Genomic DNA, 124,479 nt, shown 5'->3' with positions numbered 1-124,479 from the left:
ACCGGCCACCTGCACACACCCCAATATATTATACAAATAATGAATGGTTATGAGTTCAATAGTGCGAATATTTTCATGAGTTGAAAGATTAACATTCTATTCAACGAGGCGTCAGCCGAGTTGAATAGAATTAACGTTAATCTTTCAAGGAAATATTCGCATCATTGAACGAATGAAAAACATTCATTATTTGTTTTATACAACATTGAAGAAGATCTAATAGTACGTTAATCAAAAAATTATGCTTTACCCCTTATATTAAAGATAAATTAAAGTTTGAGTCAAGCCTTTTTGATTACATTCAGATTGCCTTCGCGTCAGATACACGCAGGGATACGCGCGCGCGCGCACGGCTGAGAGGTACGCAGTCTGCATATAACCAAAAATGCATGGCGCATATAACCAAAAATTCACGACCGTGCAATATAACATCTATTGAATATCATGTGACCAACAATTCCTCCAATCAAATGACAAGGATCCACGTAGGTGTTGTATAAAGTACGATAATACTCTGTAAAGAGGTCTGTACTCAAAAAGGAAGAAGAAGAAGACACAAACTCTAAATTAATTATACATATTATTTTGTGGTTTGTTTAAATAAATATGATTCAGAGCCCTGAAAATAATGTCAGATGCATTAGTGGAAAGGGCAAAAATGTCTGCACATGCTGCATCCATTTAAACAATAAACTGCATTTCGTGCCAGGAATTTGAAAAAGGAAGGAAAGCTTTAAAATTGTGAAATTGGCAACATGTTGGGAGATTAAAAATCATTGTTTTCTACCAAAATTTGCCATTTTTTCCAACTTTTCAATTATTCTCGATCATGTACTTTATCAGAGACATATTTTTATTTTAACAATATATACCAACAAAAAAATATTGTTGTTGCCAAATTGTATATCGTATGTGGTCAATTCAGCCCTAAAACTGAATCCTGTCTTGAAAGGGTTAAACCTTTTTTTGTCTGTTCTCTTTAAATTTCCATTCCCATTGCAGCTACCATTATTGGATCACGCTAGACTAAGCTCACCCGCCGAGCTGAAGACGGCTCTTGTGTACCTGACCTGCATCACATACGGCTATGTGTGGTGCGACGGAGAGGAGGGCATACCTGAGGTAAGTGAGAAGAACAAGATTTTCATAACTTCTTCTTTTTTCACACCTTTTTTTCATCCAAAAGTGATCGCTTTCAGAGATTTAATCTTTCTTTTTTTGTTGGGAGCTGTTTGTCTCATCTTCCTTGTGAAAATGTGTTGTTGTTGTTGTTGTTGTTTTAGTTTATAGGCGTTTGTCATTCAGAAGTGAATATTTACGCCTCTTCTCTAGAAGTCTTTAGAGTTGATGTAGTCTTTGTAAGGGCTTTAACAAAATTTAGTAAGATAAAATGAAAATGTGCTGATTCTCCAATTTCTCCAAGCTATGGAGCATGGGTAGATAGAATTAGACATTTATGGGCTGATATGGGGACCGAGCGTTTTCTTCTATTACTCCTCGCCTGTGGAATTCCCTCCCATCATCTATTCGCGAAATGACAACCTGGACCACTTCAAAGCTTCTCTCAAAACTCACATCTTCCTTCAGACATTTAAATGCTAATTTTATTGGAGGAGCTCGCGCCATTGAATGTTTTCTGAAACAGATATATTGCGCCATACAAATGCTGTTCATCATCATCATCATCATCATATGCAATGGCTACCTTTCATTGTTTGCCAGTGTGCATTAATGGACACAATCGTTTTGACCTTTTCTCCCCATATCCCAGGTTTTACCCGCCTGTCTTGCCGTACCCTATGCAGCAGTTGCAGAGAGACTTCAGGTCCCTCCCTCCATCAGCCAGTACAGCTTCATTCTACTGAACTGGAAACTCAAGGACCCCCAAGGCAAAGTGGAACTAGAGTAAGATTACTACAGTCAATTTTTTTTCAAAGCATCAACTCTTTCAGGGTGATATCGGTCACACGTTCTTCAAGTTGGCAACAATGTTATTTTTCTTTCATCTCTACAGTGATAGAATAAAATGCAATGTCTCTGAAAACAATGTGCATGGGTAAGAATGTTCTTGAAAAGTTTTTAAAATGGCAAATTTTGATCAAAACATAATGATCTTCAATCTCTAAAAATTCTACCAATTTAAGGAGTTAAAATTGTTTAAAATTCCTAACGTCAAATGTAATATAGTGATGAAACCAAAATGGATGCGGTGTCTGCAGAAATGTTTGCCCTTTCTACTTGTGTATCGAGTATATTTTTGTAAGGCTCTGAATCAAAACTTATTGAGCCAAATCTTAAAATGTGTAATGATTGTTGGGAAAGGGTTTAGGTCGACTATTACCCAGCTTTAGCATAGCTGCATCATGGCGCTCTAGCATTTCAAGGAATTAATTCCTACCAGTTACCCATTTACATCACCTGGGTTGAGTGTGGCAAATGTAGGTGAATGTCTTGCCAAAGGCCATAGTGCCACACCGGGACTCGAACCACAGACTTTTCCACTAGACTATGACACCTCTAAATAGGGAGAAATCAATTTTTCAAAAACTTTTAAAGAAATATCAAAACTTGGTAAGGGTGTGAGTAATTCAGTTGTTTTTGTTATTTCAGCAATATGGAATCCATTGTCACCTTACGCGGTGGTAAAGACGAATCATGGTTCTACTGTACAACAGTGCAAGTGGAGCTAGACTTTGCTCCAGCCCTCTCCAGTATTATTGAAGCCCAAAAGGTAATGGCCTTCATTAAGTTAAAGGGTAATTCAGCCTTGATAGCAGACTATTCCAGAAGGAAGCAGAAAAATCAGAGAAGCAGACTGGTATATCCTCCAGATGAAATCTGACCAAAAGAAAAAGACAAATTTATGAATTTTTATGCCTCCGTTACGAAGTAGCCGGAGGCATTATGTTTTCTGGTTGTCCGTCCGTCCGTCCGTCCGTCCGTACGTCCGTACGTCCGTACGTCTGTACGTCTGTACGAGTTTGCGATGGTATGCTTGTGTGTTTAGTTTTACGTATGAGATATCCTTGTGTGTCACTTTAGACTTGTGTGTCTAGCCACACAAGAAAACTATCATATTCAGTATCTAAGATGTCTGACATGTCATTTCTAATCAACTAAGATTTAGTCACACAAGAAAAAATTTTCCCCCAAAAAGGCCCAAAATAAATGTCCAAATTTTAGAGAGGGGTTGTGTCCAAGTAGCCAAACGGAATAGTGCCATCTACAGTTGACATCCAGGTAGCTAGGTACTATGCGCATCTACAGTACTTGTGTGTGTGTGTGTGTGACTTGTTAGTGTGTAGTATTTGTAAGCAAAGTAGTGGGCAGTGTATGGCTCTGTGTATGTGTGTGTCATGGGTGGATGGTTTTGTGTGTGCAGTGTATATAATACATGTAATGTTTTTTTATGCCACACAAGCCTTAATTTTCTTGAATTGGACAGGGGTAGACAATAATGTCGTTCTGCCACACTAGCCTTAATTTTCATGACTTGGACAGAGGTATATAATACATGTAATGTCTTTCTGCCACACAAGCCCTAATTTTCTTGACTTGGACAGGGGAAGATAATAATGTCTTTCTGACACACAATCCTTAATTTTCTTGACTTGGACTGGGGTAGATAATAATGTCTTTCTGCCACACAAGCCTCTATTTTCTTGACTTGGACAGGGGTAGACAATAATGTCTTTCTGCCACACAAGCCTTAATTTTCATGACTTGGACTGGGGTAGATAATAATGTGTTTCAGCCACACAAGCCCTAATTTTCTTGACTTGGACAGGGGTAGACAATAATGTGTTTCTGCCACACAAGCCTTAATTTTCTTGACTTTGACAGGGGTAGACAATAATGTCGTTCTGCCACACAAGCCTTAATTTTCATGACTTGGACAGAGGTATAATACATGTAATGTCTTTCTGCCACACATGCCCTAATTTTCTTGACTTGGACAGGGGAAGATAATAATGTCTTTCTGACACACAAGCCTTAATTTTCTTGACTTGGACTGGAGTAGATAATAATGTCTTTCTGCCACACAAGCCTTAATTTTCATGACTTGGACAGAGGTATATAATACATGTAATGTCTTTCTGCCACACAAGCCCATTATTTTCTTGACTTGGACTGGGGTAGATAATAATGCCTTTCTGCCACACAAGCTCTAATTTTCTTGACTTGGACAGTGGTACAGGTATATAATACATGTAATGTTTTTATGCCACACAAGCCTTAATTTTCTTGACTTGGACTGGGGTAGACAATAATGTTTTTCTGCCACACAAGCCTTAATTTTCTTGACTTGGACTGGGGTAGATGACAATATCTTTCTGACACACAAGCCTTAATTTTCATGACTTGGACAGAGGTAGACAATAATGTCTTTCTGCCACACAAGCCTTAATTTTCTTGACTTGGACTGGGGTAGATGACAATATTTTTTTGACACACAAGCCTTAATTTTATTGACTTGGACTGGGGTAGATGACAATATCTTTCTAGCAACACAAGCCTTAATTTTCCTGACTTGGACTGGGGTAGACAATAATGTCTTTCTGCCACACAAGCCCTAATTTTCTTGACTTGGACAGTGGTACAGGTATATAATACATGTAATGTTTTTATGCCACACAAGCCTTAATTTTCTTGACTTGGACTGGGGTAGACAATAATGTCTTTCTGCCACACAAGCCTTAATTTTCTTGACTTGGACTGGGGTAGATAATAATGTCTTTCTGCCACACAAGCCTTAAATTTCATGACTTGGACAGAGGTATAATACATGTAATGTCTTTCTGCCACACATGCCCTAATTTTCTTGACTTGGACAGGGGAAGATAATAATGTCTTTCTGACACACAAGCCCTAATTTTCTTGACTTGGACAGTGGTACAGGTATATAATACATGTAATGTTTTTTATGCCACACAAGCCTTAATTTTCTTGACTTGGACTGGGGTAGACAATAATGTCTTTCTGCCACACAAGCCTTAATTTTCTTGACTTGGACTGGGGTAGATAATAATGTCTTTCTGCCACACAAGCCTTAAATTTCATGACTTGGACAGAGGTATAATACATGTAATGTCTTTCTGCCACACATGCCCTAATTTTCTTGACTTGGACAGGGGAAGATAATAATGTCTTTCTGACACACAAGCCTTAATTTTCTTGACTTGGACTGGAGTAGATAATAATGTCTTTCTGCCACACAAGCCTTAATTTTCATGACTTGGACAGAGGTATATAATACATGTAATGTCTTTCTGCCACGCAAGCCCATTATTTTCTTGACTTGGACTGGGGTAGATAATAATGCCTTTCTGCCACACAAGCCCTAATTTTCTTGACTTGGACAGTGGTACAGGTATATAATACATTTAATGTTTTTATGCCACACAAGCCTTAATTTTCTTGACTTGGACTGGGGTAGACAATAATGTTTTTCTGCCACACAAGCCTTAATTTTCTTGACTTGGACTGGGGTAGATGACAATAATGTCTTTCTGCCACACAAGCCTTAATTTTCTTGACTTGGACTGGGGTAGACAATAATGTTTTTCTGCCACACAAGCCTTAATTTTCTTGACTTGGACTGGGGTAGACAATAATGTTTTTCTGCCACACAAGCCTTAATTTTCTTGACTTGGACTGGGGTAGATGACAATATCTTTCTGACACACAAGCCTTAATTTTCATGACTTGGACAGAGGTAGACAATAATGTCTTTCTGCCACACAAGCCTTAATTTTCTTGACTTAGACTGGGGTAGATGACAATATTTTTTTGACACACAAGCCTTAATTTTATTGACTTGGACTGGGGTAGATGACAATATCTTTCTAGCAACACAAGCCTTAATTTTCCTGACTTGGACTGGGGTAGACAATAATGTCTTTCTGCCACACAAGCCCTAATTTTCTTGACTTGGACAGTGGTACAGGTATATAATACATGTAATGTTTTTATGCCACACAAGCCTTAATTTTCTTGACTTGGACTGGGGTAGACAATAATGTCTTTCTGCCACACAAGCCTTAATTTTCTTGACTTGGACTGGGGTAGATAATAATGTCTTTCTGCCACACAAGCCTTAAATTTCATGACTTGGACAGAGGTATAATACATGTAATGTCTTTCTGCCACACATGCCCTAATTTTCTTGACTTGGACAGGGGAAGATAATAATGTCTTTCTGACACACAAGCCCTAATTTTCTTGACTTGGACAGTGGTACAGGTATATAATACATGTAATGTTTTTTATGCCACACAAGCCTTAATTTTCTTGACTTGGACTGGGGTAGACAATAATGTCTTTCTGCCACACAAGCCTTAATTTTCTTGACTTGGACTGGGGTAGATAATAATGTCTTTCTGCCACACAAGCCTTAAATTTCATGACTTGGACAGAGGTATAATACATGTAATGTCTTTCTGCCACACATGCCCTAATTTTCTTGACTTGGACAGGGGAAGATAATAATGTCTTTCTGACACACAAGCCTTAATTTTCTTGACTTGGACTGGAGTAGATAATAATGTCTTTCTGCCACACAAGCCTTAATTTTCATGACTTGGACAGAGGTATATAATACATGTAATGTCTTTCTGCCACGCAAGCCCATTATTTTCTTGACTTGGACTGGGGTAGATAATAATGCCTTTCTGCCACACAAGCCCTAATTTTCTTGACTTGGACAGTGGTACAGGTATATAATACATTTAATGTTTTTATGCCACACAAGCCTTAATTTTCTTGACTTGGACTGGGGTAGACAATAATGTTTTTCTGCCACACAAGCCTTAATTTTCTTGACTTGGACTGGGGTAGATGACAATAATGTCTTTCTGCCACACAAGCCTTAATTTTCTTGACTTGGACTGGGGTAGACAATAATGTTTTTCTGCCACACAAGCCTTAATTTTCTTGACTTGGACTGGGGTAGACAATAATGTTTTTCTGCCACACAAGCCTTAATTTTCTTGACTTGGACTGGGGTAGATGACAATATCTTTCTGACACACAAGCCTTAATTTTCATGACTTGGACAGAGGTAGACAATAATGTCTTTCTGCCACACAAGCCTTAATTTTCTTGACTTGGACTGGGGTAGATGACAATATTTTTTTGACACACAAGCCTTAATTTTATTGACTTGGACTGGGGTAGATGACAATATCTTTCTAGCAACACAAGCCTTAATTTTCCTGACTTGGACTGGGGTAGACAATAATGTCTTTCTGCCACACAAGCCCTAATTTTCTTGACTTGGACAGTGGTACAGGTATATAATACATGTAATGTTTTTATGCCACACAAGCCTTAATTTTCTTGACTTGGACTGGGGTAGACAATAATGTCTTTCTGCCACACAAGCCTTAATTTTCTTGACTTGGACTGGGGTAGATGACAATATCTTTCTGACACACAAGGCTTAATTTTCATGACTTGGACAGAGGTAGACAATAATGTCTTTCTGCCACACAAGCCTTAATTTTCTTGACTTGGACTGGGGTAGATGACAATATCTTTCTGACACACAAGCCTTAATTTTCATGACTTGGACAGAGGTATATAATACATGTAATGTTTTTTTATGCCACACAAGCCCTAATTTTCTGGACTTGGACAGGGGTAGACAATAATGTCTTTCTGCCACACAAGCCTTAATTTTCTTGACTTGGACAGGGGTAGATAATAATATCTTTCTGTCACACAAGCCCTAATTTTATTGACTTGGACTGGGGTAGATGACAATATCTTTCTAGCAACACAAGCCTTAATTTTCTTGACTTGGACTGGGGTAGACAATAATGTCTTTCTGCCACACAAGCCCTAATTTTCTTGACTTGGATAGTGGTACAGGTATATAATACATGTAATGTTTTTATGCCACACAAGCCTTAATTTTCTTGACTTGGACTGGGGTAGACAATAATGTCTTTCTGCCACACAAGCCTTAATTTTCTTGACTTGGACTGGGGTAGATGACAATATCTTTCTGACACACAAGGCTTAATTTTCATGACTTGGACAGAGGTAGACAATAATGTCTTTCTGCCACACAAGCCTTAATTTTCTTGACTTGGACTGGGGTAGATGACAATATCTTTCTGACACACAAGCCTTAATTTTCATGACTTGGACAGAGGTATATAATACATGTAATGTTTTTTTATGCCACACAAGCCCTAATTTTCTGGACTTGGACAGGGGTAGACAATAATGTCTTTCTGCCACACAAGCCTTAATTTTCTTGACTTGGACAGGGGTAGATAATAATATCTTTCTGTCACACAAGCCCTAATTTTATTGACTTGGACTGGGGTAGATGACAATATCTTTCTAGCAACACAAGCCTTAATTTTCTTGACTTGGACTGGGGTAGACAATAATGTCTTTCTGCCACACAAGCCCTAATTTTCTTGACTTGGATAGTGGTACAGGTATATAATACATGTAATGTTTTTATGCCACACAAGCCTTAATTTTCTTGACTTGGACTGGGGTAAACAATAATGTCTTTCTGCCACACAAGCCTTAATTTTCTTGACTTGGACTGGGGTAGATAATAATGTCTTTCTGCCACACAAGCCTTAAATTTCATGACTTGGACAGGGGTAGACAATAATGTCTTTCTGCCACACAAGCCTTAATTTTCTTGACTTGGACTGGTGTAGATGACAATATCTTTCTGACACACAAGCCTTAATTTTCATGACTTGGACAGAGGTAGACAATGTCTTTCTGCCACACAAGCCCTAATTTTCTTGACTTGGACTGGGGTAGATGACAATATCTTTCTGACACACAAGCCTTAATTTTTATGACTTGGACAGAGGTATATAATACATGTAATGTTTTTTTTATGCCACACAAGCGCTAATTTTCTGGACTTGGACAGGGGTAGACAATAATGTCTTTCTGCCACACAAGCCTTAATTTTCTTGACTTGGACAGGGGTAGATAATAATGTCTTTCTGCCACACAAGCCTTAATTTTCTTGACTTGGACTGGGGTAGATGACAATATCTTTCTAGCAACACAAGCCTTAATTTTCATGACTTGGACAGAGGTATATAATACATGTAATGTCTTCCTGCCACACAAGCCCATTATTTTCTTGACTTGGACTGGGGTAGATAATAATGCCTTTCTGCCACACAAGCCCTAATTTTCTTGAATTGGACAGTGGTACAGGTATATAATACATGTAATGTTTTTATGCCACACAAGCCTTAATTTTCTGGACTTGGAGTGGGGTAGACAATAATGTTTTTCTGCCACACAAGCCTTAATTTTCTTGACTTGGACTGGGGTAGATGACAATATCTTTCTGACACACAAGCCTTAATTTTCTTGACTTGGACAGAGGTATATAATACATGTAATGTTTTTTTTATGCCACTCAAGCCCTAATTTTCTTGACTTGGACAGGGGTAGACAATAATGTCTTTCTGCCACACAAGCCTAATTTTCTTGACTTGGACAGGGGTAGATAATAATGTCTTTCTGTCACACAAGCCTTAATTTTCTTGACTTGGACTGGGGTAGATAACAATATCTTTCTAGCAACACAAGCCTTAATTTTCTTGACTTGGACTGGGGTAGACAACAATGTCTTTCTGCCACACAAGCCCTAATTTTCTTGACTTGGACAGTGGTACAGGTATATAATACATGTAATGTTTTTATGCCACACAAGGCTTAATTTTCTTGACTTGGACAGGGGTAGACAATAATATCTTTCTGCCACACAAGCCTTAATTTTCATGACTTGGACAGGGGTAGATAATAATGTCTTTCTGCCACACAAGCCTTAATTTTCATGACTTGGACAGGGTTAGACAATAATGTCTTTCTGCCACACAAGCCTTAATTTTCTTGACTTGGACAGGGGTAGACAATAATGTCTTTCTGCCACACAAGTCCTAATTTTCTTGACTTGGACAGGGGTAGACAATAATGTCTTTCTGCCACACAAGCCCTAATTTTGTTGACTTGGTCAGGGGAAGATAATAATGTCTTTCTGCCACACAAGCCCTAATTTTGTTGACTTGGACTGGGGTAGATAATAATGTCTTTCTGCCACACAAGCCTTAATTTTCTTGACTTGGACAGGGGTAGATAATAATATCTTTCTGCCACACGAGCCCTAATTTTCTTGACTTGGACAGAAGTATATAATACATGTAATGTTTTTTTATGCCACACAAGCCTTAATTTTCTTGACTTGGACAGGGGTAGATAATAATGTATTTCTGCCACACAAGCCTTAATTTTCTTGACTTGGACAGGGGTAGATAATAATGTCTTTCTGCCACACAAGCCTTAATTTTCTTGACTTGGACAGGGGTAGATAATAATGTCTTTCTGCCACACAAGCCTTAATTTTCATGACTTGGACAGAGGTATATAATACATGTAATGTTTTTTTTATGCCACATAAGCCTTAATTTTCTTGACTTGGACAGGGGTAGATAATAATGTCTTTTTGGCACACAAGCCTTAATTGTCTTGACTGGGACAATTAGGGTAGATGATGATTATGATGTATTTTTTTTGCACATAAAGTTTACTTTTTGTGACTTTGACAGGTATAGATGATTTGGTATCATCCTGCTACACAAGCCTTAAAGGTAATACAAAGTTTTGGTATGGGGTCGTGAATTTGGTTCAAATGAACATATTGGAAGCATATGCGATCCTACCTTTCTGCCACACAAGCCCTAATTTTCTTGACTTGGATAGTGGTACAGGTATATAATACATGTAATGTTTTTATGCCACACAAGCCTTAATTTTCTTGACTTGGACTGGGGTAGACAATAATGTCTTTCTGCCACACAAGCCTTAATTTTCTTGACTTGGACTGGGGTAGATAATAATGTCTTTCTGCCACACAAGCCTTAAATTTCATGACTTGGACAGGGGTAGACAATAATGTCTTTCTGCCACACAAGCCTTAATTTTCTTGACTTGGACTGGGGTAGATGACAATATCTTTCTGACACACAAGCCTTAATTTTCATGACTTGGACAGAGGTAGACAATGTCTTTCTGCCACACAAGCCTTAATTTTCTTGACTTGGACTGGGGTAGATGACAATATCTTTCTGACACACAAGCCTTAATTTTTATGACTTGGACAGAGGTATATAATACATGTAATGTTTTTTTTATGCCACACAAGCGCTAATTTTCTGGACTTGGACAGGGGTAGACAATAATGTCTTTCTGCCACACAAGCCTTAATTTTCTTGACTTGGACAGGGGTAGATAATAATGTCTTTCTGCCACACAAGCCTTAATTTTCTTGACTTGGACTGGGGTAGATGACAATATCTTTCTAGCAACACAAGCCTTAATTTTCATGACTTGGACAGAGGTATATAATACATGTAATGTCTTCCTGCCACACAAGCCCATTATTTTCTTGACTTGGACTTGGGTAGATAATAATGCCTTTCTGCCACACAAGCCCTAATTTTCTTGAATTGGACAGTGGTACAGGTATATAATACATGTAATGTTTTTATGCCACACAAGCCTTAATTTTCTGGACTTGGAGTGGGGTAGACAATAATGTTTTTCTGCCACACAAGCCTTAATTTTCTTGACTTGGACTGGGGTAGATGACAACATCTTTCTGACACACAAGCCTTAATTTTCTTGACTTGGACAGAGGTATATAATACATGTAATGTTTTTTTTATGCCACACAAGCCCTAATTTTCTTGACTTGGACAGGGGTAGACAATAATGTCTTTCTGCCACACAAGCCTAATTTTCTTGACTTGGACAGGGGTAGATAATAATGTCTTTCTGTCACACAAGCCTTAATTTTCTTGACTTGGACTGGGGTAGATAACAATATCTTTCTAGCAACACAAGCCTTAATTTTCTTGACTTGGACTGGGGTAGACAATAATGTCTTTCTGCCACACAAGCCCTAATTTTCTTGACTTGGACAGTGGTACAGGTATATAATACATGTAATGTTTTTATGCCACACAAGCCTTAATTTTCTTGACTTGGACAGGGGTAGACAATAATATCTTTCTGCCACACAAGCCTTAATTTTCATGACTTGGACAGGGGTAGATAATAATGTCTTTCTGCCACACAAGCCTTAATTTTCATGACTTGGACAGGGGTAGATAATAATGTATTTCTGCCACACAAGCCTTAATTTTCTTGACTTGGACAGGGGTAGATAATAATGTCTTTCTGCCACACAAGCCTTAATTTTCTTGACTTGGACAGGGGAAGATAATAATGTCTTTCTGCCACACAAGCCCTAATTTTGTTGACTTGGACTGGGGTAGATAATAATGTCTTTCTGCCACACAAGCCTTAATTTTCTTGACTTGGACAGGGGTAGATAATAATATCTTTCTGCCACACGAGCCCTAATTTTCTTGACTTGGACAGAAGTATATAATACATGTAATGTTTTTTTATGCCACACAAGCCTTAATTTTCTTGACTTGGACAGGGGTAGATAATAATGTATTTCTGCCACACAAGCCTTAATTTTCTTGACTTGGACAGGGGTAGATAATAATGTCTTTCTGCCACACAAGCCTTAATTTTCTTGACTTGGACAGGGGTAGATATTAATGTCTTTCTGCCACACAAGCCTTAATTTTCATGACTTGGACAGAGGTATATAATACATGTAATGTTTTTTTTATGCCACATAAGCCTTAATTTTCTTGACTTGGACAGGGGTAGATAATAATGTCTTTTTGGCACACAAGCCTTAATTGTCTTGACTGGGACAATTAGGGTAGATGATGATTATGATGTATTTTTTTTGCACATAAAGTTTACTTTTTGTGACTTTGACAGGTATAGATGATTTGGTATCATCCTGCTACACAAGCCTTAAAGGTAATACAAAGTTTTGGTATGGGGTCGTGAATTTGGTTCAAATGAACATATTGGAAGCATATGCGATCCTACAATATTCACTGATCGTTGTCGCGGTCGAAATCGACTCTAAAGTTATGAAATTATAAATAATAAACACAAAAATAATAAAATGTTGTATAGCTCCCTCTCAAGGTCAAGATATTAATTAAGCCATAAAACAATGTTTCTTGACTAAAATCGACCGATAAGCTATTCCCGTTCGGAAATTATATACCACAACTACATATGGTCGCATCTACCATTGTACGGCCGTAGGAGCTATTTGAAATTTATCAAAATTTACCGGGAGCACCGGTAAATCTTAATATTAAATTTTTCTTGAAAGCAGAAGTGTTTTAAGGGTTAAAATTACTAGTGCTTTTAATACATCCACATCCACAGGGGCATCCAAATATATCAAAATTGTAAAGATTCACTATCCACCCATTTTTCAAAATTTCCCCAAACTTCATGACTTTGACAGGCATGGATTATTATACAAATAATGAATGGTTATGAGTTCAATAGTACAAATATTTTCATGAGTTGAATAGAATTAATGTTAATCTTTCAACGAATGAAAATATTCGCACTATTAAACGAATGAAAAACATTCATTATTTGTTTTATACTGTACAACATCAAAGAAGATCTAATAGAACGTTAATCAACAAATTATGCTTTACTCCTTATATTAAAGATAAATTAAAGTTGGAGTCAAGTGAGCCTTCTCGATTACATTCAGATTGCCTTCGTGTCAGATACACGCGCATACACGGGATACGCGCAGGGCAGAGAGGTACGCAGTCTGCATATAACCAAAAATGCACGGCGCATATAACCAAAAATGCACGCCAACAAGGTTTGGATTGAAAGGCCCTTGCCTCCCCCCTCCCCTCAGCAAAAAAGAGAAAGGGAAAGAAAATAAAGAGGAAGAAGAAAAAACAAGGGGGAAAAGATACGTTTTTGCGCCCCTCTCACCCCCACCCCCCTCCAAAACGAGAACAAGCGCCAGATACGCCACTGGACACCACAGGCATACTCAGTGGCGGATCCAGGGGGCCGAAACGGCCGCGGCCCCCCCCCCCCTATTGGCGGCGCAAAAAAAAGGGAAAAAAGAGGAAAAAAAGAAGAGAGAAAAAAAAAGGAGAAGCATAAGAAAGGAGAAGAAAAAGAAAATAGAAGAAAAGAGACAAGAAAGAAGAGAAAAGAAACACAGAGAGAGGGGAAAAGAAAAGCCCCCCCCCCCCCCCCTTTCTCCCTCCCACTCCGGGGTCGGAAGGACAGAACTCGTGTTCCCAAAATCTCCGGTAAAGGAGTACTTTTCACCCAACAAAGTCCGGCCCGTAATACACAAAAATCCGGCCCGTACTGACTTTACACACCGGAGATAGAGGGGTGCTTTCAAACAGAGGGAAATGCGTACGCGTACCCTAGATAACACTGAGTGGGGGGGGGGGGAGAGTCGGGTGAGAAAGATGGAAAGACAAGGAAATGGCGCTTAATGACAGTAACTTTCGAGCCACGGAATCAAAGTTAAACGTTAAAACAGCCCCTGCGCTGTAAAGTCAATTTTGTAATTAACGGTAGGGGGGCCGCTTCACAACTCTTATTTTGCTCTTCATTTGGCCTCAGCTCATATAAACTCGCTTGAGCTTGTATTTGAGCTCATGTTGGTAGTAATCATGGACACGGGCGGTGATCCTGGGCCCGATAGGAGGACACGTCCGCCAGGAAATTTAGAAATATAGCTAGAAAGATATATAGCGGAAAGAACGTACAAATTGGGCTTAGGGATTTCCTAGAGTGCATAATGTTAGCATTCAACATTGCAAAATCTCACTTGGTCGCTACGCCCCCTCACCCAATAACACAAAACTATGATATGACACTCGGCCCACGCTCCCGGCCGTGATTTATCCATGGTTGTTGCAATAATTTTTGTTCTTTACTATTTCTACTAACATTATTGTGTGCTATCACAATCATAATTGTTTCATTTTCCCTTTAAAGCAGGTGCGTAGCCAGAGTCGAGAATGGAACAACGAATCGTCTTCTTTCTCTAATAATTGCATTAAACAATGAAAGGTCAAAGCTTCCGCGCTTTGCGCAAGAGGGGGGGGGGGTGGGAACTGAATTCAGACAAGGATTAATAATCGAGAATGGTACAACAAATCCTCTTCTTTCTCTAATAATTTAATGAAACATCAAAGCTTCCACGTTTCGCGCGGGAGGGGGGAAACTGAATTCAGACAAGGATTAAGAATCGAGAATGGAACAACGAATCATATTCTTTCTCTAATAATTGCATTAAACAATGAAAGGTCAAAGCTTCCGCGCTTCGCGCCGGAGGGGGAGGGGGAACCAAATTCAGACAAGGAAAAAGGGTCGAGAATGGTACAATGAATCGTCTTCTTTCTCTAATAATTTAATGAAATTATGAAAGGTCAGAGCTTACGCGCTTTGCGCAGGAGGGGGGGGGGGAACTCAATTCAAACAAGAAATATGAGTCGAGAATGATACAACAAATCGTCACTTTCACAAAATACATATTATGCTCATATTTTTGCTCGCTCATTTCGCTCACTAGCCGAATTGTGAACTAGAAAATTACCTTTTCGGGCAAGAGGCTTCAGCCCCCCCCCCCCCCCGATGAAAATGTCAAAAAAATGTATAATTTAAAAACGGGGAATGTTGATATCGGACAAGAGACGTGAAGTGAGCTTGCCCCCCTTTCCAAAATTGTGCCTGCTTGTAGGTACCGGCATCGTGCTTCTAATATGACCTTGTCAGTATTGGTATGTTGAGTTGAAAAACAGTCTGCGCATTTTTCAAATTTCCGCCCCCCTCCCCCTATTGGAAAATTCTGGATCCGCGCCAGGGCGTACTGATGGGGGGGGGGGGGGGCTCAGTAGATACTAGGCGTATGGTCAGGTCCAATCCCACTCAATAATTTGTAGGTCCATGAGTCCTAATAAAAATTACTTTCTACAAAAACATTATTGTCGTATAAACAATTACTAGTTTCTTAAATAGCAAACTAAAATGGATAATGGGCCTGCTTGGCTTACTTAATGTCTCAGTGGCGTAGCCTGGATAAGATCAGTCGGGGGCAGGGTGGTGGGGCAAGATTTCCAACAAGGAGGACAATTTACGATAGGATTACATTTGTGTTATGTTTTACTCTTTTTTTTCCCCCGTCACCACATGAGCGGGGGTTGGCTCTATATAATTATCAAAGATAACAGATAAAATATAACTACTTTAAAAAGAGACAACTATTCAGGGCTATATGTCACCCCCTACAGGACCAGGACGGGGGGGGGGGGGGGGGGGCACGTGCCCCCCCAAATTTCCAAGATCGGTTGAACTTTTTTAGACCCCCCTTTTTGTTTACCTCGATCGATTACATGTATGTGCCCTCCCAAACATCAAACTCTGGCTACGTGCCTGTACAGGACGCCATAGCTGTGGGGATGGCCTCCATCCAATATTTCCCTTTGTTATTATTATGAATAGCGACCCTCTTCTCGTTTTATGAACGGCGACCCTCATTTTGTTTTATGAATAGCGACCCTCATTTCGTATTATGAATAGCGACCCTCTACTTCTATTATGAATAGCAACCCTCTTCTTCTATTATGAAAAGCGACCCTCTACTTCTATTATGAATAGCGACCCTCTACTCCTATTATGAATAGCGACCCTCTACTCCTATTATGAATAGCGACCCTCTACTCCTATTATGAAAAGCGACCCTCTACTCCTATTATGAATATCGACCCTCTTCTTCTATTATGAATAGCGACCCTCTACTTCTATTATGAATAGCGACCCTCTACTCCTATTATGAATAGCGATCCTCTACTCCTATTATGAATATCGACCCTCTTCTTCTATTATGAATAGCGACCCTCTACTCCTATTATGAATATCGACCCTCTTCTTCTATTATGAATAGCGACCCTCTACTTCTATTATGAATAGCGACCCTCCACTCCTATTATGAAAAGCGACCCTCTACTCCTATTATGAAAAGCGACCCTCATCTTCTATTATGAATAGCGACCCTCTACTTCTATTATGAATAGCGACCCTCTACTCCTATTATGAATAGCGGCCCTCTTCTTCTATTATGAATAGCGACCCTCTTCTTCTATTATGAATAGCGACCCTCTACTCCTATTATAAATAGCGACCCTCTTCATCGATTATGAATAATGACCCTTATGAATAGCAACCCTCATTTTGCATTATGAATAGCGACCCTCATTTCGTATTATGAATAGCGACCCTCATTTCGTATTATAAATAGCGACCCTCTTTCTGTGTTATGAATACCGACCCTTTTGTAATATTATGAATAGGGACCCTCATGAATAACGACCCCGATTTCGTATTATGAATAGCGACCCTCTTCTAATATTATGAATACCGACCCTCTTCTTTCATTATGAATAGCGGTCCTTATGAATAATGACCCTTATGAATAATGACCCTTTTCTCCAATTATGAAAAGCGGACCTTATGAATAGCGGTCCTTATGAATAGCGGACCTTATGAATAGCAAACCTTATGAATAGCGGTCCTTATGAATAGCGACATTGACCCTGCAGTACAGTGGTCTGAAATCAGATTATTAATTACTGGCTCTATAGCTCTTAAAGAGAAGGTTGAGTTCTGGGAAGAGGTGAAAAATAATTTGTGAGCGTTATCATTCCTATTATGCAAGTGTGGAAGAACATCAGATAAGACATGTTCCCTTAAAAAGCATGGCTCTTCAAATGCCTTCATATTCTAAATATGTCATGTAACATCGTAAAACTCGGGGGAATAGCCTTTTTACGCCACGTGGTTGTGTAGTCCCATATACATCTTTCTGTGTACAGTGTTTGTAACTTTACCAAGACTTGGCCAAATTTCTTATCATTTTGATGATTCCAGAACCTTGCAATACACACAAATTCTTATATGCTAGATGATCAACCTTTTCTGGTCGATTCCACACCGTTTCTTTCACAATGCAATCGCAAAACCAGAACTCAACTTCATCTTTTAGTTGATTAAACTACTAATAGTCGTTATTTTCCCACTTAAAGACATTTTCAAGCCCCCTTTTTTTTCGGAAAGTTCTAAATTAATATTGTCTTTCAAATGCTGTTGGAATTTAACCTTTTCATTTTTGGGGCCTGCAAATGGGACATGGTACCTTTAAAGTTCCAGATATGTGTAAAACGTATTCCATTAGCAAATAATGAAATACTCAACTTTGCCTCTGAAGAAATAAAAATTCTTCATAGTTACGTGACATATTCTTTTTGTCAATACTCCTCTTTGAAAATCCATCGGCAAAGTGATTTTGAGAATTTTAATGGATATCTGCATTTAAAGTGAATTTTGATGTGGAATTGGGAAATCTTAATGAATTTTGATATTTGGAATCTCAAAGTTTGTGAATTTCAAAGTTTAAATTCATCCAATGTACAGAAAGCCAGTGCTGTAAAGTCTTACTGCCACACAAGCCTTAATTTTCATGACTTGGACAGAGGTATATAATACATGTAATGTTTTTCTGCCACACAAGCCTTAATTTTCATGACTTGGACAGAGGTATATAATACATGTAATGTCTTTCTGCCACACAAGCCCTCATTTTCTTGACTTGGACAGAGGTAGACAATAATGTCTTACTGCCACACAAGCCTTAATTTTCATGACTTGGACAGAGGTATATAATACATGTAATGTTTTTCTGCCACACAAGTCCTCATTTTCTTGACTTGGACAGGGGTAGACAATAATGTCTTACTGCCACACAAGCCTTAATTTTCATGACTTGGACAGAGGTATATAATACATGTAATGTCTTTCTGCCACACAAGCCTTAATTTTCTTGACTTGGACAGGGGTATATAATACATGTAATGTTTTTCTGCCACACAAGCCTTAATTTTCTTGACTTGGACAGGGGTATATAATACATGTAATGTCTTTCTGCAACACAAGCCTTAATTTTCTTGACTTGGACAGGGGTATATAATACATGTAATGTCTTTCTGCCACACAAGCCTTAATTTTCATAACTTGGACAGAGGTATATAATACATGTAATGTTTTTTTTATGCCACAGAACTGGCTTTCTGTACTGGCTTTCTGTACATTGGATAAATTTAAACTTTGAAATTCACAAACTTTGAGATTCCAAATATCAAAATTCATTAAGATTTCCCAATTCCACATCAAAATTCACTTTAAATGCAGACATGTAATGTTTGTTTTTTTCCACAGAAGCCTTAATTTTCTTGACTTGGACAGAGGTATATAATACATGTAATGTCTTTCTGCCACACAAGCCTTAATTTTCTTTCATTGGACAGAGGTATATAATACATGTAATGTCTTTCTGCCATACAAGCCCTCGTTTTCTTGACTTGGACAGGGGTAGACAATAATGTCTTACTGCCACACAAGCCTTAATATCCATGACTTGGACAGAGGTATATAATACATGTAATGTCTTTCTGCCACACAAGCCCTAATTTTCTTGACTTGGACAGGGGTAGACAATAATGTCTTATTGCCACACAAGCCTTAATTTTCATGACTTGGACAGAGGTATATAATACATGTAATGTTTTTCTGCCACACAAGCCTTAATTTTCTTGACTTGGACAGGGGTATATAATACATGTTATGTCTTACTGCCACACAAGCCTTAATATCCATGACTTGGACAGGGGTATATAATACATGTAATGTCTTTCTGCCACACAAGCCTTAATTTTCTTGACTTGGACAGGGGTATATAATACATGTAATGTCTTACTGCCACACAAGTCTTAATTTTCATGATTTGGACAGAGGTATATAATACATGTAATGTTTTTCTGCCACACAAGCCTTAATTTTCTTGACTTGGACAGGGGTAGACAATAATGTCTTACTGCCACACAAGCCTTAATTTTCATGACTTGGACAGAGGTATATAATACATGTAATGTTTTTCTGCCACACAAGCCTTACTTTTCTTGACTTGGACAGGGGTAGACAATAATGTCTTACTGCCACACAAGCCTTAATTTTCTTGACTTGGACAGAGGTATATAATACATGTAATGTCTTTCTGCCACACAAGCCTTAATTTTCTTTCATTGGACAGAGGTATATAATACATGTAATGTCTTTCTGCCATACAAGCCCTCGTTTTCTTGACTTGGACAGGGGTAGACAATAATGTCTTACTGCCACACAAGCCTTAATATCCATGACTTGGACAGAGGTATATAATACATGTAATGTCTTTCTGCCACACAAGCCCTAATTTTCTTGACTTGGACAGGGGTAGACAATAATGTCTTATTGCCACACAAGCCTTAATTTTCATGACTTGGACAGAGGTATATAATACATGTAATGTTTTTCTGCCACACAAGCCTTAATTTTCTTGACTTGGACAGGGGTATATAATACATGTTATGTCTTACTGCCACACAAGCCTTAATATCCATGACTTGGACAGGGGTATATAATACATGTAATGTCTTTCTGCCACACAAGCCTTAATTTTCTTGACTTGGACAGGGGTATATAATACATGTAATGTCTTACTGCCACACAAGTCTTAATTTTCATGATTTGGACAGAGGTATATAATACATGTAATGTTTTTCTGCCACACAAGCCTTAATTTTCTTGACTTGGACAGGGGTAGACAATAATGTCTTACTGCCACACAAGCCTTAATTTTCATGACTTGGACAGAGGTATATAATACATGTAATGTTTTTCTGCCACACAAGCCTTACTTTTCTTGACTTGGACAGGGGTAGACAATAATGTCTTACTGCCACACAAGCCTTAATTTTCTTGACTTGGACAGGGGTATATAATACATGTAATGTCTTTCTGCCACACAAGCCTTAATTTTCATGACTTGGACAGAGGTATATAATACATGTAATGTTTTTTATGCCACACAAGCCTTAATTTTCTTGACTTGGACAGGGGTAGATAATAATGTCTTTCTGCCATGACAAGCTCCTTGGCTTTTCATTGGTTCCTCCACAGCATTGGAATATTATTGCATTACCTGTATTATATGTGTGTGATGTTTCTATTCAATGAGGAAAAAAGATAAATCAATTTTTTGGTCATTCAAAAGTCACAAATAAATAGTTGTATACTTTTTGGACATCAAGTTTTTTAGGCACACAAGCCTTAATTTTCTTGTCTTGGACAGGGTAGCTGATCGTCTTTTCTGCCACACAAGCCTCAATTTTCACGACTTAGGCGGGTAAATGATGTGTTTTTGCGGGACACAAGCCTTAATTTTCCTGACTTGGATAGAGGTAGACAATAATGTCTTTTGGGCATACAAGCCTTAATTTTAATTTTAAAAACCAGTCTCAACACATATTGTATTAAAAAACACACAAGATGCATTTTCATTTAATTTTAGACAAACACACAAGAAGTTGGGAATTAAGACACACAAGTAGTCTTTAGAAGGAAAAAATGAAAAGACACACAAGATACCCCTTTTTTTCAGACACACAAGACAAAAATCTCACAAGCATACTGTCGTGAGTAGTACCGTACGTACGTCCGTACGTCCGTACTACCGTCCGTACGTCCCGTTCTCGTGATCGCGTTATCTGAAGAACCGATTAATGGATTCCTGCCAAACTTTGGTCATGTATGTATCTTGCAGAGCCGATGAACTGATTAGATTTTGGGGTCACGAGGTCAAAGGTCAAAGGTCACAGGGCTCATTATGTATGCAAAAACAGCTCGTGATCGCGTTATCCGAAGAACCGATTGATGGATTCCTGCCAAACTTTGGTCATGTATGTATCTTGCAGAGCCGATGAACTGAATAGATTTTGGGGTCACGAGGTCAAAGGTCACAGGGCTCATTATGTATGCAAAAACTGCTCTTGATCGCGTTATCTCAAGAACCGATTGAAGGATTCCTGCCAAACTTAGGTCATGTATGTTACTTGCAAAGCCGATGAACTGATTAGATTTGGGGGTCATTAGGTCAAGGTCAAAGGTCATGTGGCTCATTATGTATGCAAAAATAGCTTGTGATCGCATTATCATTAGAACAGATTGATGGATTCCTGCCAAACTTAGATCATGTATGCATCTTGCAGAGCCAATGAACTGAGTAGATTCTTTGGTCATGAGGTCAAAGGTCAAAGGTCATGGGCTCATTATGTATGCAAAAATAGCTTGTGAACGCATTCTCATTAGAACTGACAGATGGATTACTATTTAACTCGGGACATCTTGCAGAGCCAATGAACTGAGTAGATGTTAGGGTCATGAGGTCAAAGATCAAAGGGTCATATATGTATATGAGAAATTGCTTGTAATCACAATATTCTGAGAATCTGTTAATGGATTACAATTGAACTTGAATTTGAAAAATTTCTGCTGTTTTGGTTTGTAAATTGCTCTATGACGGAGGCATCATTTCGACTGCGCGCAGTCGAAGTTCCATCTAGTTGAAAGTTGTAATCATTACATGTATGGGAACTTGAAATTTGCTAAATCAAGTACTGGACAACTTTCCCTGTTTTCCACAACGCACAAAATGTCTAAAATATCTTATTTCAGAATGTGTGACTAGGGGGAGGGGGGGGGGGGGGCTTTCCTTTTACGAGGCTTGTAATGAGGCTTGTAATGTTAGCCACTGTATATTAATTTGATTGTAACGTTACGTTAAGTCACCTTAAGTTTCAACCAATGTACATCAATCTCCACTTTGTAATTCTTAAAGGCCGTTTTAGATGGATCCTCACAGCGATTGGTGAAGCATCTTAGGACTATAGAGGGAGCTGTTCATAAGATGAGAAATACCTTGAACAGAATGTCCGGTGAGTTGATTTCATTTTGAGATTGACCCTAACACTGCTTGCTACAAATCATTGGGTCATCGCGTCTGGTCAGGTGGTCGCATTTTGTGAAAACCCTACAGCAAATCTACAAAAGGTTATGTGATCTTTCTGCTTTCGTTTTACGAAAGGTCATGTAACACGCCCACCCAACCGGGTGCAATGATTCAATGATTTGAAGTAGGTATTGAAAAAGCCCCATAGCACTGACTTTCACTGTAACCTTCACTTTGATATTTACAATGTACTACATTTTTTACTCTTCTAGAAATTAGTAAAAGCAATCATAAAAAGGCAGTAGTCATGACTCATCGGGTTAACACTTCAGTCGCATTCTTTGCCTCTCTGCACTGTCGCTTGTTTACCACACATGTTATTTTGCACAAAACAGTAGGCACCAATTGAGGGAAGGGATGTGCTGTGCTACACAAGGGCTGGGAAATATTATCCTTTTTAGGAACCTTCCTTATATAAAGAGTTGCCAGTGATCCAAATCAATCACAAATTTGCAGTCTCCTATCTTGTATATATATATATATATATATATAGATGCGATTGATATCAATTGCAAATAGGTTGCGATCAATATCAACTCTTTAAAAGGTGCGGGTGCCCTGTCTTGATGAGCTCAATCACAACCATTTGAATAACTTTGAAGCCTTTAGTATATCTTTTGGAGGATAAATTCAATGCGGCACTGGGAGATTATTTGTGTGGCATTTAAAGAGTTAAAGTTCATATCCGCAAACCCTGATGTTTTTTTCTTCTGAAAAACAGAGGGCTGTCGGCCACATGTGTTCTTCAATGTTTTCAGACCTTACATTGCTGGGTAAGTTTGTTTTTTTTAAAACATGTTTCGGAGCCCATCCTGCTTGTGCTGTTTGTAACCCTCGCTATGCTGCTTCCTTATAGTCGTGGGCCTTGCATGACACCCCAATGTCATCATTATAATGTATTTCAACATCTACAGTTGTATAAACTAATCTATAATTGTAGGAAACTTGTTTATTTAACCCCCCTTTTCTGCACCCATGAACATTAAACTAGAAACTGCTGCTCCTCTGCAAAGTAAATAACAAAGTAAGAAAAATCATTAGTAATTCTTTTACCTGTAACACCTTTCATTTTGCTCTGTAGCTGGGACTCAAAGCCATTCAAGAAGAAAGATCTGAAAGGTCTGATCTACGAAGGAGTCAGCAAGGAGCCGTTTAATGTGAGCATAAGCCTTGACAGTTTTATTGAATGACAACATAATTTTTTTCTTAAAAAGTTCAAATCCTATTAAATACTAATGGCGATAATGACTGTATGATTGGTTTTGGTGAAAGGCACTGTAAACTGAAGATTTTGTAGTTGAGATATTGGGATAACCCCCACCAACTAGCAGTTTGTGAATTATTTCTCGATAGAAAACAAAAAGCATGACAGGAAAATTCTCAAACTATTGAAATGATCAATGTGAATACTTAGAAATGCTTAGATCATTATTGTCTCTATTGGGATCTTCGATTAGGACTTTTTGTTTTCTTCTTGACTTTACTATTTTTTTCTAATTTTGTTTGAGTTTCAAATTTCCTTGTTTTTCACTTGGTCAACATATTTACTGTAAGCCCCCAAAATAGAAGAAAACAAAAGAAGACAGTGTCTACACAATACATAATTTAGCGTTCATGTAATTTCATCATTTGTGATGGGTTTCGCTGTTTAGTTTACAGGGCTAAGTGCTGCACAGAGTTCAACTTTGCCATGTCTTGATGCAGCTTTCGGAGTAGTGCACAAAGAAAAAGAAGGTACAGTGAAACTTGTCTTAGAAAAACCGCCCAACGTAGACAAGAAAAGTGGTCTGTATAGGTATGTGGTCTTTAAGTACAGGTTTCTTAAGTACATGTTTCAATGAGAAACTATTTCCAAGGGAAACAAATTAAAAATATGGTCTCTGCAAATAATAATAATAATAATAATAATAATAATAGCCTAATAGTCCACTCCAAATTTTATTAAACCGAAACGGAAATTCTTTTTGCCCAATTGATCGTGAGCCCGGCAGCCACTGAGCAGCGCCAGATCGACGTTGCTCTATCCCTTATTGTTGAACGCCAAACAAGGTAGCAACAACTCCCATCTTTTAACGTCTTTTGGTATGACGCGGCCGGGGTTCGAACCCACGACCTCCCGGTTGTGAAGGCGGACGCTCTACTGACTGAGCCAACACTCCAAACAGGTGGTCGCTAAAGCAGGTTTGACTGTAGGAAGAATGAAGGGATTCTAGAAGTGATGCTTGATCGAGTCAAATCTGTATCTGTAAGACCACTCAAAGGCCACACTAATTGTGGTCTTTATAGGCAGGTGGTCTGTATGTGCAGGTTTCCTTTACACATTTTTCAATGACAAACACAGATTGTATTTCCAGGGGAACTTAAATTATTGTCTTTCTATATATAGGTCATCGCTATTTACGCAGGTTTGACCGTTGTCATTATGATTTTTCAGAAGTAATGATCTCATGATAAACATCATTTGGTACAAATGTTCGTAGACACTTTACAGATATCAACCTGATAATCAGATTCATTTGAGCACACAATATATGCACTCTCCACTCCTTGTGGAGTATTTCTGCCATTTGGCCATCCTAAAGGCACATATTACTGCATACCAATCACACCATCTTTCTTGACCTTTCCAGATCTCCATTTCTCTCCTGGGTTTGGAGTGGCAAATATAGATCAATATCGTGACAAAGGACATCACTGCCATTCTGGGTCTTGAACTGATGACCTAGGCATACTCAGTCCAGTTATCAAACAATGTGATTCTGGCATCTCATCAATGCAAATTCCATGCAGTCATATTTAAATCTTTCCCACTTTAACTGGTTCGTAAATTTTATATCTCATCTGTAGATAAGTCGAGACGATTCTTCCAAGATTACATGCCGAAACCTCACAGGGACTTGATAGAAGCCATTGCATCAGGGCCATCCATCAAAGACTACAGTAAGACCTTGTCTTCCTTTAAAGCCCCACTGTTCTACTAGTAGCTACTTGCTCCCTCTATATAGAAAACTTCCCCAATCGGTGCCTGTTGGTCCCCCATGATCCTCTTTTTGTTATGTTAGTTGAGAGCTGAGTTAATGAGATAGCCACCTGTCAGTGACCTCGCTGTGTGGTGTAATCCCTTCTGGCCCAGTAGTATTGACAGTCTTTAACCCTTTAATCATAAAAGGGCTGGGAAGAGGAATGCACCCCTACTATATGTTTGCTGGTAACATCTTTTCATTCTTTTGCACCACAAGCTTCTGTGACTGAATAGTCTAGAATCTAATTGCAATAAGTTACCATGCATCGTCAGAATTGCAGAGTGGCCAGAATGGGCATTACCTCACATGTATTGTACACAGTGAAGGATGTAACATACTAACATGGTAGCTACTGTTAGATGTGTATGTGAGATAACTCAAATAAGACAAGCAGATGAATCAAGATTGAATTCAGAATGGTACTTTATTCAGCTTCCATTATTCACATGTATTCCTATACTGTTGAATCTAGCAGCCCATTTCTGATTCCGCATTCTATGGTATCTTAGAATACTACAAAGGACTGTCCAATTATCTGCTTGGAGCCAGAAGGGCGTTAACTCATATACTTTGACTTGAGAATTAAGGCCCTTCTCTCTGTAAATAATATTAATGATAATAATATGTCTTGTTTACCAAGGGCAGTCTCATCAGTATTAATACTGTTCTCCCTGAGGGCCCTGCAATCATACTATTACCCTGGCTCAAGCATTCAAGGAATTTCTTCCCACCAGGTAACCATTTACATCACCTGGGTGGGGTGTGGCAATTGTAGATTAATATCTTGCCAAAAGACATTAGTTCCAGAACCGGACTCGAACCCCAAACCATGAGATCCACAATCCGGTGACGTATCCACTAGCTAGACCATGGCACCTCTACTAAATAGATGATGAAACTCATCAGGCCTCTTTATTAAAAGATGAATATCCCAAGTTTGAAAATTGTCACTCCATGTTAAAGTATCAAGCTTTGAAATACAGCATGAAAGGGATTCTTCATCAAAATAATAATGAGCTGTGAAATATTTTCATACTTTATTTTTCCTATCAGTACATTCATCGGACTCACCTGAAGCCCTTGAGACGTACAACGATTGTCTTCAAGCAATGAAGTCTTTCAGAGACTCTCATCTAAAGATTGTGACCAGGTAAATTCCTCCTGGGGCCCCATTTCACAAGACTTGTCATTAGGTGACAATTAGTTTTTGTTATAAGCTACTCAAATCCTTGCTTCTGATTGATTATCAGCAGATTTGTCACTGATTTTCGTCATTTGTCATTGGAAAAGGGCTTTGTGAAACGGGTCCCAATTATCTTTTTTTTAGTGCACCGGGTGCTGCGAAATTTGATCCAGCCACAATAGCTCTGGGCTTCATTTTGCCAAATCTATAGGGTTAGGGTTACAATCAGGTTTTAGGTTTAGGGTTAGGCAAAGTGTTGGTTTTGCGTTGAGTCCAGGGGGGTGTTTCACAAAGATCCTAGGTCGAACTTAACTCCAAGTTGGACTTAAAAATTATGGAGAGCAATTTGTAGCCTTAAAATAAAAGTATTTTAGACTTTTCATAAATCCCACATCAAGATCATGAAATCTCAGATGATAATAGAAAATATGAATGATTTGAATCAACATTTTATGCCTTTTAAAATAACTTTTACAAAATATTTTCAAGGATGCTAATAGCTTTCCATAACTGTAAAGTCCAACTTGAGGATAAGTTCAACTTAGGATCTTTGTGAAACACCCCCCAGGTTTGAAGTTAGGATTGTGATAATAGGGTATGAAACTACTGCGTTCAACGTTCAAGTGTGCAACCCCCTGTTCAAGCCATGGAAACCTTTAGAGACATGAATCTGCAGGTAGTAACCATGTAAAATGTGCCTTCTCCTGTATTCACTTTCTGTTAGTGCCAATTTGAGGTAACTTGATCAAAATCTTCAACTGGACTAATTGTAGTTGCCCTTTGATTTTATAATATAGTTTTTCCTACCTACATGTACTTCAACACCCGTTCAGATATGAAGCGTTTAAAGGTAAAGACCAGTTATGGTCATGCGATTGCATTGTGAAAGAAACGTTGTGGAATCGATCAGAAAAGGTTGATCATCTAGCATCTAGCATCTGCAAGGTTCTGGAATCGTCAAAATGATAAGAAATTTGGCCCATTCTTTGTAAAGTTACAAGCACTATACACAGAAAGATGTATATGGGACTACCCTATATCTCTCACAGACCATGAGAGAAACAAATTTACCAAATATATGAATTAGTAGGCGGTTTCCCGGCAAATTCTTTATCATCATGTATTAGTCAAAACATATTCTTTCACATGATTGGTAATGAGAGCTTCCATTTCATTTTTTGAAATTGGGGCATTTCCAATACTGGTCTTTACCTTTTGACATACATAGATCTGAAGCGTCTTGCACTTACCTTGTGGTAAATAAAAATTGCATTTTTCTGTGTTATATCTGGGCAAGGCTTTAGAATAACCAATTTTGATCATGTATGTATTTCTTGCAGGTTTATCATCAATATGACTCATCAGAAGACTGGCACTGGCACAAGCGAGGGTGCTACAGGAACAGGCGGAACAGGTATGATGGATGTAGCAATTGGTCAAGTGCAATTTGTGTATTGCTCATATAAGAAATGACAGTAGCTACATTTAAATTGCAGATAAATTCATCCCAGGGGATGGTCAAGTTGCAGACAAAGTGGCTTGTTATTTGAATTTCCTGTATGCTTTGTGATTACGACTTTTTTTATTTTTAAGTCATTTTTTTAAAAAACCAACTTTCTGTCCCATTTTATTCTCAGACTTTTACTGTGTCATGCCAAAACAAAGTCATAGTATCTTTTGTTATAAAAACAGTTCAGTTCTATTGGAAATGTTTGCAATTGCACATAGTGCCTAGTGCATAGGGACTTTCTTTATGGTAGTGACATTGTACGAGAGAACCATGGTAACCATGGTACCAAGAACCAAGGTAACCGTGGTACCAAGAGCCATGGTAACTGTGGTACTGCATGGTTACCACATGTGGTGAATGGTAATTTGGACAATGAACCATGGTAACTACGGTACAGAAAACCTTGGCTACCATGGTTCCTTGTCCAAATTACTATCCACCATAAGAACCATCGTAATTCTACAAATTTTGTTCTCGCTTAAAAACCTGTATCTAAAGACCACCTGCCTAGAAGGGCCACTTTTCCTGTCTCCCTTGAGTGATCTTTATATATAGGTTTCACTGTAGTATTTTTCTTTTCAATCTCGCCCTAGATTTAATGAGCTTTCTGAAGGGACTGCGAGACTCCACCCTTAGGGCCATGCTGCGCACCACCAGAGAAGGAGGAGGAGGAGATTCTACTGAGCGTGTCGTTCCTATGGCGACCCCTCCAAGATGGCTCAAAGGAGATGTGAAGAGGGCTCTTCAAGTTACGTTGGTGTTTGTCGCCGCTGCAGCCGGTACCTTGCTTGTAATAAAGAAGTTTTTAAAGTGATGGAGTCTGTGGAATATGACTGTCTCGAAATAGTTCAAGATAAGGTGGAGTTGAGGGCTTGTCTTACGATTGATCCGAATCAATCTTAACTTTTAAATTGATATCGATTCCATCTTATAAAAAGTTGCGATTGATATCAATCGCAACTTCTGTGAAAGTAATAATAATAATAATATTTAGCTTTTATGTAGCGCTTAATACAATGTCTCTAAGCGCTTTACAAATACACTATTACCCGGTCATTGGATTCAGTGCTTGCCCGCACACACTGTGTGCACAATTTCTACTCCCTGGGGAGCATTCCAGCTAGGCGTTACTTGACGCTCAAAAACTGTTTGACCAGCATCAATTGTATCAATCATAGCTCAGTGTAAAGTTGCGATTGATTCACAATCAATCGCAGCTTATAAGAAATCCATCGCAGGCTTGGGTTGCCTCGATCGGTACACCCAATCAATTATTACAATCATGGCTGCCATGCGAATGTTAGTTGCAGAAGAGGGGGAGAGGAAGAGAGGATTTCAAAGGGTTTTCCGTGATTGCACCCAGCCCCTCAAATTTGGTGTCAGAGACATCAAAAGAAAGGATAGGTTTACGAGACAAGGATGCATGACCTTATTAGAGCCAAAACTAAATCACAATAAGCCAGTTCACGGTTGCAGTCTGAGCATGAGCAGATAAAGGTCATTGCAGAACACTTTGTGAAATACATGGAGACGAAATACTGGATACGTGCTGATGAAAGTTATTTAATCATTATTCATTTATGCACAAGCAGTGCACTCCATGTTACACAGGTGGAAGTATACTTTGAAAAAGGGAAACAAAGGCTATTGATGTAGCGCCTCTATCGCTGTAGGAGTGATTATTTCAAAATGTACAAAGTTGGACCTCTTCATGTTTTGAAGATCTGTGGATATTCGGGGTCAGTGCAGCCATGTGCTAACCGTGAACTGGTCTATTAAGACAGGAAGAAGTAACTCCCTACCACGCCAGCTACACATTTTATAATAGTTGCTCTTAGCTTTTTTGCATCTGGTGCACCTTTATAAAAACGTACCATAGTTCTTGGTCCAAATTGCCATCCACCATTAGAACCATGGTAATCATGGTATCAAACCATGGTAATTTCATGGTACTTTTTTTTATAAGGGCATTGTGGAGGACACTGCTACTACACAGATCATTTGAATGAGCTAGCTAACATTTTTTGTTTTTGTTTGTGAATAGTCATTAACTTGTAGTATTAATCTTAATCAAGTCAAAAGACATAGGCAGGTTAGAACAAAGATCTGATTCTATTTTGGATGTTTGTATGCTGGTCAAGTGATTATTTTGGGAAAGGAACCTCCTGCATGGAAGCAATAAGGAAAGGATAATTTAAGTAGTACTTGAGTCGATCTATTAACCTGTTATCTACTGAATTCTCTAATTTCCATAGGCTTTATACTTTATACTTTATATTTCCCCCATATTTAATCATGTGTAGTTTTGATAACTTTGAAACATTTTTAAAAGTGAAACATTGATGGATTATGTTTTATGGGGACCTTGCTCTTACAAGCCCAGCTTTTCAAGGTCTCCACTTTCTTTCATTTGGATTATATATCGACTTAAAATTGCTCTTAAATTGTTTTTTCTTATGCTGTTTTTTGTTCTATTATTATATGTAAAAATGTTGTGAAAGAAAGAAATAAAATGAACCTTGAACCTAGTACATGGACCACTAGCTTCTCGTAGGCAATGGGTTAAGCTTCGGAATCATTGCAATGATAAGAAATTGACTCAGTCTTCCAGACAGTTGCACTGCACACAGAAATGTGATTAGTTGGGACTACATGATATGAACTTTTTAATTTTCAAGTTCCATTTATTATATAATTTCATAAAATACCAAAATATAATGTATGATAAAAAAAAATGTGTAATTAAAAAAGCCAGTGGCTTGCAATAAGACACTGTGATTTCCCTGACAATCATAGTAATGAAAACAGCAAATATAGAATATAAACAAAGCTCAAAACAAAACGAAAATCATTTTCACAAACAGAACAAATGAATAAAGAAAAATTGAAAAAAATATGTAATATAACTTGAATTAACACACTGAAGTCACACAATGCATGCATTGATGCATGTTAAATATTCCTGTTTTTCTATTGATTTGATATGCATGCTTTACAAATGGGGCTAGATTGTTACTTTGAGGATCCATGATAAGAAGGAAAACTTCATACCAGGGGGTGTTTCACAAAGATCCTAAGTTGAACTTATCTCTAAGTATTTGGACTTAACAATTATGGAAAGCCGTTAGCATGTTTGAAAATATTTTGTAAAAGTTATTTTAAAAAGGCATATAATGTTAATTAAAATCATTCATATTTTATATTATCATGGGAGATTTCATGGTCTTGATGTGGAATTTATGAAAAGTCTAGAACAATTGAAAATTTTGCTTTTGAATGTATTTCATTATACGACTACAAATGGCTCTCCATAACTTTTAAGTCCAACTTAGAGTTAAGTTTGTTTGTGAAACACCCCCCTGAAGTGAGTAATTATGTCTCCTAGCTTCCAACCATTAAAATGCAAGCTCAAATTGACTTTTAGCATAAAAAGCATATCGCCAAGTAATGTTTAGAGGTATTCGAGCTCGATGGTGCATCAATATTGTTGACCCAAAGTGTATGTAATGCTCAAATTGACTTTGAGCATAAAAAGTGTATGTAATGTGGTCTATGTAATGTGATCTAAATGTGATGTTCATGTAATGCTGGTAAAAAAAGAAATGCATATTAAGCAAAGGTTTTGAAGAGAAGCAAATGTAACAGGAATGGTTCTGGCAGGGCACTAGCTATACATATTCTGCCCATAAAATCTTCAACAGATTACTCCATATTTCATGTGCAGTAGAAGTTCTCATAAAAACATTATATGGACATATTGTTAACCTAAACCTCATGGAATGAACCTCATGTGCTTTATTTTAGAATTTATTATTTTGACTTATGTTACTAATTGAAATGTCAATGATATATAGCTGAATATTGTTCTTTGTTCTATGTCTTATTCAAAACATTATTTTGAAGTTTGTCACCAACTGAATGTATTACTTTTTGTATGTCTTATTCAAGAAAGATTGCATTGTCTAAATTTGTTACTATTTTGAAAAAAATTTAGAACAAAAAAAAAGTCAACTTCTATCTAAAAAGATTTAAAATATTTTGTTTTCATTAAATTAAGATTTAAAAAAAGCAACAACAAAGAAAAAGACATTTCAATATTTTTGGTGTGTGTTACAAATGCTGCAAATGTCGGAGTGAGTGCCTCCACATTCAATAAGTATGTCTTTTTTCTTGCTGTAGTGCTTTTACTTTTTCATTTATTATTTCTAATTATGTCACCAACTGAAATAGTTTGGATATATAGTCTGAATGTGATTCATGGCAAGGTGATGTTTGTGTGGTTACTTTACAAAACTTTGTGCGGTTACTTTACAAGTCCATATGAATTCATGTGCATTTTTATTGGTTGCATATATTGAGCTGAAAAATTGTGAAATAAATGAACACATAAGTTGAACAATATTTATTTTGTCGTCCACTTGCACCTCTTTTTTCCTTTTATGGATTGTTTATGTACAGTGCGATTATGGGATAAACTTAAGAATCCCCCCCCCCCCCAGGTATAATGCTGGAATGGGAAGGGTACGTGACCACTGTACTAAAGCAGGTACCTACCTCTATCTAGAAATGTAAAGTTTTCTTCTTTAATTTTGATTGTTGCTAGATTTTAATGCTGATAACCCTTTCTCATCCTCCCGATCTGAAGTATCTTTTCTCTCTTTGTCCAATCTCTCCCTCCCTCTCTCTATCTCCCTTTCTATCTATCTCTCTCCTCCTTTTCTCCCGCCCTCTCTCTCACATTTCCTCCCGCCCTCTCTCTCACATTTCCTCCCTCCCTCTGTCTTTCCCTCTCTTCCACAACCCCCCTCTCCTCTCTTGATATCTTCCTCCGCTATCCTCTATATCTCTATCTCCTTCCTCTATATCTCTATCTCCTTCCTCTATCTCTCTTCTCTCTATCTCTCTCTCCCTCCCCTCTCCTCTATCTCATTCCTTCCGCATCTCCTCTAAATCTCTATCTCCTTCCTCTCTCGCTCCTCTCTCTCTCCCTCCGATCTTCTCTTTCTCTTCCTCATCTCTCTTCCTCACATCTCCTCTCTACATCTCTGTCTTCCTCCTTTCCCCGCCCCTAGGCTTCTCTCTCTCTCTTTCCCTATCTGCTCTCTCACACTTGTATGTCTTCCCCTCTCTCTCTCTCTGTCTCTGGTCTCTCCTTTCTACCTCTCTTTTTCTCCCGCCCTTCAATATGACAAAAATGCTAAATAAGAAAACTAATATAAACTGTAATTGACAAAAAACGGAAAACAACAAATTTCTTCGAACATTTAGTAAATATGGTAAACTCTCGTTCTTCTACATGTAATCCCTTTCCCTATTCTCATTTTCATACACTTTATTCATCGATATATAAGGGAACCTGGGGCAAAGTGGACCAAAAAAAATTGGAATGTGTGTGTGTATATTGGGTTTTTACAGACGTGTATCAATCAGATATGATTATTTACGACTGGGGACCGAACTTTATAACGTCACCATCCGAAAGACGTGACTCAGTTTCGAACATGCGTCCTCAGCTAAACTTAGTTTGTAACTTCCACTTTTAGTTGGATTACAGCTAGGCGCACGCCACAATGCCTAGTTGTGAAACAACCAAAAAAATTGGAACAACCAGAACAGGATTACAAAGCAAAATAAAGCAAAAAACTTTTGGTTTATACTTTTACCTTAGGACTACCACCAACAAATGACACTAACAATGTTTCTCAAATAATCAGTTTTATTAAAGGGATAGTTGAGTTCTGTTGCAGAGGGCGCTACACAAAATAATTTTTTTGTGAGATAACGAAAAACGGAGTGTCTTTTGAAAGAACATACAATTTAAATGACAAAATCATCTTTGTTGGATCAAAGTCGGTTCAGAGGCGGCTGAAATATCCTTAAATATAACGATTTCTAATTTTTTGTGTACCACCACAAATATTCGATAATTTGAAAAAAGCCGTTGACAAAACGAATTAGCGCCTTTTACGTTGTATTTCAACCAATGCCAATGCTGGCTTTTTCGTTGGCTTTTTTTCGTGTTGGTTATATTAAGCCCAACCAACCGGCCCATGTATTGTAGTTATTAATTAATTGATTAATTAACGGTCACCGTATTTTGGGGAAAATGGAGCTAAATTGGTATGATCGTATTGGCTAAATTTAAGACAGTTTGGGGTCTAAAATTACCTTCTTAGCAATTTTAGTTCAGATCAAAGGACACTAGAAATTTCATTGATAAGAATAAGAGCACGTGTAGCCATCGTGTTATATTACGATGACATCCAGATTGGACCACGGTGAGTCGGCGAAGACAGCCGAATTTAAGTAGCTCAAGCGTTTCCCATTTGTCATGATAATGTGGACATATGTTGCAATCAGCTTTATTTCTCGTATCTGTACTGATTTGTTTTTCAGATTCAATATATCATGTTATGCAATGTTTTATATTACATTATGTGTTTTTAATTTTGTTTATAAACTTTTGTAATCCGGCTAAACGCCACGATGAAAGTTTTATTTGAAATAAACCATTTCGAATGAATGAATAAATGAATATAAAAAGCCAGCCTCATAGCCGGAGGCTTTTTTCAAGTACCCCAAAAGTGCCCTTTCTTACGTAGAAAAAGTGCCCCTATAACTTCGTAAGAAGTGCCAATTTTTACAGAGCAAAAGGGCTCGTTTTATCCTAAAAAGTGCCCATTTCACTTTTGACAAGTGCCCCCATTCACCTCGGATAAGGCCCTATTCAAACTTAAGAGGTACCCCTTTTACTTCGACCAGTGCTTCTTTTCCTTTGTAGGAAGTGCCTCTTCCCCTTTTAATAACTATCCGCTTTACCTCCCATAAGCACACCTTTTATTTTCACGTGTGCCCCTTTTCCAATCTAATAAGTGCCCCTTTTCCGTATGATAGGTACCCCCATTAAAACAAAAGAGCTCGTTTCCCTTCTCTGTAATGCCCCCTTTTCACCTAATAAAAGTGTCCCTTTTCATTCTCATAAGTACCCCTTTTCATATTTAGTCAGTGCCTATTTTCAGGGGCGATAAATGCCCCTTTACACCTCTGACAATTTCCGTTTTAACAATGATACGTGCCTCTTTTCCTTTCTAATAAGGGACCTATCCCGTTTTCATTAATTCCCATTTTCAACTCTTATGAATGCCTCTATCAAAATCCGATAGGTGCCCCAATTCCGTCGACAAATTCCCATTTACCATTCTCATAAGTGCCTTTTTAATCCCTGGTGAGTGCTTCTTTTCAGGTATGAGAAATAAGTGTTTTATCCTTTTCGATAAGTGTCCCCTTTTCTTTTCTTTTCAAACGTGCCCCTAATTTAAAGTGAATATTAGGGCGATTTCTCCCGAAGCTCGCTCGCTACACTCACTCGCATTGATTTTATAGATGATATAATTATGTTACTTATCAAAGGTCTTTTCAGTTTTCCGTTATGAGAATGTGACTATAACCCCATCAGTATTGGATTTAATTATCTTTATAAGATGCAATTTTTTGCACTGCGACCTCACAAATCTTAACATTTTTCCTCGCTCGCATATAAATATATTCAGATCATCATACCCAACTGCAAAGTATGATGATTAAACAATATCTTGCATGATGTACAAAGAGAAATAAATATTGAAAGCATCCCTGTTAATGTAACCACAATGTATAGGGGTACATACCAATGTCTAACAAATTGTATATTTTCGATTTGAGATTTCCCTTTGTATGTGCCTTTTTTTTCCAGAAAGTGCCCTTTTTTGTTGGTCCCATCCCCCAATTTGGGCATCATTAATTTCCGATCAACAATTGATTTTCACACCGTCGGTCGAAGGTTTTATACCATCGGGAGTTCACGTGACGCCTTCATGACCTAGTTGGAACGCATCGTACTCTCAATACAATTAGCCATTGTGTGGCCTTCGTGTGGCCTGGGGCCTTCTTATTACAAATTCACATCTTCGTGATGCCTTCGTGAGTGGTTCGGGTGCCATCGTGTGACCTTCTGTAGGCATCGTACTTGCTTCGGCTGTTGGTTGGCTGCTGACCAAGTTCAGTGCCATCTTCGTGCGAAGTTCGAATTTCCTTCATCGTGTGTCCAACTTATGTCAACTTCGGGACAGTGTGACGCGGGCATTAAGAACGTTTTTTGAGGCTGTACTTGAAGTGGAACGATCGATCGAACCGTTATTTTGGCACCCTCCCTTTCTTCTTGCACGAGTCCAGCCACCATGTTTTCCAGTCTTTTTGTTTCGTTGGCTTATAGGTTCCATTTCGAACTGCTTTCGCGTCAGCTTCTAGACGGTCTCCAAGCTCACACATGATACTTCGCGTGGATCCTCCGTACGGTTTCAAAGAACCTTTCTTTTTCCATTCAAAATACTTGCCATAGAGGGCGTCGTCCGCGTCCACTTTCTTCAGAAATTCCCCTAATTCCCGCGCGGTTTCGAAGTCCTGGATGTGGATAAAAGAATTAGGAGGTGCCACCTTTTTTTTTTTTAAAGGAAAAAAGGAAGAAAAAAAAAAGAAAAAGGGAAGGTGTTTAACAGACTCGACGATATCGACAAAAGTTAGGAGAAAAATAAATAGATAGGCGTAAATAGTCAGATCTGACTAAACGCAAATAAAACCAACTAACAACAACAACACACCTTTTCATAATCACTCCGCGGAGGCCCGAAGACGATTGGGACTATTTCCCTGTAGAGGGCTTGGATCCAGAACTTCTCGGTGATATAGTCCGTGCACTCGCTGTTTTCCAGCGCTAGTAAGAACTTGTGCTGCTTGAGCGCCCTCTCGCAATGTTCGGTGCCAGCTGTGCAGGTTTGGTTTCCACAGCGGCCATACATGTCCACATTGATGTATCTATAACGTAAGATAAACAGAGCAAAGTATTTAAGAAACCAAAAGACCTTTAAAGGTAAAGATCAGTTTTGGAAACGCCCCCCTTTCAAAAAATGAAATGGAAGCTCCTATTATCAATCATGTGAAAGAATATGTTTTGACTAATACGTGATGATACAAATTTTGCCGAGAAACCGCCTACTAATTGATAAATTTGGTAAATTATTATATCTATTTGGACCTCGAGAGATATCGCGCACGTGTCGCGTAGTCCCATATACATCTTTCTGTGTACAGTACGTGCTTGTAACTTTACCAAGACTGGGCCAAATTTCTTATCATTTTGATGATTCCATAACCTTCCATTACACACCAATACTTATATGCTAGATGATCAACCTTTTCTGATCGATTCCACAACGTTTCTTTCACAATGCAATCGCATAACCATAACTGTTCTTTATCTTTAGTTTGAGGTCTGTGAATCGTGAACAGTTGGCATTATCACAATAATGTTTCTGCGTGTATCATAGAATTTCTACATTTTGTCGGTACTCTTCGGTACACTATCTAATCAACATTTTCGTTACGTAATAGATATCGAATTCGTGTATGTCATATGCAGGCACGTAGCCACAGGGGAGGGGGGGGGGGGCACGGTTGAACTTTTTTGACCTCGATCGATTACATGTATGTGCCCCCCCCCCCCCCCCAAACATCAAACTCTGGCTACGTGCCTGATGTCATGTACATACACTTATATGATATTCAGACGTGTTTCTCCCTCCCCCTCCGATCCGTTCCGTATTATGAAAGTATGATATATGATCGTCTGTTCAGGGACAAAGTAGGGCGTCGTCTCTGGGTGAAAGTACGGTGAGCTTATAATGCCCTCCAAGTTCCAAACAGGCGACATGCACTCCGCCAACGTTTTGAAGTGTAAAGGCTTGTTCATGCAGAAACGATGTGGTATTAAAAAACGGCCGCAAAAAAGCAAAATAAACTGACGCCGTGTTTCTCATCTACATGTGAATAACTGGCAAACTGCGCCAAACAAAGGCCTTACTTGCGCTTATTCACTGAGCTCTGTTGTTGTTGTTGTTGTTGTTGGTAATAGTTTAATGGCGTCCATTCAGTATTGAATATATACGCCATATCTTCAGTTTTATAAGAAAATCAGTTATACATAAGAAAACTGAGATTTTGTGATGACATAATTAATTAGTCAGTAACGCAATTCATCAGGAGTCTCTGGATGGTTTGCAACTTCGTGCTTCTGCTTTTTTTTTTTTAAAGTTTGATCTGGTCAGCCCGGTTTCGATTGCATGGAAAACTAGCTTTGCCCGATTTGAAACAGGCTTCTCGGCTACTCGGCGAGCTCTGTTTTTATCCCGGCCCCCCACTCAGTGTTATTTAGGGTACGCATATGCTCGTACCCTCTTTTTGAAAGCACCCCCTATCTGAGGACTGCCAACATTTCCGAACCCCCCTTTCGCGGGCTTTTTGCGCGCTTTTCCTGCCTTGGAGACCCCCCTAAATCAGGAAAAATGCTCAATGTACCCCCCCCCCTAAATTCGGAATAATTTCTCAGGATTCCAAAGAGATGAGAGAAAAAAAGAAAAACACCCCCTTTTTAAAGAAATCTCCGGGTGAAAAGTCAAATACACCCCTTTTTTTTTACAAATCTCGGGCCGGACTTTGTCGCACGAAAAGTACCCCTTTACCGGACATTTTGGCAACACGCATGCGGTCATTCCAACCTCTGAGTGGGGGGGGGGGGCCGGGGTTTTTATACATGTTTTTATAAGATACAGGTATGTAAAACGTATTACAGTTACTTCATCATAGACAAAACAACAACAAAAAACGCAACGGTTTAATGACATCGCATATCTGAACGAGGCTTTACTTGCCTCGCCAATCTATTCACAAAGTCCTGTCTTGGCCAGGTTGTCTTTTTACAGTTCGAGGCCATCCAGACGACCAGCCTGGAACGATTCTTAGCCCAATTTCTCGTGACGTTAGCCTCGAGCTCAGGTTTCCCTGCGAGGTATTGTCCGTAATCTGCCCGAAAGTCTGAATCGTACCGAAATGACATGATATAGTCATATGTGTTGCTGTAGTATCTGGTGGGAGGAACGACGTGCTCTTTGGTGTTGAGCGGACTCTCGAGCGTGTAGAACACCCACTTCTGGCCCCATGGCCGATGACAATGCAACGTCTCCCAGTCCCACTTGGACCAATGAAATAAGATAAGAGCCTCATTCTTTTGCATAGTCTCGAGGGTCATATCAACGGACAGCTGTACATCGCAAGTACTTCCGGGGCATTTGATCTCATGGATGCCTTGGGAATATCCCAACTCACCGGCATCTCTTGCCCAAAGATGAACCTTGCGGGGGCAGCTGGTGGACTCAGCCCCATGCACCCTTTCCAAATTCGAATGCTTCACATTACAAGGTTGAAAATCAACACTCATCATCAGGTATATGAGCTGGATGTATCCCAAAGCGCCCGTAAGAAGCAGCATACAGAAACGCGATTTCCTCATGGCCATACCTGCGTAAGAATCGGATAGAATGAATGAATAAATGCATGAATTATCTATTACAATTTATAAAAACATATGAAACATTTTGTTACAATTAAAAGAAGCCCCAAACGCTTCATTAGTGTGGTTCCCTCATACGTAATATGAATATGATGTACGTAAAGACTACTTAAACTACATATCGATCTCATTGCCAATATTATGGCCCCCGAAAAATCACCCCCCGGAAAACTACCCGCAAGGACAATTACCCCCGGAAAATTACCCCCCCGGAAAATTACCCCCCGGAGAATTATCCCTCGAGGACAACTACCCCCTACCCAAGGACATTAACCCCCCGGAAAATTACACCCGAAAAATTACCCCCAAGGACAACTACCCCCGAGGATAATTACCCCCCGAGGGCAATTACCCTCGAGGACAACTACCCCCAAATGAAAATTGCCCCTGTGGCATTTGTAACTGTGTAACGTCTAATGCGAGCTTCTCCCCAGATTGCAAATTGCAAGATCTGAAATAATGTTTTCCAAATTCCTGAGGTCATTAGCATTCCATTGATATATAGTTATATTTTGTTATAAAATGGCTAGCTGCTTTAAGAGTTCCAAGGTCTTACGTATGGTAGTACAGTATATCGTTTGCTCATTACGATAAATAAGACCTTGCAACTCTTAAAACAGCTAGCCATTTTATAAAAAAAATATAACTATATATCAATGGAATGCTAATGACCTCAGGAATTTGGAAAACATTAATTTCAGATTTTGTTAATACTTAAATAAGTTGTAACCGCCCCCCCCCCCCACCCCCACGCCCCCCCCCCCCCCAAAAAAAACACGCCCAAAATAATGTGACGTAGGCGATTGTAGTATGTCCCCAAAATATAAACAGAAACTCGTAACCACTACGTGGAGTCTTTGGCCTTTGCTGTATAAGTTTGATGCATGTTTTGATTGTTTACCATGTATGTTCTTTGAATTAGACTAAGATAAACTAAAAATAGAAGAAAGAATAATGTTTATTACATAAAACATACACTGTTGCTCATAAAGTTGGAATATTTTTGTTTTACCCCAATTTATGGAATTATTTTGACAATGATTTATTCCTAATAGATCTAGATAACACAACAGTATACATTCTCAGATGTTATTGAATAATAATTTGCCAGTGTTTGTTTTGCGTCACTGCTAAAGCATGTGTATGCTACTATGATTATCAACTTGAGGACCTACGCCCTTAAGTCATAAATGACAGTAAGGAGGATTAATGCCCCGCAAAAGGGCACTAATATAGCAAATCGACACGGTTTTGATCGTGGGGTCTCACAGTTAAGAGGCCATTGCTTTGCCACTGAACCCTGACTGTAGGCAGCGGGGGTTAGGGTAGGGGGCAGTTCCCACAAATAAAAAAAAACAAAGAAAATGCAATAAATTATCAATAATTCATTGAATCCCCCCCCCCCGGTCCCCACCAGAAACAAATCTGATGTGTGCCCATGCCTTGAGCCATAATGCATGGCCGTACAGGAAGAAAACATATCAATACAGCTAGCAGAGCATTTTTTACTATATTTCCGGTGTCGATTGGGGAAAAAATCCTCTAGAAACAACGCTGTTAGATGTTTCATCCGACAAAAAAAGATACATCTAACAAATTATTTAAGAAATCATTGAAATAATTTGAAAACGTTAATTTATTGAAAGATTGCACTCATCGTCGAGGCTGGTAAAATGCACCATATACAATATTGAAGAAAAAAAAATCATAATTCAAATCAATTAACAAATTCGTGATCACCCCAGTGGAATCAATTCCCTTTGAAGGAAACACAAATCTGTAATCAAAATTGACTAACTTTCGACAAGCACGTTTTTAATATCCAATACATATAGCGATTATTTCTCATTATGTTTGATAAATATATTCATTAAAAAAAAGATATGTCAAAAGTGCATTAAGCACCTTTGGGATTTTGGATCTATAGACAGGTAGTGTATAACTTTAGCAACATAAAATTTAGGCCTGTACTCACTTGTTTGGATGTTGGATTCCAGTGATTAGAGTAGATAATTTGGAACCTAGGGAAGATTGACATGACGAAGCTAATCAATGGGCTAACGTAGTTTTCTAGCAGCTCTCTTCATTAGTAATAATTATGATGTTTAGTATTTCGGCAGGTAAATTTGTATGGGCCGCCGTTTGGGACAATATTAACAACCACAAAAAAAGACAAAGATGCATTCAAACACACAAAGATCAGAGCAAATAGACAAAGTACCCAGAAGAAAGGACAATTAACAAGCAAACAAACGAAGGTCAAAGCAAAATAGACAAAGTACCCAGAAGAAAGGACAATTACCAAGCAAACAAACGAAGGTCAAAGCAAAATAGACAAAGCAACCAGAAGAAAGGACAATTAAAAAGCAAACAAACGAAGGTCAAAGCAAAATAGACAAAGCAACCAGAAGAAAGGACAATTTTACAAACATACAAAGGACAAAGCAATAAACAAAGCGACGAGAAGGTCAAATTCACAAGCAAAGGATGAACTGAAACAAACATAACAGCATCGTACGAACTGACCCTCAAAGGACAACAGAGGGCGTTTTGGGTTTACGGTAAGCAAATAGACATCAATCACGAAGAAAGAGAAAGGATGATTTGAAACAGACATAGTGCATTGTACGAACTGAATTTGTCCTTCTCGTCGCTTTGTCTATTGCTTTGTCCTTTGTTTTTATTTGTAAAATTGTCCTTTCTTCTGGTTGCTTTGTCTATTTTGCTCTGACCTTTGTTTGTCTGAATGCATCTTTGTCGGTTTTTGTGTTTGTTTATATTGGCCCTATCGGCGGCCCATAAATTTGCAACCAGTCATACGATCTCGGCTGAGACTGATGACATTAAACAAGGAGTTCACCAGGCCAGTCCGGATATGTCTTAAAGTAAAACGCACAGATTCACACACAAAACTTTTGATCACTAGAAGTACTTTATATAGATTTACTCTTCATGAAAGGGAAATAATCGAAATTGTGTCAGTGCAAGAATGATCATTCGCAGGTATTTCTTCGATCTTCGGAAGACCTGTTAACCGCTCAAAAAGAAGACTTATGCAGCACTAATATTTGTAAAATTCGCTGTGCAAGATATTAACGGTTGATAGTCAATTTCAACGCCCTATAAAACATCTACTACGTTTCATTATGCGAATGGGACCTCTTGAAGATTAAAAGAGGGAATCTTTATAACGTACTTCTATTGATTATACATAACCCTTGTCACCCATGATATATTTTCCTCTTGAAGTGGCCTGGGTTGTGGACGTGCAATTCTGCAAAAATGCGAATTATTATCTTATTTATCTTACTCTTTTAATTATCTATAATTTATTTGTATAGTATACGTTTTATGTGTTTATCTGCCTTATATTTGGAAATGTCATTATTGACTTTAACAAGCATCCGTAGCAAAGCAGATAAAATGCCTAATTATATTCTATGAACTAGTTACTGTTAACAATTCAGACTAAAGTCCGTGTCATTAGGCTGCCTTTCAACACGTCTTGAGAGCTGTACGAACCTAAACAAAAAATCTGCAGATAACGTCACTGTTATGCGACATAACATGGATCAGGGTCCCGTTTCATAAAACTTTTTTATCTATAACATAGGCTAAATCTATATGACAAATTTGCTCTCAGCCAATCAGATGCCATGGTTTCAGTAGCTTATAACAGTAGCTTGTAACCTGGTATTGATATCAAGTTTCATGAAACAGGGTCCAGGTTCAGACAGACTTTCATGCCACTAGTGTGTGTAGTCGATATACTCATTTCTGTCTAAAGTGCATGTGACTTTCAGGTAGATTTAATGATCAGGGCCTCCGCCTTACAAAGAGTTACGATTGATCCAAGTCAATCGTAAGTCCTCCAATCAATCGCAAGTATGCAGGCTCCTATCTCTTATGTACATACATGTAGTTGCGATTGATATCAACTCTTTGTAAGACGGGGCCCAGGTCTCAAAAATCTGATAATTTTATGTCATCTCTTCTTCTCTCACAATACAATCACATTAGCGAGAAGTTAACTTGATTTTTTAATTGATTACTTGTAAATCCTTAACGGACGCCATTGAACTGAATGTTTTCAACTTGTTCATACATTTTTAATGATAATGTTTGAGCATATGTTATTTATTTTCAAATTAAATTGACCGTAGCTCTGCACAGACCATACAATGTACACAGAAGCCTCAGAATAACATATGCACGTTTATCAAAACAACGAAAAATCATGGGTATTATTCCTAAGTGATTATTTCGAATCTAATGCTTTCATATTTCATATATATAAAATAGCGAGTAGTTTAATAAGAAACGAAATGAGCCTAAGCTCAAAGATAGATTAAACAAAAAATTATACCGCTAACTGATTTTGAATAACATGTATACTTTTTTGAAATAGTGTTCGAAGAGATGTAGAATGCATTCCATTGCCTATTGCCAAAAAAAAATTATCTCGTATAATCCGCTTAAAGGTATTACAAAGTTTTGGTAAAGGGTCATAAATTTGGTTCAAATTAACATATTGGAAGCATAACTATGCGTTCCTACAATATTCATTGATCGTTGTCGCGGTTGAAATCGAGTCTAAAGTTATGAAATTATAAATAATAAACTCTTTATGTTGTATAGCTCCCTCTCAAGGTCAAAATATTAATTTAGCTATGAAACAATGTTTCTTGACTAAAATCGACCGATTAGCTATTCCCGTTTGGAAATTATATATCACAACTAAATATTCTGAGATTTTCATGGTCGCAGCTACCATTGCACGGCCATAGGCACTATTTGAAATTTAACACAAATTTACCGGGAGCACCGGTAAATTTTTATATTCATTTTTTCTCGAAAACAGTAGTGTTTTAGGGGCTAATTTTTTTAGTGCTTATAATACATCCACAGGGGCATCCAAATATATCAAAATTTTATAGATCACTATCCACCCAATTTTCAAAATTTCCCCAAACTGTGTATTACCTTTAAGAAAATCACTTTTCAAATCTCTTGCTATCGAGCCATTTATGTCAACATTTAGACAATATTCAAATGAGAGACCCCGCGGTTTCATAAAGGGCCCTCGTTCTTTTTCTTGGGAGGGGGATGGGGGGGGGGGGGGTCACGTTCTATAAATGTGTAGCCGATCAGGCAAGCCTTGAATAAGCGCGATGTTTGGGCAAGTTGATCGCATGCGCAGCCCATGCAGTAGCGCTCTGATTATGCTCTGCAACAGTTTTCATGGTGTTTGGGCCTCAAAGTATTCATAACACGAAACAAGTTGGATTGCCCGTTAATTTCAGATTAAAATAGGGAATTTGTTTGATGTATGCCTTATTAATCATATAGGGCCATTTTCTATCATTTTATATCAATGTTATCATCAATTGATTAATTTCGAGAATGCTTATAATGACAACTTACCATCAATGTTCCAAGGGTCCTCCAAATTCATAATCATGTTGTTTGTCGAAACACAGTGCCTATGATGTGTAGTACTAGTATGCTTAAGGTGGCCAATCTGGTAAAAAAAAAAATTGTTTGCAGTATGAAGATATACGATTTTCTGTTAAACTGCAAAACAAAATAACACAATCTTGCCCCACTTCGGTAGAGGCGTAAAACTAGTACCACTGGAAGCCTCGCGTCTCGCCGTCCGAAAAAAAAATGACTGGGTTGTGCAGGTGGTGAGGTGGACCACTACACCGTGGTTTTCCCTGATTTATACTTCATTGGGTTCTCAACGCCGAAATGTGACAACTCTCATTCACAAGAGGCCTCCAAAGAAAGTCTTATCCGAGGGTTGTAGTATTTTCCATTTTGACCTAGCCTGCGTCTATGAAACACGGTATGGACGATAGGAACATGTTAACACGTAAACGGCTATAGTGTATAGTTATCGATATCATTCAGGTGGGACCGGCCCTTGTAAATAAATGTTTTATCCAATGCCTACAGGAATCCTGCAAATCCTGAGAGAGTCCAGGGACCCGTTTCTCGAAACCGTCATAAGTCTAACTTCTTGACTAAAAATCAGCGTTAGCTACTTATCCGCTACGTGTTTCACGAAGCCCTCTTTGCCAAGATCAACGACAACATTCTGACTATTTAAAGTAGTTATGACGCTTCCGACATTGTCATATCTCTGTCATAAATTTTAGTCGATGGGCAACGCCATTACATGTCATTTATTGGGTAGACTTTGGCTGGCTAAAAAGGACAAGAAATCCTCCAGTTATGATCTTTTTCACATTCACTTTTTTTACTTGAAAATCTTTAGAAAGGCTTTTAATTTCCACTTAATTACACTGATTATACGCGTTTATTTCCACATTGTTAAATCCTCGAAGGGATAGGTAATGTGACATGGCAGGCAAGCCATAGTTAAGAGTGTATTCTCTAGTTTTCAGACCTACATTAAATTTGAGATAAATTTTATCTTCAAATGTGTAAACTGAATAGTTTAAAACATGTGTTTAAACGTTTGGGATGTTGAAGTTTAGACATAGACATTGGACAAAACTTTCATATCATCGTATGTTTACTAAAAATAATATGTGGGTGTTTTTTTTTCATAAACTATCAAATGAAAATATCCGGGGGGTACCCATCTCAAAAACAAAACTGATTCATCGGGCATGAAATGAAATACTCACAATTGTTTTTTACAAATAATTATGTGGTTTAATCTACACAAATTTTGAAATATATCGCATCTCTTATTCCTAGCTGATACTAATTTCACTCTTTAAAAAAAAAAAAAAAATCCATATTCATTTAAATGATTGCAGTTTTCCTAGTATTATTCTTTCATAAATCTGTTTGAATTTTGCCTATGGCCATGTTATGGCTCCTCTTCCCGCCGATAGTATCGATTTCGCAAGATATCATAGCTAGTAAGCTCTTCGTGAAACGGTTAAGGAATATGAGAGAAATCTCCGTAGTTGGCGGATAAAGTTAAATGCAGTAAATGAATATAGCTTTTTTCCTAATATTATATTTTTTATAAATCTGTTGGAATTTTGCCTAAGGCCTTGTCTAATTGGCTCCTCTTCTCGCCGATAGTATCTATTTCGCAAGATATCATAGCTAGTAAGCTCTTCGTGAAACGGTTTAGGAAGATGAGAGACATCTCCGTAGTTGGCGGATAAAGTTGAATGCAGTAAATTAATATAGCTTATTTACGACAATGGTAGAAATTAAGTCGAAAGTCCAATGAAGATGATGACGGATGAAACGAAGGAAGGGGCTAACGTGATGACGATGCGGAGGCTTCATACGAGGGCGGAGATGCAGCTTCGTTGTCGTGGCTGAAAAGCCGTGAAAGATCTCTACGCTGACGCTCGTGATGATGATGATGATGATGATGATGATGATGATGATGAAACTCTCAGGTGAGAAGAGAAAAGAATAAATGTGGCGCTTGAAGACGAAACAGTGAGTCGTTCGATGTCGGAGGCCAAGGTTGAAATACAGACATCAAAACCGGCATTGATGCTGAGCAGTGAGTCGCTCGATTGATGCGCCGAACTTTGATGATGAATGTTTAGATGAACTGCAGTGAGTCGAGCTCATGCGGGTTAAAGGCTACCGGTGAAGAAACTTGCAGCTCCCAGAATCAGGCGCCATGTCGGTCCTGGTTAAATCGTTCCACTAGAAGACTGCCGGCGCCAGCCCGTTGAAGACGGCAGAGAAAGAGTTGACGTGCCGTAAAAGAGGTGATAGGCACGGAAGAGAATCAGCCCGGAGAGAAAACCATGCAGAGACGTCATGACTCAACTGAGATGTTGGTAGGAGTTGTTGACTCGACTGAGGTGCAGCAGTGAAGAAAAATCTCGTGGCGTTGAAAAACGCGGGGTTGAACGATGCACGGAACCACGATACGTGATTGAAGGAATAAACACACGTGGTCCGAATAATGAATACAAATAATTAGTAGCGTGATGGAAAAAATAGTAGAAACATATCTTAAAGATAAAGATAAAGACCAGAATTGGAAACGCCCCAATTTCAAAAAATGAAATGGAAGCTCTTATTACCAATCATGTGAAAGAATATGTTTTGAATATTACATGATGATAACAAAATTTGACGGGAAACCGCCTACTAATTGATATATTTAGTAAATTAGTGTATCTCTCGCCTGTTGAGAGATATGAAATGCACGTGTCGCGCACGTGTGTGTAGTCCCATATACATCTTTCTGTGTACAGTGCTTCTAACTTTATGAAGACTTGGCCAAATTTCTTATCATTTTGATGATTCCAGAACCTTGCCGTACACCTATGCCAGATGATCAACCTTTTCTGATCGATTTCACAACGTTTCTTTCACAATGCAATCGCATGACCATAACTGGTCTTTATCTTTAATGTACAGTAAAAGTAAGTAGTGCGAATGTATGAGTCGCTACAATTACATTATATAGTCGTTACAGATTCATTTATTTGCTTGCATGACTACACTTTGCAAGTGTATAGTCTCTCATATTTATACCTCAATCAAAAATCCGAAAAGGGAATACAGTTTATCATGTATTTTATTGTCAATGCAACTTGCTTTCTCGTATAGATTATAGTTATGTTGTGTGATGATTGAACACGTTTTTACAATCTTTATTCACATACCCCCACACACAAATTTATACAGGTTAAGTCACCAATTCTCGTATGAATCTTTGTTAAAAGAAAAAAGAAAAGTTTCACTTATAGCCATGTATAACTGGACATTCCAAAACCACTGTTTAATCTTAAGAATGATACTAAACCACCGAACAGTATCCCCCAAAACAAAATAACTAACAAACCGTTCAACCTAGCCCTGTGTCTGCATGGGCATTCCAAAACCACTGTTTATTCTTAAGTTTTATACAAAACCACTGAACCGTTCCCGTTTATTCGCGTGGACTATAAATGGTTCTACGTGAATTTTGGCGAAAATCATCCATACGATGGAAACGCCATCAATCAAAACAACAACAACAACAAGCCAGGCCTGAATAGACACAGTAAATAAGGATCAGGATTCCGAAGTGAAACGTTACATAATTATAGAACTCACAAAAAGACCTTAAAAAGTGGTTTATGTTGCATTCGATAGAGAAAAAGCGAGGAACCATGCATTACGGGATTTTATAAGCTGATTTCAGTGTACTGCTATCAAACGAGAGCACAGCACGCTAAAAGCAGAAAAATGTGTAGGAAATGTTATTATTGACTTATCAATTTTGAAAGTATCCCAAACTTTTCATATTGCGTGGCTCTTTAAAAGAATGCTTTAAGTTTGCATTTAAACAAATTTGTTGACTTGACTTGGAACTCGTTTAATTTTTAGTGAATCTGTCTAGCATGTTGACAAGTGGGTCATAGATCGAATTACCTTGGAACTCACTATACATACGATGGTACAAGGAGCATTGACGGAAATCTACTAAAGACATTTGCTTGGTAAGTAAAAAGTGGGCCATAGATCGAATTACCTTGGAACTCACTATACATACGATGGTACAAGGAGCATTGACGGAAATCTACTAAAGACATTTGCTTGGTAAGTAAACCAAAAATAATCTGATCAGATGTTATGATTAAAAAGAATGAAGAAAACTTGCAATAGATCAAAGGCGATTTTTACTTGTTCCTCCTTATGAAATATTGGCACACATGTATGCACATATTGGCTGCAAACAATATATGCAGCCAATATTCCTCATAAAGTACTGCAAGAATCTTCAGGGTTGAAGGAAAAATACTAGCTACTCCTAATAAGAAGAAAAATGTAGAAGAAGGAGGAGAATGAAAAGAAAAAAAGGAGGTGGAGGAGAAAGAGAAGAGAATTATTAGACGAGAAAGAAGGAGAAAAAATAGAAGTAGAGGAAGGGAAGAAGGAGGAGGAGGAAGAAGAAGGAGGAGGAAGAAGAAAAAGGATACAATTTTAATCAGAAGAGAAGGAGGAGGGAGAAAAAGAAGAAGAAGAAGAAGAAGAAGAAGAAGGAAATAAAGAAGAACTCTAAAATTGTATGGAATGAATATACTACCCACACACATATTGTTAAATCTTTTCATAACTAAAAGTTGGTTCCAAATGACTAGCATATGTCAATCAAGAAGCGGTCGACTCTGTCCAACTAGTTGCAATGGATTGAATTGACTAACGAAACAAAAATCAAAACCTTAATACGAAATGTAATAATCAATATAATACCATAGCTTAAAGTTGCCAAGTAAAAATTTCAGAGGTAATAATGTCAAAGGTAAAAATGTCAGAGGTGCAACAAAAATGGCAGAGGAACAAACAAATGTCGGAGTAGAAATCAGTGTCGTCATAATACCTCAGCAATTTATCACATAAAACGTCGAGATGTAAGCTACTGGGCTAGTATATTATATTCCCTTCTTCCATATCATAATGTATATTTTATAAATGACTGTATATTGTACTTCGTACATATCTTGAGGATAATGAAATGTGAAAAAATAATTTAAAAACTTGTATTTTGTGATCAGGTTTGCATATATGAATTTCTATTTCTTTTTTTAAATCAATATTTTGAATTGGTTGATGTTTAAATGTTTATTTGGTTTTGAGGAAGTAAGTACACATAATATTAAGATTGAATGAGATAAAACAGGGAATCAGTTATAAAGATCGCACATAAATTCAACAAATTCAGTCCCTTTATTAGAATGGCTCGGTGTAAAAATGTCAGTGGAAAAAATGTCAGAGGTAAAAATGTCAGAGGTAAAAATGTCAGAGGTAAAAATGTCAGAGGTAAAAATGTCAGAGTTTAAAATTTCAGAGGTAAAAATGTCAGAGGTAAAAATGTCAGAGGTAAAAATGTCAGAGGAAAAAATGTCAGAGGTAAAAATGTCAGAGGAAAAAATGTCAGAGGTAAAAATGTCAGAGGTAAAATGTCAGAGGTAAAAATGTCAGAGGTAAAAATGTCAGAGGTAAAATGTCAGAGGTAAAAATGTCAGAGGTAAAAATGTCAGAGGTAAAAATGTCAGAGGAAAAAATGTCAGAGGTAAAAATGTCAGAGGAAAAAATGTCAGAGGTAAAAATGTCAGAGTTTAAAATGTCAGAGGTAAAAATGTTAGAGGTATAAAATAAAAACAAAAGCATGTGACAAGTTTGTTATGTTTACACCCGGGTTATATATCAGGCTTATCGAAAAAGAACAGCGAGGGATATTCTGCAGTCGTTATTTCACCGCTGTCTTATTGTATTAGTTAAGTCTTATTTTGAGCGTATACCAAGGTTGTAGTCTTTGTAGAGGAATCTTGTACTTTGAAGCATGCTATCAGTTGTCTGATGACCGCTGGCAAGCTGTGAAAGTCGGAGTACACCATCCATGTCCCATTAGTCTGCCTTATTCAATATTTATATACCGGTATATTATGTTTTTGTATAAGCAAATGGTACTGGTACACTGAGCAAACTTCTGGGGAAAAAGATTTCTAAAATCGAGAAGTTTGACCATGTTTTATAGGCTGAGTTGTCGCTCCATGGTGTAATCATTAAAAAAAAAACAAGGTTATTTAATAAAAGGATCATGCGACAAATAATCATTGTGATTCAAATTGATGCAAGGATTTTTTTGAATAAACAATGCTTTTCACCAGAATCTTCTTTGTAAAAACGACTTTTACAAATCTAAGCCATGCAAATCTGCCACTGTGTTGTAAGATTACTTTCAGATTAGGAGAAGTGTATTCTGTAATGAGTATTTTACATTGAATGGAACGTCTCAACTCAGTAAGCATGGCTGAGATTTGTAAAAGTTGTTTTTACAAAGAAGATTCGGGTGAATAGCAGTGCTTATTCAAACAAATATTCGCATCAATTTGAATCACAATCATTATTTGTCGCTTAATCCCTTTTAATGACCTTGTTTTCTTTCTCGTTTGCAAGGGGAGAAGAAGATATGTCACGTTAAAGACATCATAAAGATCAGTGTTGTATACGTATATATTATATACACAGGCCAGTAACAGCTATGTAGCTTGTAAATTTGTAAGAGGGAAAATGCTGATTGAAATGATAATGATGAAATAGCAAATAATTGAGGAGTATCATAGGTACCAATTCAATGGATATTTGTATAACAGAGAGCCCCCGTCAGTACTAAAAGAGCCCCCGTGAGAAGGCTCACGGGGGCTCTTTTTGGGGGGAAGAGCCCCCGTGGACAAAAAATTAATTTGAGCCCTGGTTGTAGAGGAATCATGTACTTTGAAGAATGCTATCAGTTGTCTGATGACCGCTTGCAAGGCGTGAAACTCGGAGTACACCATCCATGTCCCATTAGTCTGCCTTATTCAATATTTATATACCGGTATATTATGTTTTTGTATAAGCAAATGGTACTGGTACACTGAGCAAACTTCGGGGAAAAAGATTTCTAAAATCGAGAAGTTTGGCCATATTTTATAGGCTGAGTTGTCGCTCCATGGTGTAATCATTAAATAAAAAGAAGAGTCAGTACAGCCCCCAAAATAGGATCAGATATCTATGAACCTTCCCCCTCCTACTTCTCCTTCATATTTGAAGATTGTTGGACATTTTAACTGCGTGGCAATGTCTACTATTATATGTAATTTCCAATAAATGCATATTTCCGACAATTCCACTTTCTTGAGGGCTTGGTATTTTGATACTCTGAAACAAGCAGAAAGCCATGTTATCAATGCTAACCGCACCATCACATTCCCGAAGTGCGCGCGTTGCAATAAAATATTGTCGATTACCATTGCGGTATAAAATAGTCTGGGAGAAAATCAATAAGCAGCTTTGTTACTCCGATACAAAGCAGAAAGCCGCACATGTTACATCAATTAAAGAGAAGGTTGAGTTCTGGGGAAAGGTAAAAAAAAATATTTGTGAGCGTTCAATGCAAGTGTGATAGAACATCAAAGAAAAAAGTCATTCCCTGAAAATCTATTTCAAATGACTTCATATCCCAGATATAACAAGTAACATCTTTGTATGGCTGCCCGATTTGTATGCCATATGTTTGTGTAGTCCCATATCAATATCTTTCTGTGTACAGTGCTTGTTACTTTACCAAGACTGGGCCAAATTTTGTATCATTTTGATGACTCCAAAACCTTGCACTACACACCAATACTTACATGTTTATGCTAGATGATTAACCTTCTCTGATTGCTTCCACAAAAAAATAAATTTCAAAATCTATTTTCCACATTATATTATCCTCAGGACATGTACGATATACAACACATCCATTTAGAAAGGAATATAATAGACTAGCCCATGCAGTAGCTGTACGTCTCGACATTCTGAGTGATAAAAGTGCTGAGATATTATGACGGCACTCATTTGTTTTGCTTGTACCTCTGACATTTTTACCTCTGACATTTTTTCCTCTGACATTTTTACCCCTGACATTTTTACCTCTGACATTTTTACCTCTGACATTTTTACCTCTGATATTTTTTCCTCTGACATTTTTTCCTCTGACATTTTTACCTCTGATATTTTTTCCTCTGACATTTTTACCTCTGACATTTTTACCTCTGACATTTTTACCTCTGACATTTTTACCTCTGACATTTTTACCTCTGACATTTTTTCCTCTGACATTTTTACCTCTGACATTTTTACCTCAGACATTTTTACCTGGCACCATTAGAATTGCCATGGTAGGCCTACACGGTATCTTGGTCACGGTACAATTATTAAGGTACACTACATATACAGTGTGAGTCCAAACAAAGTTTATTCCTAGAAAATTGCTAAATATTTCATAAATCATCTTTAAACAGTAAATTATTATATATCTTATAAAAGAGTATTTTATCCCGAATCATTTAGTATCATTTTTGTGTGGTATGTGTTCACGATTGGATGAACAGGAGGCATTGTTTGCGAGAGTGCAAAAATCGACTTGCGCCAAAGTTGCGTATATGTGATGTTTGAATACAACAATTGGAATTTGGGTATTAATTCGGTCATTGCAGATCCAAATAACATCCCTAACAAAATTAATCATGCAACACATATCAAATATCTAATATCAGATATTAACGAACATTTGTGCGCGTGTGTGTGTTTGTGTTTGTGACTTTGCTTCTGCAAAAAGCATATGCAATGCCAATGCATCTCACTTGATACATTCAATTCATTCTCTCACTTATACTGTAGGCATCACGTTGGCGCAAATCGATTGTTGCCCTCTCGCAAACAATGCCTCCTGTTCATACAAGCTTGAACACATACCACACAAAAATGATACCAACTGATGTGGGATAAAACGCTCTTTCATAAGATGTATCATAATTTACCGTTCATAGATGATTTTAAAAATAATTAGCAATTAGCAAGGTGTAAACTTTTTTTTGACTCACACGGTATAGAGCCGTGGTAGCTACAGTACTGACGGTATCATGGTAATACCATGCAGAGGCCGCCCTCCCGGGGGGGGGGGGCACAGTGCCCCCACTTTTTCAAGTACCCCAACGTGACCCATTTTACATAGGAAAAGTGCCCCTTTATCTTTGCAATAAGTGCCCCTTCTTACATATGAAATGTGCCCCTATTAATTAGAAAAGTGCTCCTATAGATTTTTGTAAAAGTATCACTTCCCCTTTGCACCTCTGATAAGTGTCCCTTTTATCTTGACTCTCGGGGTGGGGGGAGATGATAATAAATATATCTTCATAAAAAAAATATTTATTTATTGCAAACAAAAATTGTGGTTGGATTTCAAGTACAAATAAAGATACAAACAGATACATAACAATGGCAGACATAATTTACACAAATTCAAAACTGTAGAGTCTGATACATAAATATAATTATGACTAACACTGTGCTATAATCAGTACAAAATTTCGTAATGATTGTTTTTAACATGAGATGTAATTTGGATAGGTATGTTAAAAAAACATCACTATTATTATTATCACATTTTTTGTTCAAATGACCTGACCCTGTCCTGCTCTTCCTCAGATTGTGACGTGGTTTCTTTCATATCATTATGGAGGTCATTCACTCAAACTTGACCAACAACGTTTCCCCGGAGGATGCCCAAGACATTGGTGAGGTAAGTTTTGTTGGGGCGGATCCAGGATTTTTTTCAACAACAAAAAGGACGGGGTCGAATAGAATCGAAAAGAATGTTTTAAGCGGGACTGCACTACTTGTAGCTACTTGCTCCTTCTATATAGCCAAGTAGCCAACAATGCATAAGACGTACGCCTTGATCCCCCATGATCCACTTTTTCTTACGTTAATTAAGAGTTGATTTGATGAGATAAACACCTGTCAGTGACCACGCAGGGAGGTCTTATCCCCCCCCCCCCCCCGGCCAAACTAGTGCAGATAGGCTTTAAGGTGCATTAATTTCTTTCGTCCTTGAATAGCGCAACTATAGCGCGTTGTGATAATAATCGTAATGTCCTTGTATAGCGCATAACGCATTGTGATACAACGTCCTTGTATATCGTCTATTAAAGCATTGTGATATTATATATGAGATTAAATTTAATAAAGACTTTGGATATTATAACCACGGCTTTAGATGCAGCAAAATATAGCGCTAAGTGCATAGGCCTACTACGTATTTCTGGGTCAAGAGTGACAAATTCATGTAGATTAATGGAGTCTGGCCACTGGACGTTCAGTGGCAGGGATTCGAACCACGTACATTGTGCTTTATAGTCCAGAGACGTATCCACTAACCCAACACCTCTACAATTATTGTGTGAACATCATGCTTTCTGAAATTGTATGACTGAACGTAACCAAGATCGAAATGTGACTTAAAGACTGTCACTACTACTGGGCCAGAGGGGGATTAGACCACACAGCGAGGTCACTGACAGGTGGCTATCTCATTAACTCAGCTCTCAACTAACATAAGAAAAGAAAAAAGGATCATGGGGGACCAACAGGCACCGATTTGGGAAGTTTTCTATATAGAGGGAGCAAGTAGCTACAAGTAGGACGGTGTGCCTTTAATCCCTACCGTCCCTTTTCCCTAACTGTTTCACACTTGCATAATAACTCTTTGTTGCTATTGATGAAGGAGTAGGGAATGTTATGTTGTATGGATTTCGATTAGCAAAGATCACGGCCCGAATTCACAAAGGATGTTTGTAGACAAACCTAGGTTCATGTGCGTCATGTGACGCGTTTCAGACCAAGGTTTGTCTGAACCTTGGTCTGAATGCATCTAAACGCGTCATATGACGCACATAAACCTAGGATTGTCCACAAACCTCCTTTGTGAATTCGGGCCCACATATTTAACGCAAAGCACAATTGTCCCTAATTTCCTCCCTCTCCCAAATAGATCTTGGTATCGTTCCTTGCGTCGGCCCGAGTATATATCATCAACGCAGGCATTTTCGTCGCGCTCTTCGGCATGGGTTGCGTCATCTCGATCAAATACGTCTCAGACAAGAAAGCGCATCTTTCCAAGAGCATCATCATTGGACTCGCCTTCCTGTCCCTATTCCAACCCGTCATCGGCTACGGCCTCGCGCTTCTCCTCGACATGTCTGCCAACGAGGCTTTGGCTATGATCATGTTGGCTTGCTCCCCGGTGTCGCCTTTGTGTGCCATCCTCGTCTACTACGGCGACGGCGTCATCATTGTGGGGTTCGTAAAAAAAAAAAGAACATGCAGTCTTTCCAAATCTATACCTAGATCCAAATATTTATGATATTCGGAGTTTTCTTAGGGAGATTATCCCACTTTGACTGACCCTGAGGCTAGATGATGGGAGAGGGAGATTGATTGGGTGAAGAGGGAAGGGAGAAGAGGGGAGGAGAGGGGAAGGGGAGGAGAGGGGAGGGGAGGGGAGGGGAGGGGAGGGAAGAGAGGAGAAGGGAGGGGAGGAGAGGTAGTAGTAGTAGTAGTAGTATTTATTTTCGTATAAAAAACATAGTAAAAATGCATAAAATACGATGGATAGCCCACATTCAGCTAACCCGACATGGGAAAGCTGGTCTTCCGTGGGGTCCGGAACAAGAGAGGGGAGGGGAGTGGGGGAGGAGAGGGGAGGTGAAGGGGAGGAGAGTAGAAGGGAGGGGAGGGGAGGGGAGGGGAGAAGGGAGGAGAGGAGAAGGGAGGGGAGGAGAGGGGTGGGGAGTGGGGGAGGAGAGGGGAGGGGAGGGGAGAAGAGGGGAGGGGAGGAGAGGAAAGGGGAGAAGAGGAGAGGGGAGGGAGGAGAGGGGAGGGGAGAAGAGAGGGGAGGCAGGGGAGGGGAGAAGAGGGGAGGGGAGGGGAGGGAAGGAGAGGAGAGGGGAGAAGAGGGGAGGGGAGGGAGGGGAGGGGAGAAGAGGGGAGGGGAGGGGAGGGGAGGAGAGGGGAGGGGAGGGGAGGAGAGGGGAGGGGAGGGGAGGAGAGGGGAGGGGAGAAGAGGGGAGGGGATGAGAGGGGAGGGGAGGAGAGGGGAGGGGAGGGGAGGAGAGGGGAGGGGAGGAGAGGAGAGGGGAGGGGAGGGGAGTGGGGAGGAGAGGAGAGGGGAGGAGAGGAGAAGGGAGGGGAGGGGAGAAGAGGGGAGGGGAGGAGAGGGGAGGGAGGAGAGGGGAGGGGAGGGGAGGGGGAGGGGAGGGGAGGGGAGGAGAGGGAGGGGAGGAGAGGAGAGGGAAGGGGAGGAGAGGAGAAGGAGGGGGAGGGGAGGGGAGGGAGGAAAGAGAGGAGAGGGGAGGTCGCTATATAAAGGCGGGTAAATCGGGAAATGAAATAAAGGGGAAAGAGGTAAGGTTGTTTAGGGCAAGAGTCCCTGGTCGTAGAATTATGATCGATTAATCAATTGATTCAAAAGATACACGACTGTTTTTTTTTGTTTTTTTTTAACTTCCTCCTCTTTGTCGTCGTTCTACTCCTTTTCTTCCTCTGTTTCCTCTTCTTCTTCTTCTTCTTCTACTTCTTCTTCTTCTTCTACTTCTTCTTCTTCTTCTTCTTCTTCTTCTTCTTCTTCTTCTACTACTTCTTCGTCTTCTTCTTATTCTATATATCCGTCTGACGGGGCTGCTAACGTCGCTTAAAGTTTACTGGATGACACATGATCATGAAAATGAAACGTTATATACCGACTGGAATAACTAACAATTTTAATCCATCTGTTTTCTGTAAAATGTTTACCATCAACATGTATTTTCAATGGCTATTATAATAATGGACAACATTTCTTGTTTATGTTTACATACAGACTAGAAGTTGAATAACACTTAGATAATAGATGCGAATACTACTAGTGGATAAAGTAAATCAATGACTTACAGAATCGAAAAGCATTTATAATCTATAAGATATATAATTTTATCTAATTTAAACATGTGATGAATTGCTTGTTGTAAAGAAGTATGCATGATGTCATCCGTGATTTTGTATCTCTGAATAAAAAAATTATAACAAGAAAAAAAAAATCAATGGCTTTACAACGTCCTTTCAGCGATAGGATAATTATATGCATGAATTCACTTTTTATTTTGTCCGCTTCACGTACAGGATGTGTATGGCCATGTTCTCTACCGCCCTCTCCGTCGGACTCATCCCGTTGTGGTTTTCCTTCTATGCCAGTAACTGGACACATGAGTATTTCGTCATCCCCACACCACTTGACCTCGCCTTGGCCGAGCTGTTGTTAGTCGTACCTACTATCCTGGGTGTGCTGTACCAGAAGAAGTACGGAAAAGTCAAGGGAAGGCTGATGGCAAAGGTAGGCTTGTGAGTTACATGTACGAAGTCCACTGTCTGGACTGCTTCCGGGTCGCGCGCCCAATCAGCTGAGAAAATAACACACCCTCAACGCTGAAACGGAGACATTTAGTCCTAATTGGTTCTAGGACACCTACCCCCTGGACATCCATGCACCCCCGGATAACCACTCCCAACTACCTCTTAGGACAACTACCCCCTAGAACAACTAACCCTGTAGGGCAACCACCCTCTAGGACGACTACCCCCGAGACAACTACCCCCTAGGACAATTTCACCCTGGTCAATTACCCCCCGGACATCCACCTCCGGATAACAAGCCCTAGTTAACTACCCCCTAGGATAACTACCACCCAGACCAGGCGCGGATCCAGGATTTCTTAGGGGGGGGGCCCAAATTTGAAATTATGCGAGCCAAATATTGGTACGTAATGGCGACCAACAGTGGCGTAATACGGGGGGGGGGGAGTCGGTGCAAGGGGGGCGAGTTCCCCCCTCCCAGGCTTTGAAGTGTCATTATATTATTAGAGAAAGAAGACGATTCGTTGTACCGTTCTCGAAAATAATTCTCGTCTGAATTTAGTTTTTCCCCTCCCGCGATTTATTAAATTATTATAGATAGAAGACGATCGTTGTAGAGTTCTCGACTCTTAATCCTTGTCTAAATTCAGTCCCCCCCCCCCTCCCCCTCCTGCGCGAATCGCGGAAGCTTTGACGTTTAATTAAACTTTTAAAGAAAGAAGACGATTCGTTGTACCGTTCTCGACCCTTTATCCTCGTCTGATTTCAGTTTCCCCCCTCCCGCGCGAAGGGCGGAAGCTTTTACGTTTCATTAAATCATTAGAGAAAGAAAACAAGTCGTTGTACAGTTCTCGACTCTTAATCCTCGTCTAAATTCAGTCCCCCCCCCCCCTCCCCCTCCTGCGCGAAGCGCGGAAGCTTCTACGTTTCATTAAATTATTAAAGAAAGAAGACGATTCGTTGTACCGTTCTCGACCCTTTATCCTCGTCTGATTTCAGTTTCCCCCCTCCCGCGCGAAGGGCGGAAGCTTTTACGTTTCATTAAATTATTAGAGAAAGAAAACAAGTCGTTGTACAGTTCTCGACTCTTAATCCTCGTCTAAATTCAGTCCCCCCCCCCCCCCCTCCCCCTCCTGCGCGAAGCGCGGAAGCTTCTACGTTGCATTAAACTATTAAAGAAAGAAGACGATTCGTTGTACCGTTCTCGACTCTTAATCCTCGTCTGAATTCAGTCCCCCCCCCCTCCCGCGCGAAGTGCGGAAGCTCTTACGTTTTATTAAATCATTAGAGGAAGAAAACGATTCGTTGTACAGTTCTCGACTCTTAATCCTTGTCTAAAATTAGTCCCCATCCCCTTCCCGCTCCTGCGCGAAGCGTGGAAGCTTCTACGTTTCATTAAATCATTAGAGAAAGAAGACGATTCGTTGTACAGTTCTTGACTCTTAATCCTCGTCTGAATTCAGGTTTTCCCCTCCCGCGCAAAGTGCCGAATCATTTAATCTTCATTTAATCGTTAGAGAAGAAGACGATTCATTGTACCGTTCTCGAAAATAAAGCTCATCGGAATTTAGTTCCCCCTCCATCCCGCGCGAAGCGCAGAAGCTATTACGTTTCATTAAATCATTAAAGATTCGTATTACCGTTCTCGCCTCTGAATCCTCGTCTGAATTCAGTCCCCCCCCCCCCCCCCCCCCCCACCCCTCCTGCGCGAGGCTTTGACGTTTTATTATTAGAGAAAGAAAACGATGCATTGTACCGTTCTCTATACTCTTAATCCTTGTCTGAATTTCAAAGATGTTCTTTGTCTGCTCCTTTTTCTTCCTACGTCCTCTTCCGATTGGAGGGGGACCCCCCCCCCCCCCCCCCCCGGCTACGCGCCTGCGGTCAGATAAACACATCTTGATACCTTGTCCGACCCCGCAAGCTCAGGGGTTTAAGGCAATAAATTACGATCAGATAAGCATTCAGGGGCCCGCCTCAGGGCCCCTGGTGGGGTCGAGGCGGCGCACAGTGGGCCAGGGAGGGACCAAAGTGCGCCAAAACTAAATTTAGGTGATTTATTTATTTCAATTTTTTTCTTGCCCAGTTGAAAGGTAATACATAGAGGAATACCTCAGTGAAATATTTAATTCCGGTATGCACAATAAGGGTATAAATTTACTACTTCAAACAGCAAAATCCTACATATTCACAGTTTTAGTGCAAAAGTGACTTATTTTATAAATCTTTCAATTCAACATGAAGTTTTTAAGTTATTGATATGAAATTGCTCTCACATATTCCTGATAGGTCATTTCGTTGAATGAATGGGTTAAAATTAATAGAAACACAATCTTCATGATATATTATTGTGTAATTCACTGAAAAATGGGCTAATTATCCATGTTTTTTATAAATCCAGAAGAAATGTTTAGATCTCCGCGGTGTACCGCTTACATTTTAATACCACCCTTTCCTCTAATGTCTAAGCTTCAAGTTGATACCAAATTTGGCTGCCCGATCTTGCCCGTTGTTATGTTAGAGCCGATTTCCCTTGCCACATTGCCCCGAAAATGTGGATTTTGGGGGTCCGCGGATGAATCATGAAGGATTTGTGGTCATAAATCACGGCGCGAGGGGGCGCGTGACACTTGTTCGGACACCGCGGACCAAAATAAACACATTTTTTGTGGCAATGTTGCAAGGAAAACAGCACTAACATAATAACGGGCAGAATCAGGCAGCCAAATCTGGTATCAACTTAAAGCTTAGACATCAGAGAAAATGTTGGTAATACAATTTAAGCGAAAATCCCTGGAAATCCAAACATTTTCTCTGGATTTATAAAAAAGAAATCCCCAAACAAGAGTTTTGGCGCACTTTGGTTCCTTCCTGGCCCACTGTGCGGCGGAGCCGGCCCCGGAAGCTCAGGGGTTTTAGGCGTTTAATAAAGGTCAGATGAGCACATTTTTATGAATACTTTATTATTTTGTGACACTGGCAAGTCACTATTTGGCGTGGGGTACAGGGGGCGGAGCCCCAAAAAATCAGGGGTTTTAGGCATTAAATTACCGTCAGATTATCATCTAAGGGCCCGCAGTAGGGCCCTAGATGGAATCCAGGGGGCAAAGCCCCCGGAAGCTTAAGGGTTTTAGGCATTTAATCACGGTCAGATGAGCACATTTTGATGCCTCATTATTTTGTTAACACTGGCAGTTAACTATTCTCACTTTCTTGCTCTCATTCTATTTTATTTCTCTTTGATATACTTTGTCAAGAAAAGTGGGGGGGGGGGGGGGGAGCTCGAGGCTCTCGATCCCCGCTGTACCTCGGTCCCTGACATGTACGAATCTCAAGAATCATATTTTTTGCCTAGTTGTAAATTTAGGAATTTGTCATTTTTCAACAAACACATACAAACGTATAATTTACTCAAAAGTGAGGAAAAATTTCGGAAATTATGTCATTTCAGCATTATTTGTAATCCACCGTTGTGGAACTAGAAATAAACGACGTTTGAATTTGATTTCCCCCAAGCCCCCCCCCCCCCCCCCTCTATCAGTACGCCAGTATCTCCTCTTTTCCTTTTTTCTTTCCCTTTCCTTCCTTCTCTCTTATTTTTTTTTGATGGGGGGGGGGGGGGGTAAACAGCCTGGGAGGCAAGGCCCTTTCGGCCCCCGATCTCCTTCTTCCCCCTTTTCTTTTCTTCTTCCTCTTCTTTCTTTCCCTTTTTCTCCTTTTTCCCTTTCCATTCTTTTCCTTTCTTCTTCTTTTTTTTTTTTTTTTTTTTTGCGGGGGGGGGGGGGCAAGGCCCGCTCGGCCCCCCCCCCCCCTGGATCCGCGCCTGACCCAGACAGCTACCCCTGGACAACTATACCGTCTGGGACATTAACTACCTCCGGAACACCTACCCCCTCGACATCCACCCCCGGATAACCACCCCCAGTCAACTACCCCTTAGGGCAACCACCCTCTAGGACAACTGCCCCCTAGGACAACTTCCCCCAGGACAACTAACCCCGGACAACTACCCCCGGACATCCACCCCAGTCAACTACCCCCTAGGACAACTACCCCCAGACAACTACCCCCCCCCCCCCCCCCGGACAACTACCCCCCCCCCCCCTCCCAGGCAAGTTAAATGAGATATTACATGATTATTATCGCCTATATCCTCTGTATTTCCTCTTTTCTCAGCATGGATTCTCGCCGTTTCTGTCTCTCTCGATCGATCCGCGCGCGCACGCCCTTATGAAAAAACCCATGGTCACCACGGTTCCATGGACAAATTACCATCCACCATGGTAACCATGGTAGATGGTAATTTGGACAAAAACCACACCCTCGATTTGTCTCTGCATGTCTCTGAAATTGTATCCTAGTTTTTTTCTCTCTCTCTCTCACTCTCTCCGTCTCTGTCTCTTTCTTTCTTGATCTATCTATCAATCTCTGGATCTCAATTTCTCACCCTTTTTTTTTTCTCTCTCTCTTTCTTGCACCTCCCCATCTTCTTTCTCTCAGATCTGCAGCAATGCCTTCTGGATTGCCGCCGTCACCACCCCTGTCCTAAATGGCATCACCAACCCCGAATATTACATGGTGGACTGGCAAATCTGGGTTGGCACCGTATCCTTACCACCGATCGGCTTTGTATGCGGGATCGTAATTGCTCTCATCGCCAGCCTCCCGTTCAATGTCTGCTGCGCGGTCTCGCTCGCCGTCGGTATGCCGAATGTCTACTTCGCCAGCCAGCTCTCGGAGAGGTACCTCTCAGAGAACGAAGAGACCCTGAAAGACGTGCGTGGTATCTTGACTATATTCAGCCTCGTGACGCCTCTGGAAGGCTTCGTTTGGGCGATCATGTATCGTTACATCGAGGGGATGTTCCTGAAAATCTCGCACAAGTGCTGCAGCTGTTCTGACGACGATCCCGATCATGGCCGGGACAACAGAAGATTGTTAATGGACGCAGAGGAACCTGCGGCCCGTTTCTCGAAACCGTCACGAGTCTCATTTCTTGACTGTTAATTTAGGCGTTAGGCTACTTGTCCGCTATACGTGTTTCAGGAAGCCCTCTTCGTCAAGATCAAAGACGATTACATCCTGACTAAGGGCGTGTTTATGCTTCACTTTTTCTGGCCAGAATCAGGCATCTGTTACGCGTTTAGTTTAAAACACCGTTGCGTCCATGCTCACTTTTGTAGAATCACCGAAAAACGGCGATCACGATCGCCGATCGTAAACTCACAAAAAGATGCGTTTACAATTTGTAAACGCGTTTAAATGGGGTCAACGCACTGACCTCTAGTGGGTCTACGTAGCATACACAGTGAAGGTTTGCGAATCCAGCTGGAATACCAATTAAGGCCACACACGGAGCATTGCCTGTAGGAGCCAGAGAAGTGAGCATGAACAGTACACCGTGGAACTGCGATTACGATGAGCGTTTACGATGAGCGTTACAAATCGCTCATTCTACCTTCAAAAGTGAAGCATAAACGCGCCCTAAGTAGTGTTAAGCTTCGACCCCTTCATATTTCTTTCCTGATCACTTTTCAGTCGATGGGCAGTGCCAACACATGTCATTTATGGGCAAAAAAAAAAAAACACAAATCATACAGCTATGATCTTTTTACACATTTTAAACTGGGGTTTATCGGTTTTTATATTTGAAGATTTTATGAAAATATGCCATGTTTATATTAACTCTTATCATGCCACAGGGCTAGTCCCCATTGTGCCAAGCCCCAAATTCTCCCGTGCCAGGTTGTTTTGGAGATAATCTGATTAACACGATGGTTCTATGAATAGCGAGTGCAAAATACACTGCACAGTCCAATGAGCATGAACAATAACTGCTATTACGAATGCTGCATTGCACGCACATGGCACTCAAGCGGTGGCTCTCTCGCATGTACAAAGCACTATAACGATAGCGTGCATGCAGCCTTATGGCAGGCTATGAGTTAAGTATTTTCCACTATAGCTATACTGATTATACGCGTTGATTTCCATATTGTAAACTCATCGAAGGGAGTAGGCCTACGGGTAATCTGCCAAGGCAGGAAACCATAGTTAGAAGTTTAGTCTAATTCTCAGACCTATATTAATTTCTAGAAAAAATTCTGTCTTCGAATGTGTAAACTGAATAGTTTAGACCATATGTTTAACGTTTGGAATGTTGCAGTTTTGTAATTTGTTACTATTGCGCTAACGCCTAAAACATTGGACAAAAATTTCATAACATCGTATTTTTAAAATAATATTATAGAGGTGTATTTTTATAAGAATATTATAGGGGTGTATTTGTATAAGAATATTATAGAGGTGTATTTTTATAAGAATATTATAGGGGTGTATTTTTATAAGAATATTATAGAGGTGTATTTTTATAAGAATATTATAGGGGTGTATTTTTATGAATTATCATATGAAAATATCCGGGGGGTGCCCATCTCAAAAACAACACTGAAAATAAATAATTCTATGGTATAATCTACACATATTTTAAGGTATATTGCAACTCTTATTCTCTGGTACTCTTTTGAATCTTTTTTCATTCCTTATTCATTTTATTATTCATATATAGTAAATTAATTATATAATATGGACTGGCCTTGAGGGAGATACCACATAATATTTCCCAAACTACACTCATATTGCCCCGAGTCAAAGACGAGGGCAATATGGTTCTTGTGAGGGAAATATATGTGGTATCTCCCGAAAGTTAAGCCAGTCAATATTGTTATTGTTATCTAAATCAGACATCTAGAGCAAATACATACATGACAATCTCATAAAACTGAACAAGCTTTGTCAAACCAGCACTGTGCATCCACCTGCTTGACAAAATTGTCGATACACTGCAAACAGTGTTCCCAATTTGGTGTGACTATTACGTCATAATGTTTAGAGTACGCGCAAAGTGCGCATGTTCTCGTACGCATAATAGATGCGCAATGAAAATGACAAAATACGGCGCGGTGAATATGGTCTTATATTTCATGCTTTTTTAACACGTAAAGTCCATAGGCTTTTTTTATGAAAGGTAAATATAGTCTCATATTCCCCGATTAGCCCTTTTAGGATTACCAGCAAGTGTAATATGATTTTTTTTATACACCTCACTTAAGAAATCCAGCTATCTGATTGGTCGAAATTGCATTCATAAAGTTCAACTATTCCTTTAAAATTCCCGGTAAAATTCCAAACCCATGTAATAGTTCAAAAAAATAGTTCTAAAATCCCAGTTACCATGGTTACTGGGAAAATAGTTCAGTCTTGGTGAAATTCCCATAGGTTTACATGTTAAAAAATGGTCTGAGCGATCGAGGATACCGTACGTGTGCGATGAATTGGTCGGTAATTTCAATACAATTGAATCTCGATCGATCTTACCGACAATTTTATCTTGCATTGTTGACATGAAGACGAAAATAAACTTCCAAAAACAACATTTGCCGATAGATCTTGATCTAAGTTCGTGCAAATGCATTGCAAAAGTAAAAGAAGGTCCCGTTTAATGGAGCTGCTGCGAAGCATCCAGCACGCGAAGCCGTTTTCAGTCCATTTTAATGTATAAATCAGAGAAAACTGAAGGGATGGTATCAGTGCGCGATGGCCGAACGGTCTAAGGCTGTGATTTTAGTCACATCATCGTTGATACGCAAGAGATCAAATCCCATCTTCGACAAAAAAAAACAATTTTTTTTTTTTTTAGTCTACTCTCAAAAATACACTCATAAAAAAAACAACCGTGCAGACAAACTAGATAAAGGCCAAGATGGTGTCATAAGTTAACTCTTTTTTTCGGCTTATAAAAGTATTAATGACTGCTTTAATATTCGAGAAATAGTTGTTTTTATACGCTCTCGTTCCCTTGAGCGTATCAAAACAACTATTTCTCTCAAAGCAGTCATTAATACTATAGTAAAACCACCGCTCAGATGTCTGATACGGGTAATAATGACATTTTATCTTTCATCTAGACTATAAAGGAACAGGTTTGTTTTAGGCCTCAAAGTTGTACTAGAGAAGCAATATTTTGTATGAGAATGATGACAGAAAGGTATATTACAGTAAATAAAGAAATATATGTGTGCTTTATTGACTTCTCTAAAGCATTCGACAAAATTCACCACGACAAATTGATTGAAAGTTTACAACAAATTTGTTTAGATGAAAAGAACATACGTTTCATATCTAAACTTACTGGGAGCAGACAGCTGGCATCAAAATTAATAATGAAATTACAGGTTACACAAAAATCAAAAGAGGAGTACGTCAGGGATGCGTAATGTCCCCATCTCTGTTTAACTTGTGCACAGAGTTGGTATTTAGGGAAATTACAGATATGAAAGGTGTTAGCCTTGGGGTTTAATTATCAATAATTTGCGTTATCCTGGCTGATGACACTGTACTTTGCGCAGAGAATCAAGAAGATTTACAACATGTATTGGATATTGTAAAAGTCAAACGTGAAGAGTTTGGTCTAAGCATGAATGTCAAGAAAACTACTAAATGATTTTTAGTAGGGCAGAGAATAAGCCTAGAATACGTTTGGAACTCTATGGACATATCAGTGAGCAGGTCAATAATTACATCTAATTAGAACAAAATGTCACAGATGATGCCAGATGCGAAGCAGAAATTGCTCGGAATACTTTTCTGGCAATGAAAGGATTATTCACAAATAGAAAGGTAAAATTTACGCTTAGGTTGAGACTAGTAAACTGTTATGTATGGTCTGTCCCATTGTATGGAGCAGGAACATAAACAAAAAACAAGGCCATGGGAAATAGAATAAAATCTTTTGAAATGTGGATTTACAGAAGAATGATGAAAATATTCTGGAAAGTAATGATAACCAACAAAGAGATATTGCACATGACGGGGCGTAAACAAATTGCACTTGTAGGATTAGTTAAGGAGAGAAAATCAAAAACTTTTGTCGTGTTAAAAGGCACCAAAGCCTCTTAATTAAAGGATGTATTGTAAGGAAGAGTGGAAGGAAGTAGACCTAGAGGGAGACCCAGAATCAACTGGAGTGGACTAAAACTGCAAGATTGCACCAGAATGGTAGAGGATAGAGTGAAATGGAGAGCTGTTGTAATCAACCTCCGAACCGGGATGAAGATACCTAGTTCCCTTGTCAAAGGTTTAATACCATGTCAAAGGATTTATCCCATTTCAAAGGTTTAACCCCATATCAAGGTTTCATCCCATTTCAAAGATTTATTCCCATGTCAAAGGTTTCATCCCATGTCAAAGATTTAATCCCCTGTTGCACGTTTAAATCCACGCTTAGTATGTGACAAATCAATCTGTCCCGATTTATTTTTCTTGAGAATATGCCATATTAAAGGGAGTTTGTAACATTGTTTAGATGATCAGAAATGGTGCTAATGTAGTGACTTCAATTCTAGATGTACTAATAAAGCTAATCTGAAAGTTTGAGTGACAACAGACCATTATCAACGATAAAAATTAGGAAAAACCTATCTGATAGATTCTTTGAATGACCCAACCTTATCATTACAATTTAATTACATTTTAGGTGAATTTAAATCTTCACAAAGCAATGAATTGGCTCTACATGTATATACCGTTCCAGACATTTAAGTGTTGAAATATATTTTAAAGCCTATCTGAATATTATTCATGGCAAGATTTATTTTTGTGTGGTAACTTACAAATCCTGCAACTGTAGGAGTTAGTACATCTGTATTTATGTATGTTTTTATTGGTTGCATTACTTGAGCTGTGAAATTGTGAAAGAAATGAACACATGAGTTGAACAATATTTATTTTGTCGTCCACTTGCATCTTTTTTCCTTTTTGGGATTGTACATGTACAATGCAATTATCGGATGAACTGAATACTCCCCCCCCCCCCCATCCCAGGTGTAATGCTGGGATGGGGAGGGTGACAACTTCTAAAACAGATACCTACCTCTATCAAGAAGTGTTAAGTTTTTCTTCTTTAATTTTGATTGTTGCTAGAGTTTAAGGCTGAAAACCCTTTCTCATCCTCCCATTCCAATGTATCTTTTCTCTCTGCATCCACTTTCATCTTTACTGTCCCCCTCTCTACCTCTCTCTCTCCATCTCCCTCTCACCTTTGGCCTTCTCTCTCTCTCTCTCTCTCCTCCTCCTACCTCTTTGCCTCCCGCTCGTCACGACGCGCACTTTATCATCTATTATTTGCAGCAATATTTCTCTGTTGCGGTGTATTGCTTTGTGTCTATAAACCGGACCCTTTTCTCTCTTTCTCTGTCATTTCCTTTTTTTAATGATAAATCCAATTCAATATTATGATGAAATTCAACTTTCCTCTCACATCTTAATTATATTTTCTCAATTAATCATATTATCTAGATTTAATTAATGAAACAAAGTGCATTCCTTCTCGATTACACTGACACAGAATAGAACTTACCAAAAGACGGTTTTGGAGGAAAGGAAAGGTGGTGACGTTTTTAAAATGTTAAACTCTTAAGCGCCTTTTCTTAAAGTGACCTGATTTAATCCCGGTTTGTATAAGTGTTATTTTCTGATTTCTATGTCAGTTGAATTGAAAATGATATCACTTTGTTTTATAAATCGAGCAAATATGAAGTTAATTTAGAAATATAATTAAGATGTTAATGGAAATTCAAACTTCATAATTAAAATTGAATGGGAATTATTTATTTAAAAAAGGGGAAACGATAGCGAAACAGAGAAAAAAATTCTGTTTAGATACAGAGCAATACACCGCAACAAAGAAATATTGCTGCAACTAATAGTTGATTTATTTTCTAATTCACGCTGTTCAAACGAAAATAAATTATTTTCCATCGCGCTTTCACCCACCTGCTGAAGAAAACATATACAATTACTTTCCAAACACTTAGGGGAGCACCGCTCATCTAGGACGGCTGCGGACACCTCCGCTATGTTTCCCCCCATTTCAAGGTTTAAAGAACGGGACAGACACTATAATTTGCAAACACATCGTATTAGTTTATTATCCAAACTGAATCCAAAAGATCACAGGTTACAGTAGTCCATAGTCATATCAGTCCATCCGAAATCCATTAATACAATTCATAGCATAACTGTCAAATTACTTAACAATCCATTGAACATTACAATAGTTCAACCATATTAACAAACCTGCACACTGGCGAATATCGTCCACTTTAAGATTTTAACATAATAACATTAGGAAATTGTGAATTCCTACTATACCTTCTCAGACTCAGCTAGATACCAATATTAAGAGATACACTGAGCTGGTTCTTAAACGATTCTTTTACATAACCATCCTTAGCAGAATCAGATTTCCACCTTCCATGTTTCTTGAAAAGACGATCAGATATACCTAAGGCAGCTGCCGCAGAGGCACCACCTGCCCTAAGGCTATGCAAGCCAAAGTATGAAGAATCTAACCCTATTGACGATAAGGCAGCCTTAAAAAGATCACGGCATGTTGTATAAGACAATTTGCCCCCTCTCAAAACATATTTCTTCAAGGATTTCTTGAGCGTCAATGGGCGGAAAAGGTATTCCTCTGAAGAACCTGGAATGATGTCACCTAATAACATATATTTATTCAACATGGCAACTGGACAGGTAGGTTTACCTGTTGCAGCAATAATCACCCAGGCACCTTCTCTATATTGGTCAGTTTTACTATGCTGAATGAAACATTTGACATGTGAAGTATGTACAGAAATATCACACTCTCTGAGCTCCACTAGCTCAGCGTGCCTAAAAAAGCCTGCATAAGCTAACAGTGTCATAGAACACAATCTGGCTTCCTTTAAACAATTAGAACAACCATACTTATTGACAAGTTTATTCAGAATGTCTGGAGTTATAGGTTCCTTCTTACATTTTGGATGAGCTAGAATTCTTTTCAGGCCTGCAAGAAGTAGATGCAAAAATCTTGAATTACAGGGATTCACCTCGGTTACTGGCGAGCAGTCAAGAAACCATTTAATACCAAAATGTGCTCCTTCAATCCTTGAATAGGGTGCATCATTATTATACATGCTCATATAATACCTTGCGATATCCGCCTTTTGTGCCGGTAACTCACACACACAGTTTATAGCACACCATGACTTCCAATCTTCAAACGCTTTCCTGTATTTCGCAACAGTGCTAGTAGCTCTAGATGCCATCAACACTTTCTGCAATGATTTATGGTCACTTGTTATCCTGCAATTCAATATACAGAGAAAAATTGAAAATGTTGTTCTCATACGAAAAAATTGAGTTCATCAAACCAAACGGTTAAATATATTTGAAAACACTCAATATCAGTCATCCACATGACCAACCTACTATACAAACGTATAACTGGAGAGAATACCATGCGGGTTTATAACTCTCTAAAATGCAATGCTGCACAATCAATCCTGTTATCCCATAACAATATCACATTCATGTATATACTATTATCTCTGTTTCCAATCTCAAACCACTTTTACCTCCTGAGATTCTACTTAGAACTTATGGAACCCTAGAATTTCTTCCATCCAACCTCAGGCATAAGACCTCACTTGTCATCTTGGAAGTCCCAAAAATAGAACTAGGGTTACGACCTTGAACAAAGATATGCTTTGGATCAGAAAATCTCATGACCTCAACCACCAGGTTACTGAAACTACTGTTTGATGAAAACAAAAGAGGCCAAAATGGGGCAGACGGCCATGATGGCACAATCAATGTCGCTAAAGCCCGGCAAACTTTAACATGTTTGATCGCCCTTCCCACCAGGGAGATAGGGGGGATCAGCCAATTCCTCTCCTTACTCCAATCACCAGAAAACGCATCTACTTGACTAGTAGAAGGACACCAGAATTTAGAATTAAAAACCGGCAATTTATGATTGAACTCATCAGCAAATCTATCTACTGTGTGCGGGCCCCATTTAGTATCAATGAACTTTAAAAACTCTACAGTAACACCCCAATCATCGAAGTCTTCTTGTCTACTCAGGATATCTGCCTCTACATTCTCATCTCTCGGGACCCATTGCACAGAAAGTTCTAAGGGTAGACTTTTACAAAAATCAGCAATACGCAATGCTAAATCATGCAAATCGACCTTCATACTGCCTTTTCTCATAATGACCTCTACACCAGTGTTGTCAGTAAACACCTTGACCTTCTTTCCTTTTAAACTTGGCGAGAAGGCTTCTATTGCCAAAGAAACTCCTTTGAGTTCTCTCCATGTTGAACTTTTACCAATTTCATCACACTTCCAATTCTGGACAAATTTCAGTTCTCAACATTGAGCCGTCCAGGCGCCACATCCAATGTTGCTAGCATCTGAAAACAGTAACACTTGAGGTGTGGAATACTCAAACAAAATTCTGTTATTTAATCTATTTAGATTTTCTTTCCAAAAGAAAACTTCTTTGAATACAGAACTGCCAACGGCTAACTTATAAACCTTGTCCCAATGTAGGCGTTTTGTCACCTCCATGTACATAAATCTAGTTGTCAGTTGCGAAACATTCCCTACAACTGGATACAAGGACATAACTTTACCTGCAAGAGAGGCTAATTCTCTGGCTGAAACCAATGGAAATTTCAAAGACAGCCTATCAATACATCCAAAAATATCAGAGATTCGGCGTTCAATCACTCTAATAGCTCCTGCCTCTGAATCCCAAATCATACCCAACCAATTCAACTTGGTTGTGGGGGTCCAAACAGACTTCTCAATATTAGGCACAAATCCTGCGGCTAACAAATCATCTTTGACACTACTTGATACTAACTTGCATGAACGCAAAGAATCACATCTACACCAACCGTCATCAAGGAAAACAATAATAAAATACCCTTTCTTCCTCCAATGTCTGACAAGAGGTCGGATACATTTAGTGAATATATACGGAGCTGTCGATAGACCAAACGGCAAAACCTGGAAAGAAAAGTATTTAACTACCTTTCTGATCTCCCAACTAAAGCTTAGATATTTACAATGTTCCTTAAAAATATCAAAATGATGGTATCCAGACTTAAGGTCAAAACTGAACATAAAGTCACCTTGTTGGAAAAATTCAAGAGCAATATTCCAATCCTCAAACTTGACCTTTTGTTTCCACAAGAATTGGTTTACATACCTAAGATCCAAAATAAGTCTTAGCTTACCAGAGCTCTGAACTGAAACTGATAAGGGATTCACTACACAAGGTTTAGTTTTACATTCTACAATAAGGTTCTTAGCCAAAAGTTCATTCACAGCTTCCAAAACAAAATCATTATACTTAATTGCAGATTTGTTGTTCTTGAAACAAGCTGAAGGTGGTGTATTTACAAAAGGTAATTTGTACCCTTCGCAAACAATACTAACAATCTCTGGTTCCGCACCAATAGCACACCAAAATTCAACAGATGCTTTGAGCCTTCCTTTTACTAATGGCTCTGAAATTCCTTGTTCATATTCATGAAAATTATTAATAAAAAACTCAGGATCGTACCTATCTGGTTGATTTCTGTCCAGTTTTTTAGGCAACACCTCCACTTTGCTTAAATCCGGGGCTACTACTGGTTCCATCATCATCGCGTCTGCATCCGTACTAATTAGATTTGTGGTAGGAAAATTGGGAATATCCGAGGCTGATACACTAGGGCCAGCATGTCTCATCTTACGAAAATCTCGGGGTTCTGTGCATAAAATTATTGAAACCACAATTTTAATTCACCACAACATCTAAATCTCTTATTTATGTAGGCGACAATGGAATCTCAGTATAGTCAATCACCATTTTCATTCTAGAACATGAAATTTGCAAAATTCACAATCCTATCTTTCCTCTCATGTCTCACTCTTTCATAGACTGCCTACCGATACCTTGATATTACATCATCCCTTTACTCATTTACTAAACATAAGCAATTGGATAAAATTTTAACCAATTCATATAACAAGTGAACGTTATACAACCTATCACTTCATTCTGTTCCAAATTTATAAAACCAATAACAATTCTGTAAACCTTTTATTTGTATAAAAGGGGTATCATAATACTGCAAATATAGCCAATACTCGAAACCGATAATATTTACCTTTATTCTGCTCTCCAACGTTAATTCCATTACTGACCGTCTTTCGACAACTTGGGGCTATAACCAGGGCAATTTCGTCTCTAATGACCCGTCTTCCCACATGCGAAGCAGAAATCAGATGACTTGGGGCCTGACTGATAGGTGGGATTGAATGGTCTCGTGTAAGGGGTATTATGGCGGATTGGGCCACGAAAATTATAAGCATAACTGGGCATATAAGCCGGATTGGCAGGAGAAGCCATAGGTCTCCTCGCCTGATAAGGCTTGGGTTTAGGAACAGATTTGAGACCGGTCTTCTTCTTCCTGGCTGCTGCCCTGGCTTGGGCAGAACGGATCTTTTTATCATCTTCACTATCCTCTGCTAAATCATCCGCCAGATACTCATCAACCGCCAACCACCCCGCTTCAGACTTATCTGCAAGCTTCACCAACTTGTTTCTTTGCCTTAGATCTTCTTCAGCTTTGTCAAGTATTGGAGCAGCACTGCTCCCCAAAGGAAGTGATTTCTTGACTTCCTGTAATTGATCTAAAATGGAGCAATTAAAGTTTACCTGCTCCTCATTCCCCTTGAACCTGAACTGTATTTTCTTTGCTTTGAGCTTTTGTATGTCAAAAGTAGCCTTTTCGTTTGCCTTCTTTTGCGATTCAAGTTGATTATCAACATAACTATGGATACCTCCAATCGCTTGCGTTAAAGCCCCTGCTACGGCCACATTTATTGCATTGGTCAGAGCATCTAATGATACAGGCTCACCTTCTTGTCCTCTGACTACTGGCTGCTCAATATTGCTTGAAACACCTTCCATTACAATCCGACTCTAACACCACACAAGGAAACACTATCTGTCACAATCCCTTGCTGGAGCAAAATCGGGTGGTCCGCACTGCCTCGTTAGATAGCAGTCAATAACCAACGCCCTACTCTTATTCAACCTTCCCGCCACGCAACTCTAGCATACATTATGCAAAGTGGGGTCAAAGCTCCGATGGAAAATGTCATTAATTAGTTAGTGCACGACAGGTTTTTTTTAACCGTTTTTTAGAGAAAAGAAATATTAAAGCATTCAAAACTGAGTAATTATATTTAAACGTCTTTGGTTCCGCCGTTTCTACTCGGTGAATAAAATGCGAATTCTCGCTACCCCAAATAGCGATTCTGCCGAGATCCGGGGAAAATCCTGAAAACGCGCATTGCATTATGGGATAGCTTTTCGACATTACAGCTTCCTGTGCAGGCGTTCGTGATCACAACCCTCTCTTTCACGGTAGAGTTTAACGGCCTTTTGTGCTAAAGTCACTAATTCTGCCCGAAGCTTTCCATTGCATATTATAATCTGTACAAATTACACTGATTGGCATCGATTTTAGCGTGCGTGAAAACTCTGCACAGCGAACACAGGCGCTAGCGCCAGCGGGATGGGACTCTATACCGGAAGTTGTAGTGACGACCCGAGAGAGTGAAAATTACCTCGTCTCGCGAATTTCGAGATTTTCGTACCTATTTAGGGTAGCGAGAATTAACAAATACACCAATTAACACGATGAGTGGGTGAAAAAGGTGATTTTCAGGTCTCGTCGTACTCCCTTCCCAATCTCGCTATCCCTCTCTTTCTCGATCCTAGCTATATATTTCATATCTTTATCTCTCCTCTCTCTCTCTCTCTCTCTCTCTCTCTCTCTCGCTCAGCTCTCTCTTCCTTCTCTCGCTTCTCTCTAGTTCCACCTAGAACTACAATGACTGGGCATTCAAAAAACCCTGTTTATTCTCAAGATTTATACTTAGCCACCGAACAGCTATATATTTAGTATCTCTTCCCCCCCCCCCCCCTCTCTCTCTCTCTCTCTCTCTCTCTCTCACTCAGCTCTTTCTTCCTCCTCTCTCTCTCTCTCCTCTTTATAGTTCAACCTAGAACTATATGACTGGACATTCAAAAGCAACTGTTTATTCTCAAGATTTATACTAAGCCACTGAACAGGGGCCAAAAAACCCCAACACCAAACAAAAAGTTCCACCTAGCCCTGCGTGACTGGGCATTCCAAAATCGCCATTAGGCCTACTGTTTGTTATCCAATGTCATACAAAACCACTGAATGGCTCAACGTGAAATGCTAAGGCCTGCTGAATGGACAATAAGGTTTTGGACTCCGAGGTCAAAAATTAAAAGGAACCCACAAAAGGAGAACTTAAAAGAGGATTTATGTTGCATTCTAAAGGGAAAAAGCAAGGACCCAAAATACGGGGTTTTATAAGCTGAATCTCAGTGCACTGATGCCAAACGAGAGCACAGTACAGTACAGCGCGCTAAAACTAAAAGGAGTCGAATTTATAGAGAAATGTTGTCATTAACTTATCGATTTTGAATGTATCCCAAACTTGTCGTACTGCTTGGCTCTTTAAAATTATAACATCTCGAATGATTTAATTAAGTTAGTATACAAACGAATTCGCTGACTTGACTTAATTGCATCTCATTTGCGTGAGTGAATCTGGCCAACATTTCGACAAGTGGGTCTTATAGATCGGACTACCTTGGAACCCAATTGCTTACGATGATACATGCAGCTAGGGAGCACATCGACGCAAAACTACTGAAGACATTTGCTTGGTAAGTTAAAATAATTTATCTCATCAGATTTTTATGATTCAAAAGAATGAAGAAAACCTGCATAGATGAAAGGCGATTTTTGACTTGTACCGTATATGAAATATTGGCACACATGCAGCTTACTCTTCAACGCACGCTTCTCATTAATTATGCAAGAATATTCAGGGTTGAAGGAAACATACATTTTAGGGGAAAGTAGAAGAGGAAGAAGAAGAAGAAGAAGAAGAAGAAGAAGAAGAAGAAGAAGAAGAAGAAGAAGAAAAAGGAGGAGGGGTGATTGAGAAGGAGAAAGAGAAGGAGAATAAGAGAGGGACAAGAAGAAGAATTAGAAGTAGAGGAGGGGAAGAAGAAGAAGAAGAAGAAGGAGGAGGAGAAGGTGAATGATAAAGAGAAGGAGATTAAGAGGAGAGGAGAGGGACAAGAAGAATAATTAGAAGTAGAGGAGGGGAAGAAGAAGAAGAAGAAGAAGGAGAAGGTGAATGATAAAGAGAAGGAGATTAAGAGGAGAGGAGAGGGACAAGAAGAAGAATTGGAAGTAGAGGAGGGGAAGAAGAAGAAAAACTAATTTTAAGTAGAGGAAGATGAGAAGGAGGAGGAAGAAGAAGAATAATAAGAAGAAGATAAAAAGAAGAACACTATAATGTTATGGACTAAATACACTACACACACACACACACACACATTGTATTAAATCTTCTCATAATTGAACATCGATCAGTTTCAAATGACTATCATAATTATGTACAATCATTAAACGGTCGACTCCGCCCAGCAGGCCCCAGCTATATAACAGTTCCAATGGATTAAATTGACTAATAAAACAAAATATTGAAACGTAATCTAATAATCTCTATAAAACCAAATCTTGGAAATATTGTTGAAATCAATAGAGTAAATGGGATAACATCCAGTGACTATACGACTATAATTATTGTTATGATCATCAACATGATGACCATCATCGAAGTTATCACTCATCAAATTTAAAAAAAAAATCAAATCATGGACATCGTCGTTATCTCCTTTATTTCTCTCTCTTCAGCCCTGTATATTATTAATATAATACAACATCGTATAATGATCTTGATGATAAGCACGTCGAGTATTAGCAAATATTGTTATCGGTATATTGCATTGAGAATCGACAACACTGCCACACACTTCTGTATGGCTCATTACGTGAATACAATACTGTGTCAATAATAGGCCTCATTAATCCTTGAATAAACGACATTAGATTACTAACTGTTATATGGGGTTTGTACTGATTGAATAGCTGAAATGTGCTGGTATGACGGGACTACCCTGCGGACTTTTAACCGGACATATTTATATCGGACTCCGGTGACAGGTCAAGAGTCCTCTGACCATTAGGGCAGTGTGGGGGGGGGGGCTAGAGGTAATAGATATATTGAAAGCTCCTTGATTGCCTTATATACAAAACTTATAACACAATGGACTATGGTAATAAACATCAATTCTATATACTACTGTATTCAATTTTAAAATGAACTTTGTCTGCTCATGCACAGATCAGGATTTCTTCTTGTTCTTCTTCTTGTTCTTCTTCTTGTTCTTCTTCTTCTTCCTCCTCCTCCTTTTCCGTTAGGGATCAACAAAACTTACCTGCCTGTTGGAGGGGGGGGTGTATGTTAATAAAATATTTTTGTTCAATTATTTCTTTATTGGAACCAAAACGTGTGGTTGGATTAAAATAAATATAAAAATACAAACAGGAAGAAAACAATGGCAGAAACAATGTACACAAGTAAAAGAAACTTTGGAATATGATAGATAAATATATGAATAACAAAGTGCTACAATCTAATTATTACACATTATCAAATGAATTAATGAAACCTCTTTGAGTACAACATTTTATACTGATTGTATTTAACATATAGGGTATAGGTTCGTTTGTCTATAATTACAATCGATATTATTGTCATCATAATTCGTTCAAATAACATTGTTCTGCTTTTCCACAGATTGTGACGTTGAATTGGTTTCTTTCTGATCATTATGGAGGTCATTCACTCAAACTTGACCAACAGTGTTTCTCTGGAGGAAGCCCAAGAAACTGGTCATCAGGTAAGTCTTTCAGGGCGGATACAAGATTTTGTCAACAAAAAGGGCGGATGAGAGGGTGAGGGGTCAAGAAGAATCGGAAGCATGTTTTAAGGTGGATTGAACTATGTTAAGATGCTACGATGTTATTTCAATTGATTGTTTACGATTGTTTGATTTGTTCAAATGCATATATTTATCAATAAATTCATTTTACAAAAAAAAAAATAAATAAAAAAATAACGACTATTAGTTGTCAAATCGACTTCTACCAAGTCAGTAACCATTGTACCGAACTGTCGTACGGTTTGTGCTGCACAAATAGTCAATCAGTTTAATTTTGGCATTTAAAAGAAGTGGGTTATTGATGTAAAAAAAAAAAAAAAAAAAAAAAAAAATGTTTTAAGGTGGATTGATTATTAATATATTTTATTCGGTCCTAATTGTATAGCGCAATTATAACGAATTGTGATGTTACGTCTTTATAATTTCATGAGGTTACATTTGATAAGGACTTTGGATATTATATAACCCCGGCCATATCTCCGGCAAAAATAGCGCTAAGTGAGTCTAGAGTGACAAATATACACTGTCGCTCATAAAGGTGGAATATTTTTTTTATATTCCAATTTATGGAATTATTTTAAAAATAATTTAAAAATAATAGATCTAGATAATAGTATACATTCTCAGATTTTATTGAATAATAATTTGCCAATGTGTGTTTTGCGTGACTGCTAAAGCATGTGTATGCTACTATGCTTATCAACTAGGGGACCTATGCCCTTAAGTCATAAATGACAGTAATGAGGATTAATGCCCTCCAAAAGGGCACTAATATAGCACATCGACACGGTTTTGATCCTGGGGCCTCACAGTTACGAGGCCATTGCTTTGTCACTGAACCATGACTGTACGCAGCGGGGGCTAGTGTAGGGGGCAGTTTCCATAAGTTAAACAAAACACAGAAAATGCAATAAATTTTCAATAATTTATTGCATTTAACCCCGGTGCCTAACATTAAAAAAAAATCTGTGTGCCCATGCCTTGAGCCATAATGCATGGCCGTCCAGAGGATTTTTTTATGTTGGAGACCGGGGTAAAATGCAATAAATTATTGAAAATTTATTTGCATTTTCTGTTTTTTTTTTAAATTTATGGAAACTGCCCCCTACCCTAGCCCCCGCTGCGTACAGTCATGGTTCAGTGACAAAACAATGGCCTCGTAACTGTGAGGCCCCAGGATGAAAACCGTGTCGATGTGCTTTATTAGTGCCCTTTTGTGGGGCATTAATCCTCATTACTGTCATTTATGACTTGAGAGCGTAGGTTCCCTAGTTAATAAGCTTAGTAGCATACACATGCTTTAGCAGTTCCGCAAAACACACATTGGCAAGTTATTATTCAATAAAATCTGAGAATGTATACTATTATCTATATCTATTATTTTTAAATAATTTTTAAAATAATTCAATAAATTGGGGTAAAACTAAAATATTCCACCTTTATGAGCGACAGTGTCTGCTAGGGATTCGTACTCCGTACATTTACAGTCCCGAGACGTATCCACTATACACAATCCCTCTGCAGTTTTGCCAAAATCATGCTTTCTGAAAATCCCTGAACGGCTTCTAAATGAGCATATTTTTTGCCTGACTGTAAAATTGGGAATTTGTCATTTTCCATAAACGCATGAAAAAGTAGAATTTACAAAAAAGTGAGAAAAATGTTTGAATTTGATTGGGGGAGGGGGGCAACTGCCCCAATGCCCCCATCAGTACGCCAGTGCGAGGGGCGAGGGAGCATAGAGAACGAAAAGGGCCAAAGTGACCGCAGTGACTACCCCCTCACAGGTTTTTAAACTGTTGTTGTATTACAAAATTACACTTCTTAGCAAAGCTATAGTATAAAACCAAGCAATAGACCTTTTTTTTCACAATTTACTTTTACTTTGCCGGTAATTAGTGTGCAGTCCGAAGGGTTGTGACTTGTAAATGGACTTTAGTGGGTAAATGTTAGTAGGCAGGGAGTTGGACATGGATGGAATTTCTATTTCCCACTCTAGGCCTCCGTCATATACGTGTATATTGATATCGCTATGGGAGTTGAAATGGTAAATATCAGCCTGGCAAATACATATGTTGTAGAGACTCCTTACTGAAAAGAGCAAGCGGAATATTCATTTTTGTAGCACTGATATATTACTTGTAAACATGCGATGTAAACTAACTACGTGATACCACCGGACTACAGATTTTCTACAATATTTACTTGTACATTTTGAAGGATATTATGCGAGGGAGGTTAGCGACCGAGCGAGGAGATTTGTGTATTTCTGTTAGTCTAAACACCTACACTCTTGAACCCTCCAGAGCCTAAATGTGTGTTATATTCTTAAGTCGGTATTTGCTATACATTTTTTTTTGCACTCTTTCAAATTTTCCAAAGGGGACGACCCCCCCCCCCTAAGAAAATTGAGGGGGCGTGTCCCCTCCCCCCGGATCGCCGCACCTGGGTATGGGATTTAATTTCCCTATATAACCGTCCTTTCGGCCTAAGTGACTGTTTCACTCTTGCAACTTTGTTACTATTCATGAAGAAGTATCATTGTATGAATTTCGATAAGCAAATATCACGGCCCGAATTCACCAAATACTAGATTTATGTGCGTCATATGACGCGTTTCACACCAAGTCTGAACCTTGGTCTGAAACGCATCGAAACGCGTCATATGACGCACATAAACCTAGGTTTGTCGACAAACCTCCTTTGTGAATTCGGGCCCACATCTTTGACGCAAGGCACAATTGTCCCTCATTTCCTCCCTCTCCCAAATATAGGCCTTGGTATCGTCCCTTGCGTCAGCCCGATTCTACATCAGCAGCGCAAGCATTTTCGTTGCGCTCTTCGGCATGGGTTGCGTCATCTCGATCAAAGACTTCTCAGATAGGGATACGCATCTTTCCAAGAGCGTCGTCATCGGACTCACCTTCCAGTCACTATTCCAGCCCGTCATCGGCTACGGGCTCGCACTCCTCCTCGACATGTCTGCCAGCGAGGCTGTGGCTATGATCATGTTGGCATGCTCCCCGGTATCGCCTTTGTGTGCCGTCCTCGTCTACTACGGCGACGGCGTCGTCATTGTCGGGTTCGTAAAAAAAAAAATCTTTCCCAATCTTTTCCTTGATCCCAATATTTATGATATTCGGAGTTTTATAAAAAGATTTTATAAAAAGAAAAAAAATCCATGGCTACAATATCCTTTCAGCGATAATATTATAATTGTATACTCAGATTTGGTTTTAACTGGGTGTGCCGCTCAAGCCTCGAAACCCCTAACCATTTTTGGCGGTCACAAATTGCGGTTGTTTTTCGAATTTGCAATTTTTTTTGAAATTTTGAAAAAACAGACCCATTTTTAATAGCATTCTTGTTAAAAGTGGGACCCATGTTTAGAGATTTTTGTGAAAGAGTGACCCATTAGAGCGGCAACCCCCCCCCCCCCCCCCCCCCCCTGTATGTCGTAATATATGAGAACCCGGTCATTTACACACTAATCCCAAGCATTTATTAAAACTTCAATCAAAACATTCAATTATCATCAGGATATGGGTTCTTGCCCATTATTTCCATTACGGGCTAAATATCAATACAGCGTCATTGTCATAAACTTCGCGATCGTTTCGATCGATGCCTTGATCGCTTCGAATATTATATTATAGCCTACTAATTGTCTTTTGGCATGCATATAATAGTGTTTCATATGTTATGTAACGGTACTAAGCACAGGTGCAATAATAATAATGTCTATTACAAAGCAATGTTTTGAATGAAATTGTATATGCATCATCTCACGCTAAACTGTTCATATCTTCCTTTCTCCCTCTCACTCTTTCTCTCTCTTTCTCTCTCTCTCTCTCTTTCTCTCTCTCTCTTGTCTCTCCTCTTTGATATCCAGTATGATATACGGTTAGTTTATGTCTGCTAACAAAAATGCATTTATCATAATTTTTTAATAATTGATATATAATTCAGTTTACATCTTGGCTGTGATTTGTTATATTCATAGGTCATTGATTGTTGGCATGTACATTTTCCAGAAATATATTCAAGTTAGTTTTGTCTGCTGGGAGAGAGGGGAGTACAAATACTACAAATATTTCCTCTGGCTCTCAACAGAGAGATGAAATTATATTACACTGTTATTTTATTTATGTTATTTGTAGTTATTTGTTTATGATATGTTAATATATTGTTATATTTTATACAAATGTGAGTCGTAAAATTATCTTTATGCCTTTTTTTTTATGTGCATGACAATAAAGAAAATCAACTAATTTTCCCTTTGTGTCCGCTTCGCGTACAGGATGTGTATGGCCATGTTCTCTACCGCCCTCTCCGTCGGACTCATCCCGTTGTGGTTCTCCTCCTATGCCAGTAACTGGACACATGAGTATTTCGTCGTCGCCATACCCTTCAACATTGTCATGACCGAGTTGTTGATAATCATTCCTACTGTCCTGGGTGTGCTGTACCAGAAGGCTTACGGGAAACTCAAAGGAAGGCTAATGGCCAAGGTAGGCTTGTACGTGAACCTAGTACATTTGCATGCATGGACTGTTTCCGGGTCGCGCGCCCCAATTGGGATCAGCTGAGAAAATAACACACCCTCAACGCTAAAACGGGCACAGTCCTTAATTGCCTTTTATTCTCACACTCGGGTGTATTTTGGGGGATCGCGCGATCTGTTTTGGATGCGTGTAAATAAGGAAGGACAGACATGATTGAAGAATAACACATATATAAAAACGGACAGAACCTGAACTTGCTTTTAGTCACACTTAAAGCTTATGAAGAAGGGGACAGGGGGGTATACAACCGTTTTTTAAAAGGGCATCTCATTGCAATAGGAACAGTGGGCGAAAGCAGCGAATTGCTGGAATCACCAATATATTTTATTGAAATTCAATACGCCATTCTTCATCTAACGTTCGCCGAACTAACGAAGAAAATATGTTGAACGTGTTCCAAATTTTCAAGAACCTTTGGTTATTAAGGACCTTCAGAAATAATGGTGTGATCTATTCGTCACCCGTTACTGAACTTGCCTCATGATCTTTTTTCTTCACCTAAATTCGGTAAGTAATCGCAAACAGTCATGTCGCTAAGTATTCTTCAAAAAGTAGCCAGTTTGGGTTTTATATTAATTGTTTCAACAAGAACATTTTCTCTTTTTTTATCGGCGTCCCAAAATGGTCAGAAATAGGCAATTTTGTTTTCTTTTTTAAAGAGAAGAACATTAGTGTAAATGTCCTTCTAATACTGTAACTTTAATAGTTCCACTAATCTGAAGGTAGAATGAACCTATTGCATGCACATTAATCATTTTATAGACTTACATAGGCCTACTTATCACGGGCATTACAACAAGGGACCTTCATAGTAAAAAGACTCAGATCGACTGTAAGTTGGACTTAATTATGGCAGGCCGTTCATGCCAATAGTTTATCTAACCATTCCTGGCATTGGTTTTTCGGGGATTTACAAATTGTGGTCACAAACCTTCAGAATTTAGCTTTTTTTTTATTTTTCATTATTGAAGGAAAAAATATCGTCTAAATATCATAATTGAGAGACCAATGGTGAGAGTAACCAGTGGCATAAATGGCCTGACATAGTTAAGTCCAACTTAAAGTCGATCTTACTCTTTGTGAAACACTCCCCAGGTCTCGTCCGTAGACCCTTTTCACAGCAATGCATCGTGCCGTTTGGCCAAAAGGTCATGCACGTTCACTGATGCGTATAACGGAGGACATTCTGTTGTCCTCCAAAAACGTCCGACTCCCTGATGTTCAGCATAAGCTCTTTTAGGCTATCATATCGTTGATTTTAGGACGGGGAAACTATTTTTGTCTCTTTCCTTTTGACGGAAAACGCTACGGTGATTATTCGTCATCCTAATTGCTATCTCCCCGTATTTCCTGCATATACCCATCTATATTACCCATTGCATTTCCTCTCCCCAATATCTAGCCGAAAAGGTATTTCACAGAGCACCTTTTATTCTTACAGTTCAAAGCGATTTAGGCCTTCGATCCGTCTCTGAAATTGTATACTAGTCTTTCTCTATCTCTTTTTTTGCTCTCTCTCTCTCTCTGTCTCGATCCGTCTCTCTCTATCTATCTATCAATCTCTGGATTCCAATGTCTCACCGTTATTTTTTCTCTCTCTCTTTCTCTCTTTCTTGCACCTCCCCATCTTCTTTCTCTCAGATCTGCAGCAATGCCTTCTGGATCGCCGCCGTCATCACCCCTGTCCTAAATGGCATCACCAACCCCGAATATTACATGGTTGACTGGCGCATCTGGGTCGGAACCATATCGTTACCACCGATCGGCTTTGTATGCGGGATCGTCTTTGCTCTCTTCGCTAGTCTCCCGTTCAATGTCTGCTGCGCGGTCTCGCTCGCCGTCGGTATGCCGAATGTCTACATCGCCAGCCAGCTCTCAGAGACGTACCTCGCCGGGAACGAAGAGACCTTGAAAGACGTGCATGGAATATTGACTATATTTAGCCTCGTGATGCCTCTGGAAGGCTTCATTTGGGCGATCACGTATCGTAATATCGAGGAGATGTTCCTAAAAATCTCGCACAAGTGCCGCAGCTGTTCTGACGACGATTCCGACGACGATTCCGATGATGCATGGCCGTGATAACAAAATATTGTTAATGGACGCAGAGGAACCTGGGGCCAGTTTCTCGAAACCGTGACAAGTCTAACTTCTTGACTATTAATATCAGCGTTAGGCTACTTGTCCGCTATACGTGTTTCAGGAAGCTCTCTTTGCCAAAATCAAATACAACTACATCCTGACTAAGAAGTTATGAGCTTTCGACCCCTTCATATTTTTGTCCTGATCACTTTTTAGTCTACGCGGTAACTTTGGGCAGGTCTAAAACAAACTCGGCTACGCCTAGTGTGTTTAGACCATGACCAAAGTTACCTTACAAACGATTCCTACCGACCCACATTTACCTGCGCACCAATTGTATACTAACAATGGTTATTGTATAATATTATTAGGCATGATTTGCTATCTATGTAATACTTAAGTAGACATGTATAACCTCGTATTTGTTATTTGAACACAGAAATAAAATCAATCAAAGAAACAAAACATATTTTTTCCCCCATGATGGATATTTAAATTAATTGCTAACAAAAGGAGAAAAATGCATGTACCATGATACAACAATACAGCCATGGTACTGAACCATAGTTAGAAACATACAACTGCTAGTACCACAATGTACCATGTGACATTGCATAAGAAAGTGCATCTTTACAATCATAATAACATCACTTTGATCAAACCAAGTTTCTGAGGATGAAATCATTGCATATTCTAAATTCAGAAGGTAAACATCATGCTCAATAAAATTTAACTACTTTTAGACAATACCCAAAATTCTGTAACTCAATTACTCAAATATTACAAAAAGGAAAACATTGAATCAAAACCTCTACAGAGGATAAAACATGAACATTTACACGATTGTCATAATGATTACATACTATGATAAATATTGTCTTCATATAGAAATACCCCAAAAGTGCACTTATAATCAGTAAGTATAACCTGATTTTAATTTGCACATTAATCGCAATGACCAAAATACTTAATAGCATTAAATATAGTAAAAAATTATACAATTACAAAAAAAAAAAATCAGAATACATCGGAAAGTAAATTTGATTGAGAGCCAAGCAAGCATTACATCTATGCACATGTAATAATAATAATAATCATGGCGCTCATATCTGTCAGTCTAGGCACTCCTGGCACTGCACAACATATTCATGTTATAATCATTCATGATTAAATGATTATTAGACCTATGGGTGTAGACCATATGTAAATAGCCCAATTGTAAAGTAGACAAACTGGTATAGTAGCAATACACTCTATAAAAGAGCCACCAGTACAAAATGATATCTTACCATTAAGAATATAACCTAAGATTGTGCAAAAAAGATTCTCATGATATTGGAATAATAACAATGATATTACACCGAACCACTGCAGACTCCTCTAAACTTGTCTAAGGTTTTTGGCACACCTCGTAATATACCCTGTTTGTTCATGGGCTACCCTGTTTTATATAACTCACAATCGTATTAGTCGCAGACCACATAACCCAGACCATCTTGGGTAGCGTTCTGATAAATCCTTGTTCCTCATAACCCTTCCAAGTTTCAGATTCAAATATTCATTATTTGTTTGTTTATGGACTACCCCGTTTCATTTAACTCACAATCATATTAGTCGCAGACCACATAACCCAGACCATCTTGGGTAGCGTTCCGATAAATCTGTGTTCCTCATTGTCCTTCCAAGTTCCAGGTTCATATTTTTCAATTTTTGTTTGTTTATGGACTACCCCGTTTCATATAACTCACAATCATATTAGTCGCAGACCGCATAACCCAGACCATCTTGGGTAGCGTTCTGAAAAATCTATGTTTCTCATTGTCCTTCCAAGTTCCAGGTTCATATGTTTCAATTTTTGTTTGTTTATGGACTACCCCGTTTCATATAACTCACAATCATATTAGTCGCAGACCACATAACCCAGACCATCTTGGGTAGCGTTTTGATAAATCTATGTTCCTCATTGTCCTTCCAAGTTCCAGGTTCATATGTTTCAATTTTTGTTTGTTTATGGACTACCCCGTTTCATATAACTCACAATAATTAGTAGCAGACCACATAACCCAGACCATCTTGGGTAGCGTTCTGATAAATCCTTGTTCCTCATTGTCCTTCCAAGTTCCACGTTCATATGTTTCAATTTTTGTTTGTTTATGTACTACCCCGTTTTATATAACTCACAATCATATTAGTCGCAGACCGCATAACCCAGACCATCTTGGGTAGCGTTCTGATAAATCCTCATTGTCCTTCCAAGTTTCAGATTCAAATATTCATTATTTGTTTGTTTATGGACAACCCTGCTTCATATGATTCGCGACCATGTTAGTCTGAAAAGACCCGCTCCAGATACGTGTTGAGGAACATGCTGCAAGGACCAAACCTCTTTTGCAGACCATCTTGGGTAACGTTCTCATAAATCCTTGTTCCAATTCAATTCAAAAGACTTTATTTTAGTTAAAAAGCGAACAAATATATACATGTGATAAAATACAGACAGTTTAAAATATACAAATCATGACCATTATGTTAAATGAATTTAAAGGCAGGGTTTACTACTTCAGCCAAAAGGGATTAGACCACCCAGCGAGCCAGCGAGGTCACTGTGACAGGTGGCTATCTCATTAACTCAGCTCTCATTTAACGTAAGAAGAAGAGGATCATGGGGGACCAACAGGCACCGATTGGGGAAGTTTTCTATATAGAGGGAGCAAGGAGCTACAAGTTGGACAGTGTGCCTTTAAACAAAATGTGAAAATGAGTAGAAGGAATTTTCCAATAGCCCTTCCAAGTTTCAGGTTCATATGTTCATTATTTGTTTGTTTATGAACTACCCTGCTTCATATAACTCAGGACCATATTAGTCTGATAAGACCCGCTCCAGATACGTGTTCAGGAACATGCCGTAAGGATCCAGCTTCTTACGCAGACCACAGAACTCGGACCATCTTGGATAGAGCTCTGATAAATCCTTGTTCCTCATAGGGTGTTCCTGCAATAAAAATTTTAAAAAAAGAACATACATGCTGATCATCTCAATATTTTTTTTATATACATGTATACCTAGACCTTCCGGCCTGAATTCACAAAGGAGGTTTGTCGACAAAGCTAGGATTATGTGCATCATATGAAGACAATATTTTTGGGGAAAATTATATTTTTGATAGTTTTGTACACAAGTCACGAAAATGAGCGATTTTCGGACTGACATTGTAACTGACATTGTGACTTTGTAACGGTAGGTCTGATTTCCGAGAAAAAAATTGTTTCAAAAGATGCGCAAGACTCGAAAGAAAAACAAAACATTTCAGCGCAAGATCATTGTGCGTTAACAAAATATTGCGAAAAATGTAGAGGGGAACTTAACCCCCCCCCCCTGCTATATAGGGTTAAACGAGTACATTTCCTACAAATGCACATTTCGACAGCCATTTCTGATTACAATTTATTCTTACGAGTTAAAATGTGGGATACAGTATATCAAACAAATATTGACTGATCATTTTGGGGGTCACATTTAAAACTATAGTTCTCGGTGATCTCAAGACTGCACTTTGCTCCTCTGCTTCGGCTCGGGTCACCCTACAGTTTTGAGATCACCTTGGGTAACAGTTTTAACTGTTGTTCCAAAAAGTGCTTCCCTCAAAAGCAGTCAATATTTGTATACTATATCAGGGCCCTGTTTCATAAAAATATAACAAATGGTAAAATTGTATGACAAATTTGCTCTCAGCCAATCTGATGCCCCAATTTCAGTAGCTTCTATTAAAGATCTATCGTACCTTGCTATTTATTTCAAAATCGTGTTATTGATAACGATTTTCATGAAGCCTTTGTTCTTACCTTAGCCCAATGTGGTCGACCGCCTGCTCTCTTTACAATGTCCTCATACACATCCCAGTATTTCTTGTTGAATGTTGGTCTTCCATAAGGTCTGGAAGAAGAAGAAAACTCCGTCATAGAGCAATTTTACACACCAAAACAGAAGAAAATTTTCAAATTCAAGTTCAATTGGAATCCATTAACAGGTTCTCAGAATATCGTGATTACAAGCTTTTTCTCATATACATGTATGACCCTTTCATCTTTGACCTCATGACCCCAAAATCTACTCCGTTCATTGGCTCTGCAAGATACATACATGTACATGTACATGTCTTGAGTTTGATGGTAATCCACCCATCGGTTCTAATAATAATGCGATCACAAGCTATTTTTGCATACATAATGAGCCCCATGACCTTTGACCTTGACCTCATGGTGGGGGGGGGGGGAGCTCTGAGCCAAACCACAAAATGTGGAATGATTAATTGTCGCAAAAGGGATAAAACGTTGCATACTTAAAATGAATGATGTTGATGTAGCAGGTCTCTCTCCCATTGGCTGGACTGATCATGATGTCATCAGCCTTGGTGAATCGGACCTCTGTGGACAAGTGAGCATAGAATCGTCCCGTATTGACGTGATGCCTCAGCTCCCTCAGAACCTCCCCCGTCTTGTTTCTGGGGTGCAATTATAAAAGGGATTGGGTACTTTTGTCTCAGATTCGAAACAAAATCCTTGATTTAGCTCACGCTTCAATCATAATGATACAGAATTTATGTTGGCTGCAAATAGTACCTTTAAATGGGCATTCTATTTGGTCTACATGCAATCCAAAGAAAACTATCAGCCAATTCATCCTCTAGTCAATCACATGCTTTGACTAAACAGTCCCTCCCCCTCAAAAAAAAAACAAAAAGAAACTAACAAATTTAACATTAAAGATAAGGACCAGTTATGGTCATGCGATTGCATTGTGAAAGAAACGTGAAATCGATCAGAAAAGGTTGATCATCTAGCATAGATGTACTGCAAGGTTCTGGAATCATCAAAATTATAAGAAATTTGGCTCAGTGTTCATAAAGTTACAAGCACTGTACACAGAAAGATGTATATGGGACTACGCACACGTGCGCGACACGTGCCTTTTTTATCTCTCACACTGTGAGAGATAAACTAATTTACCAAATTTATCAATTAGTAGGCGGTTTCCCGGTAATTTTTTTATCATCATGTATTATTCAAAACATATTCTTTCACATGCTTGGTAAAAAGAGCTTCCATTTCATTTTTTTGAAATTGGGGCGTTTCCAATACTGGGCTTTACCTTTAAGAATACATGAATTGGAAAATAAATAATTCAATCAATGAATCAATTATTCAATTAATCCATAAATGAACCAATAAATTGATTAATCACTCAATAAATAATATTTGTTCTAAATCCTCAAAAAATGTCAACTCCCAAATAGTGCTCTCATAGTACTTCTCCTCCCAAATAGTACTCCCAAATAGTACTTTTTCAAAGTAACCTTAAAATAGTTCAAATTGTTCTTGGCACGTGACGAGCTCTCAACTAATTAAAAACAATTTTTTTTAATGCAGGATATAAAAAAAAATATTGGTGTTTTCAATTTACAAATAGAAAACTGAACGATCAAAAAGATTACCTTGGAATAGCCCAATCTGTCACGTGTGACTTGAAAAGACATTCAAAGTTGAACACCTTGTGACTGATGTCAACTCTTTCTTTCGGTAGTGATGCAAAGATTAAGAAAAATAATTTGTTGATCCATGGAACAAGAGAAGGTACAAACAAACTGAAATGAGAAAAAAAAAAAATGAATGAAAAAGAAAGAAATAAATCATATTTTTGGGCAAAGCAAATTATTGGTGATGCAAAGATTAAGAAATACAATTTGTTGATCCATGGGACAAGGGAAGGTATGAACAAACCGAATTGAAGACAAAAAGAAATGAAAAAAAGGGAAAGAAATTAATCATCTTTATTGGCATGATCAAGATTAGATCAATATAGCCCTGTGTGGACACGATGCAGTGAAAACCATCGAAAACAAGAACAAACAGATTGACAAAAAAACCTGCTGTAGAATATGAGTCAATTAATAACATGAGGCACTTTTGTGAAGGTGTACACAAAATAAATAACTGTGTGTACCCATGAGTCTTTGAAGGGACTAGATAACATTGTTCAGATGACAGAAAATGGTGCTAAGGTAGTGACTTCAATGCTAGATGTACAATTAAAGATAATCTGAAATTATGAGTGAATCAGACCATTATTAATGATAATGATTTGGGAAAAAATGATCTGATCGATTCGTAAATTCTCCCAGCTATGTTTTTATAATTTTAGGCGAATGTAAATCGTCACAAAGCAATAGATTGGCTCTATCTATCATTCGAAACATTTAAGTGTTGAAGATTTTAAAGGCCTGTTTTATGTCTTAATTTTCATGGAAAAACGGTTGGGATAATTCAAAATAAATTGGTTAGGAGAATTTTCTGTCAGAGGGAGTTACACTTCAAAGAAAACCATAAATATCTTTGTGGTTTGAGAATTTTCAGGATTTTTGGCATGTTAGAGGATCAGTACAGTGGAAGGAATATAATAAGTAACATTTGATACAAAAATTAGGCAGTTTTTGAGTTTCATCAACCTTCAACAATGTTACCGAGTCAATTTAACATGCCCGGTGACCTTTGTGTTATGACACAGAAATGTGAATCGCACTACGTTTATTTTATTTTGCTTTGAAGTGGGAATTGGCACCAATGGGCCAGTTTCGTAATGTAACCAAATTTAATGCATAAATTATTTCATTCACCTCATAGGAATAATAGTATTTCAATAGTCAGAATGCAACTGCATATATTAAGTGTTGCTAGGTAGGTCAAGCCATAATGTATGTCCAACCTGGCAACAACTAATGTATGCAGTTCGGATTCTGTCTATTGAAATACTATTATTCTTATCAGGTGAATAAAATAATTTATATTGAGGCACTTTACAAAGACTTATGCATTAAACTTGGTTACATTACGAAAAATAGCCTATTGACGGAAGAATTGTTTCGAGCAAAACAATGGCCTTGTCCTCAACTTATAATACAAAAATGCAACGATGAGATCAGCGAAAGTTTACACACATCTGCTAAAGGCTTTAGAAAGTTAAGTAAATTGGGATTTAGATGAAATATTAATAAAAAACTGATCTGAAAACTTATACCTCAGATCATCTTCTTTTTAAGCGTCGAGTTTCATGTGGGAATAAGGCCTAAGAGTTGTAGGACAACAAAGAATGCCGCAATCTATATATATATATAGGAACTAGAAAGAGAATCGTAACTTTTAATAAATTACCTGAGCCAAAACGAGAACTCAAGAGCGTAGTAACCCACGAACTTGTCCCAAAACCATGACGATCTTGTTTCTGTGATTGTCTTCTCAGTTCGGTTTACCTTTGACAGTGATACCATATCGGTATGGGGATACCACTGAAAACGGAAATGCTCACAGCCCTCCACGTTGGAATCCAAATTATCTAGGACCTGTTTAAAGGAATTATCAGAAAAATAGCACCAATTATCAACACTACGTGTATTTTATATGTCGCAGTGGTAACACCAATAAGGAAACCCTTCATATATCTTTCTACTCCAAATAAAGATTATAATCGTCAAAATTCTCCACTTCCTCTCACCATCATCATTATCACCAACATCATCACCATAGCTGTCATCACCATCACGATTACCATTTTCATCATCATTACAGCTTTCATCATCATCATCAAAATCCTCCTCCTCAATTTTCCTTATCCCCATAACCATTAGGAACATTATCATCATCATTCTTAATCGTCGCTATAACAATCAGCATCATCACCTGCACCACTACCACTATCCATATCATTAAATCGCCATCACAGCCATCGTGATCACCATCAACATTATCATCATCACCATAATCACCATTATCATCATCACCATAATCACCATTATCACCATCATTGCCACCACCACCATAATCAACACCATCATCCCCTTAACTATTACCATCATCACACTATGAACATGACTGACAAAGAAAGCGGACAAAATATACAGTTCCTCAGGTAGACAAAGGAACATCCCTTCACTGCTATTATGTAAAAATGTGTAGAACAGGTGTCGCATGCATATTCGGATAAATATCAGCCCAAAGAGGGAGAAGAAAAAAAAAAAGATTTCCGACCGACCGAGCCATGTTTTGGGCAATACAACATCTTTTTTGTTTAGGCCTAACCATCACCGTCACCATCATCATCATAACTACCTACATCACAATCTTCATCATCAATACTGTGGCCAACACGATCCATCCCGCCACTATCATCATTTGAACATCTTGATCATCATCACCATCATCATAATCATCATAATCCCCATCATCATAACTACTAACATCACAATCATCATCATCACCATCATTGTCACCATCATCCTCATAACTACCTACATCACAATCATCACCATAACCATCATTGTCACCATCATCATCATAACTACTTACATCACAATCATCAACATCATCCTCATCATCATAACTTACATCATCCAATGTAGTAGAAGTCTGAATCTCATGAAGCCTGAAGGCGGGTTCACACTGGATAGTTACTGTGAGAATAATACCAAGTGCTCCTAACCCGCATAATGCAGCGTTGAAAACGTCTGGGTTCTCAGAGTCTGAACACTGCAGGACCTCTCCGCTTCCAGTCAACAGCTCCAAGCTGACAATCTGACGAGCAGAAGAAAATGAGGTGTATTACTTGTAAGACAGCTTGAAGGGGACTTTTCATTAACTGATTAGCAGAGAAGCCAACCTCTTGAAACAAACAAACTGAGTATCCTAAACAAATCAGAAACTCGACACTACCACTGGCCCGTCGGCCCCGGGCCAGTAACATTTTAGAAAAATGTTTTACTGGTAATTACGGTCAAGTAAAATGTTTGCTCTTTCATTAAAATTTAATGAGAAAATTTTAAAGCTAAGGTTTTGTTGGATGACATACAAAGAGTTATCTAATTTCTACAACAATCTACTTTACCAATTTGGATTTCGACGTAATTATTCCACAACCATGCTTTGACTGATTTGCAGGATAAAGTGACATTATCAATGGAAAACAATGACTTTTGGCTTTGGAATATTTATGGATTTATCAAAAGCATTTGATGTAGTAATTCTCTTATCCAAATTGAACTTTTATGGTGTACATGGAAACCTTCTTCATTTAAAAAAAGGTTATTTATGCATCGACGTCAATTTACTATGTATAATAATCATGTTTTTAATTTTGCAGACATAACACACAGAGTTCCCCAGGATCTATAATTGGCCCATTACTGTTTTATATATATTAATTACTTAACTCAACCGTCTCATATCATGCAGTATATTATGTATGCAGATGACACAACTCTTATTTTCACAACCTGATTTAAATTATGTTGAGCATGAGGTCAACAAAGAATAATACAAGGTATCAACTTGGTTCAAAGCTAATAAATTGATAGTAAATCTTTCTAAAACAAACTTTTGTATGTTTCACAATAAGAGTACAAATGTGTCCGATGTACTAGATAAGGTAACCCCGAAGTATTGATTCTACACCTACCGGTATATACAAATTAAATGTTTTAATAATTTCCTTGGAGTATTCGTAGATAACGACCTTTGTTGGGATTCCCACATCGATAATGTTATAAAAAAAGGTATCAAAATGTACTGGTGTTTTATATAAATTGAAATTTCTGGTTCCTATTGTATTTACTTTGTACAACTCACTTTACCTTATCTGACATATTGTATTACTATTTGGGGAAAAGTCGTGTCATGGGTATATTAACACCCTCTTCAAATTACAAAAGAAGGCTCTATATATTTGTACAGGTAGTGATTATTATGCCCATTCTGCTCCTTTATTTCTTAGTATAAAAACTTTAGGTTTTTAATGTATTCAAATACCATAATGCACTAATTGGTTTTCAATTTTTTGTAAATATACTTCCAAAAAGAATATCCTCCACATTCTTGGTCAATAACCAAATTAATTCTCATAATACTTGGCTTCGCAACATGTTCCACAATATGGAAAGTGAAAAGTTCATTCTCTAAAAACATCTGTAAGAAACACTTTGCCAAACATATGGAACACTTAACCACAAGTCATACGCTTGCATAAAAACAGTTGATATTGACCTTGTGTTCCGAGTACCATTGAAGTTACCTTCCAAACCTTTTTACCCCCTCCACTTTTACATTAATTCACACATGTTTTTGTCATTGTTTGTCTTGATATTGTGTTTATCGCTGTCTTTTGTGTTATCTTTAACTAAAATATACTTAGTAATATAAATTATAATATTCAGGGAAACTTTTATAAACAAGGCCACCATGGGATTTTCCTTTGTTCTCCTATTCCATTGCATTTATTGTGTATAAAGTGAACATTTTGTGCTTTAGTATGTATATATGTACTTCTTTGTTTACTTGCTTTTGCTGTGTTTTTTATGAAAATGAAATGAATAAATGAACTGTACTGAACCGAAACATTGCTTCAAGAATTCTTGTAAAGATACAATGTTACTTGATAAAGGAAATTAAGGAATTATGCCTCATTTTCATATTTGTTTCCATCTCCAACATTCTAATCAAATGGTGAGCATATATATGGTACTCCTTTCATCACACAAGCTTTAGTCAAAGGATAACCATTGATATACAGTGCAGCTCCAATTTTCTTTCGTTGTCATCAAAAGCAAAATTACAATTTCACAATATGATAAAGTCTATAACATTTTTCCTATCCTCCCTAAAAAAAAAAAAAACACAACCTTTTCCTTATAATAATAATCTTACAATGAATGACATTATCACCACACCATTCAATACAAATCTTAACATGCCTAAGAACAATTCAATATACATAAACATAATTTAATAATTTAGGGGACATGTATGATTCTGGAAATCAATTGTGCCTGGAAACCTATAAGTGTTTTTTTCATTGTTTACCGCTGTTGCCATGATACCGTGATTGTACCCCGTCCCGTGGGTACCGGTTGAAATAGCGCCAGCTATTGTTTGCTCGGAGATAGCTGCAAGTCTGTGGGATGCAGGAAAAAGAAGAAAAAAAGTAAATAGGAACTCTTAGAGCAATACTACGAAATGGGAAAGGTAATTTGGGGGGGGGGGGTTGTCCACATTTCCGTTAATTCTTGGTAGAATATTCGGTATCTCGTCAAGCATTTTGAACGTCACATCTCGTGTAAGACAAACAATTCGTCCTTGTTTTCACGAAGTGACGGTAGCGAGGAAAATCGTAACGCAAAGTGAATGCAATTTTTTTTTCACTACCGTCACTTCGTGAAAACAGCGACGAATTTATTATCATTATTTTTTTTTCTTCTCATTACTTTGAACTTCAAAACAAAGACTTGGAAACAAACAGAAAAGATATAACATGCCCAGGAACAAAAACGAGCTCAAAACAGATAAGAAAGAAGAAAACCAAAACGATTTGTTCCATACTTGGATAGTCCTTGGGTAAAAACTGTATTTTGTAAGTGTTTGTCCGTATAGTAATCAAGTTGTATTGAATCTTCATGCTGGTCATGTACAATGCAAAGTAAAAACAGACTTACATGTAAAATAAATGTATTGTTAAAATCTAACCCTGTATGTATATCTTTGCGACAAATGATTGTATTTAAAAACTAATTGTATCTTTCTTGAAAATAAAACCAATTGCCAGTTTATGACTGATTGAAAAGATTGATTGAAGGAAGTACAAATAAATTTGGGTTAAAACTACTGATTGTTACTGTATATGCTATGGGCGGTCAAAAGGGCCAAAATTAAAATTCACAAAAACAAACAAAGATTGCTCTGACCTCTGTTTGTTTGTATGCTTCTTTGTTTGTTTGTATGCATCTTTGTTTGTTTTTGAGAATGTTAATTTTGGCCCTTTTGGCCGCCCATAACATGCTACAGGGCAAGGGATCTGACGATGATGCGCAATAGACCAGTTCACGCTGAGCACATTACTGCAATGACCCCGAATATCCACAGATCTTCAAAACATGAAGACGTCCCACTTTGTACATTTTGAAATAATCACTGCTACAGCGATATATAGATAGCCTTTGTTTTCCCCTTTTCAAAGAATACTTCCACCTGTGTATCATGGAGTGCACTGAATGTGCATGAATGAATAATGATCACATAACTTTCATGAGCACGCATCCAGTATTACGTCTCCGTGTATTTCAAAATTTGTTCTGCAATGACCTTTATCTGCTCATGCTCAGACTGCAACCGTGAACTGGCTTATTAAACACCCCCTATAATGAAGTGCAATATGCTGGGCATTGTTTCATGACACCGTCATAAATTTAGGTTTAGCATCATCCTATTGAAGCGTGTTTGAGTTTTATCACATATGTACTACTGGGATGTATAAAGCGAACTTGTTTTCGTCAGAATGCGAATTGCATACATTAGTTGTTGCTAGGTAGGACAAACATTATGGCTTGTCCTACCTAACAACACATGTTGTACATACCATTCGCATTCTGACTATTGAAAATTGAAATACAATTATTTGTAACAGGTGAATGAAATCATTTGTAAAGAGGCACTTAACAAAGATTTGTGCTTTACATTTGATAACATTACAAAATGGCCTATTGCCAGTCTTACCACGTGCAAAATTCACAAGCATTTCATAAGTGTGAAAGTTGCTGATTGAATTTTGTGTACATGTACATTATATCACTTACAGACTAAGAGCAAGTCCATAGCTTGGAAGAATATCTGTATTCAGCTTCTCCAGTAGGACACCGGCTTCTACTCGAATCTGATGTTTATCAACATCAACCTGTGGGAGAAAAGTCATTCAATTCAATTTCTTTTACACCCAAGCAATTAAAAAATAGCATATATATACATACAGTATACACTGTACATTATACATAACAAGAATAGAACATACATGTACTGTAGGTACAACAATGTAAAAGTTGCTTGTTAGGAAGCAGCCAGAAAGAAAGTGACCCGTATAAAAGTGGCCGAGCTAAGCATGCTTAGGGGTTACATAAATAACACTATGAACATGACGACAAAGAAAGCGGACAAAATATACAGTTCCTCGGGTAGACAAAGGAACATCCCTTCACTGCTATTATGTAAAAAGGTGAATATGCATGTGACACTTGTTCTACACATTTGTACATAATAGCAGTGAAGGGATGATTCTTTGTCTACCTGAGGAACTGTATATTTTGTCCGCTTTCTTTGTCAGTCATATTCGTAGTGTAAGTTGTATTGCCCTTTGCGACCGACCAATAAATATTGAAATATACGGTCGGCTTTAAAAAAAAAAAAAACAAAAAAACTAACCGTTGTTCAAAGAAAAAATGTGTAATGAGTTTAAAAATAAGTCTTAAAGCATTGAATCCTACGGAACTTATACTGAATGTTCAATATAACAAATAAATGGCATCCATGTGCCAAACGAATTCGGTGGAAAATGTATAATGGCTGAGTAATGAGCATAGAAAGATAAGGAAATCAAGCGAAGTAGGCCCGACACCATGTGCTATTATAACACAAGTCACTATGTGCAAATGGGAGTTGTGGTTTTTATTGAAGATGATGCCCAGGTTTGAATCAATCTACTGAAGGATAAACAATCAAGAATAAATCCTAGCCATTTTCTTCTCAAAATACGATTCCCATACCAGAGCCAAGATTAGCTTTACAGAGAAATGTAGGTTATTACATGTAAAAACACTATGTTGATTAGAGTAGACAGTGTCGATAACCGTTACTAATTTGAGCTATCAGTACCATGTGGACATGAATATTGATTCCAGGATCAATGGCAGACCTGCCAACCTCTGGAGTTCAAAAACTGTATTCTTCAAACCCAAAAGTTGTATTCTTAAAAATAAACACGGACTGTTACGCGGATCAATGCCTCTTACCGTTCCTACATACAGGAAGAAATTTTTCAATGGATCAATGGTTGAATATGCATGATTACGTCACGACTGTTGTGTTCGATGAACCAATGAACGTCCCCAAATTGCCGATGTGAGATGCTTGTAGGATACTTTAAAGGACAGAATGGGCATTTTGCCATTGAAAATGGAACATACGATGTGAGATGCTTGTAGGATACTTTAAAGGACAGAATGGGCATTTTGCCATTGAAAATGGAACATACACACACACACACACAACATTTATTTTAAAAAAAATATTTAAAAAAAGAAATTATACGTTTTTTTTTAATCGTATTTTATTAAGGAAAATCGTACTGTCGTATTTACTTCTAAAAATCGTACTGGTTGGCAGTTCTGCAATGGTCGTCACCTTGTTACTCAAATATATCATACTGAATTATCTGTTGAGTGAACATGGGCCAAGATATAATAGACCAACTTCTTCATGTACTAATTTAAATTTCTTGCTGATTTATATATTTTTTCTCAAATAACCTGATTTCTCCCAGACTAGAAAAAAAAGGGACTCCAATTTTCCTCAAGGCCAAATAAAATGTTTAGCGTCCTGCATTTTTGAGAAAACAAAGGAAAGGAGGCCCTTTTTTTTTGGTTTTCTTTCTCAAAATGGATGCGCGGCACATTTTCCAAGACCTCCGGCCGAGCTATTTTTCCAGATGGCCTCAAAATAGAAGCGGGCAGGGACGCTAATATTATGTTGTTTTCTTTCACATAAAGTTTGAATTTATAGAACAAAAATTATTTCTTTGGAGAGAATAGAAGAGAATTGACAGGGACCTTTCTTTGCTGCTTACCGATATCACTTTGTTGATGTGTTTCATGTTGATCATGTATCCGGTCGTACATGCAATGTCTGACAGGGAGTGCTTGCTACCACATACCTTCACCCGTTTACCTTCTGTACGTGCTCGCTCAACAATCTACACACAAATGAGAAAGAGCTATGTTTGATGTAAGATGGCGCCTGACCAGATTACTCCCCGGGGGCGTTATTTTTTCTGCGGCACAGATTGGGATTAGGTGCGTGTTGAGCCTATGGGAAAGTTTAGGGTTAGGGTGAGGGTAAGGGTTAGGGTTAAATCAAGACCCCTTAAAAAAAAGCCCCAATCTGTGCCGCAGAAGAAAATAAAATTAGCCCCCAGGGAACGGAGCGTGTGCCCTATCATGTGCAGATTAACAACGAATCCAATGACCATGGTAATAATAATCATAATGTGAAGCGCTTAAAAACGTAGTAAAAATGAGAAAGAGCTATGTTTGATGTGATTTGATTGATTACATAGTTTGATTGATTCATCATTGTTAAATGGCACCTGGCCAGAATACTTCCCAGGGAGCGGAGCAAGTGCGCTATTATGTGCAGATTACCAATTGAAGCCAATGACGGAGGTAATCTAGATTATGATGGAAAAAGCGTCAAAACGTACCATTAAGCGCTATACAAATGTGACTATTATTATTATTATTGACTAATTGCTATATCATCTTTCAAACATTATATTCAGTGATCATCTTTTCACCATAATGATACAAGGATCATTACGTGACTCAGTACTTTGAGTTTACAGGTGTGCCTTTGTACCCAATTAAAAATTTGCACGCTCAGCCATGCAGTGAGTCTAGACCAATATGCCATTTCCGTAATGTAAACAAATTTATTGCATGTGTCTTTGTGAACTGCCTTGAAACGAAATATTTCATCCACCTGTTGCGTATAATTGTCAGAATGCGAATTGCAGGCACATTATCTTTCAGTACGGGCACAGAACCGGTGAATGCATATTGTGAATAAGGCATGGTATAAGAGGGCAATGTTTGATGTGATATGATTTGATTGGTTGATTAATTTACTTCAACTGACTCATAATTTAATTGATTGTCTGCTAAATCATTTTTAAACATACACAATCATTGATCAATACAATCTATCCAAATACAGTTCAGCAATAGAAACAATGAATGCATTATTACAAATGGACATGATATAAGAGAGCTTCTTCTTCTGATCAAGTCACTACGCCACACCGTTCACTCTTGATTAGATTGTCCCAATCCAGTATTAGGGACTTTTAGATTCGCACGAAGACAATGGGGATTGCTACGATCGACGTCCTTTTAATGCACTGCCTTGAATGGACGTCACACGTATCAGTCCACGCAAATCTAAAAGTCCCTATTGGATGCATTATATTGCGCAGGGAGGGGGAGGGGGGGGGGTCAATGCTTACAGATCTTCTTTGGTGCAAGGGTCTGATGTGGGCAGGCCAGGGGGGTGTTTGACAAAGACTAAGATCGACTTTAAGTTGGACTTAAATATGGCAGGCCAATTATGCCACTGCCCAATGGTTGCTCTCACCATTGGTCTCTCATTTATGGTCTTTAGATAATATTTTTTCCTTCAATAATGAACTATCAAAAAAGCTGAATTCTGTAGATGTGTGACCATGATTTGTACGTCCCTTGATAGACCATTGCCAGTAAATGGTGAGAGCAAACAGTGGCATGAACGGCCTGCCATAGTTAAGTCCAACTTACAGTCGATCTTAGTCTTTGTGAAACACTCCCTTGGATATGTTGCATAGTCTGCTCCTTAGGAGGGTGACAGTGAAAGCATAAAGCTTGATATGCTTTATTACTTTTTATTTCCTTTGTTTTAGTGGATAAACTGACCTGGGTAAGTTCTGCTGTGTCCTGTGGTTCAAAGTAGAGCTCAGGCTTACAGGAGAATGTCTCGGCCCAGTTTTGAAAGATGTAGCCCTCCATGGTAGTTTCAATCTGAATGGTAAATGAAGAAAAAATGCCAGATCTTTTTTTTCATTCCATTTTTATATTGTACATATATATTTCATTAATATTGTCTGCCTTCAGGGCAATACGACATATATCGCCCAAACCGAAGGTGAGGGTGATATATGTCAAGTCGTATTGCCCTGAATTAGGCAGTCAATATTACTATTGTTAACCACATCAGACATCTAGAGCAAACAAGAAACTCTTACTATCTTATGATAAATATTATATTCCACATACTAAGAATCTTGCTCTACGATTGGTCAAAAGTAAATCACGTGATGAAAGATAGTTCGCCCATTATTGATAGGATAAGCAAAAAGTTCGTTACACTGTGTAGATAGTACTACTATCTGAACAGTGAAACGCACTTTCACTGAATATAGAGGTACTATCTACACAGGGCAACGCACTTTCACTGAAGATTATCCAAAAGCGCACTAAAACAGGCGTAATTAAGCGCGCATTACGAATGAGCACAATCAAAGAAAACACATACGCGCATCGTAACCTCAAGTGATTGGGTTAAACTTAAAATTTTGTGGTGGAAATTTGGGCCTAGGTGTCTTTTATGTAGATGCATACACATCCATTAAACTCGCGCTTTGGTGGATACAATTTTGGAAGTTAGGAAATGTTTTTTCAGAGTAAAAAGTGTAAGTGGATCCGAGTCCCTGGAGCTTTTTTTTGTTGGGGGGGGGGGGGCGACCACCCCAATCGCCCCCTGGCTAAGCGCCTGTCTTTATACCGTTTCATCAATGAAATATTTCTCGCATCAAAAAAGTCTGAGTGACGTTATCGAACAACTTAACAATATCAAATTGATATTTTCCTAAATCAAGAAACCAAGGAAATCTCGGTTTAAAGATACACAAAAGAAGTTTACTATCATGGTGCCTTGCTGGATGGTGGTGGCACTCGGTTTAACGGTGTAGGTTTTTTCTTAGACTATATCCTTAAAAAAAGAATAGAATAGATTTTACCCTGAACTTAGTTGAGGTGATTATGGAAATCATTTTTATTTTTTGACACTGGCAATTTCACTATTCTTTTTTTCTCTCTGTCTTTCTTTCTATTTCTCTGTAATATACTTTTTCAGAAAAAGTTGGGGGGGGGGTGAGCTCGAGGCCCTCGAGCCCCGCCGTTCCGCGGGCCCTGCCATATTGGCCTCTAGATAAGCATATTTCTTGCCTGACTATAAATTTAGGAATTTGTCATTTTGCAACAAACGCATTAAAAGTATAGTTTACTAACAAGTGAGGAAAAATCTCGGAAAATTATGTCACTTTAGCAAAATTTGTAAATCACCGGTATCGAATTAGAAATAAACCACTTTTGAATTAATATAATGAACATAATTATTATTGCTGATAATATAGCGCCTATAACTTACTTTATTGGAAGTCTCTAAGCGCTCTACATTAATGCCGCATAATTGCAGCTGTACCGCGCTCTGCGTTTCAAGGAATAAATTCCTACTATTTACTTCACCTTGGTGGACTGTGGCAAATGTAGATCAATATCTTGCCAAGGGGGGGGGGGGGGGGGGCACTGCCCCCAAGTCCCCTCCCCTCCCCCTTCATTACGCCAGTGCCCCCCCCCCCCGAACTACACCTTGTTGGCGGGAAAAAGTCGCAACTGATTTCCCCCTTCTTTTCTTTTCTTCTTCTTCCTCTTTTTTTTTCCTTTCCCTTTCTCACTACTCTTTCCCTTTCCCTTCTTTTCCTTCTCTCTCATTTATGTTTCAGGGGGGGGAGGCAAGGGCCTTTCGGACCCCCTCGATTCACAACTTGTTGGCGGGAAAATTGAAAATGATATTCCCCTTCTTTTGTTTTCTTCTTCCTCTTTTTTCCCTTCCTTTTATCTCCCTTTTTCCTTTTTTCTTTCCCTTTTCTTTCTTCTTTCTTATTCTTTTTTTGATGGGGGAGGGGGGTAGTAGCCTGGGAGGCAAGGCCCTTTCGGCCGCCACCCCCCCCCCCCCCTCGATCTATTTCTTTTCTCCCCTTTTCTTTTCTTCTTCCTCTTCTCTCTTTCCAACTAGTAATCATTTACTGGTTTTCAACTTGTAAATTAACTGGTAATTATCTACTGGTTTTCAACTGGTAACAACTGGTAATCATACCGGTTTTCAACTGGTAAATCAACTGGTAATCATCTACTGGTTTCCAACTGGAATCAACTGGTTTCAAATGGTCCAGTTTGGCCACTGTGTTGCAACTGGAATGAACTAGTATGTTTACCAGTAAGGCCCATTCATTTTAACTGGTATCAACTGGTCCAATGATATACCAGTATGGTTAATGGCATTCATATGGAATCGTCTGGTAAACTACACTCATCTGGGTTTCAATATGTTCCATTTGGAAACAATTGGTCTCAAATGGTCCACTTTGGTTTCATGGGTTTTAAAACTGGAATCAACTGGTAGATTTACCAGTAAGGCCTATTGTTTTTAACTGGTATCAACTGGTGTAACAATTTAATACCAGTACGGTTAATTGGTTTCAACGGGAATCGACTGGTTTGTTTTCAGCATGTGCCAATAGAATCAATGGGTTTTAACTGAGATATACTGGTGCGTGTGAAGTTTACCAGTTGTGTCAACTGGTTTCAACTGGTACCAGTTGAATCCAGTGAGTAGAATAAACTGGCATATATACCAGTTCCTTCAAATGGATTCAACTTGTACCAGTTGATTCTAGTTGATACCAGTTGGTTTCAACTGTTTTTGGCCTGGGTACGCAGACTTGAACCAAGCCAATAGATTAATGTGTTTATTCATTGAGTGATTTTGATATAATAGGATGTTTCGAAAGAAACACATTTCCTTGTTTTTTACACAAAAATATATAAATTCATAACATCATCGACTTAGCGGGACGAAATTGACCTAAAGGTTAGGGTATATAAATATGTTATATAGTTTGAATGCCGTTGGCATCTTATTTAAGAGTAATTTTGTTTTACTAAAGGGGAAAAAAGTGCTCCTACCCCTCCCCCCCCCCCCCCCCCCAACTGAGCGAAATATCGGTCGGCGCGATTTTCAAATTTCCGGGTACAAATAAAAAAAATTGTGCTCACTACCCCCCCCCCCCCTTTTTTTGGGGGGGGGAGCTTCTAGCTAAGCACCCACGCTCCTCAGGATACAATCAGTGATCATAAAATGATTTAACAAAAAATGTCAACCTACTAGCGTGAACATCATTACAATTGATTTCGATCAAGGTACGTTTCCTTTCAGAATGTTTCTTTCTTCTTTCACCCTTGAAAACAAGCCCAGCCGTATGAAATATCTTATTTGCCTAGATTTGTGTGGTTTTACGGCAATCACCCTAGTCTTTTCTCTCTCTCTCTCTCTCTCTCTCGCCCTCTCTGTGTGTTAAGAAATCCAGGGTCCATGAGTAAACACATATCGTTTAAATAAAATATAAACTACTACAGACACACTCAGTTCCATAACACAACGTTTTTAATTTAGAGAAGAAAATTCGTTAGGTTGCGTTCAAGGTTTAATTTGTAGAATCGTCAAATTTAATGTCAGGGGATGATTTTGTCTTCAACTTAACATAGAGAGCCTCCTTAGGACTCCTTTCTACATGATGTCATAATCAGGTGGTCATAATGATATAGCTATTTCATGGCTTTTACAATTTCAAAGAATATTCAAATAATCCCTCTTACTCGTCAACGTGGTCAATCAGACCACGTCATTCATAAGGTGAAGCCCTCTTAGATACAATTATAGCATACCATAATTATAGCTAAATGCGTAAATGTATTTCGGTATTTACATTTTTGGGTTTCACTTATTTCCTGAATTACATTATGATAAACTGATATATATATATCTGAAATCATGCTTGTAAAGGATGGTGGACCTGAATATCAGGTAAAGTGTCATAACCAGAAGCCAAAATATCGTTTCCCTTTTTTTCACTGCAGTTATAATTATGTCTGTCTGAGTTTGCTCGTATATTATTTTGGCGAGGAATGTTTGTATCGAAGTAGAACAAAGTAATACCCAAACTTAGAAATAATAATAATATAATATATAACATTTATATAGCGCTTAATACAAAGTTTCTAAGCGCTTAACAAAAATAAAATTAAAGTAATGTTAACCTACAAATTACAACAATATAATACATGATACATAATTATAATAACAAATTCCTAATAATAATCATACAATAATAATAGTTAATATTTACATAACGCTTTATAGTTTAACAAACAAAATATGATTACATTACATTACATATTGAACATATAAGTCTTAAGTCTTAAGTTTACTCTTGAATGTTTCTAACATTGGGGACTCGCGTATTTCATGGGGAAGATTGTTCCAAAGTTGGGGGGCACAGACAGAAAAGGCTCGTTTCCCATAGCAGGTGTGGGTGCGAGGGCCTGGGGCCAGATGAAGATGTGCTGTGGATGAAGATCGGAGACGCATAGATGAAGTACGGGTTTTAGGAGAGATGAGTGCCGAGAGATATGAGGGAGCAAGTTTGTGAAAGGCCTTGTATGTCAGCATGAGAATCTTAAATTTGATACGTTGTTGGAGGGGGAGCCAGTGTAGAGAACGAATGATCGGTGTGATGTGTTCATGTTTTCTTGTACGCGTGATGAGGCTAGCTGTTGTGTTCTGAATATGTTGAAGAGGGGCTAAATGAGAGCTAGGGAGATTGATTAATAGTCCATTACAGTAATCAAGGTGGGAAGTTACAAAGGCATTAACAAGACGATGAGTAGAACTTTGATCCAGAAATTCGCTTACACTACAAATAGTTTCCATTGTAATTTTACTCTAAAGAATCTACAAACATGTTTTTGAGCTTCTAGTTAAGCACCCAGGCTCCTCAGGATACAATCAATGATCACGAAATTATATATTTTTTTTTGGATGTAAAATCTACTAGCGTGAAAATCTTTACAAATGATTTCAATTAAAGGTACGTTTCCTTTCAGAATATTTCTTTTAAATAGGTTTTTCTTTCATCTTTTACCCTTGTATACAAGCCCAACCTTATGAAATATCTTATTTGTCTAGATTTGTGTGGTTCCTAGGCATTCACTCTAGATCGAGTGCTCTCTCTCTCTCTCCCTCTCTCTCTCTCTCTCTCTCCCTCTCTCTCTCTCTTTGTGTTAACATATCCAGGGTCCATGAGTAAACCCAAATCGTTTGAATAATATAAACTAAAAAGAAGACACCCCCAGAAAAACCCACTACATACACAATCAGTTCCATAACGCAACGTTTTTAATTTAGAGAAGAAAATTCGTTAGGCTGCGTTCAAGGTTTAATTTGTAGAATCTTCAAATTTAATGTCGGGTGATGATTTTGTCTTCAACTTAACATAGAGAGCCTCCTTAGGACTCCTTTCTACATGATGTCATAATGACATAACTATTTCATGGCTTTTACAATTTTAAAGAATATTCAAATAATCCCTCTTACACGTCAACGTGGTCAATCAGACCATGTCGTTCATGAAGTGAAGCCCTCTTAGATACAAGTATAGCATACCATATAGCTAAATCCGTAAATGTAGTTCTGTATTTACATTTTAGGGGTTTTACTTATTTCCTGAATTACATTATGATAAACAGATATATTTATATCTGAAATCAGGCTTGTAAAGGATGGTGGACCTGAATATCAGGTAAAGTGTCATAACCAGAAGCCAAAATATCGTTTCCCTTTTTTTCACTGCAGTTATAATTATGTCTGTCTTAGTTTGCTCGTATATTATTTTGGCGAGGAATGTTTGTATCGAGGTGGAACAAAGTAATACCCAGATTTGTACTTCTTTAAACTAGAAATAGTATTCCATTGTGATTTTACTCTAAAGAATGTATTCGACAAACATGTTTTTGAGCTTCTAGTTAGGCTCCCACGCTCCTCAGGATACAATCAGTGATCACGAATTGATTAATTTGTTTTGATGTAAAACCTACTAGCGTGAACATCATTCATACAAATGATTTCAATCAAGGTACGTTTCCTTTCAGAATGTTTCTTTCAAATAGGTTTTTCTTTCTTCTTTTACCCTTGTATACAAGCCCAGCCTTATGAAATATCTTATTTGTCTAGATTTGTGTGGTGCCTAGGCAGCCACTCTCGACTTCTCTCTCGCTCTCTCTCTCTCTCTCTCTCTCTCTCTTTGTGTTAACAAATCCAGGGTCCATGAGTAACCCAAATCGTTTGAATCATATAAACTAAAAAGAAGACACCCCCAGAAAAACCCACTACATACACAATCAGTTCCATAACGCAACGTTTTTAATTTAGAGAAGAAAATTCGTTAGGCTGCGATTAAGCTTTACCTTGTAGAATCGTGAAATTTAATGTCAGGTGATGATTTTGTCTTCAACTTAACATAGAGAGCCTCCTTAGGACTCCTTTCTACATGATGTCATAATGACATAACTGTTTCATGGCTTTTACAATTTTAAAGAATATTCAAATAATCCCTCTTACACGTCAACGTGGTCAATCAGACCATGTCGTTTATGAAGTGAAGCCCTCTTAGATACAATTATAGCATACCATAATTATAGCTAAATGCGTAAATGTATTTCGATATTTACATTTTAGGCGTTTCACTTATTTCCTGAATTACATTATGAAAAACAGTACGACCCAGAAAAAACAAGACCGAGAATTATCGATGTTTTGTCATAACTTAATTACAATTATAATTAATAAATTACACATATTTTTAAAGCTTAGGTCCTCCTCGTTCATTTGATGGAACTCATATAATGCATATTTCAGGTATGAGTCATTAAAAGCAATTTGAAGGAAGGAAACCAAAAGTCAATTTGAGTGCGGTATCTGAATTTCAAAAGGAAAATCACATTTCAAGAACGTTCAGTTTCCGCCCTTCATATGACACCTCAATCAGGACAAATGACCAAGGAATAACAAAGTTGTGTTTGTTTAAAGTGAGGTTGCATTTCCATAATTTGATTTTAAAATTTCGTTTTTTACTGGCTTCCTGCCGTAGCAACAAACGGAATTGACAAAAGACTTAACTTCGTTTCGTTGACGATCATACATAGACGAAAGACTTCATGCATGGCTGATTGTCAATGAAGTCTTTTGTCAATTCTGGTTGTCGCTACGGTAGGCAGCCAGTGAAAACGAACTTGTTAATTTGTTGTAATTGTGATTAAGTTATGATAAAACATCGATAATTCTCGGTTTCCTTTTTTCTGGGTCGCACTGTATATATCAGGCTTGTAAAGGATGGTGGACCTGAATATCAGGTAAATTGTCATAACCAGAAGCCCTAATATCGTTTCCCTTTTTTTTCACTGCAATTATAATTATATCTGTCTGAGTTTGCTCGTATATTTTTTCGGCGAGGAATGTATGTATCGAAGTGGAACAAAGTAATAACAAGATTTGGACATGCTTACACTTCAAAAAGTTTTCCATTGTAATTTTACTCTAAAGAATCTATTCAACAAACATGTTTTTGAGCTTCTAGTTAAGCACCCAGGCCCCTCAGGATACAATCAATGATCACGAAATGATTAATTTGTTTTGATGTAAAACCTACTAGCGTGAACAGCATTTATACAAATGATTTCAATCAAGGTACATTTCCTTTCAGAACGTTTCTTTGAAATAGGTTTTTCTTTCTTCTTTTACCGTAGATTTGTGTGGTATCTAGGGTTTCCCTCTAGAGTGCTCTCTCTCTCTCTCTCTCTCTCTTTGTGTTAACACATCCAGGGTCCATGAGTAAACCCAAATCGTTTTAATAATATAAACTAAAAAGAAGACACCCCCAAAACCCACTACAGAAACAATCAGTTCCATAACACAACGTTTTATATTTAGAGGAGCAAATTCGTTAGGCTTCGAGCAAGGTTACTTGTAGAATCTTCAAATTTAATGTCGGGTGATGATTTTGTCTTCAACTTAACATAGAGAGCCTCCTTCGGTCTCCTTTCTACATGATGTCATAATGACATAACTATATCATGGCTTTTACAATTTCAAAGAATATTCAAATAATCCCTCTTACACGTGAACGTGGTCAATCAGACCATGTCGTTCATGAAGTGAAGCCCTCTTAGATACAAGTATAGCATACCATATAGCTAAATGCGTAAATGTAGTTCTGTATTTACATTTTAGGGGTTTCACTTTATTTCCTGAATTACATTTTGAAATACAGTACGACCCAGAAAAAACAAAAACGAGAAATATCGATGTTTTATCATAACTTAATTACAATTATAATTAATAAATGACACATATTTTTAAAGCTTAGATCCTCTTCTTTCATTGATGGAACTCGTATGATGCATAATTCACGTATGAGAGATTAAAAGCAATTTAAAGGAAGGAAACCAAAAAGTCATTTTACGTGCGGTATCTGAATTTCAAAAGGAAAAAGTTTCTGCCCCTTCATATGACACCTCAATCAGGACAAATGACCAAGGAATAACAAAGTTGTGTTTGTCTAAAGTGATCCTTGCATTTCCATAATTTGATTTTAAAAGTTCGTTTTTACTGGCTTCCTGCCGTAGCAACAAACGGAATTGACAAAAGACTTAAATCCGTTTCGTTGACGATCAGACATAGACGAAATACTTCATGCATGGCTGATTGTCAATGAAACGGAGTTAAGTCTTTTGTCAATTCTGCTTGTCGCTACGGCAGGCAGCCAGTGAAAACGAACTTGTTAACTTTTTGTAATTGTGATTAAGTTATGATAAAACATCGATAATTCTCAGTTTCGTTTTGTCTGGGTCGCACTATACATATCAGGCTTATAAAAGATGGTAGACCTGAATATCTGGTAGAGTGTCATAACCAGAAGCCAAAATATCGTTTTCCCTTTTTTTTCACTGCAGTTATAATTATGTCTGTCTGAGTTTGCTCGTATATTATTTTGGCGAGGAATGTTTGTATCGAAGTTGAACAAAGTAATACCCAGATTTGTACATGCTTACACTTAAAATAGTTTTCCATTGTGATTTAACTGTAAAGAATCTTTTCGACAAATATGTTTTTGAGCTTCTAGTTAAGCACCCACGCACCTCAGCAGGGGCGTACGCAGGGGGGGGGGTTTGGGGTTCAAACCCCCCCCTTGGTATTTATATGTGTGTAAACCCCCCTAAAAAAAACTAACCCCCCCCCCCCCCTTTGTTTTGTTTTGTTTTTAATTTTAAAAAATTTAAAAAAAAAAAAATTATGCCCACGGCTAACGTAAAGTGACCTTACCCCCCCCCCCCCCCCCAACGAAAAAAAATGTCAAATTTTCAAATTTCGAGACCAAAAAAAACACAAAAGTGTCCGCTTACCCCCCCCCCCCCCCCCCCCCCCCCCCCCCAAACGAGCGACATTTCGGCCGGCGCGATTTTCAAATTTTCGGGAGCAAAATATTTTGGGCCAGATTTTAACCCCCCACCCCCCTTGAAAAAATCCTGCGTACGCCCCTGGTCCTCAGGATACAATCAGTGATCACAAATTTTTACAAATGATTTCAATCAAGGTACGTTTCCTTTCAGAATGTTTCTTTCAAATAGGTTTTTCTTTCTTCTTTTATCGTTGTATACAAGCCCAGCCTTATGAAATATCTTATTTGCATACTCCTAGGAAGTCACTCTCGACTTCTCTCTCGCGTGCTCTCTCTCTCTCTCTCTCTCCCTCCCTCTCTCTCTCTCTCTCTTTCTCTCTTTGTGTTAACAAATCTAGGGTCCATGAGTTAACCCAAATCGTTTTGATAATATAAAATAAAAAGAAGACACCCCTAGAAAAACCCACTACATACACAATCAGTTCAATAACACAACGTTTTTAATTTAGAGAAGATAATTCGTTAGGCTGCGAGCAAGGTTACTTGTAGAATCGTGAAATTTAATGTCGGGTGATGATTTTGTCTTCAACTTAAAGGTACTATTTCCCTTTTGCAGCCAACCCCAAATTCTGTAGAACTTTGCAGGAATTATGAATATGTCATGTATGTCTTATCTGTGAAATTTAAACGTTAGCAGTGTCCTAATATTCAAAATATGCAAGGAAACCCGTTTTACTTGCAAGACTTCACTATCAGACACTATTGGGTGACTAACTGGCTTTGGTTCTTCTTTGGTAACAACAAACATAAAATGAGCTGTAAAGGGTACATGAGCATTTTGTCTACATCAATAACCCACTTCTTGTGATGACCAAAATTAAACTGATTGAATCATTCCGCAGCATAAAACGTATGACCATTCAGTACAATGGTCTGAAAATCAAGACTATTACTTATTGGCTCTATAGCTCCTAAGTCGATTTGACAACTAATAGTCGTTAATTTTCCAACTTGAAGACATTTTCAAGCCCTACCTGTTTCAGGGAAGTTCTAAATTAGTATTATCTTTCAAATGCCGTTGGAATTAAACCTTTTCATTTTTTGGCCTGCAAATGGGACATAGTACCTTTAACATAGAGAGCCTCCTTCGGTCTCCTTTCTACATGATGTCATAATGACATAACTATTTCATGGCTTTTACAATTTCAAAGATTATTCAAATAATCCCTCTTACACATCAATGTGGTCAATCAGACCATTTCAAGAACGTTCAGTTTCTGCCCCTTTATATGACACCTCAATCAGGACAAATGACCAAGGAATAACAAAGTTGTGTTTGTTTAAAGTGATGCTTGCATTTCCATTATTTGATTTTAAAAGTTCGTTTTTACTGGCTTCCTGCCGTAGCAACAAACGGAATTGACAAAAGACTTAACTCCGTTTCGTTGACGATCACTAAAAACTCTACGTGATGCTAGGAGTCCACTGGGCCAGCGCCAGTTGGTGCCAGTTCGCGCCAAAGATTATGTGATTGGCGCGTAGTGGCTCGCTGTGGCGCCGAATTAATGTCCGCTCGGCATGTGTAGCCAAGTGGAATAAACTGGGTTCCATATGGCGTGCGCCAAATGCCACCCGGCTTGCTGCAAAATGTTGCGCCAGTTTGCGCCAGTTCGCGCCATTACACGGCCATTTGATTCCAAAATTCACCCTGTTGGCGCCATTCGCGCCAATAGACGGCTACTTTGCGCCACTTGGTGAATAGTTTGTGCCAAAGGTCGCCAAATTGGTTTGAACTTGCCGCCGCTTGGCGCTACTTGCCGACTATATAAATACCGGCCATCGGCTACCTGGTTCAGACCCTCCTCAGCTGCTGTATGAACAACATCTCTACTACAATTTTGATAGGCGGCAAGTGGCGCCGAATGGCGGGCAACCAGGTGGCATTTGGCGCGAAGTAGTCACCAATCGGGTGCCGTTTGGCTCGCGCCACTGCACATTTGGCGCGCACTTGGCGCCAAGTGGCGCCATGTGGCGCGAAATCTCATTGGCGCAACTTGGCGCGCCATTACATTCCAGTGGATTCAAATAGGCGGACACTTGGCGCTGATTGCTCGATGCAAGTGGCGCGACGAAAATTTCAAACATTTTGAAATTTTCTTGCCGCCACATTCAAATTTGGTGCCGTTACGGGCCACCACAAGCCAGTTGGGAGGCAGTTTGAGCCACTACACGCCACTAGGCACCTTATTGGCGACACTAGGCGCCACAGTAAATTGCATTGGCGCAAACTGGCACCAACTGGCGCCGCACAGTGGGCCAGGGAGGAACCAAAGTGCGCCAAAACTCATGTTTGGGGATTTATTTTTTATAAATCCAGAGGAAATGTTTGAATTTCCAGGGATTTGCGCTAAAATTTTATTACCAACATTTTCTCTGATGTCTAAGCTTTAAGTTGATACCAGATTTGGCTGCCCAATTCTGCCCGTTATTATGTTAGAGCCGTTTTCCTTGCAACATTGCCCCGAAAATGTGTTTATTTCGGTCCGCGGTGTCAGAATAAGTGTCACGCGCCCCCTCGCGCCGTGATTTATGACCACGAATCCTTCATGATTCAGCCGCGGACCCCGAAAACCCACATTTTTTCGGGGCAATGTGGCAAGGGAAATCGGCTCTAACATAACAACGGGCAAGATCGGGCAGCCAAATTTGGTATCAACTTAAAGCTTAGACATCAGAGGAAATGGTGGTATTAAAATTTAAGCGGTACACTGCGGAGATCTAAACATTTCTTCTGGATTTATAAAAAACATGGATAATTAGTCAATTTTTCAGTGAATTACCCTATAATATATCATGAAGATTGTGTTTCTATTAATTTTAACCCATTCATTCAACGAAATGAACTATCAGGAATATGTGAGAGCAATTTCATATCAATAACTTAAAAACTTCATGTTGAATTGAAAGATTTATAAAATAAGTCACTTTTGCACTAAAACTGTGAATATGTAGGATTTTGCTGTTTGAAATAGTAAATTTATACCATTGTGCATAACGGAATTAAATATTTCACTGAGGTATTCCTCTATGTATTACCTTTCAACTGGGCAAGAAAAAAATTGAAAAAAAAAAAATCACCCAAACTTAGTTTTGGCGCACTTTGGTTCCTCCCTGGCCCACTGTGCGCCGCCCAGTGGACTCCTAGCATTAAGGACTCACCGATATAACTGCACTGTACTGTAGTCCAATGTTCCTCGATGCGATGCTGTGATGTTCCGATATCTCCGTATATTAATACTTCTCGTGGTGCAACTCTGGTTCTGTGTTCTGCGTTCTGACTGAGGCGGCGGGATTAAGCCTCTTTATATACGGCGCACGCATGTACATGCGAGCATGGAAAGCCACCCGACGCACGCACATGCGTGCGGTCCGTATTGATTATTTCCAAAATTCCTCCCAACTAAATAGACTAAATTATACTCAGTTATATATTTATTATCTAGATTACAGTGTCCCAGTAACATTACCTCAGATCCCGAAGCAAAATCCTGGATTTAACTCATGCCACAAACGTAATTATAAACCTTTACGCCTTTAAGTTTTTTTTTAAATCTGCTTAAGTTAAAAATAAGAACGAACACTGTAAAGACCAGGGTGTAGAAATTCTTACACCAGTACGGTATTGAATTTGTTTGACACCATTAGTGTTGATTATAGTCTCAGTGGTGTTATTTTTTAACACCGGTCAGATTTAAGCATGCATTAATAATTACTGGGTGTTAAATAACATGGTGTAGTTTTATGCTCGGTGTTGAAAGTATCATCACGTGATTTCATTTAAGGCGGTTGATTGGTCGAATAAGTTTTCACAAAGTGTACGCGCGATTAATGATTACTTTACACGTGTTCTCAGAAAAATACATTTTTCATGATTTGTTAAGCAAATTATGACAATGCACATCAATTTTGTGATTTGTATTTTCCTTTGGCAATTATTGACCAATAGATTATTTGTCCGATCTTGTTACAATTACATTAACGTTTTAGCAATAGATATATTGATTATATTATGATTACTAACCAAGAAACGATATGCATGTTTATTATATATTCGTGTATCAGCCTGTATCACTTAAATGTTTATCTTAAATATACTTCAAATGATCTATGTGATGAAGTTAATGCAATGGAGATTAGAATATACCTATCGGTGGACAGTTTCCAAGATCGATTGTGAATTATCAGTTTACCACTGGTTCTTCTACCCTGGTCGATAATGGTAGATAATAGGAAATATGGAATGTGGGACCATTAGAAACCCATAAAAAAAAAAAAAATGGAATTGAATTTGTTATGATTCCAGATATTGGTGTTAATCTACACCAGTAGGAGTAAGTAACACCAGAGGAGTTGTCCGATATAGATACCAAGAAAGTGTTAAATTGAACACCCTTGGTGTTAATTTTAACACTCTGGTTTTTGCAGTGAAGTTTTACTTTTAACGGAAGTTAGACTTTGAGTTTAGACCCTACTTTTGTTTTAGTTTTAGTTTTACTTGTACTTTTAGTATAAGTAGTTTAGCTAATACATTTAATTTAGAGTCTATAACTCTAGATCATCATTTTATAATTATCAATTTATGTCAGCCACTAGTCAGTAATTTAGAGGTGAGTAGATCAGGATCTAGACAAAACTGAGTCACTGTGACTTTACTTGTAAAGGTGTGCTTGGGATGTAAGCAGCTTCAGGGCTCCAAGCCCAAGGCCAACATGGCCAAGGGCAAGGGGGGTTATGAAAATGATCATCATGCTGAGCTGAGATGGCATGGGATATATAGACCCTCCTGTTTAACTGATAGGGAATAAGTTGCCTTTCAAGCGAAAAGGGAGACTGAAGTAATCTCATGAGAAGTCTACCAGTTGGGGAACAGTGCACACACATTTAGCTTATTTTTGTCCATTGTCTGTACTCAACGTGTGTTTTAAAGGCCACACTTTAGTATCCTTGGTCCCTCATCCTATAACATAATTCTTTTTAACAAGTGTTCTTGATACCAGCAAATGCAACTCCACTCCGTGTTTTAAAGAATTTTCCAACCAAGCACCATACCAGATGATGTACATGTCACAACATTGCACAGGAGAATCTACAGGAATAACCTACACTTCAGTGGTAATGATTATGATGATGTTTTTGCTTTCACTTAGTTTCAGATGCAGTAGATACAATTTGCACTTATATGAAGGAAGCACTAGAACTGGTACATCTATTTTCAATGCCGTAGGCCAGATACAAATCCAGATGAGAATAGTTTTCATGGTCTGTGAATGAAAATCACACATTAGAAGCATATAGAGAGTTATGATTAATCATGACCGGTCTGTATAATGCCATCCATTGATTTGCGCTCACTACCGAACTTGCGATCGATAAAAATCTTTGAAATACACTGCTATTATATATGATGGCTACATAACCAATTAAATATTACAGGGAAATATAGATAGGGAATATGTAACGCACTTAGCAGACATAGTACAAAGCTGGACAGGAACATGTTTCTAATTTTGGCGAAGGCTATATAAGTGCATGACCATTGGTATATAATATTTTCAGCTAAAACTTCTATGAACCAAAATTGGAATATTTGTTGTAAATAGAGTGTATAGAGTCAAGTCTTGATCGTCAAGTACCAAGCACACTCACTGCATATGTGCATTGGGGTGGTAGTTGTTTGGTAGGGGCAATTGAAAACGTCTGTTTGGGGTCAGTTATGCCTAGTGATTAGTTTGATGTACAAAAGATAATATTAGATGTATTTCTTTACCGATGCTTGCAACAAAAAAAGAAGGAAAATAACCTGTACTGTAATTATTTCTTTTATCCTACAAAATTATATTGGATACAGGGACCGACAAGATGGTTAGATGGGGTCAGGGGGGCCCATCCCCCCAAAAAGCTAAAAAAAAACACGTGTATTTACACGTTTTTTTTTTCTTCCAGGGGGGGGGGGTCCCCCGCCCCCCCCCCCTCCCCCTAATTGTAAACATTTTGAACATCATATAGAAAACTCCACTTATAATTTTAATTGTGTGTAGAATTCAGTAATCGCAATGAAATGAATTGATTATAAAATCAATGAATTGATTTAAAGAGAACTGGTAACATATTGTCCATGATTTCTGAAACAATGAACTGAATGGTCGTACCTGTGTCAGTTTTCTGTTACAGTATTGTAATGAACTCCTGCAAACACAAATCTCTGATATTCAAATGTTTAGCTCAGAACAGCTATTTATCAGGTATACCTACCTCATTTTAGAAATCAGTCATGCATATTAGAGTTCTGGATTTCAGTTCCATGAAATCTCATATCGTATTTTTGTACTGAAAAATGTGTTTACTTCTTTTAAATGTTTCTATTTACAGGGGTTGATGCCTTTATTAGAACATAAATATAACTTACATTTCCACAATTTTTTTTTAGTTCACAATGTTACTAGTTCACATTAATGGATTTTATTTTTATTTCTCTTGTTATTCTTATCATAATTGTATTTGGTACTTCAAACTATCCTATAATCATACAATATAATGTTGCTGTTTTGAATTTATCTGTATGATGAGAAATGAAATTGTTTAGTCAAAATGATATTTCCATGTTTAGCATGCATTGTTCAGCTGATAATTGTTTAGTCAAAGATTACGTGTTCGCCTGGGTGAAGATAACCTTTTAACATTGGTAAACTTTGTAGCGTTTGAGACTGTGTACTAAATTTTATTGAAATACCCTGCTAAGAGATTGTGTAAAATGACTTGCTTCTGATACTCTACTCACAAAACTTTTATGAAAAACAGTTATGAGCAAAAAAGTAACCTTGATGATTATATTAGTCATATTTCCCAATAAAAACTCCACCATCTTTTTTATTCTCAAGAACTGCCTTGTTTCGTTACGATCAACATAAAACCTTTCAGCTAGAACATGATAACCATGGCGTGCAAGAAAGAGACTATACCACACAGTCAGACGCGTACGCAGGGTGGGGGGGGGTTGGAGTTAAACCCCCCCCCTCGAGGTGAATTACGCCCCCCCCAAAAAAATGGAAAAAATTACAAATTTTCAAATTTCGAGACCAAAAAAAAAGAAAGAAAAGTGTCCTCTAACCCCCCCCCCCCCCCCCCCCCCCCCCGCTTATTCAGCGGCTGGCTGAGTCGTTGCGATTTTTGGGGGACTCTAAAAAAAAAAAATTAAAAATGTACGCTTACCCCCCCCCCCCCCCCCCGCTTATTCAGCGGCTGCTGAGTCGTTGCGAAATTTTGGGCCCGATTTGAAACCCCCCCCCCCTTGAAAAATCATGCGTACGTCACTGCCAGGCGCGTACGCAGGGGGGGGGGGTTAATTGGGCACATTCTTTTTTTTTTTTACCCTCGAAAATTTGCACCCCCCAAAAAAGCTAAAAAAATCTCGTGTTTAACACGTTTTTTATCCCAGGGGTTACCCCCCCCTTGAGTTATGCCAATGGCCGACCTAAAAAAGGTGACCTAACCCCCCCCCCCCCACTTCCCCTAACGAAACAAAAAGTCAAATTTTCAAATTTCGAGACATCCCCCCCAAAAAATGTCAGTGCATTGTAAATTTGATTTTTCTTTAAATTTCATTTAAAAATCTTTTCATATTTGATAAATATGGTGCATTGGCACATGGGCTATGGTTGGAGCTTTGGATGAATATTGAACCGCGTTGGTGTATTATGTGGATTTATCATATTCAGATTTTGAATATTTTTAGCCAATCGAATAATATTGAAAAGGATGCAATTCATAGTTGTACTCGATAATTTTCACCTAACATATTCTCTCTCTCTCTTGCATAAAGAAAATATGAAAATAATATTTTGCCTTGATTAAGAAAAATTTAAATGTTATCAGTATTAAACAGGGAGAAGGTAAGGGAAGGAAATTAATCAAAACAAACATTGAATAATACAATTCAGTGTTCTTTCGTGATGCATAAGAATGAAAGTACATTAAAAGGTGAAATAATAAATTGAAGAGCGATGATAAATCAATTCGTTGACGTTGATTGTTTGAATAAAAAAAATGAAACAATATGGTCTGAGGGTCATATATCTTCGAATATTAGATAGTTTTATCCACCATCGTGTTGTTGAACACTTTTTGCAATTTAATTTGAATGCGGTGACTTGTCGGTTACGAGCAGAAGGTCATTTCAGGCTTCGATATTCTATAACACTAGAAGCTATCTAGACAGTAATTCAACAGATATCTGGGTAGAGACACTTCGTTTCATCAAGCTATATCATCTCACGAATTCTACTCCAACACCGCATCGGAATCAGGTAGGACCAATATCCATTACGTTATGCCTGTTGGACACGATATGTCTTTCTGATTCCGTCAGTTTGTAATTGGATTGACAATGATATCGATTATTTAGAAACGCTAAATCAAAAAGTACCTTATCGCTTACTAAGTAACAGAAATTGAAGAGAAACAATAAACTATTAGATAGGTGAATCAATCTTTATTACTGAGGGAAAAAGTATGTTTTAATGGGATCTTATAAAAGTGGCAAGACAGGTTAATTATCTTCCGAAGCAGTCACTATAAAACGTTTTTCGGTCGTTGAGATTAAGAATTTGGGAATAATTAATATATATTCAGTTGTTGAGCGTAGGTCTGCATTTCTTTAGACATTTGTTCGCCTCTTGTGCAACGGGCTTTTAGTGCACATTAATCAGGAGCTATGCTTTGGCAATTTTGAGGGGTACGATGGCCCAGTGATCTCGTAAACGGGAGGTCTAAAGGGTGCTTGTGTCTTTTGGTATAACTTTAATCCACTGACTTACACCTACCTTCATAAATTGGTATTTGCTTTCAAAATACTAACTGTTTTCAAACTCAAAGTTGGGTATGAGCGATTATTATTATTGCATGTTTGTATTTAGGTAAAATGTACCAGAAATTGGTTAAACATTACCTAGTGTTGGTTCTTTGTCTTACCCAACAAACATGTATGGTTCTTTTTTTTTGTTTACCTCCTATGTGTAAAACATTATCCAACTGTTTTAAAGATACTATGTCCCTTTTGCAGCCAACATAAAATTCTGTAGAACTTTGCAGGAATTATGAATGTGTCATGTATTGTATTGTATTGTATTTATTAAACTTCATTGATGTACATCAATATTCTGTTTATAAACATATAAATCACTTTACAGTGTAATGTAACAAATCAATATTCTGTTAGGAAACATATATGTCATATAAGTCAATTTACGATGTAATGTAACAAATCAATATTCTGTACTCATATATACCGTATAAATCAATTTACAATGCAGTGTTCATAGCAAAACAGGAGGAAAATTATATTTAGTAGAAACACTCTTTTTTCTTTTAGTACTAACATGACATAATGCATATAGTAATATAATGTATCAATTTACATCGGTTTCCGAAGATTTACATATATAAATCATAAACAGCACTTCTCTAAATAAATTATAACTCATGCCATACAAATAGGTAAATGAGGTACATGGAATGCCTAAAATAAATGACGTAATAGTACCTATACATAACTGCGACCTACTGCAGCATTAAACCAAGAGCATAAGATTGTATATTTCTACTTTGTTATCACATTGTATCTAAAAAATTACCCCTCATTGCAATTATGTTTTTGGTGAACGAAGAAAAAATATCTATTGCAACTTTATTGTCTAATCTCATTATAAATATGAATTTTTCTTGACTTTCAAAATTACTTTAATTTTCTTCCAGATTACTAATTTTTTTCTATAAAATCTACTCGTAAATCTTTATACTTGTCACATTTCATAATTATATGGAATTCATCTCCTACAAGATTCATGTTACAGTCTTCACAGAATCGTAGAATCGGGGACGTTTTTTCTGGTATTTTATATCTTCCCGTTTCATGTATGTCCCATCTGTGAAACTTAAACATTAACAGTGTCCTAGTATTCAAATTATGCAACAAAAAAAAACATTTACCTTCTATATAGACTTCACTTTCAGACACTATTGAGTGACTGACTGATATCTTTAGTAATAACATACCTAAAATGAGCTGTAACAGGTACATGAGCATTTGTCTACATCAATAACCCACTACTTGTAATAGCCCAAATCAATCTCATTTAATCTTTGTGCAGCACAAAACGTACGACGTACGACCGTTTTCAAGTCCTTTCGTTTTGAGGGAAGTTCTAAATTAGTATTGTCTTTCAAATGCCGTTGGAATTTGACCTTTTCATTTTTTGGGCTACAAATGGGACATAGTACTTTAAAGGGGAAGTCCACCATGATATTTTTAATAGTTTTAATAAAAGCAGAAAAGTGAGACAAACAAATTAGTAGAATTTGAGCAATATCTTATAAAAATAGATAGCTCAAATTATACACTTTTGAAGTTGTCATCAGTGTAACACACATTTGCAACACTGTTTTCGTTTATTCTTGCATATAGTAGCCGTTATCAAAAGCAGTCATGAAGTTGCTCATCTTAGCACTGGTGGTGATGATGGCGGTTTGTGTCCTTGCTGATTCAAGCGGAGGCTCATCATCTATGTCTGAATCTGAGAGCGGTAAGATAATTGTCAAGCACAGACTTTATTGAGCCATTTAAAGTGTTTTGATTTGTTTGTGTAATAAAGGTTTAAACCAGCTTGCAAATAGCTACAAGGGGCAGGGCTGAGTTGATTGATATGATGCGGTTGCAACCTGACTTGAGCTCGATATCATGGACCATAATTCCTAATCTGGTGTGCATTATTTAATCAGTTGTAGAGGCATGATTTCTATTTTGTAATAAATAAATCAATAAATAAAACGATGGACGAGCCTTACTCTAAACCTGATAATGGGTACAAAACATAACAAATCACGTTAGCTGCCTTAGCTGCCTTAGCTTTCTTAGCTTTTTCTCGAAACATGCCTCTACAACTGTATCGATTTAAGGCCTACCTGATATCAATAGCTCTTTCTAAATCGATATCTATTATGAAGCTAGTATGCCTATACACCTTGGTTAGTTTAGCCCATAGCATATTGAGAGAGAGAGAGAGTTTTGTGACACATGCATACGTAGGTGATCAAAGGTCAATTCATGGAGCTCCAAATAGTTCCTTCCCATAAAGACTGTATGTCTGTGGAACTATTTGGAGTTCCTTCGATCGCGTAGGTGTGCGCTTGTCACAACTATCTCTGTCAGAACACTATGGTTTAGACCACCCTGCATGTGTTATACGTTATAGCTGACAAGGGTTGTGTTTACACACTTACTGTTAAAGGTATTACAAAGTTTTGGTAAATTTTGAAAATTGGCTGGATAGTGATTCTTTACAATTTTTATATATTTGGATGCCCCTATGGATGTATTATTAGCACTAACAATTGTAGCCCCTTAAACTCTTCTGCTTTCGAGAAAAATTGAATACAAAAATTTACCGGTGCTCCCGGTAAATTTTGATAAATTTGAAATAGCGCCTACGGCCAAACGATGGCAGCTGCGACTATAAAAATCTCAGAATATGCAGATCTGATTTATATATTCCAAACGGTAATAGCTAATCGGTCGATTTTAGTCAAATAACATTGTTTTATAGCTAAATTGATATCTTGACCTTGAGAGGGCGTTATACAATATAAAGTGTTTATTATTTACAATTTCATCACTTTAGACTCGATTTCAACCGCGACAACGATCACTGAATACTGTAGGATTGCATATGCTTCCAATATGTTCATTTGAACCAAATTCATTACCCCATACCAAAACTTTGTATTACCTTTAAATACCGGGCCCCCACTTGGTTACAAAATATAAAACACTTTTATACTTCACCTGCACATTATTACCCTGATGACGACAAAATACAATCTATAAGTCATTAGCCTCTCATTAGAAACAACTATTGTATTATAAATAAAATAATAATTAATGTTATAATATTAATGACTGCTTTGAGAGAAATAGTTGTTTTTATACGCTCAAGGGAAGGTTACAATTGTGCTTTTGCCCGAGGCGTAGTGATCAATTGCAATAATAGCAACCCATTTTCGTGTAGAAAAGATGAAGATTCACCACTCGAATTCTAAAAAGGTTTCAAAACCTGTATCACCAAGAATTCTTTTTCAGGTTGTTTTTAAAATTGAAACCCTGACTTGAAAGACCAGCATAATTATATATCATTACAATTGGATACAAATATTCAGCGTTTTTTACCTATTTATGTTTTGTAGTGATTTTTTTTATTTTCTCATCTTTGAATGTTTATCCTAAACCTTGTAGTCTATAGTGTAACGTTTAAACAAAATGCATAAAACCTACCGAACCAGCCGAATATGTCCATTGAGTAACACATTAAAGAATACAGTTGTTTATTATTTAGGAAAACATAAATCTATCAGAATTTTGCTCAAAGATAAATGTCACGTTATTCGACGATATACATTCAACCAACAGGGTATTGCTGATTGCCTTTATATCATCATGTTATTATACTTAGATGAATGGGGAGACATGGTCACCGCTGACGTCGAGGAAAACGGTTGTGAAAGTCGAATGTGCCAACGTGCACGCGATCTATCTTCCGGTGAGAATGATTAAGATTTACCATGAATTACTCGCAGTTAGAATTACTGTTAGCTCAACATGTGTATACTATGGACGGCTTATGCCGAAAGGGTGGGTAGCGTCGCGTCGCGTTGAATTGAACGTAAGCATTCGTCCAAAGCCCCCCCCCCCCGGTTTTGCCAAAAGGGTGCGTTGATTAGTCTACCACATCAACCATTTAAAATAAAATTTATGGAATACAAATTTTAGTTGTTTAAATTCAAATAATCAAAATAGAAACAGACTAAAAATTAAATACAAATATTCTTACGTAGTCTAATCTTTCTATCACCAAATCTTTAAACTATGAATTTCACTTGCCCTCCTGGTTTCTAACAAGTTACAATTTTATGGCCACGTCCATCGAATTTTTGGATGAAACAATTGTATACACTACAATTCATCATATATTAAATATTTTTGTAAGGATCGATATTAGCGATCATGTTTTACATGTACCAAAGTCTAACTTGCTCTAAATTCATAAACTGGTTTTCTTTCACTGTTTTATAACCAAAATAGATATTTAATAACATCACTGGAACTTTCCCTTTCAAATTATGCGCCACGTCTACAATTCGTAAAACGCCACATACGTTCAAACCAAATACATTTA

General features: G+C 38.2%; 8 protein-coding genes and 1 long non-coding RNA gene across 10 annotated transcripts; 4 read left to right on the top strand and 5 right to left on the bottom strand.

The window, feature by feature from the left end:
• Positions 1-1,777: 1,777 nt before the first annotated feature.
• LOC105437601 lies at positions 1,778-23,103 on the top strand. Its single transcript, XR_004065511.1, has 3 exons — positions 1,778-1,905; positions 2,611-2,731; positions 22,709-23,103. It is a non-coding gene; the product is annotated as an uncharacterized LOC105437601 (long non-coding RNA).
• Positions 23,104-24,538: 1,435 nt separating this feature from the next.
• Positions 24,539-29,476, top strand: LOC115927786 (indoleamine 2,3-dioxygenase 2-like). Its single transcript, XM_030994073.1, has 5 exons — positions 24,539-24,613; positions 25,727-25,819; positions 26,956-27,052; positions 28,426-28,499; positions 29,189-29,476. Exons 2-5 carry the CDS (start codon positions 25,756-25,758, stop codon positions 29,407-29,409), a joined length of 456 nt encoding a protein of 151 aa, XP_030849933.1. The 5' UTR covers positions 24,539-24,613; positions 25,727-25,755; the 3' UTR covers positions 29,410-29,476.
• A 7,291-nt stretch (positions 29,477-36,767) lies between these two features.
• On the bottom strand, positions 36,768-39,981 carry LOC115927597 (glycoprotein 3-alpha-L-fucosyltransferase A-like). The gene is made up of 3 exons (XM_030993674.1): positions 39,338-39,981; positions 37,232-37,445; positions 36,768-37,067 (listed from the first exon to the last, which is right to left on the bottom strand). The coding sequence occupies exons 1-3, from the start codon at positions 39,979-39,981 to the stop codon at positions 36,768-36,770; spliced, it is 1,158 nt and encodes a 385-aa protein (XP_030849534.1).
• A 9,071-nt stretch (positions 39,982-49,052) lies between these two features.
• On the top strand, positions 49,053-63,920 carry LOC100890344 (ileal sodium/bile acid cotransporter). 2 transcript variants are annotated; one of them, XM_030992805.1, is made up of 5 exons: positions 49,053-49,481; positions 55,000-55,093; positions 56,345-56,652; positions 58,510-58,720; positions 63,241-63,920. In XM_030992805.1, exons 2-5 carry the CDS (start codon positions 55,028-55,030, stop codon positions 63,745-63,747), a joined length of 1,092 nt encoding a protein of 363 aa, XP_030848665.1. In that variant the 5' UTR covers positions 49,053-49,481; positions 55,000-55,027; the 3' UTR covers positions 63,748-63,920. The 2 variants fall into 2 exon arrangements, with proteins under 2 accessions (XP_030848665.1, XP_030848664.1); XM_030992804.1 differs by having other exon boundaries at positions 49,053-49,581.
• Positions 63,921-69,872: 5,952 nt separating this feature from the next.
• On the bottom strand, positions 69,873-73,515 carry LOC105440596 (integrase/recombinase xerD homolog). The gene is made up of 2 exons (XM_030992802.1): positions 73,202-73,515; positions 69,873-70,926 (listed from the first exon to the last, which is right to left on the bottom strand). The coding sequence occupies exons 1-2, from the start codon at positions 73,366-73,368 to the stop codon at positions 69,966-69,968; spliced, it is 1,128 nt and encodes a 375-aa protein (XP_030848662.1). The 5' UTR covers positions 73,369-73,515; the 3' UTR covers positions 69,873-69,965.
• LOC115927237 lies at positions 73,283-74,692 on the bottom strand. The gene is made up of 2 exons (XM_030992803.1): positions 73,791-74,692; positions 73,283-73,388 (listed from the first exon to the last, which is right to left on the bottom strand). The coding sequence occupies exon 1, from the start codon at positions 74,594-74,596 to the stop codon at positions 73,871-73,873; it is 726 nt and encodes a 241-aa protein (XP_030848663.1). The 5' UTR covers positions 74,597-74,692; the 3' UTR covers positions 73,283-73,388; positions 73,791-73,870.
• A 1,198-nt stretch (positions 74,693-75,890) lies between these two features.
• Positions 75,891-85,632, top strand: LOC590463 (ileal sodium/bile acid cotransporter). Its single transcript, XM_003725652.3, has 5 exons — positions 75,891-76,396; positions 78,385-78,487; positions 81,304-81,611; positions 82,830-83,040; positions 84,736-85,632. The coding sequence occupies exons 2-5, from the start codon at positions 78,419-78,421 to the stop codon at positions 85,174-85,176; spliced, it is 1,029 nt and encodes a 342-aa protein (XP_003725700.1). The 5' UTR covers positions 75,891-76,396; positions 78,385-78,418; the 3' UTR covers positions 85,177-85,632.
• Positions 85,633-87,858: 2,226 nt separating this feature from the next.
• On the bottom strand, positions 87,859-89,575 carry LOC115927236 (L-gulonolactone oxidase-like). Its single transcript, XM_030992800.1, has 3 exons — positions 89,517-89,575; positions 89,020-89,110; positions 87,859-88,168 (listed from the first exon to the last, which is right to left on the bottom strand). Exons 1-3 carry the CDS (start codon positions 89,570-89,572, stop codon positions 88,037-88,039), a joined length of 279 nt encoding a protein of 92 aa, XP_030848660.1. The 5' UTR covers positions 89,573-89,575; the 3' UTR covers positions 87,859-88,036.
• An 8,265-nt stretch (positions 89,576-97,840) lies between these two features.
• Positions 97,841-114,644, bottom strand: LOC115927596 (L-gulonolactone oxidase-like). The gene is made up of 4 exons (XM_030993673.1): positions 114,416-114,644; positions 101,760-101,864; positions 99,884-100,009; positions 97,841-97,942 (listed from the first exon to the last, which is right to left on the bottom strand). The coding sequence occupies exons 2-4, from the start codon at positions 101,850-101,852 to the stop codon at positions 97,841-97,843; spliced, it is 321 nt and encodes a 106-aa protein (XP_030849533.1). The 5' UTR covers positions 101,853-101,864; positions 114,416-114,644.
• Between the last annotated feature and the right edge of the window lie 9,835 nt (positions 114,645-124,479).

The sequence above is a fragment of the Strongylocentrotus purpuratus genome, unplaced genomic scaffold (genome assembly GCF_000002235.5).
Source record: "Strongylocentrotus purpuratus isolate Spur 01 unplaced genomic scaffold, Spur_5.0 spur5_scaffold_20, whole genome shotgun sequence".
NCBI lineage: Eukaryota > Metazoa > Echinodermata > Echinoidea > Camarodonta > Strongylocentrotidae > Strongylocentrotus > Strongylocentrotus purpuratus.
The sequence above is the reverse complement of the archived record's forward strand: the minus strand, read 5'-3'. Positions and strand labels throughout refer to the sequence as shown.

Coding starts and splice junctions, on each gene's coding strand:
- LOC115927786 (XM_030994073.1), top strand. CDS start 25,756: ATGCCGAAACCTCACAGGGACTTGATAGAAGCCATTGCATCAGGGCCA. Junction 27,053..28,425: donor CATCTAAAGATTGTGACCAG/GTAAATTCCTCC, acceptor TATTTCTTGCAG/GTTTATCATCAATATGACTC. Junction 28,500..29,188: donor TACAGGAACAGGCGGAACAG/GTATGATGGATG, acceptor ATCTCGCCCTAG/ATTTAATGAGCTTTCTGAAG.
- LOC115927597 (XM_030993674.1), bottom strand. CDS start 39,981: ATGGCCATGAGGAAATCGCGTTTCTGTATGCTGCTTCTTACGGGCGCT. Junction 37,446..39,337: donor TTTGTGAATAGATTGGCGAG/GCAAGTAAAGCC, acceptor CTTACGTTATAG/ATACATCAATGTGGACATGT. Junction 37,068..37,231: donor CGCGGAGTGATTATGAAAAG/GTGTGTTGTTGT, acceptor AAAAAAAAAAAG/GTGGCACCTCCTAATTCTTT.
- LOC100890344 (XM_030992805.1), top strand. CDS start 55,028: ATGGAGGTCATTCACTCAAACTTGACCAACAACGTTTCCCCGGAGGAT. Junction 55,094..56,344: donor ATGCCCAAGACATTGGTGAG/GTAAGTTTTGTT, acceptor TCTCCCAAATAG/ATCTTGGTATCGTTCCTTGC. Junction 58,721..63,240: donor AGGGAAGGCTGATGGCAAAG/GTAGGCTTGTGA, acceptor TCTTTCTCTCAG/ATCTGCAGCAATGCCTTCTG.
- LOC105440596 (XM_030992802.1), bottom strand. CDS start 73,368: ATGAGACATGCTGGCCCTAGTGTATCAGCCTCGGATATTCCCAATTTT. Junction 70,927..73,201: donor GACAGAAATCAACCAGATAG/GTACGATCCTGA, acceptor ATTGAATTGCAG/GATAACAAGTGACCATAAAT.
- LOC115927237 (XM_030992803.1), bottom strand. CDS start 74,596: ATGGAAGGTGTTTCAAGCAATATTGAGCAGCCAGTAGTCAGAGGACAA.
- LOC590463 (XM_003725652.3), top strand. CDS start 78,419: ATGGAGGTCATTCACTCAAACTTGACCAACAGTGTTTCTCTGGAGGAA. Junction 81,612..82,829: donor GACGGCGTCGTCATTGTCGG/GTTCGTAAAAAA, acceptor CTTCGCGTACAG/GATGTGTATGGCCATGTTCT. Junction 83,041..84,735: donor AAGGAAGGCTAATGGCCAAG/GTAGGCTTGTAC, acceptor TCTTTCTCTCAG/ATCTGCAGCAATGCCTTCTG.
- LOC115927236 (XM_030992800.1), bottom strand. CDS start 89,572: ATGATCAGTCCAGCCAATGGGAGAGAGACCTGCTACATCAACATCATT. Junction 89,111..89,516: donor ATCAACATCATTCATTTTAA/GTATGCAACGTT, acceptor TTCTTCTTCCAG/ACCTTATGGAAGACCAACAT. Junction 88,169..89,019: donor GTCGACCACATTGGGCTAAG/GTAAGAACAAAG, acceptor TTTTTATTGCAG/GAACACCCTATGAGGAACAA.
- LOC115927596 (XM_030993673.1), bottom strand. CDS start 101,852: ATGGAGGGCTACATCTTTCAAAACTGGGCCGAGACATTCTCCTGTAAG. Junction 100,010..101,759: donor ACACAGCAGAACTTACCCAG/GTCAGTTTATCC, acceptor ATTTGTGTGTAG/ATTGTTGAGCGAGCACGTAC. Junction 97,943..99,883: donor ACATCAACAAAGTGATATCG/GTAAGCAGCAAA, acceptor TTTCTCCCACAG/GTTGATGTTGATAAACATCA.